General features: G+C 34.8%; 2 protein-coding genes across 2 annotated transcripts; one reads left to right on the forward strand and one right to left on the reverse strand.

Moving 5' to 3' along the window:
- Nucleotides 1-16433: 16433 nt before the first annotated feature.
- Nucleotides 16434-18623, forward strand: LOC131168202 (uncharacterized). Its single transcript, XM_058127486.1, has 2 exons — nucleotides 16434-18426; nucleotides 18520-18623. Exon 1 carries the CDS (start codon nucleotides 16845-16847, stop codon nucleotides 18387-18389), a length of 1545 nt encoding a protein of 514 aa, XP_057983469.1. The 5' UTR covers nucleotides 16434-16844; the 3' UTR covers nucleotides 18390-18426; nucleotides 18520-18623.
- Nucleotides 18624-60507: 41884 nt separating this feature from the next.
- LOC131167621 (uncharacterized) lies at nucleotides 60508-96192 on the reverse strand. Its single transcript, XM_058126416.1, has 3 exons — nucleotides 96105-96192; nucleotides 95770-95947; nucleotides 60508-60958 (listed from the first exon to the last, which is right to left on the reverse strand). Exons 1-3 carry the CDS (start codon nucleotides 96190-96192, stop codon nucleotides 60508-60510), a joined length of 717 nt encoding a protein of 238 aa, XP_057982399.1.
- Between the last annotated feature and the right edge of the window lie 47987 nt (nucleotides 96193-144179).

Here is a 144179-nt window from a genome sequence, read left to right on the forward strand (position 1 = left end):
TCATTTTTTTTTTTTTTTTGGATCCTTCTCGATGAAAAAATAAGCAACCTTGAAGTGACTAAGGTAAAAGAGTGTCTTGCCTTTCCACCTCTTGAAGTGGGCTTCTTAAAACTAGAAAAGCTTGTTGAGATCTGTTGACTTTTTGAGTCTGATCCCTGTTTTGATGCTAACAAAGCACATGTATCTTATGTGAGTGCCTAATGTTTTGAACAGGTTTACAATTCAGAATGCACACATAAAAAAGGAAGATGGAAGCCAGAAAGCTCACATCAATTAGCGTTTTCCCTCAAAGATAGAAGAGCAAAGAAGAAGACATTTGTTTTGTAATTGTATTGTATTTTATTTTTTATCTTTGGTCTGTAATAATGCATGCATCTTCATGATATGTCTTCAATGCTTAGATGACAGTAGACTGACCTTAAGGCACCTAGAATTTAACCAAAAACCCTTTTCATAAAAATTAAAATCAAACAAAGGTTTTGGAACAATTTTAGGTAACTTCAGTCGACCGACGTTGGGTTTTAAGGTTTAATTCAAAAGTCTCGGTCGACTGAACCCTTTAGTACAAATCATCTTGGTCAACTGAACCAACCCTGAGTCAAAGTTTGATTGTCTTGGTCAACCGAACCCTTGGCAATGTAAATGCCACAGTCGACCGAACCGTTTGGAAGTCCACATTTTGACTTCGCTTAGTCAACCATTCCAATTTGAACACACCGCCCTCGGTCGACCGAACCAACGCGTGTTTGACACCTAACTACTTGGTTGACCGAACCTCGTAGTTCATTTTTTCCACGGTCGACCGAACCCAGAGGAATGGTCAACCGAACCTTGCCTTGGCCGACCAAACCTACAAAGGGTTCAAAATCGTCCTGATATGGTCGACCGAACTTGCAATTCAAATTATCCACGGTCGACCGAACAAAGTGATATGGTTGATCAAACGTTTAATATGGTCGACCGAACCTCTCGGGTTGGAAATTTTTTTAAGGGCTAAAATGTGATTAATTTTTAATTAAACTTTTCCAAACTACCAAGTGTGTCCCCAACGGTCATAATTTTTAGAAAATCTATAAATATCCCCTCATTACTCCAAATTGGCAACTTTGATTAGAAATTTTTTTTTCAAATTTTTTACTTAATCAAAGTGTTGAATTAGGTGTAATCCCAAGAGGGAGGTGAATTGGGTATTTTAATAATTCTTTGAATCTTTTTACCACTTACTCCCTACTTGTATATTTAGCAACAAGTTCTTATTTCCCAATTAATAGTGTGCAATGTTATTCAACCTATACATGCAATATGAGCAGTTGAAATGTAGTGCTGAAAGTAAATAGTAAAGGGAAGAGAGAAGACAAACGCAGTTTTTACGAGGTTCAACCAACTCGGCTTACGTCCTCGCCTTGAGTAACCACTCAAGGATTTCAGTAAAATCCCTGCTCCTTAAATTGGGACGAAGCTTTCCTTACAATCCTCTACTTAGAAGAGTTACAACTTCCTCCTCATCCGCTGCTTACAAGAGATACAGCTCCCTCCTTAAACATCGGTTCACACACCGAACCATGATTACAATAGAATCTGTAAAAACACTCAAAATTGCTTCCAAACAAAAGCTTGTGAGTACAATTCAAATTCCTAATACATTTACCATATGATATAATCTGAAGCTCAGAATGTATGAAACGATATAATCGTTTATGAATGATATGCTTTAACACACAATTCTCTTTTTAACAAATCTCCCAAAATGTTTGTATGAATCAATACTTTGCAGAAATTAGGATAGATCTTTGAATATAAAGATAGCTTCGAAGATTGCAAAGATTTGAAGTACACTTTGTCAAAAACAATATTTTTCTCAAGATGTCAATCTCAAAGTGATCTTGGTAATATTTGACTTAAAGTACATATCTAAATATCTATATGATGAGAATACCAAAGATCAACAAACTTAATATTTGATTTTCGAAAACTATCCTAATATATATATATATATATATATATATATATATATGTTTATGCTCTACTAAGGATATATATAATCAAATAGTTTAGATGTATTCAAAATATCAGTCTTAAACTAAGAACACACTTGAGTGATTACTCTTTAAACAATGGTCAAATAAAAACTTTCTCAAGTATTCAATTTGTCAAAAACAATCTTTATGTGAATATGAATAAACTCAATTTTACACTCCAAAAAAAAATATTAAATAACATATATTGATATGAGAATCACTTGGAAAAACTAAATGGATCAACTACACCTCAATACCAAGAGGAAATAGAGTTGTGCTAATGAATCCCTTTGACTTCCGGAGTTGATTTGCCCAAAGACGATGTGTAGAAGTTAGAGTGTAGGCAATCATATATCAATCAACTCAAGTTTCTCAGTTCTCTTTTCAACAAGATGTGTTCTTCGCTTTTCGTTGATCTTTTTGTGTTTGGCTCACTTACTAGGGTTTAGATAATCAGTATTTATAGTGTCTTACCCTTAGAATTGATCTCAACCATTGGATCAAAAGATAGCTCTCTTGTTTACACGATAAAAATGATATTTTTAAATTTTCCCACAGGTTCAGATGATCGAAGCTATAGGCCCAGACGACCAAAGTCATTGAATTCCTTTGGAAAAAATAGCTTGGACACAGGGTGTGACAACCTGCTTAATTTCCACATTTTTTTTTTTTATAAAATCAATATTACAAAACTCAGCAGATCATAATCCAACTGGACCCGTGGGTACCAGGGATACATGAGAAACACAATGCAGAAGCCTAAGCAGCAGGAAACATACAATCATACACATCTCATTATACCATATATCACAATACCAAAGTTACTACAACCACTGTATTTATATACACACAGTACACAACCCAAAGGTATCTTAGGGCCATCCCACAAAATGCATCCGACCCTATCAAAACACTTACCCTTCTGGAAGGGTAGATCAACCGTACTAGATCAGCAGGACTTTACCCACTCTCCTATCAGGGGCTCTTGAAATGTTTATAAAATTCGGGGTGAGACACCTCTCAGTAAGGGAAATAAACTATCAGTAGTGTGTGACAACATGAGCATTTCTATGATATACATATAATCATAAACATAATCAGTAAAACTGTATATACATCATTTCTGGGAAAACATGTGTAATCAAACATAACAGAACATAATGGTTTCCATAGCATAGTTCATCTCATATAAATAATAATACGAAAACAATCCTAGTAGGTTAACTGGCTAATGTCATGTATTACCCCCACATGACTAGGTTGTGTGGCTCGAAGGCGGGACTTGACAATGGTTGGCTGACCACTGCCAAGTCAAAAGTACAGTCTGTAAGTTTGATGGGTCTGCCAAACCTGGTCCGTACACCAAGGGCGCTCACACACTTCTTAAAAATCGCATCGACCATCCAATCTCACACCACTCTGTACAATGGCATTAACACAAATATCATGATCAAGATGAGCATGGACACATAGCAACGGTACCGTGCAAGTGCTAGCCTAAACCAAGCCAACCAGGTTTTGATATCATATAACATATACTGAAGCTGTGATACATGGATATTTCATATCATTAATTATCAAATCAATCATATCATTTTGCATATATACGTATATCATGAAAATCATCGATCCATACGCCGGTATTTCACATTTTACCATAACTCAGCCAGTACGCTGGCAAATCATATCCATAGCTTAGCCTGTACATTGGCAAACCATATCCATAACTTGGCCCGTATGCCGACAAATTATACACATAGCTCAGCCCGTACGCTGGCAAATCATATCCATAGCTCGGCCCATACGCCAGCAAATCATACACATAACTCACCTCGTACGCCGGAAAACATATCAAAATCTTGGTCTGTATGCCGATTTTCCATTATAAAAATCCATATCATTATCACATTCCCAAAAACCAGTTTTTCATTATAATTTCTACTCATGCCACACGAATAGGTTTTTCTTATATTTAACATCATTTTCAGCAGTATTTCCCAAATATAAATCATATATAAATATATTTATTTCCCTGAAATCAGATGCTGTAATAATATACATATATTCATAAAATAACTAGTTTAGTTTATCCCCCTACATGTATCCTAAAAAGCCCCTAAATCAAACACTCCTGCACCCGCAGGGTTCCCTGTTCAACACCTTGAAAAACAACATTCCCTAGAACTTAAGTTTAGTATTTCTATGCCTACAACACTTTCTACAACTGTCAAATAGGCAAATACTGAGTAGAAAGCCTTACCCAGGATTTGGGATGCTTTCCAACTCAGCCCCACCATTGATCCGTTCCGGTAAACTTGTAGAGAAATTTCCCAGGAGCATCGTGGTGGCTTCAGATCATAGAACCAGAGGAAATCCAGGCCCAAAACTTAGAGAGAAGGAGGAGAAACTGAAGGATGAGAGAGAGAGAGAGAGAGAGAGAGAGAGAGAGATTTTGCTCAGAAAATGAACTGAAAAATCATGTTTGACCCTATTTATATTGCGGGATTCGTCGACGAGCCATGTCACCTCGTCGATGAGTCATGTAAAAAGTTCGTCGACGAACCTCAACCCTCATTGATGAATTTCAGGCTTCTAAAAATCCTCTCTCGGTATCTTCTCGTTGACGAGACGGAACTTTGTTAACGAGATCCTGAAGCACCCTCGTCGACGAACACATCATCGACGAAACCCTTGTGTTCGTCGTCGAAGCCTATAAAATTTTTTGGGATTATTCCATCCAAAATGCAACGTCGTCGACGAACGCGAAGTTGACTACCTCCTTCTGTTCCTATTTCCATTTCCCTTTCTTCTTATTATTTAAATGTCATTATTCTTTGGGTCGTTGCATAGGGTCAGATGACCGAGGTCAAGGTTCAGAAGACCAAAGTGTCGAGTTCAAATGACCGAGGTGAAGGTTCAGTCATATGAAGTGCTTCTTCCTGTTTCTGTTTTGCACCTTAAATTCTTCAGACGACTGAGCTTAATCTCTAGACATCTAAGGAAATTCTTCAGTCATATAAACTTCAAGTTTAGTCAACCAAAGTCCCTAATTTTGAAATTTTTCTGTTCTAATTTAAAAATCTGCTTTACTCTCCTTCTTGGGTCTTTTGTAAAACATATTTTTCATGATTTTAAAAGTATTTTCAAGTCCATGAAAATTTCCTAATGATATACATGAAATGCATGAATCCTAAAGTCTTTCTAAGTTATGTTGAGTCTCAAATTAAATCATACGAAAATGTAAGTACATGAGTTCTAAGTACCCATTCCCAAGATGTGCTTGAACTTTGCCGCTTGCATCTTGATTCTCGTATTCTTTGAGTTCCATGGATCTTGCCAAGATATATATGCTTTACTTTAAGGCTTCCATGACTTGTTATCCTTCTGTACATGCTTAATATAAGTCATGTTCACAAACTCAATGCACATATCAAATACCAAGTGATTTGTCATTATCAAAACTGGATTGGACTCATAGTGTCAACACAAAGTTCCCCCCACATACTCTTTTATTTCAAAAATCATTTTGGGGTTAAATTTTTCATACTCTCCAACTCTCTTTGTTACATTCTTTAAAATATTTTTTAAAGAGAGTATTTTGTTTGGCCATTTATTTTTGTATTCATTACACAAAATATCTTTGAACTTAACTCCTAGATTCTCCAAATATTTTTCGTTTGCGAAAATCTTTGTTGGAGAACATAATACTCATTTTTCATATATATTTTATTTGTGCAAAAACTATTTGAAAATTAAACCCTCAATTCTCCTACTTAGTACTAAAAATATTTTTTTTTGGAGAAGTATTTTATTAGGGTTCAAATCTTTGATGCATTTTATCATATATATCTTTCATCAAAGATTGAAATATTTGTTTAACACCCTTTCTCTACTAAGCATATTTCATATCATTAGAGAGTGCATGTTTTGGGCTTTAATGTGTACATTTCTGCTTGTATTTAGAAGCATTGTATTACGTATAAAAAAATGATTTTTATTATATCGGTTGGATTCAACCTGGAATTGAACTATGGAGTCATAGCTCCGTAAATGAGATCGACTCGGTTCAACCCGAAAATTGAATTAGCAAGTCTCAGCCCCGTAAGTGAGATAAGTTGGGCTTAGCCTTGTAATTGAGTTGGAGTTTACCTCGCCCCGTAAGGAGAGGTTGTAACGACTTTTGCTCTACCCATTTAAGTGAGTAGGGATAGTGTAATCCTTGGGGGGGTATGCCCAAGGCAAGGATGTAGGCTAGTTTGGCTGAATCTCGATAACAATATTGTGTGTCATTCTCTCTCTATCTCATTTATTTTACTATACTTAAATTTCTATATGTGTATGCTTTCATTTATTGTTATAATTATTTGCATTCACACCACTATTTTAAATGAGATATGCCGCACGTGTGTGTTTAAATGTATAACTTCATTATTTTTCATACATGCTATAATACTGTTAGCCTCACAAAATTTGGCATTTTAGTCCAATTTTTCTCCGGTTAATTCCCCTGATAAATTATGTGATCTTGGGGACTATTTTAAGTGTAAGTGTTGGGACCTAGGGTCTTTCTAAGGTCTTTGAGTTAGTCCCAAAGCCTAGTGTTGGTCGACCAAAGGGTGCTCCCTAAGGTCATTCTAAGGTCTTGAGCTTATCAGTTCCTACATGCATGGTATGTAGATTATTACAGACCTTGGAATAAATGATGGTCTTCATATTTCTTTGGGTCTTTGAGTGCCATAATATGATATTGTCAATGAAAACCTGCACTACAACTCGACAATCATTAAATATCAGAGTATTTGTCATTATCAAAACTGGGAATGACCCATAGGGTCAACAAATACTGAATGGGATATGAACTATGGTGAATCGTTGTAAATGTTTTAATTTAACCCAAAAGTTTTAAAACCCAATTCACCCCCCCCCCTCTTGGGATCATACCAATTCCAACAAGATCTCCAACATTTTCACTCGATTTCTCAACTGTAGGCTCCATATTATGAATCTCCTTAAAATTGTTATAAAAACTAATAATATAAAATGATTAAACTTAGATACAAATAAATTAAAATAAACATGATTCATAAATAGGCTGAGGCACGGATATCTCGCTTTCTTTAAGGAGATTCAAACCCTCTGTGATTTATTGGCTTAGTCCACAAACCGATGCAGCAAAACTCCTCAAGACTTGTCTTTCGTAGGATACAACAACCCAATTTGAATCGTATGACTCTCTCCAATTCCGCACAAACGGAGGAATCCAAAGCTCTACTAAAAACACCTTTCTTTGCTTTTCAAACTCTCTAAACTCAAAAGAAGGATGATTTGATAAGAATGAAGAGAAGAGATTGGTGTGTTGTGCTAATGACTCAAGAGTCTATTTATAGGTACAAATGACCCTTCATTCTCTATGTACTTAATAAATAAGATATGTATATACTAAGTAGATACAACCCTAGATTCAAGGTACATTCATATAATTAATCTTATACATTTATTAGATACATGAATGAATGACCATAATCCAATCCAAGGTACATCTTCTTTTCAAAAATAACAATAAAGTAATAATATTATTATAATACACAAACAATATAATAATAATAGTAAAATACACTAACACAATACAACCATGGAATTAGTTTAGTTTGTAATTTTTTTTCCATTTTCTTTTTCATGTCAAATATGGACTCCTATTCCTCCCAATGTTTTGGTTTTAGACCAAAATGAAAGCTGTCAGAATTTCCAAGGATACTTGACAATTGGAAATTGTTGCCTTTTTGAGTCCGATCCCTAATTTGATGCTGACAAAGCACAAAAATCTTATGTGTTTAAGTACTTGAATAGGTTTATTATTTTGGCACACACATAAGACAAAGGGAAGATGGAAGCCAGGACGGAACTTAAAGACCACTTCGTCTGGCGTATTCCATGAAGTGAAGAGCAAAGGAAATGAAGACATATATTTTATTTGTAATGCATTTTGTTTTCTATTTGGCATGTAATAATGCATTGCATGTATGCTGTGGATGAAAGCTCGATGATTGTTGTAGACAGACCTTAGGGACCAACGTGTTTCGCGAAAAAACCTTTTCTAAAATTTCTAAGATCAAATAGGGTTTTTCAAAATGAATTTAGGGTAAAAAAAAAGGACCAAATTTAAGGTTTCAACTGACTTCAGCCGACCGGACGTTGTATGTTCAAAATGTCTCGGTTGAATGTCCATACCAAGTGGCCATCTCTATGAAGCCTCGATTGAATGGTCCTTTAAACAAAGAAACATCCTGAGTGACTGATCATAACCTTGGCCTATTTCTTAGAGCTCAGCCAACTAGCCTTTGTGCTTTAAACTTGGCCAGCCGACTGGCCTTGTCCACTCGGAAAACTAGCCTTAAGATCGGGCGACTGAACCTACAAAGGCTTGAAAAACCGCCTTGGCCAGCCGACCAGTCACCTCCCATGGCCAACCGAACACCAAAATTAAATTCAAAATTCTATGTGTAGTTGGTCAATCGGCCCTAGCATCAGTTGACCAATCCTCTCGGGTTACGACAATTTTCAGCACTTAAACATAATTACTTTTTAATTAAACAAATTTTAAAATGTCTAATATGTTCCTAACAGTCAAAATTTTCTCAGAATCTATATATACCCCTCCATTACTCATTTTTAAGCAATGAGATTAGAGAGAAAATCCTCCCAAAATTATTTTTGTGCTTTATTTATTTTGCACTCTCTTTCTCTTAAATATTTTGAAAAATTCTAGTTGAAAGATGTTGATCCTATGGGTCATACCCGGTTTTGATAATGAAAAATACTCTTTGTATTTGATGGCTTTCAAGTTTGTGTGCAGGATCATACTAACTGGATTATATTGATGGCATGCAACAACTTGAAGAAAATTGAAGACCTCGACATATTTATTTATTGTAATTTATATTTATCATTTTGGATCTGTAATAATTTAAGTTCAATGGTTTGTAATAATTAATGTCTTACCTGCATGGAAGGACAGATAAGTTCAAGACCATAGATGGACCTTAGGGATCACCCTTCAGGGATTTTTTTTTGGTAAACCTTAAAAAGACCTAGATTGACCTTAGGTCCCCCATGCAAGCATAAATGAGTGCCCTATCAAATTTAAGTTAATCATCATATGAATAGGGAAAATATTTTAAAAAGAAAACGACCAAAAATGTCAAAATTGTCATATTTGGTTGACCGAACTCAGTTACACTAAGATCCTTGGTCGATCGAACTCCCACAGGGTCAATAGGTTGACCTCTCGGTTGATCGACCAAATATATATAGGCAAACCTAGTCGATCAAACCTCCTTGGGTCAACAAGTTGACCTCCCGATCGACCGACCAGAATTATATGGTGAACGCCCTAGTCAATTGAACACCCTGTTGGCCTAACAAGGTCTTTCAATTAGTTTTAGTGATAACAAACAAAAGACTATTTAACTTGAAAAGATTGAGTTTTGTGTTTCAGGAAATATGAAACAAGTGTGGCTTTAAGCAAAGTTCAAGAATAACTCAAGTATGGTTCAAGAGAAAATCAAGTATAAATCAAGTATGGGACAACTACTCAAATGACTCAAAGAGAATCTAATATATTTGAAGCTCAAGCAAATCTTTCATGGATCTTCAAGAGCAAAGCATGAAAGAGAACTTAAGCATATCGTATGAAAGCTTAGGAAATATATTTGTAAGTATTTCAAAAGTTAAAATATCATTTGAAATATATTTTGAAGCTTTTTCAAGAGATTATAAATATTTAAGGACCTATTTAAAAATATTGAATTAAGTTTTTATAAAGATCATAAGAGAGCAAAACAGTTTTAAAGAAAGATATTTTAAAAACAGGATTTTAAATAGCTCAGATGACTGAACATTTCAGTTTAGATGACTGAAGTAGAGACTTCAGATGACTGAACTTTAAGTTCAGACATTCTGAAGAATTACTTCAGACGTCTGACGATTAAGTGCAGACGTCTGAATAATTTATGGAACAAGACAGAAAGTGGCAATAGTAGTTCAAACGTCTGAACTCGCGACTTCAAACATCTGAACCCTGACTTCAGACATCCGAACCCAGACTTCAGACATCTGACCCTGTATCTAGTTCTATTTTAAAGGGGTTTCAGGAACTTCAGACATCTTACCTCGAATCCTCAGACGTCTGAACAATGTTCAACGGGCAAATTTTAAATCTTATTTTTTAAATTATAGCCGTTTGAAACCTAAATTTTTTAATTATTTGAGAAATTCTTTTTGGAAACTCTTGCAACAAGGAAACATGTTTTTGAAAGCCTATAAATACGTGATTCTTGTAGTTCAAAATAATCCCAAGCATTGAAATTCTCTCAAAGCTCTCTTGCTCTTAATATCTCTTTTGATCAATCTCTTGCAAAGCTAAAAGTATTGTTGTTTTGATATTCTTGCTCATCAAATCTTGAAGAATTACTGATTTCTCATCTGGAGAAAAGGATTTTGGTGAATTCTTTGAAAAGCTTCAAAAGTTTATTTCATTCTTGATATTTTATCTTTTGAAGTACATAGTTTTGATTTGAACTAATCTGCTCTTTGTGTGAGCTTCTCTTGTACACCAGCTTTTGATATTTCTCTTATAGATTTTGGACGATACCAGGCTGTTGGATCATTGACTAAACAAGGGCATATTGTTTGGAGAAGGCGGGCTCTAGCCTTGGCCAAAAGAGTGGCTATAAATAGGTGTTATTGCACCCGATAACGGAACTACTATAGTGGAACCCTTCGGTGTTTTGCCAAGGGCAAGGACGTAGGCTATGTTGAAGCCGAACCTCATAAAAATATTGTGTCTTTCTCTTTGTTTTACTTTATTTTCTGTATTTGTTATTGTTGTATGTTTTAAAAGTGCAGGTTGCAAGTCTTTAAGTGAGAAAAAGACAAAGACTCTTGATATTTAGAAAGTATGTTTTGATTAACCGTTTGCGGAAACCCAAAAGGGAGTACGTTGGTTAATCTGCGGAAATCTTGATTAAGAGAAGTGCATACTAAAAGCTTATAGGGAAATCAACAAAAGCTCTGATATTCTTGGTTGAGTGATTGAATTACTTTGATTTTATTAATTGACTTGTGAATTTAAATTTCAGTATTTTTAGGTGTGTTTATTATTCGTTGATTGTTGTTATCTGGATATTATAAACACAAGCTTAAAAATCATTAAAATAAAAAGAATCCAATTCACCCCCCCCCCTTTCTTGGGAAGCTATTCCTAATTTCACACCCACGTGAGAAATGTCAAACCCCCAGTTGACCGAACCTCGTAGTTCAAATTGACCTGGTCGACCAAACCCAAATTTGGAAAATCGCCTTTGAAACCTCAAGTATGGTGGACCATCTTTATAGTTCAAAAACTCCCGATCGACCGAACCTAGACACTCGGTCAACCGAACCTTAAGTACGGTCGACCAGTGCTCTCGGGTTGGTGAAAATTACCGAGGTTAAAACGCTGTTATTTTTTAATTAACCTCATTTAAACATTTTCAAAAATTACAAATAGGTCTCAAATAGTCAAAAATTCAGGGGAGTCTATATATACCCCCTCATTTGCAAAAATTAGGGGAAGATTAGCAAACATAATTAGCAAATATCTTCTGAATTTCAAAAAGCCTATTTTTCATATTCAAGATTTATACTCCCATTCTTACTTATCCATACTACAAATACCACTTAGTAAGAGTGCTCTTGTGTTCATCTCACCAAACTTAAATTCTCACTTGCTCGTTTTGATTGAGATTAATTTTTCTTTGAGAGTAAACTTTGAGTTTTTCTAGGGGGCTTCGTAAATAAGCCTTCCATAGGAAAACTTCTTAGAGCTTCCGAGTTTTGCATTTTCATTTGAATATCTCTTGTGCTTATTTTTTAGAAATACATTTTGAGATATTTGCTTGAGTGCTGAAAAATCTTTGTTGCTATATCTTTTGATTGATATCATTATCTTGACACAAAGATTAATTGTTTCAAATATCTCTTGTGGTTTATTTTGAGAAAAACATTTGTTGAGATATTTGAAGTATACTTGTGATCTTTGTTGCTGCATTGTGATTGAGAATATTATTTTGACACAAACATCCTATCACTCACACTCTCACGTACTAATTGCAATATTTGCATAAATTTTTGAGAGTAAATACTAAGATTACATTGAACTTATCATATCTTATCATTCGGTAGTGCGCATTGATTTGTGATATTGTGCATAATGGTACATATCTGCTTGTGTAAGAAACATTTCTTTGTACGAAAAATTTTATACACATTTGTTGTATTCTAGGCATGGACCTAAAGAAGGAGACTAGCCCTATTGAATGGTCTTGGATTGACTTAGACCCGGTTAGGAAAGTTAGGTGCACCATCCTAGTAAGGTGTAGGTTGAGGTCAGCCCCATTAATTGACCTGGTTGTAAATGGTGTCGCTCCACTCGTTAAGTGAGCTTATAGTATTATCCTTGTGCGAGTGTGCCAAGGCAGGGACGTAGGCTGTATTGGCCAAACCTCGATAACATATCTAGTGTTGATTTTATTTTCCGCAATTTACATTTTGCACCTATATGTTTACATTTATTATTTGCATATTTGTTTGGGATTGTGAATACATAGAAGGACCTTAGGTTTGTGAAATACGGCTTGCTGGATTAGTTAAATTTAGGAAGAAATTTTAAATTTCCAATTCACCCCCCTCTTGGGATTGCACCAAAGCTAACAAAAAAGAGCATTGATTTGAACTCGCTCTCATCACTTGCGAATCTATTGCATTTTGAAGATTGTTGGAAGATTATTTCCTTCGGCATAAATTTTTAAGGCATTTACTCTCTTTTCACACTTCATTTTACAAATCATTTTTTAGAGAGTAAATTTAGAGTTTCTCCACATATTTTCTTGATAAATATTTCATTGGAGAAAATTTTTATTGATCTTCCTTGAGAGACTTGAGCACATATTTTACATTCATATATTTTGTGCTTGGATAACTCTTCTTGCATTTGAGCTTTTAGATAAGTCTTTATCTTACAAAATATCATTTGAAAGAAAAACCCTAGGTTCTTATACACCTTTTATTGAAAATTATTTTTGGAGAAATATTTATTGGGGTTTGAATTTTTGAGTAGTTATCATATATATATATATATATATATATATATATATATATATATATATATATATATTTTAATCAAAGATCACAAAAATATCTCTTTTGAGCAAAACACACATACTCACATTGAACTTAATTTCATATCATACATGAGTGCATTTGTGCTTCATATTGTACATCTTCTACTTGTAGTAAAAACATTCTATTTGTACACAAATTTTATTATCATTGTTGTATTCCTGACTTGTGGTCAGAAGATGATTGCACTGACTTGTAACGTGCACCGCATTTGCTCAGACCTGGTTAGGAGAGCACCGGATAGACTTAGATCCGGTTAAGAAAGTCTTGAATTGGTTCAGACCCGGTTAAGGGAACTAGGTGCACTGTCTTGTAAGGTGTGGCTAGATTGGGGTCAGCCTTGTAATGTGGCCTAGGGTATTCTTTGCCTAGTAAGGAGAGGAGTTTGTAATCGGTGTAACTCCAAATTATTAGTGACCCCTGAAGAACCGTCACTAAGTATCTAGAGAGAAGCATATGAAATTTCATAACTCTATTTATCCTCATTAGAAATTAAAATAAATTGTTGAATTATATGTTATATTTGCATGAAGTTGGATAATGTTGACTCGGTAAGAAATCAAGTTAATTTTGAAAATTGAATGATCCAACAACTAATTTAATTTTTTTAAGAAAAACTAAGGATAATCATGATCTTTCCCAAAACGTTTTTTTTTTAAACATTTTAAATCAAATTTTTATTCATTGGTTTTAGCTATTTATTATTTCATGTGTTTTAAAAAATAATAATATAGAACTGTTGTGTAATACTACTAATTTTGGTTCAAAATTATGTTAATTTTATCAATATAATGATTTGAGAATCAAATAAATTTCAAAAATTAAAGACATCCATAATCTTTCTCATAGTTTTTTAAAATTTTTAATTTTTAAATTTTAAATAGCTAATTTTTATAATTCTTCATCCAAGTTGTGCAATACAAAATTTGGATGAAAATCAAATCAATTTTGAATTTGAATGATTTTGAAATCAAATTAATTTAAAAAATTAAAGACAAAAACAATCTTTTCCAAACTAAGGATTTTTGAAATTTTAAATTAAAATTCTATTGGCTAAATATTTACATTCTAAAATTATATTAGATATTTTTATTCGTATTTAAAAAAAATATTAATATAATTCCAGCTATAAAAATTAAATGATTTGAGAATTAAGTCAAGTTTTAAAAATTAAATAATTTGAGAATCAAGTAAACTTAAAAGAATTTTGGCATTTTAAAATTTTAAAAATTTAAATTAGGTTTTTATTGATTGAAAAACTTTATTCTTCAATTTTATTGCTATTTATTTTACATGTGTTTTAAAAGATAATAATATATTTCCAACTTAGATTCTAAATTTGTCAAAGAATAAGTCAATTTAAAAATTTACATATTTCAAGAGTGTAAACTTGTCAATCAAAATTATTGTTGGATAATACAAAATTAGAATTTTATATCTTTTAAATTAGTTTTATAATTTAAAATTTTTATTTGTGACATTTAAATTATATCTTATGCATAACAAATAATAAAAAAACCAACAATAATAAAGGATAAAAAAGTTTCAACCAATACGAATTTAATTTAAAAGTTTAAAACTATAAAAAGTCTAAAATTCAATATTAGGAGTTTGGAGCCTCCTCACACCTTAATATTTTATACTGTGTATTCAGCCTAGATATATTGAAATATAATAATATTACTATAATAAAATGAATATTTAATCACTACTCATTTTGTAAAAAAAATTATTTTTAAATACCACCAAATAGTAATTTTTTTAAAAAAATTTAGTAGCTATTATTAGTATAATATCTTTTTAGTTATATGTATATTTTTTAAATAAAGCTTTTATGCAAGGGTTTCAAACTATTCGTAAACTATATAATCAGTATATATTTGTTGACACTATGGAACGGTGCATGAGATTTTTATAATTTATTTAATTTAACACCTATTAAAATTAATATTAACTAACATATAGTTTTAATTTTAAACTTTAAAGCACCCCTTACCATGAACAAGAATTGCATTCAATTCAATTACCCCCAGGGTGTGGTTCATGTGGTAGTGTGGGCTGCGGGAGTGCCTCTCATGAGGTCAGGTGTTCAAATCCTTCTGAGTTCATTTCCGCCCCTGAACTCCTGAATTTACCCTCCCTTTGGAATTATAGGGTCAACTTCAAGGGGCGCAGGATTAGTCACGTGGACCGTAAAACGAATATGTGGATACCCGGTGCGTAATCCAAAAAAAGAATTGCATTCAATTACCCCAGGATGTGGTTTAGGTGGCAGGGCGAATTTTGGGAGTGTCGCTTGATGGTCAGCAGTAATTGCCTCTCGGGTTCGATTCCTGCCCCCGGGCTCCTGAAATTTACCTCCCTGTGGAGTTGTGGGGTCGGTTTCAAGGGGTGCGAGATTAGTCCTGTGAACCATAAAACGTACACGTGGAAACCTAGTGCGTAATCCAAAAAAAAAAAAAAAAATTGTATTCAATTGCCCTCACGGGTATGGTGCGGTGGAAAGACGTTGGCATATAAGAAGGAGCATCATGTGTTCGATTCCTAGTAGATGCACTCATGCAGCCAGCATTTGATGCGAACCGGTGACCAGAAGCTGTGACCGCATTCAGATTTACCCGGGTGGCGCATCAGGGGGGGGGGGGCGAAGGTAGCTATCCATGGGGGTTTAGTGCCGTACTGGAGGCTCAAAGGGCACGTAAGTGGCTAGAGTTTCCACGTTATCAAAAAAAAAAAGAATTGCATTCAATTATTTACCCTCATTCATGGACAAACCCAAAAGTCATTTAATTTAGAAAAATAACACAAATAAATTAGTCAAATCTTGAAAATTCTTAGTATGGAAAAAATATCTTTTCTTAAATGCAAATATAATTTTCAAGAGAATCAAAACGACCAAGGCAAACCAACCCTACGTCCCCATCCTCCACAATTTAATTCAAAAGATGGAAGCAAAATTATCGCATTCAATCAAGCATTCAACAAAAAGCAATTTCCCCCTTTCCATTTTAGGGAATGAATGCCCGTATCTATGAGTGGCAATCTCGATATTTCTGGGCTCCCCAGGGGCAAACATCGAAAGCATGCAATCCCAATCCGCAATATGCTCCCACCAGCCCACCGTTTCCGCAGTTACCGTGTGGGTCCCACCTAAGCCCCCAGCCGCGTCGTCTTCCTTTCCGCCCCACTTCTACGCGCAGTGGTAATGACAACGGGCTTTATCCGTTGAAAAGAAACAATATTAACCACTTTCCGCCTTTCGCTGCTCTTCACGGGTTCCCTAGATTTCTCCGGCCAACGACGAAGTAAATCTGCTGACATGTAAGAGTAAACCTTCCAAAACCACCGCATCACCACCACCTCCGCACCCATTCGCCGCCGCCGCCGTTGTCGTCGAAAGATTCGCCTGTGAATTGTGCTGTTGTTCAGTCATGCGTTCCCGGTTCGCCCCTCCCTGTTATTCTTTTTTTCGATTTTCCTGCCCCAACTCTCTCAGAACCCTAATCGGCGCCAACCACACCTCCGCTCGCTTCTGCTCCCGCTAATCGGTGAAGGTTTTTGGAGTTTTACAGCTTTGTTCTCTTTTTTGGGTTTTCTGATCTGAAATCCATGGAGACTGCCGCGGGGAAGCCGAGCTTCCTGCGAAACATTTTGGTGCGAGGGCTCTTGTTTTCGGTTCTTTTCTTTTGCGTTCGATTCGCTTATGTTGTTACGATTCGCGGCGAGGCCTGTGATCTCGGGGATTTCTGTTTTTTCTCCCTGCCGGATAATTTCAGCTTTGTCGCCGGCGGCCAGCGGCTCGATGCTTCGGCGGTGGTCGGGAACAACATTCGATCTGCTGCGGTAGTTGGAGCGGAGCGTAGCGATCTATGGACTAGTAAAGACTATCGCAAGGCCGTACAGTTCTACTCATCCGTGTTCCAGGATCTGATCTCCGAAGGCTTCCTCTCGCCGGAGTCGAAGTCGCTGTGCGTCGAAACCCCTACCGGACGAGACGTGTTTGCCTTGAAAGAGACCGGCGTGCCGGACGCGATCGGAACCGCTAAGAAGGCATCTAAGCCGTTGGTTGTTAAAGGGCAGCCGAATGCACTGCCCTTCGATGATTATACGTTTGACTTCGTGTTCTCCGGTTATGGTGCGCTCGACAAATCTGCTCGGCCGCTCGATGTCGCGACGGAGATTGCCAGGACTCTTAAACCCGAAGGGTTTGTGGTCGTCCACAGTGCTTCGAACGATACCTATAGTTTCAATTCATTTCTTGATTTGTTTAATTGTTGCAAATATGTTAGATCGCGTGATATAGAAGGCTTCGATTCGTCCATGCCTTACATTCGAGAAATTGTTTTGAAGAAAGTGTTTGATATTCTTAACTACGGAGTTGCGAAACCCCATGGCGATTCTGCGGGTAAGTGCTCCGTTCCGGATTATAAACATGAATTAGTTCGAAACGCCGAGCCATTGATCACAGAGGAGCCATTAAAGCCATGGATTACATTGAAGAAAAACATCAAGAACATAAAGTATCTCCCATCGATGGCGGATATAAGCTTTAAGCAAAGATATGTGTATATTGACGTCGGAGCTCGAAGTTACGGGTCAAGCATAGCGAGTTGGTTCAGGAAGCAGTACCCAAAGCAGAATAAGACTTTCGAAATATACGCCATTGAAGCGGATAAGACCTTCCACGAAGAGTACCGGTTGAAGAAAGGGGTTACGCTCTTGCCTTACGCGGCGTGGGTGAAGAACCAGACGTTGCTCTTCGAAATTAATGGAGACCCTGGTGAGGAAGTCCAGGATAAGGGGAGGGGTATGGGTCGGATTCGACCTTTTCAATCGGCGGCGAGCTCCCGCTCGGACGTCGATAAAATTCAAGGATTCGATTTTGCAAATTGGGTGAAGAACACTTTCTCGGAGAGAGATTATGTTGTGATGAAGATGGATGTCGAAGGAACCGAATTCGATCTGATACCCAGGCTGATCAAAACTGGAGCTATTTGCTTGATCGATGAGATTTTTCTTGAATGCCATTATAATCGGTGGCAGAGGTGCTGTCCCGGCGAGAGGTCTTCCAAATATAAGAAAACCTACGGCCAGTGCTTGGAGCTCTTCTCTTCTCTCCGACGAAGCGGCGTTCTTGTTCATCAGTGGTGGTGATCGACGGCGACAATCACGTGCATCTCTCATAACGTTGGTATGTCTTTGCTTGTGTCGCAGTTAAATTTAATGTTGAAAATTCCATCACATATTTATTAATTTTTTTCATTGGCTTAATTTAATTATCTAGTGGGATGAAAAAACATGTAATTTTGCTGTGGGAGAAATCTGCGATGATTCTCGTCTTGATTCGAAGGGAAAGAATGGAATGGATCATAAACAAATATTATTCTATTGGGAAGGCAGGCGTGAATGAGCTTCCGTCGGAGATGAACGCAATAACAAAAGTAAATGGTTATAAAATTGAAATTTATTATATAAAATATTTTCCAAACAGTGCCTGAGAAGGCTAATGGCAATTTGTCCTAGTTTTGAGCACCTTGAATTTTTTTTTGGCGCTAAGTTTGGTGCTGAGCTGAGTGCAAATTAGGGATAACAGTTGCAAGTTGTGAAGCGCAAGATCTAATGAGAAAAAAATTTCATGTCTCTGTTTTGAAAAGTGATCATTTTAGTAATTTGTTCGAAAATAAATTAAAATTTATATTTTTCATGGCAAGATAATGCCGTAACTTCTCTCAAAATATCTCTTTCAATTACTTTTGACATTTTCTTCTGAAATTAGGATAGCTGAAATTTTAAAATTATTTCAAGTTTAATTCTTTGTTTTATATCAACAATCACAACAACAAGTAAATACAAAAACAATTCAACCACAACCAATCAATAAGATAATCAAAAACTTGATCTTTGTGTCAATAGTCCTGTAATAAATTGTAAAGCACGCCAAATTTATGTAAGTCCTGTATTTATTCCAAACTTACAATTTTTCTTTGTGTTTAGCTTTTAAACAGAATTTTAGATTAATAAGTTTAGGATGATCAACCAACATAGTCCTTTTCGGTTTCTGCAATCAATGCTGATCAAGCCAAAACAAATTATCCTCCGGTCTATTTAACAACCATACACTCACAATTAACAATTTAAAGCATACACGCAGGTTATAAGTATTATTGAAAAATAAAGAGTAAGGAAGAAGAGAGATACAAGATTTTACGAGGTTCGACTTATACCTAACTTACGTCCTTGCCTTTGGCAAACTACCAAAGGATTCACTAGTTCAGTTCCGTTGACGAGTGGAACAATATCGATTACAATCACTCCTTCCGTTAGGTTAGAGTCTGCCTCTCCAAACGAAATTCCCTCGTTTGGTCCGACGATTCTACAACTTTGAATCGTCTATAAACAATAACCAAGATAAAGGAGAGTTTATGTACAAGAAAACACTCTCACAATAGAGTAGGTTAGTACAACATTCAGCACAATAATACTTCAAAGTAAATCAAATATAAAAGGATTGAAACTCAATACTGAATTTAAATCACCAAATATCTTCCAAGTATAGAAAGATTTAGACTTTGAAGGCTTTACTTCGAAGTTTGTATCAGCAGTAACTCAGTAGTTGAAGATGAACGAACACAAGAGAATTTGATAGCTTTTTAGAGAACTTTGATTGCTAGAAATTTCTTGGTGTTTAAAATCTTTGAAATTTGGGGCTATTTATAGAAGTTTAAAAGTAATTTCTTACCCCTAAATTTTTCTTGAAGTAATCCCCAAGTTTTTCAAAATAATAGTGTCCAAAAAATCCATTTAAAAAATCTTTCCGTTGGAAATTTTTAAGCCAACGTTCGAGTGACAGTCCCCAGTCATAGAAGAAGCTCACAACACAGAACACTGGCAGTGGCCTGCCAGAACCCAGGCAGTTGCCTGGCATGACCACCCAGGCGCCTGGCTATGTTCAGGCAGTCACCCGGCACCCTACTGCCTTTTTGAAAAATTCTTCAATTGATTTGGTAGTCGCCTGCCACAAGAAGACAGTCACCTAGCCCTTCTATTTTTAAAAGCTTTTCTTTTTTAAAAAAATCTTTCTTTTCTTCGATTAGAAAAACATACTTTAGGGTTTTCTAAAAATATATTTATAAGTTTCGTTTGATTTTATGAGAGCTTCAATTCAGTTTATACTTGAAATTAACTTGAAGTACTTACATACAAACATTCTTAAAACTTTAGTTATTTGATCTTCAAGTAAGTCCTTGTTCTTTCATCATCTTTGAGTTTCTGATATTTTCTTTGAGTTTTCATCAAGTTATCTTTAATCCTTATGCTCTTCAAGATCTTTTTTTTTTATCCATAAACTTTATCATCCTTTTGAGCTTTGTCACTACCTTTAAGCTTTTTCTTTTTCCTGAAAAACTTTCACTTAAACCACATTAAACACATCATGATTTGTTATCATCAAAATAAGAATTATGAGTCTTGTTAGGCCAACATCTTCCACAAATGATTATTCCACACCCATTTCCATCCTATTTGGCATTTCGAAATCTTGGGTTATCTTCAATAAGCTAAGGTTATGCCTTCACATATCTGAGGAAGGGAGGCATTCGCGGCATTCGTAGGGAGGTAGTTGTGGGCTAGAAGTTCTGGCTTGCTTTGCCCGATGCCATCGGCACCTAGAGGGCTTCCATTGCTTAAAAGCCTCTTTAGAAGAGGTAGTTGTAGCCTTCGCAGAATCGTAGTTGTAGTTTGGCGAGTTCACACTTCGCAATTTTTGCCTTTTCGGCATTACCCACTCCACTCTCCACTCAACAGTTGGCAGTTGGTGTCCACTACCTAGAAAACTTTACTCAGCTAGCAGTTGGCGCCTACTACACAAATCGGCAGAAACCGTCATTCTCCATTTCCCCCAAACCCTATTCGGCGATGGCAATCGGCACCTAGAAAACCCTAAAAGAAAAATTTTTTATATGAAATGTGTTAAACAATTTTAAAATAAATAAATTATATTTTTAAGAGGGTTACCCATTTATTAAAAGTGTGAGTTTGAGTTTATATATTATTCGCCCATTAATAAATTTATCAACTCGAACCTAAACCCGTTTAATACCTACCCGTTTATAACTCACTCGAACCTGACCCGTTAACTCTTTTTGCCAAACCTATGTCCGAACCTTGAAATGTGACAAACCACTGACTCGGTCATGGAACAAGATTAATAGTAGTCAATTCCATAAATAAAGTATATTATGTTTATTAAGAAAAAAAAACAATTTGAACATGATCTATCTGTCTTGTCTTAGTATCTTATAATGGTTACCACTAAATTGCAAATAAATAATACATATACTAATATATATTTATTGCATCCAACATTATTTGCCTTTTAATATTTATTTATCTTAATAAATAAAAATTATAAATTTCAAGAACATTTTAAAAAATGTATTTATTATATATAGCATGTTTTAGCCTAGTAATTACTTTTTACTCTAATTAGATAAAATGTAAAATGCTTACTTTGAGGTATAATTATGGCCAAAAAAATGCTTGATATAAATATACATACACACACACACACACACACAAACACACACCTACTTGTGTGAGATTTATTGTTTGAAGTAAAATACAAAATGTCAAAGCAATATTTAATATATTATATAAGTTGTTGGCCCTAGAGTCAAGTCTAGAGGGGGGGGGGGGTGAATAGGCTCTTTTGCGTATTTTGTTTTTCTCTACAAAATAATAAATTTTGATAAGATGCAAACAATTATATCACAATATATAGAATGTAAATCACGCACAAGATATAAATGAAAGAGTATAGGAAAGAGAAGCTTGACAAACAATATTAACGTGGTTTAGCCTCTTGCCTACGTCCATGCTTTGAGACACACTAAAGGATTCTTAATCCACTATCAACCTCTTTCACCGGCGGAGAAGCCTTTACATATGGGAATAAATTCATTTCACTCACTCGGAGCCTTTCAGTAAGGTTCACCAAGAACCCTTGCAATGTGGTTCACCAAGAACCTTCAAATGGGAACCAATCCCAATTGCTCACAAAGTGCCTCAACAAGAGAACCAATCCCTATTGCTCACAAAGAGCCTAAACAAGGGAATCAATCCCTTTAATACTTGTTTCACAAAGAACACTTATAAGATGAAAATGAATTACAAATAAAGCTCCTTGAATGATCGGATATTTAATACAATACAAAACAATTCCTAATCTCTCAAGAAATGAATCACAATAAAGATTAGAGAGTAAAAGAGATTTTGAGCACAAAAAATGATGAACTATAATAAGGTGTACTTGTGAATACTAATTATTAAATATTAATTACTAAGATTTGTGATTAAATAATTCTTTGAACTTGTATTTATAGGCAAATTGGGCTATTAGCCGTTATATAGTCGTTGGGCTAATAAAATAATTTAATACTTTAGAAACTAGGCATTTTATGGCCATTGGGGTTTAGAACCTAAAGCAAACAGTCAACTATTTTCCCACGGTTTCCTCAGGCAGAAAATCATTTAGCTCTCTGCCTAAAACCATCGATGCACCTAGACCAAATCATCAACGGTTTGCCTTATTTCTTCAAATTTTAAGGTGCATAAATAAGGTTTAAACCCAATTGGGACCAAGTCTTCAAAAAATTATAACAGTATTATGATTTAATGTCACGCCCCAAACCCCGAAATGGGACCCAGAGATGAGAATGTAACATAACCTGTCCATGTATCATACAAATCATCACAGATATAGTACACTGGATGAGGGTCCGACTCCGTGGGATTCCCAGGCACCCTAAACACATCCAATTACAAACATATACGCAGCGGAAAAAGTCATTCTATATCAACATATGCAGTACCATACCAAAGTCTATACATGAGTCAAACACAGCTCTATCAAAATGTACAATCGGGTGCCCAAATATAACCCAAAATGGCAACCCAACAAAACTACAGTCCTAGCACTTACCCAAGTGCTAACGCAGTACAGCGGCCACTATGCACCCTACACTAAGATGCTAGTTCCAGTTACTCGAAGGACCTGTAAAAAAAAATGTACGTACAGTAAGAGTGAGACACCTCTCAGTAAGGAAGAACGCAGGTTATATCGATGTGTGGCATTTGAGTGTTATCATGACAAAAACATACACGCAGTTAAATGCAGTCCAGTACTAGTTTACACAATGCATACACGCACACGCACACATGATCAGTAACCCGGTGTCGTCACACCCATCGGCCCGAAGCCTGTCCAGCATTCTGGCATTGGCCCGTAGCCAACCTGCGAAGTACGGTGCCACCAGCACATGGCTAGTCCTCGAATTCCATGGCATCGTACCGGCACTAACTGGCGGATCCACACCCTTCGGCCTGATCTGCCGGATGTGGCTGGAAATACACACGCCCGCGGATATAGAGCCGACCACTCTTAGTACCTGGAACCATTTTGGAATCGCGATCCAAACAGCAATTCCGGAGCTGCGCTCCTATCAGCAGTTCCGCATATCACACACACATGCATGCTCATATAACCAAACAAATCATACTCATTTGGTAATCAAAAACATGGTTTTCCAAGAAAATACAGTTTAAACAAAGTCAAGGTATGACCATCCCAATATCACAATATAAATCACACATATACTCAGTTTTCAACAAAACCCGGGATTCAGCCCATCGCCCCCTTTTTCCCAAAACTGCAATAATGAAAAACCCATAATTTTCCCCCATTAGATCCCCCCCAAATGAGTAGCCAAAACACACACAGAACCATGAACTATAGTTCCACCGAGTCCGATTTCAAAAATAACCAATATAACACAATTTCCCCCTACCTTAACCCCGTAAGCAAATCCTGAACTCCAAAGCTCCTAACCAGCGAACCGAGTTCCAAAACCTACAAATCACAATACAGAATATACTCATAAGACTGATACCTACGAGACTACCAGATCAGAATTGAAAACCGAGCCTTACCTCGATTTTACGCCGAAACCTAAAAATCTTCGAAACGAGATCCCAATCCATAGAAGTTGTAGAGAATCCTTCCACGATCCTCGCAGTAACCTTAGATTTCCGATTCTATCAACGACCGGCCAAGAATTCTAGAGAGAGAGAGAGAGAGAGAGAGAGAAAGAGAGAAAGAGAGATATTTGAGAAACTTAATGAAGAAGAAAAGAGAATTCCCTTTTATAACCCCTTGACCTAGCCAATTTTCGTCGACAAAATGGTGCCTTCGTCGACGAAAAGTCAAGGATTTCGTTGAGGACGTCGGTGGCCTTGTCGACAAAGTCTGATATTTACAATTTCCGCCTCTCGGCTTTTCTTCATCGACGAAGCTCTGAATTTCGTCGACGAGAAGCCTTTTACCTTTGTCGACGAATTCTGGCTTCGTTGACAAAATCTGTAGATTTCCATTTTTTACCCCTCTCTTTATATTTAAACCCATTGTTCATATTTCGGGTTCTTACATTTAAAACTCGTCCTATATTAAAATACATTTGAGTATAGGATATTTTTATTGAACTCTTTGTTTCGTCTTTGAAAACCAAAAGTTTTAAACTTATTGTTAACTTGGATGACTACATGATCCTATTCGTCATATTTTGATGATAACAACTCATTAATGGTTTTAAGTTAAACTAATATTTGCATACTAAGTTATGACAAATATAAGTGATGAAATCACATAGATACAAGTTTTAGTGCAAAGGTCAAGTGAACATTTTCATAGGTAAAGATCGAGTGATCAATTCAAGAAAGAAAAATCAAAGTGGACACTCACTCAAAAGGACTCAAGCACAACCATCAAAGCAAATGTAAAGTCATATGTATAATGGGGAGTGTTTAAGGTAGTGTTTATTGTAACTTTTGTAGTTCTAATTCGAGCAAGTTTATTTAGCAAGACTTGAGAAAATTGCATTTGCATACTAATCCGTAAGAGTACATAGGATATCACTAAGTCATAAGTTCAGTACTTATGAGTTTTCAAAGTCAAAACAAGAGTTTTATAAAAATATCATTTACTCAAGTGTATTTTTATATGGGACAAGTTTTAAATCATATTAGAGTTATAATATTTTAAAGACTTGGTCTTGGTTGGGTTTAAAACCTCATTTATGCACAAGTCAAATTCCTCTCTTAAATTTCCTAAACAACCTTCAACATTTGGAGCATAACATTTACTAGAAGACTCCAAAAAGGGGTGATCTTGGTATCTATGGAAAGTTAAGAAAAAATCTCACAACTTTCATGTTGAAGACTTTTACAGATGAGAAGGTTTCTATAATGAACAAATAGGGTCAAATAGTTGATAGTTTAGGGCAAATAGTCAACCATTTGGGGTAAACAGTCAACAATTTGCGTCGGGATTTCAGCCCCAACGGCTAGTTTTCAAAGTAAACAATTAATATATTAGCCCAATGGTCATAAAATGACTAGTAACCCAATTTTCCTATAAATACAAGTCCAAAGACTTATTTAAAGATTGATTATTAGTGATTATCATTCCCAAGCACGCTACATTTTAGTTCATCATTTTTGTACTCAATCTCTCCCTTGCTCTCCAACCTTGTGTTGATTCATTAGTTAAGCGATTTGTGTGAGGTTTGTGTTAGATCAAATATCCGCTAATTCAAGGAGCTTTGTTTGTAATTCATCTTCTTGTTGCAAAGGGTTCTTGGTGAGCCGAGTTGCGAAGGATTCTTGGTCAACCATGATTGAAGGTTCTTAGTCAACCGAATTGCAAGGATTCTTTGTGGACTTTGCGGCTTTTGGTGAGCGATAAGGATTTTTTTCCATTTGTAAAGGTTTCTCCACCAGTGAAGGAGGCTTATAGTGGATTGTGGAATCCTTAAGTGTGTCTCAAGGCGCAGACGTAGGCAAGAGGCTGAACCATGTTAAAATTTTTTTGTGGAGCTTTTCTTCCTTACTATTTTATTTTATGTCTTGTGCATGATTTAAATTTTAAATATTGTGATATAATTGTTTGTATCTTTCCAAAATTTATATTTTGTGGAGAAAAGCAAAAATATGCAAAAAAAAAAAAAAAAAAAGCTTATTCTCCCCCCTCTAGACTCAACTCTAGGGCCAACAAGTCGTATCAGAGTAAAACACTTAATTTTCCAGAGTGAAAAGATCAATGGAGTTCAGGGTGGACACTTTTTTTCCCAAGGACAATCTGTAGATAGACCACCAAGGTTCAATAGCAACAACTATCCAGAAGCATGCCAATAACTATCTCTAAGATGAATCACCTAGGTCATCTACTTTTGATTAAAATCTCAAAAGCATGCCAAAGAACCCACCTCTTAGGCAAGAGATATCTTCCTTAGTCATATGAACATATGATGGTAAAACTCTTGAATATGCATAGTCAGCATATTTCTTGCATTAAATTAAGTCTTAGGGAAATTAATCTTAACTTATGGTCTCTTCCCATTAGTGGTTAATGGGGCGAACTTGTCTCCTATCACCAAAAGCTTTTTTAGCTAAAAATAGTTCCTCTCTTTTGATGATGATCAAAGGGGGAGAAATAGGTTGGTGTTGTAGGTTGGGTACTATAGATGGGAGTATTAAGTAGAAATCTATAGTGTTGCATAAAACGATTTTAATGGAAGTTCAACTTTGTTACGTAAATCTGTTTTAATGAAAGTTTAGTTTATTTGTTGATTTGTCTTAATATAAAATGAACTTTATAGTTTATATAAATGTATGCTAAATGTTTTAATTATGCATTAAATGCATATAGTTAGGGGGAGAAAGATTTCATCTTATTCAACAATATGCATTAATTAAAGGGGAGATTACAATTATATCTTATGAGAACACCAATGGTTTGTCATCATAAAAAAGGGGGAGATTGTTAGCTTGGATGACTACATAATCCTAATTCATATTTTGATGATGACAACCCATTAGTGGTTCTAAGTTAAACAAATCTTTGCATACTAAGTTGTGGTAGGTATAAGTGGCAAAATCACACAAATATGAGTTTTAGTGCAAAGATCAAGTGGATATTCTCATATGCAAAGATCAAGTGGTCAATTCAAGAAAGAAAAATCAAAGTGGACACTCACTCAAAAGGACTCAAGCACAACCATCAAAGCAAATGTAAAGTCATATGTACAATGGGGAGTGTTGAGGTAGTGTTTATTGTAACTCTTGCAGTTCTAATTCGAGCAAGTTTATTTAGCAAGATTTGAGAAAATTGGATGTCCATACTAATTCGTAAAAGTACATAGGATATCACCAAGTCATAAGTTCAGTACTTATGAGTTTTCAAAGTCAAAACAAGAGTTTTACAAAACTATTGTTGGAATTGGTGTATGCCCAAGAGGGGGGGGGGGGAGGATGAATTGGAATTTTAAAATTTTATCCTAAGTTGAACTAGATGTTAGCAAAATATTATAACCTAGGGTCTTTCCATGCAGTTCCAAATACGCTGATAAATATAATATACGGAAATTTAAATCAAGCGCATCATTGACATAATAACATACACGTTCGGTAAATATAAAGTGCGGAAAATATAAACAAACACACGATATGTTATTGGCGTTCGGCCAACTGTGCCTACATCCTCGCCTCTAGCTTGCAAGTCCCGATTCCACTAAAGGCTCATTTAAGGGTGGAGCGGCACCGTTTACAATCAGGTCAAATTAACATAGGGCTGACCTCAACCTCAACCCGGCCAATTAGTAGGGCTGATGTCAACCTACACGCCTTAATAGGACAACGCACCTAACTTTCCTAACCGGGTCTAAGCCAATCTGGGACTATTCCAGGGCTAGTCTCCCTCTTCAGGCCCCGTGCCTGGAAATACAACATATGTGTAAAATACAACCAAATGGTACAATGATTATGCTTTCAAGTAAAGCAGATGTGTACCCAGTTACGCACAACAATAAACACCACCAATGTTATAATATGTAAGCTCAATGTGGTCTAGATAGTTCAACTCTCAAAGGTATTTTCTATCAGTGTAATGCGTACGTGAGAGTGTTAAACAGGAAATCTTTATATCACAATATATGTTCAATCTAATAGTTTACACAAAGATACTAGCTAGACAATATATACATGTATATTTCAATGAGCGGGTTTTTTCAATCATATGATGCTCCAGTAATATATATGTTTGGTTTTGCAAAGGATATTCAATCTTTGTATTCAGCAAAGGATATGTGAGTTGATGAATACTGCAACAAAGATTTTATCACACTAACAAATATCTCTTCAAATGTTTTTCAATATAAAGGCACAACAGATATTTGAAAATGTTTTAGAAGTTTTTGCAATCCAAAACAAATACAAACTTCTAGAGATATTGCAATGAGTGTGCAATACTTAGAAGTATTATAAAAGTCTTCTTAGGAGAGACTTATTAACAAAGTCCCCTAAGAGTACTTAGGTTTTGCTCTTAATAAAATTGAATCAACCAAGCAAGATAAGGAAAGGAAACCTATGGAAAGAAACATTCAATCCACTTACAAATAATGTAGGCAGTAATAGAAGGCAAGCATGAGTGAATGACGCTAAAAAATGAGTAGTATAGGCTTTTGGATTTTCAGAGAATTCTCTCCTAATCAAAGTAGCTAATTCCATGTAATTTTAGACATGGGAGGAAATATGACCGTTGGGGACCCATTAGGTATTATTAAGAAAGTTGAATGATGTTTCAAATATTTTAACCCTATTTAAAAAATATTTAACTGCGGTAAAAAACAGGGCAACCCGAGAGGTCCGGTCGACCAGAAAGGTTTCGGTCGACCAGATCTCATATGATTCGGTTGACCAGGAGTAGTTTGAACTAAATGGTCGGTCAATTAAAAGTCCTCTTCCAAAGGCGATTTTCCTATTTTACCGAGATTCGATTGACTGAGCCATTTTGAACTGGCTGGTTCGGTCGACCAGACTATTGGGATTTCTCCCAAGGACCCTCGGTTGACCAGGTAGTTGGAGTACAAAACTAGTTCGGTTGACCAGATGGTCAAAATGTTGACCCAGGGAGGTTTCGGTCGACCGGGGCTTTTTGAACTACCTAGTTCGGTCGACCAGGGCCTTGATCAACTGTTGACCCAGGCCTGTTTCGGTCGACCGGGGCAAAATGAACTGCCAAGGTCGGTCGATCGAAAGTGCACAATGTGTGCATTTCGGTCCTGTCTTGATACACACAAATCCTAATGAAGTGCCTAAGAAACATAGATGCAAATGTGTGTGTTTTAGGGTCATTTATGTCCAAAATTAAGACACCGAAAAAGTTCGGTATCGGTCGATCGAAACCCTTAAGGTAATTCTATGGTCATTTTTCATTTATGGTTTATTTGAACTTACGTATTATCATGCATATGATGTGTGTGAGCATATTGCAAACCAGAGCCTTAGTTACTATTACAGACCAATTAAATGAAATATTACAACACTGAATAGAGATTGGTCTTTAGGCTTTATTTGCTTTGTGCACATCTTGATCTTAACAATCTTAGTTCCTGCACAAAACTTCAAACACCCATTAGATATAATGAGTATTTGTCATAATCAAAACCGGGCGTGACCAATAAGGTCAATAAATATCCTTTACTCAAATGAATTTTTTTATGAGACAAGTTTTAAATTATATTAGTGTTATAATATTTTAAAGACTTGGTCCTGGTTGGGTTTAAAACCTCATTTATGCACCACTCAAATTCCTCTCTCAAATTTCTTGAACACCCTTTAGTATTTGGAGCATAACTTTTGCTATAATACTCCAAAAAGGGAGATTTTGGTATCTAAAGAAAGCTGACAAAAAAATCCCACAACTTTCATGTTGAAGACTTTTACAGATGATAAGGATTCGATAATGAACAAATTGGGTCAAACAATCGACAATTTGGGGTAAATAGCCGACTATTTGGGGTAAACAGTCAATAGTTTGGGGTAAACAACCGACTATTTGGGGTAAATAGTTGACGTTTTGGGGTAAACAATCAACGGTTTGCAATGGGATTCGATCCCCAATAGCTATAAATGACTAGTTTTCAAAGTAAACAATTAATATATTAGCCCAACGACCATTAAACAGCTAGTAACCCAATTTGCCTATAAATACAAGTCTAAAGACTTGTTTAAAGATTGATTCTTAGTGATTATGATTCACAAGAGCACTTGTAATAACCTGAACTTAGAAAAATAAATAAAAGAAAAGGAAAATATATAAAGGAAAGGGAAAATAAGAAAAAGGATGGAGATGGTTTGGTTCAACACCAAACCGTAGACGATTTCAAGCCCTCTCAGAAAACCATTGATGGATTATACTACCGAGAGCATTTTTCTTAAAAAAAAAGGGGACACAGGGCAAACCATTGATGGTTATAGAAAACTGTCAACGGTTTCGCGCGGGGACAACTTACCTATAAATAGATGTTAGGTCATTTTTTTATAAAAAAATCACTCCTCTCTCTCTCTCTCTCTCTCTCTCTCTCTCTCTCTCTCTCTCATCCCTCACGTGACTCTCTCTCACTTCTATGCTCACCCGAAGCTACTCTTGCTTCCCAAGCATCTTTCTTTTCTCTCACGGGTTGCCGGAACAGTTTTGGCGGCGGTTACAAAAAGCTAAGGTTTCCATCCTCCATTTGTCTTTGGCATATTTCCAAGATTAGGTAAAGGAAATAAATTATACCAGCTTTTTATTAAATTTGAATCGGTTAATTTCAAGCATATAAACCTGGGTATATATGTATAATTTTTTGAACGAGTTAGGTATTTGAAAACGATGGTTTTTGATTATAATTCTTAGTTGAGGAAATACTAATGTGAGTGGGGTATATTAATTATTTACAGTATATAATAGTATGATTAACACTCAAACCGTGTGACATGAGAATAATTGTAGAGATTCGGATAATTTTCATAATTTAATAATAGGAGATGGTGAGAAAAAGAATTAAAATTAGGAAATTAAATAGGGTCTCGTTGATGAACACCGGGAATTCGTTGACGAGCACATATGAGGGTCTTGTTGATGAGAAAATACCAAGAGGCTATTGTCCTATCTCTGAATTTCGTCGTCGAGAAACAACATTCGTCGACGAAATTCCTTCGTGACCTCGTCGATGAGGTGACGTGGTTCGTCAACGAAGGTCAGTGTATAAATAGCCCTAAACTCGGATTTTAGTGCAGAAACTTGCAGACCTCACCCCTTCTCTCTAAGTTTCTAGGCCGGATTCTCGCTGGCTCAATGATCTGAAGCCACCACAACACTCCTAGGAGAGTTCTTTTCAAATTCGTTGGAGTGGATCGTTGATGGGGCTAGCTTGAATTCCATCCCAAATTTAGGGTAAGACTTTCTATTCAGTATTTGACTTTTTCACAGTTGTAGAAAATGTAGTAGTCAAAGAAATACTGAGTTTTTGTTCTGGGAGATGTTGTTTTCAGGGTATTGAACGGGAAACCCTGCGGTTGCAGGACTGGTATATTTTAGGGGCTCTTTAGGAATCAGGTAAGGGAATAAACTAAGGTAGTCGTTTTTATGAAAATATATGTATAATCTTACAGCATTTAACTTCAAGAATATATGTTTTGAATATGTGTAATACCCATTTTGTGTGGCATGAGTAGAATTTATTATGAATTAGTGTTTCTGGGAAAATGTTAAATGATACAAAGTTTTTCTATGATATACCGGCATACATGTAATGACTTGAAGAATAATGATACTTAAATAATAAAGAGGGAGGGAAATGGAAACAGCAATAAAACGAGGCAATCGAGTTCATTGACGATGTTGCACTTTGGGATGCAATGACCACGAAAATTTATCAGGTCCTCGTTGATGAACACAGGGGATTCGTCGACAAGGGTACAAGAGGGCCTCGTCAACGAAGGCAAGTTTTGTCAATGAGAAGATACCGAGAGAGGATTTTTGGAAGTTTGAAATTCGTCAACGAGGGCGTAGGTTCATCGATGAACTTTCTACAGGACTCGTCGACAAATCCGGCCCTATAAATAACTGAAACTAAAATTTTTACGTAGAAAATTAACAGAAACTCTCTCTCTCTCTCCTCTCTCTACGGTCTCCCCCTTCTCTCTCTATGGTCTCCCCCTCCCCTCCCTTCGATTTTAGCCCCGTTAGTCACCGGATCGATTATTTGAGGCCACCGCGATGCTCCTGGGGAAGTTCTCTCCAAATCTGCCGAAGTAGATTGTTGGTGGAAGCTAGTCGAAATTCATCTTTGAGTTAAGGTAAGACTTTTTATTCGAAATTTGGTCTTTCCACAGTTAAAGAAAATGATGTACTCAAATAAATACTGAAGTTTTGTTTTGAAAATTATCATTTTCAGGGTACTGCTTAGGGTTTCCTACAGTGTAAGACCAGTATTATAGAGAGGCTTTTCAGTTGCTAGGTAAGGGGATAAATTAAAACAGTTATTTTCCATTGAAATTACTATTATTTAATAGTAGAATAATTTTCAGAAAGCATGTGATTATATATGAGTATAATTGAGAAAATATAAGTTTGGGAAAATACTGCAATTGTATAGGAAATGTGTTTTCAGAACGGAATATATGGTTTCATTCAATTCGTGTGGCATGAATATTATTTTATATATATATATATATATATATATATATATATATTATATCATGTTAAGTTAGATTTACAAGATAAAGCATGTTGACAAATATTTTCAGGAATAACATGATAAACATAGTAAATTATGATTTTAGAATATATGATATGTTCGGCGCAAAGCCGTAATTGATGATCGGCGCAAGGCCGCAATTGTTCATGTTATTTAGCGCAAGACCACATTTATTCATATTTTCGGCATGAAGTCATAATTATTATAATAAAGTAGGATTCAGAAAATGCTATTATTTGATTTACGATAAACAGTATATGATTATGTACTATATGTTATCAGAACCTGGATGTTAGTTTAGTACAGCTTCAGGAGCATGGTACCATAGCTTATAGATCAGATATCTACGATCTAATTGGTGCTAACCACCCCACGAGGGGGTGGGAGATGGATAGCCGATGTGGCTTCCAGTGTAGAGTTGTAGATGTCCACCTGGCAGTCCGGACCAGGGTGTGGTGAGCCCATTGTACTTACAGACATTTTTTAATTGGCAGTGGTCAGCCAGCCATTGTTGGGTCCCGCCTTTGGGCTACACAACCCGTCATGGGGGCTAATACATGATATCAGCTTGCTATTTTTCCTAGGTAGTTTTCAATAATATAGATTATATCAGATAATACATGATTAGTATTGCAATGCCCCGATCCCGAAGGGTTTGGGATATTTACTTTTTACTATTGAGTTACAGCGAAAGTAAATAAACTCAATTATTATTAAACTAGAGCGCTAATTATCCATATTACAATCATTTATTTCAAAAGAAGAAAAATTACACAAGCATAAATATCTAGTATCATACTAATATTTCAAATAAATCTTTATTTTTCTGTCCCCACCCGCATGCTTGCTAAGCCTAATTTTCGGTATGCGCTTTAGAGTTATCTAAAATAAAAATATGATTGGAGTGAGACGACGCTCAGTAAGTAAATAAGATTATTATTAGTGTGTGGCCAAAATGAGTTTTTTTTTTAAAAAAAATTTTGCAAAACAATATTTAATACCATAACTTCAAAAATGCTTCTAAAATAAATGTAAATTTAAAAATTTCTCTATAAAACTTTTACCGTCAACTATAACAGTAAAATTTAATAACCATATGACTGTTAAATTTAACTTTTAACTTTAAAACTGTAAAAATATTTAATTATATACATATACTTTTCCTTATACGTTTCCTTTGGATCGTCATTTAGACACAAGAATGACACTTTTCACATAAACACATACTTTTCCTTCAAATCATCAATAACTTTGTGCACATAATTAAATATGTATAAACATATATTGTAAAAACCACCCTTAGGCCTATTTGCCATAAGTCATGTTTATCCCCATGACTAGGTTGTGCGGTCCGAAGACTGAACTTAGCTAGCTGGCCCACCAAACTAAATCAACGCACGTAAACATTAAGTGAGATTTTCCTTATTAAGTCTTGGTCCAGAACCAAGTGTGCACTCAAGAGAAATCCACTAATATAAATAACCACTCTGTAAACAGTGTAGGTGCACTCTGATCCGTTTAAACTTTAAGTTGCGGTACCGAATATCTGTAACTTTGAACTTTCGTTGCCATAAGAGGTTTTAAAATCATCTTATTATAATTTATGCAATTTAAAATAATATCATGGAAATCTCATATTTTCATAAAAAATGCAACGTAGAAATAAACTCATGCCACACAATTTTTGTGTTAAAAATATATATAATTTTTATTTTTTTTGAATAGAAAGAAATGCTGAAAATTTACTCGACTGGATTAGAACATTTCTTAACCCAAAAATAAGTGCAAGTATATTAAAGATAGAACTGGTATAATTAAATATACGTAAAAATAAACTCATGAAAATTTTATGGAACTAACTAACATAATTGAAATTTACTTACAAAATAAATTGGGGTATGAATTTTAAATAAAAAAAACTAACATAATCAAATTTACTTACCTCTTCTTTTATCTTGTGCTACGAACACAATAACTATCTCTAAGAAATGAGATTGGAAAGAGTGGGTGAGTGAGAACTTACTCAAAAATTCTCTCTCCATCACAAATTCTTTCATTCACTAATCCTTCTCTTTCTTTGAATTTTTTTGTGAAAAATGAAGGTTGAGAGTTTCATATTTATAGGAAAATTTTGAGGAAGAAGTGGAATTTGTAAAAGTATGGGGAGATGGGTGAAATTATAATTTTTTTAAAATTAAAGAATGGGCAAGGGATGGGCAAGGTATGGGTTGAGTATAAAATGGGGATGGAGGCCATGTGAGAGTGCTTGCCACCATTCCCATTAAATAAATTTTTAATTAATTACTTAATTAATTAATTAATTAATTAGTTAATTAATTATTTTATATTTTTTAAATCATTATTATTATCGTTATTATTACTTTTAAGCTATGTTTTAGTATTTATTTATTTATTTTTATTTTTTTAAAAATAATTAAACTTGAATTTCAAAAACTCATGTGGGCCCCACATGATTTTGTGGGTCTCACACAACTTCGAGACCCAAGTGGGTTCTACGTAACTCCAATAGTCCTTATACGATTTTATGAGCCCTACATAACTCCGGGACTCATGTGAATCCCACATGATTTCGAGATTCATGTGGGCCACACATAGTCTTGTGGACCCCACATATGATACCTATACTATTATTTTCTTACTATGTATTTCTACAAATTATATCCATCAAAACACTATTTTATGTATATGTACTTATTTACGTGTACAAACAATGTCTATCTTGTTTATCCTATGAAATTCTATTTTGATCAGGCCGACCTCTAGGGAGCGACTAAGCTGTAATGGTCGCTGAGCACTCGCTAGGACAAGGTCTTTCTTAGGCATCAAACATGAAATCAATGATCCTGTAGAAAAACACTTCTGTATTGATATTAACTTAATGCCCATTTTTATTATTTTATTATTATTGTGGTTTAATTGTATATATATTGTTGGGTCATCACATTCTCCCCTCTTTATAAAAATTTCGTCCTCGAAATTTGCTAATTTAAAATGAGTATTGTATAATTGGTTACGCTATTTGAAAGAGTAAATTGATTAACGATTTGACTAAGTCTTAGAATAGATTGAGGGTCAATTTGGTGAAATATTTTATTTTGGAAATTGAAGTGTGAATCGTCAGTCTAATAGGGGTTGAAATGGAAAAGAAATTCAGAAGATGTGGAAAAGGATAATTATATATATATATATATATATTATACATGTCCTATAAATTAAAAATATATGTATAAAAATGAAACGAAATCTGGCCTTTAGAGCCTTAGATCAACGTCAACATCTATTGAAGTGCTAGCGGTGTCACTGCTAACCGCTTGGGTTCTTTCTTGGTAGAGTTGACCTCTTATAATGTCGCCGTCTTGGGTCGAAAAAAGGGAGAGAACGCCCGTTTGTTCAGCGAGGGAGGAAGAGCTGCCCTCTTCTCTTTGTGGAATTTGGTGGGGATGATCATAACGAGTCATTGGTGGCCCATCTATGAGTCTCAATGCGCATTGGATCTCCTTGCAATGGTGGAGTAGGCCAGCATTATCCGAAACCCTTAGTGTGGTGACTATGATATTGCCATTGTAAGGGGTATGGCTCATTGGTGTGATATTAGTTGCAAGTTTCATAGACTAAATATTGTCGATAGGGATGAGGGTACAAGTGGTTAGAAGAATGGTAGGAGCACTGCTTGGGGCAGTAGTGGCGGAGGAGGTAAGATGGAGAATTGATGGGGAAGTAGTTGAGATAATGGCTTCTCCAACTGATCCCCACCTACGCCTACGGTTCTCAAACCAAAAGCGTATATTTCTCGGCTCCATTGGACCATACCATCGGACTTGTATTGCAAACAAGATAGTCTGCTCCATAGAAGGGAGTTCCCCTTGAATGCTTTGGAAGACCTCCTCTAAAATCTCCAACTGTGCCTTACTGGGTTTCCAGCTTTGGATCGATGATCTAGTGCTGCTCTTAGTAACTTGGGGAGTTGGGTGATTTGGCAACGTTTTCGAGTAATGAGACAACTAAGAGACAAGTTGGGAAGAGCTAATCACTGCAAACAGAAATGTGATTGTTCAAGATGATAGAAAGTTATGATACTTAGAGTTTGAGAAGGGCAGACCCTTTTTATAAGGGAATGGCTGAGTGTTGTGGAAATCGAGAGAGAGCGACATGTGCTGTGAGAATCGAGGGAGAGTGACGTGTGTCACGGATATCGAGCAACGTGTTTTGCACAAATCGAGGGAGAACGACATGTGTCATGAGAATCAAGAGAGAGGGACGCGTGTCACGAATATCGAGCACGCATTTTGCACAAATCGAGGGAGAGCGACATGTGCCGCGAGAATCGAGAGAGAGCGAAACGTGTCATGGATATCGAGCACGCATTTTGCACAAATCGAGGGAGAACGATGTGTGTCGCGAAAATTGAGAGAGAGCGACATGTATTGCAAAATTTGCGGACTCAAGGTTCTTTTTATGTTTTTACATCTTTATTAATGCTTTAACTATAATTAACTTCATTCTTAGGTCACCAGTTGGGTGGGTGGTCTAGTGGTAAGGAACCGGCTGTGCATCCATATGATCGTGGGTTCGAGTTCCTACTATGCCCAAGTGGTCTCATGCCCCGGCCTTACTTCGGGGGTAAGTGAGCTATAGCCGATGATTTCCACCCATGAGGTTTTTTTTTTTTTTAGCTGCAAGAGTACCCCTTATATATATTCCATTATTATTATTATTATTATTATTATTAGATCAAATATATGTTGGGCATGTTTGGCCGATTGATGATTTGACATTGGTTAGTTATTTGAAGGAAATTAGTTAATTTTTATATTACTTTCATTAATGGAATTTTTACTATATAGAGTTTTTTTTTTTTTTTTTTTTTTAATATAGAAAAATTTAAGTTGTATTAACTTATATAAATTTATACAAAATTCAAGATTTCGTCAAATTTTGTACTCTTAAATCAAACTTGGATACTTGATGGAAATTGAATATGCATGGGAAAAAAAAAAAAAATAGATATACATATTTAACTTGCACATGCTAAGTGATTATATATATATATATATATATATATATATTTTGAATTTAAATATAATAACTAATATTTAAATTATATTTAATTCCTTATAAACTAATACAAAATTAAAATTAAAGATTTTGCCAAAATATATATTCCTAAATTAAATTTGAATGTTTTGTTGATAACTAAATATGTAATGTAAAAATACATGTTCATATCCAACTTCTACATACAAAAATTTTTGGATAAATTCAAATTTCATAATAGACCGTTTGTTTATATCTATTTGTATGTGTAGCACTTCTAAACTTAGTAGGGTCTAATGCGTTATTTCTTATATATTTAGTAAAAATAATAACAGTGAAAATAAATAAATCTCAGATATTATCATATTAAAAAATTTTAAATGATTAATGCATCTGACAATTAATTATGAATCATCAATATGTGTACGTGTTTCTACAAACATAAAAAATATATTTAAATTAATTAACGTGTCTTCAATAATACTACCATTTTTATTAGAGAATTTATGATTATTACCTGTCCTTGGGAGCCTTCACGTTAATCTCATTTCCTCCAATGCTACTATCTTTAGGATCCATTCTTAAACAATGATCAAATGTTATTTTAAAATCATAAATCTATTATTTACGTATAATAATATAACAAACTAAAATAAATATTCTAAACTATCCAATCTTACCCAAATCATGTTTTATGTCTAAGTTCTGGTAAAATCTATATATTAGAGTATGCAGAACCTATATCCTATGCTCTGGTAAAATTATTTCTTAAAGTCTAGAGAACCTATAACCTATTACTCTAATACCAAATGTAATACCCCAACCCCGAAGGGTCTGAAATATGTAATTTTTACTATTGATTTTCAGCGGAAGTAAACAAACTTAATTATTATTAAATCAGAGCGCTAATTATCCATATTACAATCATTTATTTCAAAAGAAGAAAAATTACACAAGTACAAATATCTGGCATCATACTAATATTTCAAATAAATCTTTATTTTTCTATCCTCACCCGCATGCTTGCTAAGCCTAATTTCCGATATGCCCTTTAGAGTTATCTAAATAAAAAATATGATTGGAGTGGACAATGCTCAGTAAGTAAATAAGATTATTATTAGTGTGTGGCCAAAATGAGTTTTTTTAAAATTTCGTAAAATAATATTTAATACCATAACTTCAAAAATGCTTCTAAAATAAATGTAAATTTAAAAATTTCTGCATAAAATTTTTATCGTCAATTATAACAGTAAAATTTAATAACCATATACTGTGACTGTTAAATTTAACTTTTAACTTTAAAACTGTAAAAATATTTAATTATATACATACATATATATACTTTTCCTTATACGTTTCTTTAGATCGTCATTTAGGCACAAGAATGACACTTTTCATATAAACACATACTTTTCCTTCAAATCATCAATAACTTTGTACACGTAATTAAATATGTATAAACATATATTGTAAAAACCACCCTTAGGCCTGTTTGCCATAAGTCATGTTTACCTCCATGACTGGGTTGTGCGGTCCAAAGACTGGACTTAGTTGGCTGGCCGACCAAACTAAATCAACGTACTTAAACATTAAGTGAGATTTTCCTTATTAAGTCCTGGTTCGGAACCAGGTGTGCACGCAGGAGAAATCGACTAACATAGATAACCACTCTGTAAACAATGTAGGTGCACTATGATCCGTTTAAACTTTAAGCAACGGTACCGAGCATCTGTAACTTTGAACTTTCGTTACCATAAGGGGTTTTAAAATCATCTTATTATAATTTATGCAATTTAAAATAATATCGTGAAAATCTCATCTTTACTCATATTTTCATAAAAAATGCAACATAGAAATAAACTCATGCCACACAATTTTTGTGTTAAAAATATATATAATTTTTATTTTGTTTGAATAGAAAGAAATGCTAAAAATTTACCTGAGGGCATTAGAACATTTCTTAACCCAAAAATAAGTGTTAGTATATTAAGGATAGGACTAGTATAATTAAATATACGTAAAAATAAACTCATGAAAATTTTATGAAACTAACTAACATAATTGAAATTTACTTACAAAATAAACTCGGGTATGAATTTTAAATAAAAAAAACTAACGTAATCAAATTTACTTACCTCTTCTTTCATCTTGTGCTACGAATACAGTAACTATCTCTAAGAAATGAGATAGGAAAGACTAGGTGAGTGAGAACTTACTCAAAAATTCTCTCTTCACCACAGATTCTTTCACTCACTAATCTTTCTTGTTAGTTTTGGTGCAATCCCAAAAGGGGGGTGGGGGTGAATTGGAATTTACAACTTTTTCACCTAAGTTAATTTATCCAACAACAGTATATATACAACCTAGGGTTAGTCTATACAATTTCCAAATGCGTAGATAAGTATAATGTGGAAATTAAGTCATACACATCATTCACCCATAACATACATGTGCTATAAGTATAAACTGCAAAAATAGAAACAAACACACGATATGTTATCGGAGTTCAGCCAACTGTGCCTACGTTCCCACCTCTAGCTCGCAAGCCAGAGGATTCCACTAATAGCTCACTTAAGGGTGGAGCGTCACCGTTTACAACTAGGTCAAATTAACATAGGGCTGACCTCAACCTTAACTAGGTCAATTAGCGGGGTTGACCTCAACCTACACGCCTTAACAGGACGACGTACCTAGCTTTCCTAACCGGGTCTAAGCCAATCCGAGACTATTCTAGGGCTAGTCTCCCTCTTCAGGCCCGGGCTTGGAAATACAACAGATGTGTATAAAATTTGTACACTTAAATATGCTTCTAAAAAAGCAGATGTGTGCACCAATACAGCTCAATCAATAAAGCAAGCATGAATGATATATAGATATGCTCAGTGCTCTAATGTGTGCTAAACACTCAATCAAGTATGATAATCAATCAAGATCTAGAGTGTGTATCTAAGCAAGATTTGAAACACAATATTCGAATGTCACAAAATCAGATCAGGGTTTCAAATATGCTAAGCAAGATAGATCAAACAAACTCAATACAATATTTCAATGTCTAAAGCACAATGGAATTGTTTGAAAGACTAGCTTTTCGCAAAAGGATTTTTACACACACAATCTAGGTTTAGGTATCTTGCAACAACAATGCAAGAACCACAACCCTCAAAGTCTTCCCACACAAGATTTATCAGATGAAATCCGTGGAAGAACTTTAGGCTATACTCTCAAATAAAATCAATCAAAGTTTATACCAAAAGAGAGTATGAGCTAGAGAGATTACGCACTTTAGCCTTATTGAAATACTCACAATGCTTAGAGAAATCAAGATTGAAGAGTATGTGAGTGTGTATAAGAAGTATTTGGCTAATATAGGATTTTGAGAGTTGAGAGAGTTTTGCCCTAATCAAGTTTCGCTAATCCTTGCTAATAATGATAAATGAATGGGTATATATAGGCAAGGAGGTATTTTTGACCATTGGGGACCTATTGGGAATAATTAGGAAAGTTTAATGACCTTTTAAATATTTTAACCCTGTTTAAAAAATGTTTAACTGCGGTAAAAATCAGGGTAACCCGAGAGGTCCGGTCGATCAGAAAGGTTTCAATCGACTAGGACACATATGGTTCGGTCGACTAGGGGGTTTTTGAACTGAAGGCTCGGTCGACCAGGAGAGGGCGATTTCCCAAATTTCTGAGGTTCGGTCGACCAGACCGTTGGGAATTCTCCCGAGGACCCTCTGGTCGACTAGGTAGTTGGAGAACAAAAGTGCTCGGTCGACCATATGGTCAAAATGTTGACCAGGGAGGGTTTCGGTCAACCAGGAGTTTTGAACTACATTGGCTCGGTTGACCAAGTGGTCAAACTTTGAGCAAAAAGGGTTTCGGTCGACCAGGAAATGGTTCAGTCGACTAGGACTTTGGTCAACAGTTGAGCTAGGACTGTTTCAGTCGACCAGGGCAAAATGAACTGACTTGGTCGATCGACCGAAAGTGCACCAAGTGTGCATATCGGTCCCGTTTCGAAACATATAAACCCTATTCAAGTGCCTAACAAACAAATGTGTAAATGTGTGTGTCCTAGGGTCACTTGGGGTCCAATTTGAAGACACCGAAAAAGTTCGGTGTAGGTACCTAATGTCCAACTAAGGTCGATTTGAGCATACCTACCTATCATGCATGATGCAAATTATTACAAGCCATATCGGTATACAGTCCATAATAAAATTACATTCCAGAATGAAGAAACTGAATAATAAATACAAATGTAGCATAAGATTCTTCATTCATCGACACGAACACCGCACGCCATCATGATAAGTCTTTTAGTCCTGAAGCGCGCACAAGGTGAGCCTGCATATGATTCTCACTACAACTATTAGAACCAAGAGTATTTGTCATAATCAAAACTGGGTGTGACCAATCAAGTCAACATTCTCTTTCTTTGAAATTTTTTGTGAAAAATGAAGGTTGAGAGCTTCCTATTTATAGGAAAATTTTGGGGAAGAAGTGGAATTTGTAAAAGTGTGGGGAGATGGGTGAAATTATGATTTTTTAAAAATTAAAAATTAAAAATTATGGTTTTGTTCTAGACTGTGTGTTTCTACTAATGCTAAGATCAAGAAGACTATTTTGGATGAGGCTCATAGATCTTTGTATACAGTTCATCTCGGCAATACGAAAATGTACAGGGATCTACGAGAGTTTTATTGGTGGAGTGGTATGAAGAGAGAGATTACCGAGTATGTAGCCCAATGATTGACGTGCTAGCAGGTAAAAGCTAAGCACTAGAGGCCAGTGGGTCAGCTGCAGCCGTTATTTATCCCAAAGTGGAAGTGGGATCATATATCCATGGACTTCGTTTCAGGTCTGCCATCGACATCGCATGGCTAGAACGCGATTTAAGTGATAGTAGACCGATTGACTAAGACTGCCCATTTTCTCCCTATCAAGATCAGCTATTCCCTCAATCGTTTAGGGAGATTTACGTCCAGGAGATAGTTCGTTCTCATGGAGTGCTTGTATCTATTGTGTCAAATCGAGACCCGCGTTTTACGTCACGATTTAAGAGAAGCTTGCAGGAAGCCCTAGGGTTTCAAGTATCATTTAGGATGACATTCCATCCTCAGTCAGATGGGCAGACTAAGAGGATGATACAAATACTAGAAGATATGCTCTTAGCATGCGTATTAGATTTTGGGGGTAGCTGGACTCAGTTCATGCCACTAGTAGAGTTCGCATATAATAACAGTTACCAGTCCAGTATTGGCATGACACCGTTTAAAGCTTTATATGGTAGGAGATGTCGATCTCCTTTGTATTGGGATGAGATAGGTGAGTGGCGAGTTGTGGGACCAGAGCTTGTACAGCAGGCGTATAATAAGGTTTGACTCATTAGGGATAGAATTAGTGCAGCTCAGAGCCGACAGAAAAGTTATGCTAATAATTGTCGCAGGAATTTGGAGTTCGATGTGGATGATCATGTATTTTTGAAGATAGCTCCATTGAAAAGGTTTATGGGGTTTGGTAGGAAGGGAAAACTTAGCCCTAGGTTCATCAATCCGTTTGAGATTTTAGAAAAGGTGGGGCCGGTGGCCTATAAGCTAGCTTTGCCACCTACACTATCCAGGATGCACGATGTATTCCACATATCTATGTTAAGGAAATATGTCCGAGATCCTTCTCATATTATCAGCTATGGTGAGTTAGAGCTCAGTGATTCGCTAGTCTATGAGAAGGTACCAGTGCAGATTCTAGACCAAAAGGAATAGGAATTATGTAATAAGAAAATTCCTCTAGTAGGTTCTATGGAGGAATCATGCAATAGAAGAGACTACTTGGGAGCTCGAGGAACAAATCAGATAGAAATACCCGCAATTATTCTAAGAAGTCTAGATGTGATTAAGAAATGTGGGTAAATATGTAATGTTTCTTTTGCAGGTACATGTAATGCTTTAGGAAGTAAATGGTATTTTAGTTTTGGGGGTATTTTCTTTCGATTTATGTGATCTCCCAGGACTTGGAATGTAACCACGGTATTCCTTCCCCATAACTGAGGGTAAGTAATAAAATAAGTAGACCATTTTGCCTTTAAACGATGATGAGTTGTACGAATAGTAAATTTCGAGGAAGAGATTTTATAAGGAGGGGAGAATGTAATACTTCGAAGAATAATGATACTTAAATAATAAAGAGGGAGGGAAATGGAAACAGCAACAGAAGGAGGCAGTCGGAAGCGTTCGTCGACAACGTTGCACTTTGGGATGCAATGACTAGGAAAATTTATCATGTCCTCGCCGATAAGGGTACAAGAGGGCCTCATCGACAGAGACAAGTTTTTTCAACAAAAAGATACCCAGAGAGGATTTTTGGAAGTCTGAAATTCGTCAACGAGGGTGCAGGTTCATCAACGAACTTTCTACAGGATTCGTCTATGAGGTGAAGTGTCTCGTCGACGAATCCGACCCTATAAATAGCTGAAACTCAAATTTTTACTTTGAATATTCATAAAAACTCTCTCTCTCTTCTCTCTTTACGGTCTCCCCCTCCTCTCCTTTCGATTTCGGCCCCATTAGTCACTAGCTCGATGATTTGAGGCCACCACGATGCTCCTAGGGAAGTTCTCTCCAAATATGCCGGAGTAGATCGTTGGTGGAAGCTAGTCGAAATTCATCCCTGAGTTAAGATAAGACTTTTTATTCGAAATTTGGTCTTTCCACAGTCGAAGGAAATGATGTACTTGAATAAATACTAAAGTTTAGTTCTGGGAATTATCATTTTCAGGGTATTGCTTAGGGTTTCCTATAGTGTAAGACCAGTATTATAGAAGGGCATTTCAGTTGCCATGTAAGGGGATAAATTAAAACAGTTATTTTCAATTGAAATTGTTATTATTTAATAGTAGAATAATTTTCAAAAAGCATGTGCTTATATATGAGTATAATTGAGAAAATATAACTTTAGGAAAAATACTGCAATTGTACAAGAAATGTGTTTTTAGAACGGAATATATGGTTTCATTCAATTCGTGTGGCATGAATATTATTATATATATATATATATATATATATATATTATACCATGTTAAGTTAGATTTACAAGATAAAGCATGTTGACAAATATTTTCAAGAATGACATGATAAACATAGTAAATTATGATTTTAGAATATATCATATGTTCGGCGCAATGCCATAATTTATGATTGGCGCAAGGCTGCAATTACTTATGTTATTCGGCGCAAGGATACATTTATTCCTATTTTCGGCGCGAGGCCGTAATTATTAAGTTAAAGTAGGATTCAGAAAATATTATTATTTGATTTACGATAAACAGTATATGATTATGTACTATGTGTTATCAAAACCTGGATGTTAGTTAGTACAGTTTTAGGAGCACGGTACCGTAGCTTATAGATAAGATATCTATGATCAAATTGGTGCTAACCACCCCACGAGAGGGTGGGAGATGGATAGTCGATGTGGCTTTCAGTGTAGAGTGGTAGATGTCCACCTGGCAGTCCAAATCAGGGTGTGGTGGGCCCATCGTACTTACAAACATTTTTGACTTGGCAGTGGTCAGCCAGCCATTGTCAGGTCCCGTCTTCGGGCTGCACAACCCATCATGGGGGGTAATACATGACATCAGCTTGCTATTAATCCTGGGTAGTTTTCAGTAATATAGATTATATCAGATAATAGATTATTAGTATGGTTACTTGGAAATATGAAATCATATGTTTATTTAACCATATTATGATTTATGTTTTATGCTATGTGAAATGTCTGGTATATGTATTACAACATTAATATTCATGTTGCTGCACAACTGATTTTAATTTATCTACCCTTACTGAGAGGTGTCTCACCCCAAGTTTAAATTATTTCAGGAAACTCGGAGAGACTAGTGGGTCAGGGCTGCCGCTGAGTGAGTTGAGCTTCCCTACTAGAAGGGTAAGTTCTGATATAGGATCAGGAGATTTTTGTTATAAGATCCTACGTTTATTTTGATATTTGGGAGATTGTATATATAAATACAACATCTTTGGGAATATAGTAGACTCCAGTATTATGTAATTATTGGTTGATGAATGGGATTTATATTTATTGCTACTTAGGTTCCGCTGTCTATGATAGGTGTCCTTGCTACCCATGGGGTTGGGTTGACTATTTTATTTATTATATGTTAAGATAAGCAGGTTGTTACAATACAGGCCAAGAGTTTTTATATGTTATATCGGCATATAGGCCGAGAGTTTTATTTGATATACCGGCATACGGGCTGAGGATGTTCTCAAATGATATGCCAGCGTACGGGCTGAGCCTTTTATATGATATACCGGTGTATGGGCCAAGGCTTTTATTTGATATGTGATACGGCGTATGAGCCGTGATTAATAAAATACAAAATGTCAGCGTAAAGGCCGAAGATTTTTGTATTATGCTTTGAAATGTGATATGATGATATTGATTTGACTAATATTATTATAGAATAGCAAGTATCTTAATTTGAAATATGTTATATGTTATTAGAACCTGATTGGCTTGGTTTAGGCTTACACAAGCATGGTACCATAACTATGTGATCATGATCATTATGATATAGTGTTATTGCTATTGTACTGGGCAACATGAGGATGGATAGTCGATGTGGTTTATTGAAGTGTTGGTGCCCCTGGTGTACGGACTAGGTCTGGTAGACCCATTATAGTTAGAGACTTTTGCTTTTGACTTGGGAGTGGTCAGCTAGCCATTGTTAGGTCCCACCTTCGGGCCACATAACACTAGCCAACTAACCTTCCAGGGTTGTTTTTGTATTATTATTATATAAGATGAATTATGTTTATGGAAATCCAGTATGTTCTATCATGATATGATTATATATGTTTTCCCAAATATGATGCAGACAGTTTCACTAAAAATATTTATATACTGTTATATGCATAACACGGAAATACTCATGTTGCCACACACTGGTATTAGTTTATTTCCCTTATTGAGAGGTGTCTTACCCCAAATTATATGAACATTTTAGGAGCCCCAGATAGGAGAGCGGATAAAACTCCGCAACGTTAGAGTTTGTTAGTCCTACCCTATTTGAAGGGTAAGTACTTGCTAGGGTCAGACGAATTTTGGGTGGCAACCCTAGGACTATTTTGGACACTTTTGAGATGTGTGTATCTTTATGATGATTATAGTAAACTCTGGTATTGTGTTGAATGGTAATATGAGATGTATATGATTTTATGTTTCCTGCTGCTTAGGCTTCCGTGTTGTATTTCTGATGTATCCCTGGTACCCACGAGTTCAGGTTGATTATGATCTGCTAATTTTATTATATCAATCTTTATTATCATGAAAAAAAAAAAAGGAACAGTAAAATAAGCAGGTCATTACAATTTGGTATCAGAGCCTAGGTTGCTAGGTTATGTAGACTTTAGAATGCAACGAAAACGATACCATAGTACAAGAAAATGATTTAAGGTTTTGTTCTACAGTCTAGAGGCAGGACTTCCGTGGTGGTTTTTGTGTTTTTCCTAGGGTGACGATTTTAGGAAAACCATAGTAAACTATTGTGAGGTTGTGTTCCTAGAATGTAAGACTGGAGTTAGGACTGAGTTGAGGAAGTTAAGATAAGGAACTATGTTAGGCGTGTAAATTATAAGTATAGGGTTCCTAAGTTACATTTATTATTTTTCAGGAAGGATCTAGGAGGAGGTAGTGCCCATGCGAGCGGTAGTGATGGAGAAGGGCCCTCGAGTGCAGGCGGGACTGATTCTGAAGCAGTACTATGCAGTGTGACTCAACAGGTTATAACTGAGATTGCTAGGAGCTTTCGAGAGCAGGGAGGTCCATCTGTAGGTCATGGGTGCATGATAGAGAAGTTTACTAAGATGAATCTTGTAGCATTTTTAGGGGGAGTAGATCTTGTAGCCGTTGAGAATTGGATGCAGGAGATCCAGAAAGTCTTGGTCGTATTGCAGTGTATGGAAGAACAGAGGGTCCTCTTTGCCACCTATAAACTGATAGGGGAGGCCGAGAGGTGGTGGACTACTGTGAAACTTTTGGAGCAACAGAGGATGACACCGATAGTTATGACGTGGGACCGATTTAAAGAGTTATTCTTTGACAGGTATGTCCCAACCACTATTAGGGAGGCTAAAGTGGAAGAGTTCCTGAGTCTGAAGTAGGGATAGTTGTTGGTCCAGCAGTATGCGGCGCAGTTTATAGAACTTTCTCACTTCGCTCTATATATTGTTCCTGATGAGGTGAAAGAGGCGAGATAGTTTGAAAGAGGTTTGAGGTGAAACATATACAAGCAGGTCGTAGTGCTAAAGATTCAGGATTTTGTTGAGTTAGTCGATAGAGCAGCCTTGGTAGAGGTTGGTGAGTGTATGGATGTAGAGCAATAGGGGCAAAAGAAGAGATCTGCATCTTCAGGCTATCAGCAGGGTCCTAGGTAGGGTCAGTGGAGAAAAGGAAACTATGATAGAGGGCGGAGATAGGAGACTAGGGATCCTGAGGTTCAGGCAGTGTAAAATCCTCCCGCCTATCAAACTTGTGGGAGGAGACACTGGGGAGAGTGTCGAGTGGGGAGAGCTATCTGCTATCACTATGGTAGATAAGACATCTGGTGTGAGAGTGCCTTACACCACTAGATGCTGCTCTTACTCCTAGACTGTACTGGGGAGGCTATCAGGCGCCACGTGGAGGCCAGCAGAGAAATATGACTCCAACTAGAGTTTTTACTTTGATGTCGGGAGAGGCTAAGCCAGCCAGCGATGTGGTGGCAGGTATGGTTAGCATGCTTTCCTTTAAAATTATTGTATTATTTGATTTAGGGGCCACACACTCATTTGTGTCTCTAGAGTGCACTAGACTATGTAGGGCAGAAACACAGTTGTTAGACGCTGAACTGTTGGAATCTACACCGATCGGGTCTACAGTGAGGTGTAGTAGGGTGCTCTGGGGTTGTTCAGTTGATATTCAGGGGAAACTTTTGTCTGCTAATTTAATAATGCTGGACATGCATGGTTTTGATGTAATATTTGAAATGGATTGGCTAGCAGTTAATTTTGCCAGTATAGATTGTCATTCGCGAGAAGTTCTATTCAGACCTCCTGGAAGAGCAAAATTTAAGTTTGTAGGGTCGCGAGTGCAATCCCTGCCTCAGTTAGTTTCAGCTGTTCAGGCGATGAGGCTACTACTGAGTGGTTGTTAGAGATTCGTGGCCTTTGTGAAGGAAGTGTCAGGGAATGAATTGAAACTCGCTAGGACACGAGTACTAAAAGAGTTTACAAATGTTTTTCCAGATGAGTTACTAGGCTTGCCACCTGATCGCGAGGTAGATTTTCCTATTGATTTATTTCTAGGTATAGCGCCGATTTCTAAAGTTCCTTACCAAATGACACCAGTAGAGTTAGCAAAATTAAATAGTCAATTGCAAGATTTGCTTGATAAGGGTTTTATACGACCCAGTGTATCTCCGTGGGAAGCTCCAGTATTATTAGTGAAGAAGAAAGACGGGTTTATAAGGATGTGTATAAATTATAGAGAAATTAGCAAAGTGACAATCAAGAACAAGTATCCTCTACCCCGTATAAATGATTTATTTGACCAGCTCCAGGGTACACAGGTGTATTCTAAGATTGACCTCAGATTAGGCTACCATCAGGTGAGAGTGAAAGCAGAAGATGTCTCAAAGACAACCTTCAGGATTAGATATGGGCATTATGAATTTCTCGTTATGCCGTTTGGTCTAACGAATGCTCCTATAGTATTTATGGACTTGATGAATAAAGTTTTTCACCAATATTTAGACTAGTTTGTTCTTTTTTTTTTTTATTGATGATGTAGTGGTCTATTCGACGAGCTACGAGGAGCATGAGATGCAATTGAGGCAGGTTCTATAGATGCTTAGGGAAAAGAAGTGGTACGCTAAGTTCAGCAAATATGAATTCTGGCTTAAGAAGGTTGTGTTTTTGGGATATGTCATCTCAAGGGATGGAATTTCTATGGATCCTAGTAAGATTGATGCAGTAGTGAATTGGGCTAGACCGAGAAACGTCCAGGAAATCAAGAGTTTCTTGTGGCTAGCTGGGTATTACCATCGTTTCGTTGAAGGATTCTTAGCGTTATCCGGGCCTCTGACATGACTGACTAGGAAGAATACCAGATTTGAATAGGACGACAACTGTAAGCAAGGTTTTCAGAAATTGAAGCAGAGGCTTGTCACGACACCAGTATTGATCATCCCGTCAGGGGGTGAGGGTTATGTTATCTACATTGATGCATCCTTGAAGGGACTTGGCTGTGTACTAATGTAGCATGGTAGAGTGGTAGCGTATGATTCGAGGAAATTGAAAGAGTATGAAAGAACTACCCTACCCATGATTTTGAATTGGCTGCAGTAGTATACGCATTGAAAATTTGGAGGCATTACTTGTACGATGAGCGATGTGAAATTTTCTCCGACAACAAGAGTTTAAAGTACTTTTTCACTCAGAAGGAACTGAATGTGAGGCAAAGAAGGTGGTCGGAGCTTATTAAAGATTTTGATTGCACTATTAGTAACCACCCAGGGAAGGCGAACATGGTAGCTGATGTTTTGAGTAGGAAGTCTATGGAACCAGCATTGGCAGCTATGGAGATCCAATATCTGATCATGATGGATCTGGAGAGACTCAACATAGAGTTGGTTGAGAGTGGTCCCCAAGTATGTATTTCCAGTCTGGTGGTATAGCCTACTCTATAGGAAAGGATTAAAGCTGCTCAGAAAGACAATTCATAATTAGCAGAGGTATTAGTTAGAGTGTAGAATAGTTAGGGGAAGGAATTATGTATTGCAGATGATAGAGTGTTGCGATTTTGTTCCAGATTATGTGTTCCTGCCGATGCTGACATCAGGAAGACCATCTTAAAGAAGGCTCATAGATCTTTGTACACAATTCATCCCGACAGTACAAAGATGTATAGAGATCTGTGAGAGTCTTATAGGTGGAGTGGTATGAAGAAAGAAATTGTTGAGTATATAGCCCAGTGTCTGACATGTTAGCAGATAAAAGTTGAGCACTAGAGACCGATATGCCAGTTGCAGCCACTTTTTATTCTAGAGTGGAAATGAGATCATATATCTATGGACTTTATTTCAGGGCTACCGTCGGCATTGCATGACCAAAATGCGATTTGGGTGATTGTAGACCGTTTGACTAAGACCGCCCATTTCCTTCCTATCAAGATCAGCTATTCCCTTAACCATCTGGTAGAGATTTATATTCACGAGATAGTTCGTTCCCATGGGGGCCAGTGTCTATAGAATCAGATAGAGATCCACGTTTCACGTCATGATTTTGGAGAAGCTTGCAGGAGGATTTAGGGTCTTAGTAATCTTTTAGTACGACATTTCGTCCTCAGTCAGACGGGCTGACTAAGAAGATGATTCAGATATTAGAAGATATGCTTCTAGCGTGCGTGCTAGATTTTTGGGGTAGTTGGACTCAGTTTATGCTTCGGAAGGAATTCGCATATAATAACAGTTATCAAGCCAGCATTGGTATGTCACCGTTTGAGGCGCTTTATGGTAGGAGATGTTGTTCTCCTTTATATTGGGTCGAGATAGGTGTGCGGCGAGTTGTGGGACCAGAATTAGTACAACAAGTGTATGATAAGGTACGACTCGTTAGAGATAGAATTTGTGCAGCTCAAAGCTGATAGAAAAGTTACACCAATAACCACCGTAGGAATTTGGAGTTTAATGTCAGTAATCATGTATTTTTGAAAATAGCTCCATTAAAAGGGGTTATGCGATTTGGGAAGAAAGGTAAACTTAGTCCTACGATCATTGGCCCGTTCGAAATTCTAGAGAAAGAGAGGCCAGTTGCCTACAGGTTAGATTTACCACCTGTATTGTCCAGGATACACGACGTATTCCACATTGCCATGTTGAGGAAATACGTCTCAGACCCTTCACATGCAATCAGTTATGGTGAATTAGAGCTCAGTGATTCACTAGATTATGAGGAGGTACCAGTACATATTCTGGATAGGAAAGAACAAGAATTACGTAATAAGAAGATTCCTCTGGTGAAAGTCTTGTGGAGAAATCGTGCAATAGAAGAAGTTTCTTGGGAGCTCGAGGAACAGATAAAGTAGAGATATCCACAATTATTCAGGAAAGTGTAATAGTACGTAATGTTTTTTTGCAGGTTAGTCAGTGTATGTATTAGTTTAGTTAGTAAGTAGTATTTTAGTTTTGGGAGAATTTTATTTTATATATGTAATCTCCCATAACTTTGATTGTAACCACGGTATTCCTCTACCATAAGTGAGGGTAAGTAGTAAAATAAGTAGACCATTTTTCTTCAGAGAATAATGTATGGTACAAATAGTAAATATCGAGGATGAAATTTTATAAGGAGGGGAAAATGTAGAGACCTGGATAATTTTCATGATTTAATAATAGGAGAAGGAGAGAAAAAGAATTAAAATTGGGAAATTAAATAGGGTCTTGTCGATGAACACTGGGAATTCGCTGACGAACACATATGAGGGTCTTGTCAACAAGGACGTGTCTCGCCGATGAGAAAATACTGAGAAACTATTTTCCTATCTCTGAATTTCGTCAACGAGAAACAAACGTTCATCGAAAAACTTCCTTGCTGACCTTGTCGACGAGGTGACGTGGCTTGTCAACGAAGGCCAGTGTATAAATAACCCTAAACTCGGATTTCAGTGCAGAAACTTGCAAACCTCGCTTTCTCTCACTAAATTTTCATCCTCCACCCCTTCTCTCTAAGTTTCTGGGCTGAATTATCACAGGTTTGACGAATTGAGGCCACCACTACACTCCTAGGAGAGTTCTCTTCAAATCTATTGGAGTGGATCGTTGGTGGGGCTATCTTGAATTCCATCCTAGATTTAGGGCAAGACTTTCTATTCATAATTTGACTTTTTCGCATGTAGAAAATGTAGTAGTCGAGGAAATACTGAATTTCTGTTATAGGAGATGTTGTTTTCAGGGTGTTGAATGAGGAACCCTGCGGGTGCAGGACTAGTATATTTTAGGGGCTCTTCAGGAATCAGGTAAGGGAATAAACTAAGCTAGTCATTTTTGTGAAAATATATGTATAATATTACAGTATTTAATTTTAGGAAAATAAATATATATTAGCATTATGTTTGGGGAAAATACTGCTATAAATGACAATATGTTTTAAGTATGTGTAATACCTGTTTTGTGTGGCATGAGTAGAATTTATTATGAATTACTGTTTCTTAGAAAATGTTAAATGATACAAAGTTTTACTATGATATACCGGTGTACGGGCCGAGAGTTTTTATATGGTATATCGGCATACGAGCTGAGAGTTTTATATGATATATCGGCGTACGGACTGAGGATGTTCTCACATAATATGATGGCATACGGGCCTAACCTTTTATATGATATGCTGGCGTATGGGTTGAGCCTTTTATTTGATATGTGATACAGCGTACGAGCTATGATTAATAAAATATGAAATGCCGGCGTAAGGGCCGAAGATTTTCATATTATTAAATGAAATGTGATATGATGATATTGATTTGACTAATATTATTATGGAATAGCAATGTATCACAATTTGAAATACGTTATATGCAACGACCTGCTTAATTTCCACATTTTTTTCCTTTTTCCTTAAAAATAATACAAAATCTGTATAATAAATTTAGCAGATCATAATCAACCTAGACCCGTGGGTACCAGGGATACATCAAAAACACGTAACAGAAGCCTAAGCAGCAGGAAACATACAATCGTAATATCACAAATACAAAACCATCCATCACAATACCGGAGTTACTACATCCACTGTATTTAAGTATATACATCCCAAAAGAAAGATCTAGGGACATTTTCCATAAAATCCAACCATCCCTACCAAAACTTACCCTTCAGAGAGGGCAGATCAACAGTATTAAATTAGCGGAGCTTTACCCGATCTCCTATCAGGGGCTCCTGTAATGTTTATGTAATTTTGGGGTGAGACACCTCTCAGTAATGGAAATAAACTAATACTAGTGTGTGGCAACATGAGTATTTCTGTGTTATACATATAATCATATACATAAACATAATCAGTAAAATTGTATGTATCATATCTGGGAAAACATATATACTCATTCAAAAGAAGAATATAAAGGATTTCTGATGGCATAGATCATCTCATATAATAATAATACAAAACCACCCTAGTAGGTTAGCTGACCGTTGTCATGTATTACCCCCACATAACTAGGTTGTGTGGCCGGAAGGCGGGACCTGACAATGGTTGGCTAACCACTGACAAGTCAAAAGTATAGTCTATAAGTCCGATGGGTCTGTCAAACCTGGTCCGTACACTAGGGGCACTTACACTTTTTAAAACCACATTGACCATCCAACCTCACGCCACTCCGTACAGCAGTGTTAACACAAATATCATGATGAATCATAAACATATAGCATCGGTACTGTGCAAGTACTAGCCTAGACCAAGCCAACCAGGTTCTGATAACATATAGCATATAACAAAACTGTGATATATGGATATTTTATACTATTAATTGCCAATTCGATATCATCATGTCGTTTTGCATATATACGTATATCATGAAAATCATCGGTTTGTACGCCGATATTTCACATTTTACCATATCTTGGCCCATACGCCGGCAAATCATATAAAAATCTTAGCCCGTATGCCGGTATTTCATTATAAAAATCCATATCTTTATCATATTCCCAGAAAACAGTATTTCATTATAAATTCTACTCATGCCACACGAAATAGGTTTTTTGTATATTTAACATACCATCATTTTCAGCAGTATTTCCCAAATATAAAACATATATAAATATATTTATTTTCTTAAAATCAGATGCTGTAATAATATACATACATTTTCGTAAAATAACTAGTTTAGTTTATCCCATTACTTGATTCCTGAAAAAGCCCCCTCAGAAAACAGTCCTGCACCCACAGGGTTCCCCGATCAACACCCTGAAAACGACATTCCCCATAACTAAACTTCAGTATTTCTATGCGTACTACGCTTTCTACAACTGTAAAAAAGTCAAATAATGAGTAGAAAGCCTTATCCTGAATCTGGGATGAATTCCAAACTCGTCTCATCAACAATCTGCTCTGGCAGACTTGCAGAGAACTTTCCCAAGAGCATCGTGGTGGCTTCAGATCATCGAACTGACAGAAAATTGGCCCAAGATCTTAGAGAGAAGGTAGAAGAACTGAAAAAGGAGAGAGAAAATGAGACTTGTGCATGAGTTTTCAGCCAAAAATGAAGATTTGACCTATTTATACACTAGCCTTCGTCAACGAGTCACGTCACCTCATCGACGAGCCAAGTCACCTCATCGACAAGGTCATGAAGAAGACTTGTCGATGAACTCTCTCATCGTCGAAGAAATTAAGAATCACCCAAAGCCTCTCTCGGTATTTTCTCGTTGACGAATTACACCCTCGTCGACGAGTCTAATATAGCGCGTTGACGACGAAGACCTGCTATGTGTCTTTTTTTAATTTCCTTTTCTCCCTTCCTTTTATTATTTAAGTATTATAAATTCTCTAGTTCACTACATTATATGTTATTGGAACTTGGTTGGCTTGGTTTAAGCTTACACGAGCATGGTACCATAGCTATGTGATCATGATCATTATGATGTAGTGTTATCGCTCTCGTACGGGGCAGCGTGAGGATGGATAGTCAATGTGGTTTATTGAAGTGTTGGCACCCCTGGTGTACGGACCAGGTTTGGCAGACCCATTGTACTTATAGACTTTTGCTTTTGACTTGGCAGTGGTCGGCTAGTCATTGTCAGGTCCCGCCTTCGGGCCACATAACCCAGTCATGTAGGGGTAAGACATGACACTAGCCAACTAACCATCTAGTTTTGTTTTTGTATTATTATTATTATATCAGATGAATTATGTTTATAGAAATCCAGTATGTTCTACGATGATATGATTATATATGTTTTCCAAGATATGATGCAGACAGTTTCACTAAAAATGTTTATATACTATTATATGTATAACACAAAAATACTCATGTTGTCACACACTGGTATTAGTTTATTTTCCTTACTGAGAGGTATCTCACCCTAAATTATATGAATATTTCAGGAGCCTCAGATAGGAGAGCAGATAAAGCTTCGCAGCGCTAGAGTTCGTTTGTCCTACCCTATCTGAAGGGTAAGTACTTGCTAGGGTCAGATGGATTTTGGGTGGTGACCCTAGGACTATTTTGGACACTTTTGAGATGTGTGTATCTTTATGATGATTATAGTAAACTCTGGTATTGTGTTGAATGGTAATATGAGATGTCTATAATTTTATGTTTCCTACTGCTTAGGCTTCCGTGTTGTATTTCTAATGTATCCCTGGTACCCACGGGTTCAGGTTGATTATGATCTGCTAGATTTATTATATCGGTCTTTATTATCATGGAAAAAAAATGGTAAAATAAGCAGGTCGTTACAATAACTCTTCATAATAATCTGATTGTGATTATCGTGGGAATGATATGTTTGGATGAATTGTTTGTGTGGTTATTCGTATGTATCACAATATAACGTTGGCAGGTCTGAGGAGTTTGTTATATTGCTTGGGTATAAATCATGATATAACGTTAGCAGGCCTAAGGAGTTTGTTATATCGACATTTATATAAACGGGGTAAAACATTGGTAGGTCTAAGGAGTTTGTTTTACTGATATACTATGAATAGGCCATCAGGATATGAAGCAATGAAGGGCGGTTGTGATGAATTTATGCAGTATCCTGTGTGGATATGAAACTTGTGTAGTATCCTGTGTGGATGTGACTGAAATGTGTGATTGATGTTGAATGTGTGTGGGTGTATGTATGTGAATTTAAATGTATAAATAGTTAGGGCAAAGTAAAACTTTCTGCCCGAGGGCTTACTGAGTAAGGTGAGTGCCCTAATAAGTATCAGTTGTAGTCTCATCCAAATTAAAATGGGCAAAGTTACAAACGGTATCACAACAAAGGGGCGTTACATGTATGGGCGTGTAATCTCTTCAATTCTCAGGAACTTTGGCTATAATGATTGGTTATGTATGTGTAAGTATAGTATATAAGTGTATTAGCAGTTGTTGTTGTTGATTAATAAACAAATATATATTTTGTGTACACTAAAACTCATTTTCCACATACTGTTATAACTCATTCCACCCTAACTGAGAAGTGTCTCACCCCAGCAAATTATTAACTTTTTAGGTCCTTCAGGTGATTGATCTTAGCAAGCTTCAGGGTGGGGTTTAGTTTTTGATATTGTGAGTAGTTGTAAGATATGAAATATATAAAGGTTATGTTTAAATTCCTGGTTATGTAATATAAAGTGAATGGATATACTTTTTGGGTTGTATAGAATAGAACTCTAGTATTTTAATGGAGAATGTTTAATTATTTCCGTTACATGTATGGTATTTTTGGTATCAGAGATAGGTGATTGGAACACATAACACCTCGGGCCCCGCTTGGCGGGTTCGGGGTGTTACAACACTACTTTTTAGTTCATCATTTTTGTGCTCAATCTCTCTCTTACTCTCTAATCTTGTGTTGATTCATTACTTAAAAGATTTGTGTGAGGTTTGTGTTGTATCAAATATCCAATCATTCAAGGAGCTTTGTTTGTAATTCATCTTCTTGCTGCAAAGGGTTCTTGGTGAACTAAGTTGCGAAGGGTTCTTGGTGAACCATGATTAAAGGTTCTTGGTGAACTGAATTGTAAGGATTCTTGGTGAACTTTGTAGCTCTTGGTGAGTGAATCACACAGATATGAGTTTCAGTGCAAAGATCAAGTCAATATTCTCATAGGCAAAGATCAAGTGGTCAATTCAAGAAAGAAATATCAAAGTTGACAATCACTCAAAAGGACTCTAGCACAACCATCAAAACAAATGTAAAGTCATATGTATAATGGGGAGTATTTGAGGTAGTGTTTATTGTAACTCTTGTTGTTCTAATTCAAGCAAGTTTATTTAGCAAGAGTTGAGAAAATTGCATGTTCATAGTAATTCGTAAGAGTACATAGTGAGATTAGGATTGCTGTCCCGAGAGAGGGGGGGGGGGATGAATTGGTTTATTTTAATATTTTGACCTCTTCTGAAAACTTACTTGTTTTAATACAACAATGAGAAAAATAAATCAATCAACTAATAACCACAACCAAAAACCCACACCACAAGATACTGAAATTTAAACACACAAACCAATTAACCTAAGTATTCAAACAATCATGCAAGTTTGTTAAGCCTTTTATTAGCTGTCGTGTAGATGTTTGCAACCTACTTTGGATGAAATCTTTGTTTGTGCTTCTCTTGATTAAGATTTCCACAAATTAACCAACGTAGTCCCTTTTGGGTTTCCGCAAACGGTTAATCAAAACGTACTTTCTAAATATCAAGAGTCTTCCTTTGATTTTAATTTCAAGCCCTGCAACCTGCACTTTAGAATACACAAAAATATATTGTGCAGAAAAATAATGAATAAGGAAGAGAGAGACACAAAAAGTTTTTACGAGGTTCGGCTTCAACACAGCCTATGTCCTTGCCTTTGGAAAATTACTAAAGGGTTCCACTATTGCAGTTCCTTTACTGGGCGAAACAACGCCAATTATAGCATTCCTTTGTTAAGGCTAGAGCCCGCCTTCTCCAAACGATGGACTCTCACTTGGTCAATGATCCAATAACCTAGAATCGTCCAAAGTCTACAAGAGAAACAATAAGAGGATTGTGTACAAAGAATGCTTACACAAAGAGCAAGTTTATACAATTCAAATCTATGTACTTCAAAAGTAAATATCAAGAATGAAATACACTTTTGAAGCTTAAGAATAGATTTCACTAAACTCCCTTTTCTCCAGATGAGAAATCAGCAAGTATAACTCAGGAATTGATGATCAATGATCTCAGAACACCAGCACTTTCAGTTTGCAAAAGATGAGCAAGTTGAGACTTTGAGAGCAAGAGAGCTTATGGTAGATTTTTCAATACTTGGTTGTATTTTGATTTGGAGAACCATGTATTTATAGGCATTCAAACGAGTTTCCTTGTTGCTTAAGTTTACTTAGAATATTTCCCAAGTTTTTAGATTGGAGCCCAAGCAACTAATATCTAAAAAATATAATTTTGAAAATTTTTGCCCGTTAATAGTGTTCCGATGGCTGAATACTCAAGTTTAGTCATCTGAAGTTCCTGAGCTTGTTGAAAAAATGAACTAAATACAGGGTTAGACGATCAAGGATAGGGTTTAGATGACCAAAGAGTCAAGTTTAGATGATCGAGGTCAAGGTTCAGTCATTTGAAGTGCTTCTGCCAGTTTCTATTTCTCACCAAAAAATCTTCAGACGTCTGAGCTTATTCTTTAGACATCTGAAGTAATTCTTCAGTCAACCGAACTTGGAGTTCAGTCATCTAAAGTTGTCACTTCAGGCTTCTAAACAGAACTTCAGTCTTTTGAACAGATTGCTCTATGAATGTTAACTTTCAATAATAAAAAATGGTTTACTCTCTTTCATTTATTCTTTAAAAAACTTATTTCGGGGTTATTAAATATGTCTCTAAGTACATACAATTCCCTTAAAAATGTTCAAAAGATATTTCAATAGATATTTAGAATTTGAAGTATTTACATTGGTTTTCCTAAAACCTTATATGCTAAGATTGAGATCATCCACTTTCTTTTTGCTTTGAAATCCCTTGGATGTTTGCTTGAACTAGTTTTAGCTTCCCATGTTTTGATTAGTACTATGCTGTTTTAAGCTTCTTTTTGGATCACTTGTTAGTTTATCTAACTTGATGGTCCTCAATGATCCTTGTTTTCCTGAAACACCAAAACACAAAAATTCCAAGTTAAAATGTCCTTTGTTTGTTATCACCAAAACTGATTGAAAAGCCTAGTTAGGCCAACAATCTCCCCCTTTTTGATGATGACAAACAAAGAGCAAAGATAAAGGTTTCTTTGAAAAATACTCCACCTTACTATAAATATCCGAAAAAAATATACAAGATAACCAAGGAAACATAGCATATTATCTAAGCATGTCCATATAAGTCTTTGCAAGTTCATATGTCCATATGAGTCTTTGCAAATTCACATGTCCATGTATTCTTTGTTAAGCATATTATCCAAGCATGTCAATATAAGTCTTTGCAAGTTCATATGTCCATATAAGTCTTTGGAAATTCACATGTCCATGCATTCTTTGTTAATTTCAGTCTTTGCAAATTCACATGTCTATGGATTCTTTGTTAATTTCATTACTTTTGACATGTCCATATTGCATTTTATCTTTGCTAATAACCTCTCTCCCCCTTTGTCATTATTGAAAAAAAACAAGTAATACGTAATAGGAAAGTTAATTTTATAACCATCAAGGAAGTGCTTACATAACGAGGTGTGACAACCAAAAATTTTCATCAAGAGATGTTTACAAAAAGAAGAGTCAAAGTACCAATACTGCAAACATCTGAGTTACATTCAAAAAGTTATATAGTAACTAGTAATCTATGCTAGGTGTTTCCTAATGATTCTATCCTTCTTCTTCAGAGCCGTCTTTTTGTCCTTCTTCTTCTTCTTCTTCTTCTTGGCTTCCTTCTTCTTCGGTTTCTGCTTCTTTCTCCTGGTTGCCTTCTTCTGTAGAACCTTCTTCATTGTCCTCAGTTTCTTCATCAGAACCATCATCTTCAATTTGAGGGGCGGAGCTAATATCCAAAGGATCACTTCCCCTAGAAGATCTAGCCTGATACTCCTCAATGTGAGTGATGCGCTGATCAAGGGATGTAACTTTTTCTTTAATATTTTGAAGCCCAGTGTGCACTTCAGATGAGAAACTAGAGAAGTCCTTTTGAAATGATAAAAACCATGATGGTGCATCGTGAGAGGGTCCTAGATCCTGTGTGGGAGAAGAATGAGCTGCTACTGAGGTTGAGGTTAAGGTGGAGGCTGAGGCTGAGGCTGAGGCTGCAGGTGTTCGCTGAATTCTACTTGATTTCAAATACTAACCCAAGCTACCTTCATCATACCCCATTTGTTTTAGAGAGGTCTCATTAAAAATATCACAGCGAGTTCTTTTTATGAAGAATTCAAAACTGTTGAAGACATGAAGGTGGGCAAAAAGAAGAGTAAAGACACCTCCATAGGGAAGGACAACTCGGGAGGACTCTAGTTTGGCCCACATCCATTTGATAATTAAATTGGCCAAATCTAGTTTTTTTTTACTTTGAGAAGACACCAAAGGACAAAGCACTCAATATAGGAAAGGTGGTCAAACGAAACATATTTAGGTAGAATTTTTTTTGCAACAATTTTGAGTAAAATTTGGGCTTTTAAACTTAGTTGTTTATACAAAGGAGGATGCCCAAAATATATAGGTTCGTTTTTCATGATCAATGGGAGGAAGGTTTCAGGGGTAAACCCTTGTTATAGAATTCAGGATTGAGCAAACATAGGATAATTAAATTCTCTTGGAGTAATTTTGAAAATAGGAGACAAGATTTCGGAATTCAACAATATTTTTTTCCCTTTTACTTCAGAAGAGAACTTGGGTTAATTCATAGTAGAGAAGTGTGTTAGAAAAGAAATTTCAAATTTTTTCTAATCTTCGGTCGTCTGAACTAAAAACATCAGATGACTTAACACTATAGCAAACAGGTTCAGATGACTGAACCTAGAACTTTAGACGACTAGGAGGCTACTGACTCTTCAAATTCCAGATCTAAAAAACTTCAGACGACTGAAGATAATTCTTAGTCAACTGAAGTCACAGGATTTAAATATAACAATCATCTTAAAACCCTAATTTCAGCCTTCTTAAGTTCGTTGTTCTACTCATCTGAACCTAGTTCTCTCTATTTGTCCTCATCCTCTCCCAGAAATCACTAAATCCAAAGCTTGCTTCTCTCTTTTAAGGTTCATTCCACGAAACCTAGGGTTTCTACAATCAGGTTTCTTCATCGAATATGCCTCGTATTAAGCACATAACCAATTGTGGCTCTTCGTCTGGGAGAGATGCACAAAATCTTGACAAATGGCTTGTTGTTCCCCAAGATAAGCTTCATTACCATGTGTCCCTTGGCACCATAGACCCCATTCTAGGTAAAGTATTGTATGTCTCGTTCTTAAATGTTGAATTCCCAGATATCCTTCCATTATTCAAAGCAATAGGATGGTTTGATTTTGTTACCCAGCAACCAAAAGGAATTTTGCCTCATCTTATCAAAATATTTTATGCCAATATGACTAAGAAAATGGGATTGGCTGTATACTTAATGCGAGGCACATTCGATGAAGAAACCTGATTGCAGAAACCCTAGGTTTCATGGAATGAACCTTAAAAGAGAGAAGCAAGCTTTGGATTTAGTGATTTCTGGGAGAGGATGAGGAGAAATAGAGAGAACTAGGTTCGGACGAGTAGAACAACGAACTTGAGAAGGCTGAAATTAGGGTTTTAAGATGATTGTTATATTTAAATCCCGTGACTTCAGTTGATTAAGGATTATCTTCAGTCGTCTGAAGTTTTTTAGATCTGGAATTTGAAGAGTCAATAGCCTCCCAGTCATCTAAAGTTCTAGGTTCAGTCATCTGAACCTGTTTGCTACAGTGTTAAGTCATCTAATGTTTTTAGTTCAGACGATCGAAGATTAGAAAAAATTTGAAATTTCTTTTCTAACACACTTCTCTACTATGAATTAACCCAAGTTCTCTTCTAATGTGTATAAATCTTTCTTCACTTAGTGGTTTTGTAAAAATGTCTGCCCATTGGTCACTTGTATTAATGAATTCAAGAATTATATCCTCTTTTTGGACATGATCTCTCAAGAAATGATGCCTTATATCTATATGTTTGGTTCTTGAGTGTGAAATTGGATTTTTGGATATATTTATAGCACTTGTGTTATCACACTTTATTGGAATTGTTTTATAATCTAGATTGAAGCCTTTTAATTGTTGGTTCATGTATAAAATTTGTGCGCAACAACTTCCGACTGCTACATACTCAGCTTCAGTGGTTGATAAGGCTATGGAGTTTTGTTTCTTTGAGAACCAAGATACTAAGGATTGTCCTAGGAAGTGACATGTGCCACTAGTACTCTTTCTATCAATCTTACATTTGGCATAATCAGCATCGAAATATCTTATCATGTCAAAATCAATATCCTTTGGATACCATAAACCTAGATCAAGTGTTCCTAGAAAGTACCTAAGTATCTTCTTAATGACTGTTAGATGTGATTCCTTAGGTGCTGATTGAAACCTAACACACATACATACACTAAACATAATATCGGGTCTACTAGCAGTTAGATATAGTAAACTACCAATTATTCGTCTATAGTGTTTTATGTCTACTTGTTTTCCTTTTTCATCCTCATCAAGGCTTGTTGATGTACTCATAGGGGTTCCTATGGGTTTACTTTGTTCCATATCAAATTTTTTAAGCATATCTTTAATGTATTTAGTTTGATTTATAAATATCCCATGTTTTGCTTGTTTAATTTGTTATCCTAGAAAATAATTTAACTCTCCCATCATACTCATTTCAAATTATTTTTGCATACATGTGGTGAAGTCTTTACATAGTTCTTCATTTGTAGCTCCGAATATAATATCATCCACATATATTTGAACAATTAGCATTTCTTTGTTTTTGGTTTTGATAAATAAAGTGCTATCTACCATTCCTATTGAAAATTCATTTTTGAGCAAGAATTTACTTAGCCTCTCATACCAATCTCTAGGAGCTTGTTTCAAACCATACAAAGTTTTTGTTAACTTAAATACATGATTTGGATTTTTTGAATTTTCAAAACCTGGAGGTTGTTTAACATACACTTCTTTATTTATATATCTATTTAAGAATGCACTCTTTACATTCATTTGGTATAATTTAAAATCCTTATGGGCTGTATAAGCTAAGAGCATCCTAATTGCTTCCATTCTAGTTACGGGAGCAAAGGTTTCATCATAATCAATACCTTCTTCTTGATTATAACCTTGTGCTACTAGCCTAACTTTATTTCTTATAACTACTCCATTTTCATCCTTTTTATTTCTAAACACCCATTTAGTACCTATGATTGATTTATCTTTGGATTTAGGTATAAGTTCCCACACTTGACTCATTTCAAATTGATTTAGTTCCTCCTGTATAGCTATAATCTAAGAATCATCTTTTAAGGCTTCTTCAATGTTCTTGGGTTCATCTTGAGACAAAAAAGCATAATGATTGCAAATGTTTTTCAATGAGGCTCTAGTGGTTATTCCTTTTGATGTTTCACCAAGAATTTGTTCTTTTTGGTGACTTTTATCATATCTCCATTCTTTAGGTAGTTCTAGATTTTCTATGATGTTTTCAATTGAAGCTTCATTATTGTTTTCTTCTTTTATTTTAAGATCATCTTCTTTTTGTGAAATATCTTCTTTTTCATCAATCTTAACTTTATTGTCATAATTATTTGATTCATCAAACGTTATGTGTATTGATTCAATAATAGTAAGAGTTCTTCTATTATAAACCCTATAAGCTTTGCTATTTATAGAGTAGCCTAAGAAGATACCTTCATCAGATTTTGCATCAAACTTTCCTAAATCATCTTTAGTGTTAAGGATAAAACATGTGCATTTGAATACATGAAAGTAGGAGATATTAGGGTTTCTACCTTTCCATAGTTCATATGGTGTTTTTTCTATACTTGATCTTATAGATACCCTATTTACAATATAACAAGTTGTATTCACAACTTCTGCCTAAAAGTATTTTGGTAGGTTATTTTTGTTTATCATTGTTCGTGCCATTTCTTGTAGGGTTCTATTTTTTCTTTCTACAACTCCATTTTTTTGTGGAGTCCTAGGTGTTGAAAAATTATGATTTATTCCATGTTCATTATAGAATTTATCAACCTCTCTATTTTTAAACTCCCTACCTTGATCACTTCTAAAGCTTGTTACATTATAACCATTTTCATTTTGTAATTTCTTGCATAAGGTGATTAGCATGTCATAGGCTTCATCTTTGTTTGTTAAGAATAATACCCAAGTAAATCTTGAATAGTCACCTACTATTACAAAAGCATACTATTTACCTTCTAGGCTTAAGGTTCTAGTTGGACTAAATAAGTCTAGGTGTAATAGTTTTAGGGGTCTTTTAGTAGATATGTATTTTTTCTTTTTGAAGCTTATTTTGACTTATTTTCCCTTTTGGCATGCATCACACATCTTGTCTTTTATGAATTTGGTATTTGGTAATCCTTTTACAAGATTTTTCTTTGATAATTTGGATAATAGGTCCATGCTAGCATGTCCTAGTTTCCTATGCCATAGCCAACTTATTTCATTCATTGCTGCCAAACAAGTTACATTCTGATTTACTAAGTTCTCAAGATTTATACAATAAACATTATTTATCCTATGAGCTATAAACAAGGTTTAATTTTTTTTAGGATTTTGGATAACACATTTTTCTTTCTTAAAGGTTATTTCAAACCCTTTGTCACTTAATTGGCTAATGCTTAAAAGGTTGTGTTTTAATCCTTCTACTAATAGCACATTATCAATAGTGAGAGAAGGTTCTTTACCTATTTTTCCAATGCCAATAATTTTACCTTTGGAATTGTCGCCGAAGGTGACGTATCCCCCATCCTTTTGTCTTAGTGTGGTAAACTTGGTCTTATCACTGGTCATGTGCCTTGAATACCTGCTGTCCAAGTACCACTTATCCGTTGACGGTGTTGCCCTAAAGCATACTTACAATGAAGGATTCATTGTGTTAGTCTTTGGAATCCAAATTCTCTTAATTTTCTATGAATTGTTTTTAGTTCCATTATTGACTCTCCATTCTCCTTGAATTTTAACATATTTTCTTTTTAATGGGCAGTTGAACATTACATGACCTTTAGTCTTGCACATATAGCAAGTGGTATATTCATGTTTGTTGTTTGAGGAGGTGCTAGCATAGTGCTTGGCTTCCTTGACGAAGTATCCCATGTATAATTTTTTTTTTCTTTTTATTTGTTTTACCATTATAACCTATCCCTTCTTTATTTCCATGTAGCCTTTGCTGTCCAATCATCTTTTCAAAATTTTGGTAAAGTTATATATAATTTTCTCCTTATCCTCTACTAATTTCTTAAGTTCATTTACTTCTAAATCCCTTTTATTCAAATCATCTTCATGAGTTTTGCCTAACTCTTGAGTTACTTTATTTACTTTCTCTTCTAACTTCTTAATACAAGAGTCTTTTTCTTTTTCAGTGGTTTTGAATGATTCAAGTAGCTTCAATAGTTCTTTATTTTGATCTTTCAAGGTTATATTTCTCTTGGAAATCTTTATGAATCTTTTATGTAGAAAAAACAACTCAGCTTGTAATTCCTTGTAAGAAGGCATACTATCACATGACTCATCACAAGCCTCATTGTACGATTCTGTTGAAGAGTAGTAGGAATTTACCTCTTCGTCATTCGCCATGAAGCATATATTTGCCATTTCATGTCCACTTGATTCGTTTTCCGTCTCACTGGAGCTTGAGTCATCCAAAGTAGCCTTTATAGCTTCCTTCTTTTTCTTTTTTTCTTTCTTGAGCAAAGGGCAGTCCGGTTTGATATGCCCTGGTTTCTTGCAGTGATAGCATATTGGAGGTTCATTCTTACTTTTATTTTCTTTTCTACTTGTCTCTTCTTTTTCAGCTTTCTTTTTATTGAACTTTCTAGGAAATCTTTTATTCCTTCTATAGAACTTACTTAGTCTCTTGGTGATGAATGCTAATTAATCCTGATCTAAGTCACCTGTTTCACTTTCCTCTTCACTTGAGTTGTAGCTAGACACTTTTAGTGCAATGGATCTTTTATGCTTTGGTTCAAGATTCCTTTCTTTTAAAGCCATTTCATAGGTAAGAAGTGAACCTATGAGTTCATCTAAAGAGGTGGTCTTAAGGTTTCTACCTTCTGTGATAGCTGTAGCCTTTGGTTCCTATACGGAGGGAAGACCTCTTAGAATTTTTCTAATCATTTCGTAGGTAGTATAAGTTTTTCCTAAGACACTTAAGGATTTTATTATGTGGGTAAATCTGGTGTACATACTTGATATTGTTGCATCTGAATTCATCTTAAATGCTTCATATTCGTTTGTTAACATGTCTATCCTATTGTCTCTAACATCAACTGTTCATTCATATGTTACTTCTAGTTTGTCCCGAATCTCCTTAGCCGTTTTGCAGGTCATGACCTTGTTAAATTCGTTAGCATCTAAAGCACAATATAAAAAATTTATAGCGCTTGAATTAATTTGAAGCATTTTATAATCGAAATTGGTCATATCCTTTTTCTCTTTTGGAATCTATTTTCCATCAACTATCTTAGTGGGTATGAGGTTTCCATCCATAACTACTTCCCATGCTTTCCAATCCATGTGTTGGAGATATATTTGCATTCTCTTTTCCCAAAAGGTATAGTCGTGTCCACAAAAGATTGGTGGACGGGTTGAGGATTGTCCTTCACTGAAGGGTGCTACTCCTATATTTGCCATTTGATCTTTTTATAGTTTCTTGTTAGGAATTACTATAACAGGGCTCTGATACCAATTGAAATTGGGATAGCTATCCCGAGAGGGGGGGGGGGGTGGGGGTGAATTGGATTATTTTAATATTTTGACTTCTTCTGAAAACTTACTTGTTTTAATACAACAACAAGAAAAATAAATAAATCAACTAATAACCACAACCAAAAACCCACACCACAAGATACTAAAATTTAAACACACAAACCAATTAACCAAAGTATTCAAACAATCATGCAAGTTTGTTAAGCCTTTTATTAGCTGTCGTGTTGATGTTTGCAACCTACTTTGGATGAAATATTTGTTTGTGCTTCTCTTAATTAAGATTCCCGCAAATTAACCAACATACTCCCTTTTGGGTTTTCAAAAAAGGTTAATAAAAATGTACTTTCTAAATATCTAGAGTCTTCCTTTGATTTTAACTTCAAGCCCTGTAACCTGCACTTTAGAATACACAAAAATATATTGTGCAGAAAAACAATGAATAAGGAAGAGAGAGAGACACAAAGATTTTACGAGGTTCGGCATCAACACAGTCTACGTCCTCGCCCTTGGAAAATTACCGAAGGGTTCCACTATTGCAGTTCTTTTACAGGGCGGAACAACACTGATTACAACACTCCTTTATTAAGGCTAAAGCCCACTTTCTCCAAATGATGTACTCTCTCTTGGTCAACGATCCAATAACCTGGAATCATCCAAAGTCTATAAAAGAAACAATAAGAGGATTGCGTACAAAGAATGCTCACACAAAGAGCAAGTTAGTACAATTCAAATCTGTGTACTTTAAAAAGTAAATATCAAGAATGAAATACACTTTTGAAGCTTAAGAATAGATTTCACCAAACTCCCTTTTCTCCAGATGAGAAATCAGCAAGTATAACTCTGGAATTGATGATCAATGATCTCAGAACACTAGCACTTTCAGGTTGCAAAAGACGAGCAAGTTAAGACTTTGAGAGCAAGAGAGCTTATGGTAGATTTTTCAATACTTGGTTGTATTTTGATTTAGAGGACCATGTATTTATAGGCATTCAAACGAGTTTCCTTTTTGCTTAAGTTTACTTGGAATATTTCCCAAGTTTTTAGAAAGATTAGAGCCCAAGCAACTAATATTTAAAAAATAAATTTTTGAAATTTTTTACCCGTTAACAGTGTTAAGATGGCTGAACACTCAAGTTCAGTCATCTGAAGTTCCTGAGTCTATTGAAAAAATGACCTAAATATAAGGTCAGATGATTGAGGATAGGGTTCAGATGATTGAAGAGTTGAGTTCAGACGACCGAGGTCAAGGTTCAGTCATCTGAAGTGCTTCTGCTAGCTTTTGTTTCTCACCAAAAAATCTTCAAACATCTGAAGTAATTCTTCAGTCAACCGAACTTGGAGTTCGGTCATCTGAAGTTGTCACTTCAAGCTTCTGAACAAAACTTCAGTCATCTGAACAAATTGCTTTCTGAATGTTAACTTTCAATAATAAAAAATGGTTTACTCTCTTTTATTTATTCTTTATAAAACTTATTTCGGGGTTATTAAATAGGTCTCTAAGTCCATATAATTCCCCTAAAAAGCTTTAAAATATATTTCAATAGATATTTAAACTTTGAAGTACTAACATTGGTTTTCCTAAAACCTTATATGCTAAGCTTGATGTGGAATCAGGTGTAATCCCAAGAGGGAGGGTGAATTGGGTATTTAAAAAATTCTAAGGCACTTAGTTATCTCTTAAACCCTTCTTATAAATTTACAAACAACTTCTTGTTACTCAATTATGTATGTGCATGACTATTCAAACTATACATACAATATACCCAAATTTAAATGTAATGCTGAAAATAAATAGTAAAGGGAAGAGAGAAGACAAAAACAGTTTTACGAGGTTCATTCGACTTGGCTTACGTCCTCGCCTTGAGCAACCACTCAAGGATTCACTAAAACCCTGCTCCTTAAAGTGGGAAGAATCTTCCCTTACAATCCGCTGCTTACAAGAGGCATAACTTCATCCTACTCCGCTGCTTACAAGAGATACAACTCTCTTCTCTTACACCAGTTCACACACCGAACCGTGTATACAATAGAATTTGAAAAATAATACTCAAAACAATGCTTCTAACAAAAGCTGGTGAGTACAATTCAAAATCCTAACACATTAACATATGATATAACTTGAAGCTCATGAATGTATGAAAAATGATACAATCGTTTTATGTATGATATGCTTCAACACACAAATCCCTATTTAACCTCAACTCCCAAGTAAAGAGATATTTGAAATGCCTTGGAGTCAACTAGGGTTCTTGATTCACTTAGTAAAGATGCACAAGTATGTTTGATGTGAGCTAGTTAACAAAAACTTTATCTTGAATACAAACTCAATCAAAATCATAAAGTTTTAGTTGATGTATTCAATCACAATTTAAGTATATTAATTTTTAGAAAATATCCCTCAATTAATTGTATGGTTCTAAGTACCAAGGATATTTAATCAAGCTTTAATATATCTAAAATATAAATCTTTTAGAAAACACACACTTAAATCAAACCTTTCAAACAATCATACACCATAAATCAAATAATGATCTTGTTTAAAACAGTTATGTATATGTATAGATACTTTCAAGATCACCCTTTTAATCAAACTATTTTTTTTTATCAATAATAAGCTTTTTGAAAAATATATGTATATTTATATGCTCTTGAATCAAAATTCAATCAACCAAGTTAAATAAACTTTCTCAAGTAATGATCTCTTCAAAAATTAATTTTTATACGAATAAGAACACTCAAGATTAAAACTTTTCCAATGCTAGTCAAGAACAAGCATTGAAATGAGATGAAAAGTTCGTAAGACTAATAACTTGAAAAATCAAACCTCAATACTAGATTGAAGTACAGTAGAGTAAACAAGTTCCCTTTGAGAATCTGAGTTAATTTGCCCAAGCTTGAAGAATAGAGATTGAAGTATATACAATCGTATAGCATTAGGAGTAGATTTTCAACATTCTTGCAGCAAGGTGTGTTCTTCTCTTTCTTGTGTGTCTAACCTCTGTTGTAGGGTTTAGATATTCAGAATATATAGTATATTACCCTTAGGATTGATCTCAGCCGTTGGATCAATAAAATAGCTCACGAGTCTTTTTAATAAAAATATGAATTTTAAGTTTCCCGCAGGTTTAGGCAACCGAAGTAGGGGTTAGGCTCCTGAAGTGGCAACTTTAGGCGCCTGAGGTTCTATGGTCAAGCGACCGAAGTACCTCTGTCAGGTTTTGTCTTTTCCATTTAATTCTTCAGGCTACCGAACTTAATCTTCAGGCTACCGAGGACATTCTTCAGGTGCCCGAGGTTGAGTTCAGGCTACCGAAGTCCCCTTTTTCTCACTTATTCATTTCCAATTTAAAATTTTGTTTTGATTCTTTGCTTGAGTCTTTTATAAAACAAGTTTTCCATGATTTAAAAAAAAAAAAAATTTCTAAGCCCATGTAAGTTCTCTAATGATGTACATGAAATGTATGAATCCTAAAATCATTCTACGTTATGTTGAGCCTTAAATTAAATCATACGAAAATGTAAGTACATGAGTTCTAAATACCCATTCCCAAGATATTCTTGAACTTTGTCGCTTGCATCTTGATTCTCGTACTCTTTGAGTTTCATGGTGCTTTCTCAAATGTATCAGCTTTACTTTATGGCTTCCATGACTCGTTATCTTTCTGTACATGTTTAGTGTAAGTCTTGTTCACAAACTCAATGCACAGATCATATATCAAGTGATTTGTGATTATCAAAAATAGGATTGGACTCGTAGAGTCAACAATCTCCCTCTTTTTGATGATGACAAATGCACGAGCAAAAATATATAATGGGTTACACCTAACAAGGCTCCCATTTAATTTATGCATCAAATAATCAGTAAATGATAATATGCTCATATTCATATACACAATGTTTAGCCCGAATCCAAATGAGATATGAAATATGCTCATAGTAAGTATGCTCATAATGTTTCAATCATGACATCAACCAACTGTTTTTCCCCTTTGGTTCCATTGTATTATTTTTGCTTCCAAATTTTCTCCCTCTTTTGACATCAACAAAAAGGTGTAAACAAAAAAATCATGAGTAAACACACCCTCATGCTCTTCTCCCCTTTGAAATCTTAAGGTTTTAAATGTGTCCAATTTTTTGATTAAGCAATACCGAGTGATTATATCGTAAGTGAAGTTGCTTTCCTTTAAACATGTCATCTAACATTATTCTAAGCAACCTCTTGACTATGCATGAAACCTAATTCATGCCTAATTTGGATAAACCTATCCTCTACAAGTGGTTTCGTGAATATATCTGTCCATTGTTCATCTGTGCATGCAAACTCTAGTGTGACATCCCCTTTTTGTACGTGGTCACGAAGAAAGTGATGTCTTATTTCTTTGTGCTTAGTTCGTGAATATAATATGAGATTCTTTGAGATATTTATCGCACTTGTATTATCGCACCTTATGGGGATTGTTTTATAACTTAATCCAGAATCCTTCATTTGTTGCTTCATATAAAGCGTTTGAGCATAACAACTACCTGCCGCTATATATTTAGCCTCAGTTGTGGAAAGAGCAATTGAATTTTGTTTCTTGGAAAACCAAGAGACCAAGGAGTGTCCTAAAAAATGACAAGTACCACTAGTTCTTTTCCTATCCACTTTGCTACCCGCAAAATCAGCATTTGAATAACTAATAATTTCAAATGATGTGTACTTAGGATACCATAACCCAATGTCTACGGTTCCTATCAGATATCTAAGTATCCGTTTAACAGCTAGCAAATGAGACTCTTTTGGAGCAGACTGAAATATTGCACACAAACATATGCTAAACATTATATCTGGTCTACTGGCAGTGAGGTATAACAAGCTACCTATCATTCCACGATATAACTTGACGCCTATAGGTATACCTAGTTCATCTTTGTCTAATTTCAATGAAGCGCTCACAGGTGTACCTAGTATCTTTCTGTCTTCCATATTAAACTTTTTGAGTAAGTCTCTAATATACTTTGATTGATTTATAAATATTCCATGATTTGCTTGTTTAATTTGAAGTCCTAGGAAGAAATTTAGTTCACCCATCATGCTCATCTCAAATACATTTTGCATAGTATTGGCAAATTCATTACACAATTCTTTATCTCTAGCGCCAAATATGATGTCATCTATATATACTTGCACTAGGAGAATATCATCTTTCTTAGACTTTATGAACATGGTTGTATCTATCTTTCCTCTTATAAATCCATTTTCTAATAGAAAATCGCTTAGCCTTTCATACCAAGCTCTAGGAGCTTGCTTTAAATCGTACAAGGCTTTCGTCAGTTTATAAACATGATCTGGATTCTTATGGTTTTCAAAGCCAGGGAGTTGTTCTACATACACTTCTTCATTTATGTAGTCATTTAAAAATGTGCTTTTGACGTCAATTTGATATAGCTTGAAATCCTTAAAAGTTGCATATGCTAATAGCATTCGTATGGCTTCCATCCTAGCTACAGGGGCAAATGTTTCTTCAAAATATTCTTGATTATATCCCTGAGCTACTAATCTAGCCTTATTTATCACAACTACTCTATGTTCATCTTTCTTATTCTTATATATCCATTTGGTCCCTATGATTGACTTATCCTCTGGTCTAGGAACTAAAGTCCATACTTTGTTTCTTTCAAATTGATTTAATTCTTCTTGCATGGACAACACCCAAGATTCATCCTCTATAGCTTCACTCACATTCTTAGGTTCTTCTTGAGATATAAATGCAAAATGACTAACCATGTTCCTAAGAGAGGAGCGAGTGGCTACTCCACGTAATGGTTCACCTATTATTTGATCTATGGGATGATTCTTTATGTATTTTCATTTTCTAGGTGGTTCATTAACCTCATTTGTAGTTTGATCAATTTCAATGGATTGTTCTTTAAGTTCATTTTTATTTTCTGAATCATTCTCAATTGATAGTTCTTCTAGTTCCTTATTTAATTCAATTTCATCTTCATCAGTTCTTTTAAAGAAGGGATTTGACTCATTGAACACTACATGAATAGATTCTATGACCATCAATGTTCGTTTGTTATACACTCTATAGGCTTTACTATCTAAAGCATACCCTAGGAAGATACCTTCATCTGATTTCACATCAAACTTTCCTAGATGCTCATTGTCTCTAAGCACAAAACACTTACAGCCAAAGACATGAAAATATGATATGTTTGGTCTATGGCCATTCCATGATTCATAAGGAGTCTTATTAAGTGATGGTCTAATCAGAACTCTATTTAGCACATAGCAAGCAGTATTCACTACCTCGGCCTAGAAGTATTTAGGTAATTTATGTTCATTAAGCATAGTTCTAGCCATTTCTTAAATAGACCTATTCTTCCTTTCAACTACACCATTCTGTTGCGGTGTTCTAGGAGCTGAAAAATTATAGGCAATTCCTGATGAATTACAAGTCTTCCATGCCTTGATTTTTAAATTCTCTACTCCTATCACTTTGAATTTTAGTAATTGTATATCCCTTTTCATTTTGGACTTTCTTGCACAGGTTTATCAATTTTTCACATGCTTCATCTTTGTGACATAAGAATAGTACCCATGTGTATCTTGAAAAGTCATCAACTATGACAAAAATGTATGATTTTCCTCCTAAACTCTGAATTGGGTTTGGTCCAAATAAGTCTAAGTGTAGCATTTGAAGTGGCCTAGTAGTGGAGATCTCTTTCCTTTTCTTAAAGCTTGTCCTAGCTTGTTTTCCTAGTTGGCATGCATCACAGATTTTATCTTTCACAAATTTAGTCTTAGGCAGTCCCTTAACTAATTCTTTCTTAACTAGTTTTGAGATTAAATCCATGTTTGCGTGTCCTAGTCTCCTATGCCAAATCCAGCTTATTTCATTCATAGCAGATAAGCATGTTACACTTTGAGGAGTAAGTTATCAAAGCTTGTGGTATATACGTTTTCATGATGCTTAGCAATGAACATTATCTTATTATCAGTTTTGTGTTCAACTATGCAGTTGTCATGTTCAAATGATACTTTGTAGCCTTTATCACATAGTTGACTTATGCTCAATAAATTGTGCTTTAAACATTCAACGAATAAAACATCATCAATAATGAGTGAGGAATCATTACCGACTTTACCGACACCTGTGATCCTTCCCTTAGCATTATCTCCAAAAGTAACAAACCTTTCATCCTTGAGTATGATGGATGTGAATTTTGCTTTATCTCCGGTTGTGAGCATTCACTATCCATATACCATCTATCTTTTTAGGATGCAGATCTTAAGCAAATCTACGAGACACAATTAAACAACTAGCTTTGGTACCCAGATTATCTTGGGTTTAGGAGGGTTAGTGCTAGATTGACCTTTGACCTTCCATACTTTCTTTATTTTTACATCTTTATTTTTGAAAGGACAGTCGAATTGTATGTGACCCAACCTTCTACATTTAAAACATGTAGTATTTCTATAATGATTCTTAGTTGGAACATATGCCTTTGATTCTTTTGTACAATACCCCATGTAAAGATGTCTTTTCTTTATATTTTCTTTACCATTAAGACCGAGCCTTTCTTTTTCTAGTGAATTTCTTTGAGATCCTAAGAGTTTTTCAAAATTGTTTTGTCCTTCAGTAAATTTACAGATAATTTCAGATTTATCTTTCAAGTCCTTTTCTAGCTCCTTAATTTTCAAATCTTTATCTTTTATGAAAGAAGCATGAGATTCATTTTGGTGTTCAACTAGATTTGAAAGTTCTTTAACTTTGCTTCTGAACTCAGAAATTTTCTTTGTTTTCTTCTCAAGCATTTTAATAGTGTATAGGTATTCTTGTTTCAGTTCATCATATGTCATCATATCATTTTCATTTTTAGATTCACTAGAATAGTATGCAGATGATGAAAAAGATGATTGTACCTCAAGGTCATTATGTGCCGTTAGACACAAATTGGCAACTTCGTTGTCACTGGATTCAGATTCTGAACTGCTAGTGTTGTGTGTATCCTAGCCGACCTTCAGCGCCTTCTTCTTTTTCTTTGAAGCTTTTATGAGCTTGGGGCACGCAGGCTTGATGTGTCCAACTTCTCGGCAGTTGTAGCATATTGGTGGATCATCTTTCTTCTTCTTCATGCTTTGCTCTCCTCTTTCTGATTTAGAGTTTCGGAATTTTTTGTTCAACTTTTTGTTCTTCTTCAAGAATTTCGTGAACTTCTTTGTTAGCAAGGCCATGTCATCATCTGTTTCGGAATCGCTTGCTTCACTTGAATAGCTTGATGATGCCTTAAGTGCAGTGACCTTCTTAGCTCTGCTTTGCTCATTTTTCCTCTCGTTTATTGCCAGCTCATAGGTGATGAGTGATCCAATGAGTTTGTCTACTGACATTTCCTTGAGATTTCTCCCTTCTGCTATTGCTGTAGCTTTCGCTTCCCACACTGGAGGTAATCCCCTAAGTATTTTCCTGATCAACTCATAAGTAGGGTAAGTTTTTCCAAGAGCATTTAATGAGTTAATGATGTGTGTGAATCTAGTGTACATGGATTGTATGGATTCATCAACCATCATTTTTAAATGCTTCATATTCACTAGTGAGTATGTCCATCCTACTATCCTTGACTTCCTTAGTGCCTTCATATGTAACTTCTAATTTTTCCCAAATTTCTTTAGCTAAGTTACATGCCATTACCTTATTAAATTCATTGACATCTAATGCACAGAAAAGTAAGTTCATAGCAGTGACATTGATTTGTACTGACTTCCAATCCTCTTCAATATATTCATCTTCAGTTTTAGGTACATTAATTTTATCAATTACTTTCATGGGAATGTGATTTCCCTTAGTCACTATTTTCCAAACCTTCCAATCTACGTTCAGTAGATATATGCTCATCCTATGTTTCCAATAGGTGTAATTTACACCGCATAAAATGGGTGGTCTAGTGGATGAGTGTCCCTCACTTAATGGAGTTACACCAATGTGTGCCATGTGATCGTTTTACAAATTAACTATTAATTTTATGTAAACCCATTCTGATACCAAATGTTGAATCAGGTGTAATCCCAAGAGGGGGGGGTGAATTGGGTATTTAAAAAATTCTAAGGCACTTAGTTACCTCTTAAACCCTTCTTATAAATTTGCCAACAACTTCTTGTTACTCAATTATGTATGTGTATGATTATTCAACCTATACATGCAATATACTAAAATTTAAATGCAATGCTGAAAATAAATAGTAAAGGGAAGAGAGAAGACAAAAACAGTTTTACGAGGTTCAGCCAACTTGGCTTATCAAGTGATTCGTCATTATCAAAACAGGATTGGACTCATAGAGTCAACACTTGAGAACATCCACTTTCTTTTTGCTTTGAAATCCCTTGGATGTTTGCTTGAGCTAGTTTTAGCTTCCCATGCTTTGATTAGTACTGTGCTGTTTTAAGCTTCCCTTTGGATCACTTGTTAGTTTATCTAACTTGATGGTCCTCAATGATCCTTGTTTTCCTAAAACACCAAAACTCAAACATTCCAAGTTAAAATGTCCTTTGTTTGTTATCACCAAAACTGATTAAAAAGCCTAGTTAGGCCAACACATAGGATATCACCAAGCCATAAGTTCAGTACTTATGAGTTTTCAATATCAAAACAAGAGTTTTATAAAAATTTCCTTTACTCAAATGCATTTTTATATGGAACAAATTTTAAATCGTACTAGTGTTATAGTCTTTTAAAGACTTGGTCCTGGTTTGGTTTAAAACCTCATTTATGCACCACTCAAACTCCTCTCTTAAATTTCCTAAACACCCTTCAGTATTTGGAGCATAACATTTGCTAGAAGACTCCAAAAAGGGATATTTTGGTATCTACAGAAAGATGATAAAAAATCCCACAACTTTGATGTTGAAGAATTTTACAAATGAGAAGGTTTCAATAATGAACAAATAGGATCAAACAATCGACGATTTGGGGTAAACAGCCGACTATTTGGGGTAAACAATCAACGGTTTGGAGTAAACAATTGACTATTTGAGGTAAATAGTTGATGTTTTGGGGTAAACAATCAATGGTTTTCATCAGGATTCAATCCTCAACGGCTATAAATGGCTAGTTTTCAAAGTAAACAATTAATATATTAGCCCAACGAACATTAAACGGCTAGTAACCCAATTTGTCTCTAAATACAAGTCCAAAGACTTGTTTAAATATTGATTCTTAGTGATTATCATTCCCAAGCATCCTACTTTTTAGTTCATCATTTTTGTGCCCAATTTCTCTCTTGTTCTGTAATCTTATGTTGATTCATTACTTTAGAGATTTGTGTAAGGTTTGTGTTGTATTAAATATCTACTCATTCAAGGAGCTTTGCTTGTGATTCATCCTCTTTTTATGAAGGGTTCTTGGTGAACCGAGTAGCGAAGGGTTCTTGGTGAACTGTGATTGAAAGTTTTTTGTGGATCGAATTGCAAGGACTCTTGGTAAACCTTGCGGCTCTTGGTGAGCAAAAGGGATTGGTTCCCGTGTGAAGGATCTTAGTGAACCTTTTGGATCTTGGTGAGCGATAAGGATTTGTTCCCGTTTGTAAAGGCTTCTTTGCTGGTAAAGGAGGCTTATAATGGATTTTGGAATCCTTGAGTGTGTCTCAAGACGTCGACGTAGGCAAGAGGCTGAACCACATTAAAATTGTTTATTAAACTTTTCTTCCCTACTCTTTTATTTTTTGTCTTGTGCATGATTTACATTTTACATATTGTGATATAATTGCTTGTATCTTGCCAAGATTTATACTTTTCTTTAGAGAAAAATGAAAATATGCAAAAGATCCTATTCACCCCCCCTCTAGACTCAACTCTAGGGACAACACTTATGACTTAGTAAAATACCATATACTCTTATGTCCTAGTATGCACATGCAATTTGCTCAACTCTTGCTAAAAAAACATGTGTGAAATACAACTATAAGAGTTACACCAAAAACTACCTCAAACACTCCCAATTACATAAGTTTCTACAATAGCTTCCAATGGTATATGCTTGAGCTCTTTCGATTGAGTGTCCTCTTGATCTTTGCCTATTTAAGTGTCCACTTGATCTTTGCCTATGAGAATGTTCGCTTGATCTTTGTACAAAATCCGTATCTATGTGATTTTGCTACTTATACCTGCCACAACTTAGTATGCAAAGATTAATTTAACTAAGAACCACTAATGGGTTGTTATCATCAAAATATGACAATTAGGATCATGTAAATTGTTGGCCTTACAAGGCTTAACATCTTGTTTTGATTCAAACAAACGAGTAGAACGTAACATGTTTTGTTTAAGTGATGTATTTTTAGGACTCAATGATGAATCCAAGGTTAAAGAATTCATGAAAGCTTATATTTTAAAGAAGGATGATCAATATGAAGCTTAAAGCATGGACTCAAAAATGGATTCAAAGATAAAGCTTTAAGATCATGAGAGCATGAGGATTAAATAGAATTTGATGAAAGCTCAAAGAAAGATGAAGCAAGCATAAAGACCTCAAGGAATTCAAGAATTGAAATTTGAAAGAGTCTATAGGAAATTTCATGTAAGTACTTCAAATAATTTCAATATGGATACATGAAGCTTTTAGGTTAATTTACTAGACCTAGATACCTTTTAACATACTTGGAAAATATTTTTATAAGGTAAAAAATTATTTCAAAAAGATCAGAATCATTTTTAAATTGAAAAGCACCAAAAAGAGGATTTTCCAAATGCTGTTAATTTTTCTACATCCGCATTGAGGTGCATGTTTCTCTATCAAAATCTCTATATTTTAAACCGTGTTCAACATGAAAGTTGTAGGATTTTCTCTTACTTTCATTTGAAACAAAGATAATCAAATTTGGAGTTACACAGGAAAAAGTTATGACTAAAACACTGAAGGGTACTCGAAGTTGACAGCAGCCTGGGTGGTCAAGCCAGGTGACTTGTTGTGTCCTCGCAGGCGACTACCACCCTACTGCCCCTGTTGCCCCTTTAAAAATAACATGGTAGGTGACTGCCACGAACAAAATTTTTAAAAAACCTCAACGGAAACATTTTTAAAATGGTTTTCTTGGGGCTCAAACTTTATGAAAACTTGGGGGATACTTTAAGTCACTTGGAGATCAAGTTACATACCTTTTGAAGTCTATAAATAGGTCTCAAAGATCATTGAATCAATACACCAATAATTCAAATTTAGAAAAAATTCAAAATCTCTCTCAGTTGCTCTCAACACTCAAAGGCTCTTTCACTCTCATCTTGTCTACGAAATTTGCTGAGATCTTGCTGATTCAATCACCAATCTTGTGCTACAAATTCTCAATATTTCAATCATTGAAAGAATTAATCGGTGATATACTTCATTGAACTTCAAGTTAAATTCCATATTGTTATTTACTTTGAAGTATATTAGTTTCTAAATTGTTGTACTAATCAGTTCTTTGTGTGAGCAAGTTCTTGTACACATCTATTTGATTTATTTATTGTTGATTGACGATTCCAAGGATTGTTTGGATCATTGTATAAGCATGGGGATATTGCTTAGAGAGGTGGGCTCTAGCCTAATTAAGGAGTGACCAAATGAGGGGACATCGTTTAAAGAAGGCGGGCTCTAGCCTTAACCAAGGAGTGTTGTAAAGGTTTGTTCCGCCCATCAAAGGAACAAGTTTAGTGAATCCTTTGGTGGTTTGCCAAAGGCGAGGACGTAGGTTGTGTATAAGCCGAACCTCGTAAAAATCCCCGTCTCACTCTCTCTTTCCCTTACTTTTTATTTTCAGTATATTTAAATTGCTTGGATGATTTAATTGATAATCATATATACTATATAATATATAAATCAAGTAAACTTGAAGTCTAATTTTGATTTGGGTTGCGGAAATCAAAAGGGAGTACGTTGGTTATACCATACCTTGCGAAAACCATATGAGAGTACCTTACTTGGTTAACAGCCCAAGGATAAATTAACTGAGAGTTTATTTGAGTTCTGAATATTGAGAAGAGTGTGGATATTGTGTTGATTAGATGTTTTATTGCACATTATATTGAAGAAGCAAATCCATCAATACAGGGCATTATATCAGTAAGTACAAATTTCATCAATCTAATAGTGCTGTAATTAACCTATACTTGGAAAATTAATTAGTTGTTTGCTTTTCAAATTGTGGTTGATTGATTACTTGAATGATTGAATAGTTGTGTGGTTGTGGATTAAATAAAGGAACTAAGTTCTTGTGTGATTGGTGAATTAAACAAACAAGTTTAAAATTAATTAATGAAGAAGAAGTTCTTATAGAAATAAAAAGAAAGTTTTGAAAATCCAATTTACCCCCCCTCTTGGGACTACACCTTACTTTTCAATTGATATCAGAGCGGGGTTATAAAAAATCTTAATTAGTAGCTATAAAAATATCTAAATGACTCAATTAGGCGTAGCTCCCTTTGGAGAGGGACAATCTTCAACTAGGCCACCAATCTTTTGTGGTTTGAATTTTACCTTCTGGAAAAAAAGAATGCAAATATATCTTCAAACTATGAATTGGAAAGCATGGGAGGTTGTCATGGAAGGTGACCAAATTCCTACTAAGATAGTTGATGGAAAACAAGTCCCTAAGGAGAAAATTGATGCTGCAAGTAAATTCTAGTGCCATAAATGCTCTATATTGTGCTTTAGATGCCAATGAATTTAATAGAATAATGGCTTACAAATCAGCTAAGGAGATATGAGACAAATTAGAAGTAACATATGAAGGCACTATAGATGTTAGAGATAATAGGATCGATATGCTTATAAGTGAATATAAAGCGCTTAAAATGAACCCGGATGAATCCTTAACTAATATGTTTATTAGGTTCACTCACATAATCAACTCCCTAAATGCACTAGGAAAAACCTACACTACTTATGAAATGATAAGGAAAATTCTTAGAGGGCTGCCACCTAAATGGCAACCAAAAGCCACTGCCATAATGGAAGGATGAAATTTGAAAACCACTTCCTTAGATGAGCTTATAGGCTCTTTACTCATACAAAATGGCAATGAATGAAAAGAGTGGTAAAACGAAAGCCCAAGACACAATAGTCTTAAAAGCCTCAAAAGAGAACTCAAGTAGTGAAGAAGAAATGGATGAAGATGAAGTAGCCTTTATATCTAAAAATCTTGCAAAAATTCTAAGAAGGAAAAATAAATTCAAAAGAAAATCCAAATCTAAATCAGATGACGAAGAAGAAGAAGAAGTTAGCAAGAAATCAAAGAATAAAACTCCTACGTGTTACAATTGCAACAAAGCTAGACATATTAAACTAGAATGTCCACTACTAAAGAAAGAATCTAAGAAGAAAAAGAGAATGGCCATGAAAGCCATTACTTGGGACATGATGAGTACAAGTAGTTTAGAGAATGAATCAAGTGACCAAGAGGTTGCTTATACGTGCTTTATGGCCTGGGACAATGAGGAAAGCTCCTCATCTAAATCTTTAAATAATTCTTGTAGTGATGAATCCGATGATGAGAGCATGCCATCTTATGAAGAACTTCAAAATGATTTATTCAAAGTTTATAATATGCTAATTAAAGTAACTAAAAAAAATACGTCATTGAAAAATATGAATGAAGGAATAATGAAAGAGTTAGAATTCCTTAAGGCTGCAGAAAGAGAAAAGGATTCTAGAATCAAGAAAATAGAAAGTACGAATGAAGCCATGACAAAGGAGTTAGAAGCTAAAAATCTTGCTGAAAATGAACAAGATTTAAAAATTAAAGAATTAGAAAGCAAGAATGAAAGGATGATAGAATACCTTCGATCCCTATCCTCTATAGAATTTAAGAAAAATATATATATATATATATATATTTCAAAATTAGAGGATAAGATAAGAAAACTATCTTTAGAATTAGAAAAATCACTAAAGAAGGTTGACAACAAGAAAGAGATAGAGTTAAATGATCTAAAAAATCAGATTAAAGATAAAGAAAATATCATTTATAACTTTACAAAAGGAAAAACAAACTTTGACAAAATGGTAGGCTCCCAAAGAATGTCTCTAAACAAAGAAGGCATTAGATTTAATGGAATTGAAAATAAAAAGAAAAGGAATCTTTACGTGGGTTATTTCTCAAAAGCCTCCAAAGATAATGCAAGCACATCCTCTAATGCCTACGCTAACACTATATGCTATCAATGTAAGAAAAAGGGGCATATAAAGTTTGAATGTCTATTTAAGAGAAAATGTGTGAAAACTAAACAAATATGGAGAGTTAAAGAAACATCCTTTATGAAACTAACCGGACCCAAGAAAGTATAGGTACCGAGATGATAGACTAGTTCATAAATGAAAAACTCCATAGATTAAGTCATTTCATTTAAAAATTGAGAAAGTAACTTAATTCATGATCAATAAACGAACTAGTTCAAATAGAAAAACTTAAAGAAGAGTTTGAGAATGAATTACTATATAAGATGCTATATGCTAACATGCCTATATGATATGCTACATGATATGCTTGACTTATATTGAAAATTTATGGCTCACTATGTTGAAAATTTGAGCATAAGATTATTGAGTATAAGCATGAATTTTGTTATGAGATTAATACTTGATCATGCATGCTATTGATGAATTACATGGATAGACTTTGAAACGCCCCAAAACCTTAAACTTGGGTCCGGCACGTTATACCTGATAAAATCTTGATAATTCATATTCTATAACATACGCAGCGGAAAACATAATCATAATCTCCATATAACATAATACCAGAGTTTACTAATTCTAACTACCAACCATAATAAATTATCCATCACCTGCATTTTCATAAATTTACATAACTCCCAAAACAATTCAGTATTTTCACAATCATTCCTTACTCAATAGTCTTAAAACATAAAGACATTAAACTTAAATATTCACTTTCTACAAAAATATCATTAAAATGTTTATACCCTTTTTCTTATATCTCCCAATAATGCTATAAAAACCTCGAGCTCTCAAAGCTTGATCTTGAGGAAATCCTAAAAAAAAAGATAAATTCATATTCGTGTGAGACACATCTCAGTAAGGGAAGAAACCATATATTAAAACAGTGTGTGACCAACATGAGTTTATAGATAACATAATATTTAAAATTTGAAAATCCTTAACATAATTTCTGAAATCATTCTCTGATCCTAATCAAACATATGTAAATGTTTAACCCACGAGATTACCCGAGGATAAGGGTGATTACCCGCCTATACAAGTAGCACCCCTCTGCTCTGATACTTTTGCAACCCAAAGGTCGCAGCTAAAGCATACCAGGGCACTCACCTTACTCAGTAAGCCCTCAAGTGATAAATTAATCTCGTACTCACACTATTCAATAATAGCCTACCGGCAAAGGCCCTAAAGATAGGGAAATCTACCCGCCCATACAAGTAGGTTCCCTCTGCCCTAGTACGTTATGCGGCTACTGCCACATCTGTAGCTACTAGTGCACTCGCCTTACTCAACAAGCCCTCAGGCGAAAGGTATGCCTCGCCCAATCGTAACATGTTCTACGTACATACATACTTCTAATATCATAATACATCATTCTTTTCTGTCATTATACATTTATGCACATTCATTCATGTTCATAACTTAACTTTTCATTTTGTTTCACTTTAAGTCACTCTTTCCCATTTACATCATTTACCTCTGTGATTTCATTTCATTGTCATTTCATTACATAACATTTCATTTCATTACTTCGTACTATAGCTAGTCTTTAGCTATCATCAGTTAGTCTATGTAGAAATGTGCTAGATCTGCTAACATAGCTCCTTTTAGCTGTCATCAGTTAGTCTACACAGAAGTGTGCTAGATCTGCTAACATGACTGTCTTTCAGCTGTCTTACATTTACATGGTTGCATTTAACATACACAGGCAACATTGTCCATATCATATTTTATTTTCATTACTTTACTTATTTAGCCTGCATCTCCTACATTTAACATATATTTGCACAGAATCTCATGCCACACAATTTAGCAATAAAATTCATACACTGCCTGTAAAATAAGCCAACCAACATTTAACGTTTATATACTAAAAATACTTTTCATTTCTTACATAATTATCCTAAAAATATTTTCCACTTTTATCAGTTCATTTTTGCATATACATATCTAATAAACAACCGTAAACTCAAAAAAATATAATTTAAATGGCTGGCATTTTACCCATATCGAAACATATACACGTACATATAACACAATTTTTTTCCATTAAATTCATAAAAATTCTGATTTAATATATATTTTTTCCCTTTCCTAGTTTCTTGAATTACGCCAATAAGGACTCTGAAAAATACTTGCGGCGCTCACCGGGACCCTGAAATTAGATTCCTAGTTCCAATAAATTATTCTTGAATAAAATATTATTTAAATATTTCCTATGATCATAATTCCTAAACAAATAACAATATCCTTAAATTTAGCCAAATTCTCAAATCCCACTCTCACTTTGGAGTAGGGCCTAGAAAATCCTTATTGAAAAATTACCTATGTCAAAATGATGATGACGATGACTAGGACCCCGTGGTAGTGTGCGTTCGTCGATTTAACCACATATAAACGGTGAAATCGAGAAAATGAGAAAAAATTACCTTTCCCCAGGAGTAGTGCCTCAACCGTTCCCATGAAAAATCTGCTCCAGTAGAAATGTCGGCAATGGAACCAGGATTCCAACGGCACCTTCCATTTCTCGATCCGTCGGAAACTCACCGAGTAATTGAGAGAAGGAGAGAGACGGATACGAACACACAGGAAGTTTCAGAGGGGGGGGGGGGCGTGAATCAGGTTCTGACATCCTTCTTTATTTCTTTCTTCTTCTTCTTTCTTCTTCTTTCTTTCTTCTCTTCTTATCTCTTTTAACTTTTAACTTTACTTTATATATATATATATATATCTTATCATATATATATATATATATATATATATATATTATAATAACTTATATATATCATTCTAATTAGTTTTTTTTTTATCAAATGTAAAAATATTTAATTTAATAACTAATTATTTAATTATTTAATTTATCTTAATTTAATTTAATTTCTTTAATTATTATTATTATTATTATTATTATTATTATTATTATTATTATTATTTTTCTCTTCCCATTCCTTTCATTTATTTATCTGTTATTTTATTTATTTATTTATTTTTAATTATTTTATTCATTTTAATTTTCGGGTCTTTACAGACTTACTGCTTTTTATATTGATATCCATGAGCTATGAGAGATATAATGGTTATATTGGTATCCATGAGCTGTGTATAATGTGATAATGACTTTGGTATCCATGAATATTTTTGGTATCACATTTTAAAAATTTTAATTGGTATCAAAATTTAAAAGCTCACTTGGTATCACAATTTTTTTTTTTTTTTTTTTTAAAAAAGGCTCATTCAGTATCACAATCTAAAAGATCAATTGGTTTTTTAAGCATAACAAGAATAATTATATCTATGAGCATGTTATCACATTGATGATATGAGCATAATAATAATATTTGATACATAATGTGAATCAATGTTTTCAAATACAGGATGATGAAAGCAAAATTGATAACAAAACTATATGTATTGAATTCATGGGGAGTGTTATGTCATATTGCTTATATTATGATTGTTTCCCTATTAATCAATTTAGAGAATTTTCAATTGGTATCAATTCTCAATTGGTATCATGAATTTTAAATAGATACTAAGAATTCAATTTTAAATCGGTATCATAAAATCAACTATTAATATCTTGAGTAATGTCAAAGAAGGAAAAAGCTGTTAGTAAAGATATGATTGTAAAAACACACTACACATGCTATGTTGAAAAATTATAAGTTGAGTGTGTACATATGTTTGATATGCATGTTTGATGTGCATGTTTGATGATATGCTCAAAATTTGATTTTATTTGAACTTAATCATTTATTTTATCTTTTTGATCGATGTCAAAAAGGGGAGAAGTGTTAAGCAATTGAGCATGAACATAATATATATTAAAAGGAGGATAAGTACTTGATATTGTTTAATATACTTAAACTTGAATGAATTGAAATTAATATTGATCTTACAAATATTGTTAAGATGATGCTTATTGAAAGAGGGAGTTTTTTAAGGCTCACTCCAATTTTTACTTCTTGTTTGTCATCATAAAAAATGGGGAGATTGTTGGCCTTACAAGACTTAACATCTTGTTTTGAAGTTAACAAACAAGTAGAAATTAACATGCTTTGTTTAAGTAATGTATTTTTAGGACTCAATGATGAGTGCAAGGTTAAAGAATTCATGAAAGCTTATATTTCAAAGAAGGATGATCAATATAAAGCTTAAAGCATTGATTCAAAAATGGATTCAAAGATAAAGCTTGAAGATCATGAGAGCATGAGGATTAAATAGAACTTGATGAAAGCTCAAAGAAAGATGAAACAAGCATAAAGACCTCAAAAAATTCAAGAATTGAAAATTTAGAAGAGTCAATAGGAAATTTCATGTAAGTACTTCAAATAATTTCAATATGGATACATGAAACTCTTAGGTTAATTTATTAGACCTAGATACCTTTTAACATACTTTGAAAATATTTTTATAAGGTCAAAAATTATTTCAAAAAGGTTAGAATCATTTTTGGAATGAAAAGTGCCAAAAAGAGGATTTTTCAAATGCTGTTAATTTTTCTACATCCGCGTTGAGGTGCATGTTTCTCTATCAAAATATTTTTATTTTAAAACGTGTTCAACATAAAAGTTATAGTATTTCCTCTTAGATTTCATTTGACACCAAGATAATTAAATTTAGAGTTCACAGAAAACGTTATGACTGAAGCACTAAAGGGTACTCGAAGCTGACAGCAACCTAACAGCAACCTGGGTGGTCAAGCCAGACGACTGGCTGTGTCTTGGCAGGCAACTGCCACTGTTGCCGCTTTAAAAATAACATGGCAGGTGACTTCCACAAATAGAATTTTTAAAAAACCTTAACCGAAACATTTTTTAAATGGTTTGCTTGGGGCTCAAACTTTGTGAAAACTTGGGGGATACTCCAAGTCGCTTGAAGATCAAGTTACATACCTTTTAAAGTGTATAAATAAGCCTAAAAGATCATTGAATCAATACACCAAGAATTCAAATTCAGCAGAAATTCAAAATCTCTCTCAATTGCTCTCAACACTCAAAGGCTCTTTCACCCTCATCTTGTCTATGAAATTCACTGAGGTCTTGCTGATTCAATCACCAACCTTGTGCTACAAATTCTTAATCTTTCAATCATTGAAAGAATTAATCGGCGATATGCTTCATTGAGCTTCAAGTTAAATTCCATATTGTTATTTACTTTGAAGTATATTAGTTTCTAAATTGTTGTACTAATAAGATCTTTGTGTGAGCAAGTTCTTGTACACATCTATTTGATTTATTTCTTGTAGATTGAAGATTCCAAGGATTGTTTGGATCGTTGGTTAAGCAAGGGGATATTTCTTAGAGAGGCGGGCTCTAGCCTAATTAAGGAGTGATCGAACGAGGGGACATCGTTTGGAGAAGGCGGGCTCTAGCCTTAACCAAGGAGTGTTATAAAGGTTTGTTCCACCCGTTAAAGGAACAGGTTTAGTGAATCTTTTGGTGGTTTGCCAAAGGTGAGTACATAGGTTGGGTATAAGCCGAACCTCTCAAAAATCCTTGTCTCACTCTCTCTTTCCCTTACTTTTTATTTTCAACATATTAAAATTGCGTGGATGGTTTAATTGATAATCACATATACTACGTAACATAGAAATCAAGTAAACTTGAAGTCTAATTTTGATTTGGGTTGCGAAAACTGAAAGGGAGTACGTTGGTTATACCATTCCTTAGGGAAACCATATGGGAGTACGTTACTTGGTTAATAGCCCAAGGATAAATTAACTGAGAGTTTAGTTGAGTTCTGAATATTGAGAAGAGTGTGAATATTGTGTTGATTGGATGTTATATTGCACATTATATTGGAAAAGCAAATCCATTAATACAGGGCTTTATATTAGTAAGTATGAATTTCATCAATCTAATAGTGCTGTAGTTAACCTATACTTGGCAAAATAATTAGTTGTTTGCTTTTCAAATTGTGGTTGATTGATTATTTGAATGATTGAATAGTTGTGTGGTTGTGGATTAAATAAAGGAACTAAGTTCTTGTGTGATTGGTGAACTAAACAAACAAGTCTAAAATTAATTAATCAAGAAGAAGTTCTCATAGGAATTAAAAGAAAGTTTTTAAAATTCAATTCGCCCCCATCTTGGGACTACACCTTACTTTTAATAGCCACTTAGGCTAACAATCTCCTTCTTTTCGAGGATGGCAAACCGTTGGTGTTCTCATAAGATATAATTGTAAGCTCCCCCTTACTTTATGCATATTGTTAAATAAGATGAAAATTTTATCCGCCTTACTATATGCATATAAGGCATGTTAGCCTAACAAGGCTTTCACCTCTTGTTTTGATGGTAACAAGTAAAAGGTTTTAATATCATTATGCGTTCAAGTAATGATGGTTTCAGGCAACTTAGAAAACCAAATTCAACAAAGCTTCGAAAGATCACCAACAAGCTTAAAAGTACATGATGTGTCATGAAGTGATCAAAAAGGGAAGCTCAAAGATATCTGAAGATGGAATGAACTCAAAGCTTCAAGATGACCATGAAGTTTTCAAAGAACAAGAAGTGGTTAATTTGTTAGAAAATCTTCATGTAAGTACTTCAAAGTTAAAAATATCATTATGAATGAAATGAAGCTCATTAGGGGACATAAATGGACTTAGAAACTTTATATTAAAACCTCGGAAAATATATTTCAAAAGTAAGAAAGCAAGCAAGCCAAATATCTTTGAAAAAGAAAAAAGGAAATTGATTTTATTTTGTCTAGGCGACAGAGGTGTAATCCTCAAGCAATCAGGATTTTTGCTGAAGAAACTTAAAACAGGTAGTGTGTCTTTAGGAGCCTGAACCTATAACTTCAGGCTCCTGAACTCATTTTAGGCGACCAAGGTTTTATTTCAGGCAACAAAAGTACGACAACGGGCAGATTTTTTAAACTTCTAAATTTCAAATCTAATTGACTTGCACCCCAATCTTTTTGGAAACTTGAAGGGCACTCCAAGTAAACTTGGGCAGCACGAAAGTGAATGTTTTTCAAGTCTATAAATACATGTTTTATGGTCCTCACAAAAATACTAAGCATTGAACATTCTTTCAAAATCTCTCTCTCTCAAAGCTCTTGCTATCTGCTCTAAGTGCTGAATTGCTATGAATTTCTTTGGAAATTTCTGATCTTTTACATCTTCTCTGAAGTATCTGATTTAAGTTCTCTATCTTCATCGAAGACAAGTAAACCAGTGATATTTACATTGAGCTTCTTACTTCATTCTTTTGGTATCTTGAATTTGAAGTATATTAGTTTCTAAAGTGTACTAATCAGCTCTTTGTGTGAGCATTATTTGTACACATCTATTTGATTTATTTCTTGTAAATTGACGATTCCAAGGATTGTTTGGATCATTGGCTAAGCAAGGGGATATTGCTTAGAGAGGTGGGCTTTAGCCTAGTTAAGGAGTAACCAGCCGAGGGGATATTGTTTGGAGAATGCGGGCTCTAGCCTTAACCAAGGAGTGTTGTAAAGGTATTGTTCCGCCCGTCAAAGGAACAAGTTTAGTGAATCCTTTGGTGGTTTGCCAAAGGTGAAGACGTAGGTTAGGTATAAGTTGAATCTCGTAAAAATCTCCATCTCACTCTTTCTTTCCCTACTCTTTACTTTTAGTACATATACAATTGTATGGATGATTTTATTGATATACATACAAACTACGTAATTTGGAAGTTAAATCAACTTAAGGTTCAATTTTGATTTGGGATTGAGGAAACCGAAAGGGAGTATATTGGTTAAACCTTACTTTGCGGAAACCATATGAGAGTACGTTACATGGTTAAACACCCATAGATAAATTTACCAAGAGTTTATTTGAATTCTAAATATTTGGAAAGAGTGATTGGACTTTATATTGAACATCATATTGAAGAGGTAAATTTATTAATACAAGGTTTGATTTAAATTCACTATAGGGCTACAAACCAATAAAAAACTGAAAGTTAAATTGTTTAAAGTTTGATATTGATTGGAGTGTGTTTATATTCTAAGAGTACTGAATCTTTAATGCTTTCATCAATCTAAATAGTGTTGCAGTTATCTTAATCTTGACTTGGTTGTTTTGCTTTTCAATTGTGTTTGATTGGTTTGGATAGTGTGGTTGAAGATTGGATGTTTAAATAATTGTGTTGCTGATTGTATAAAAGAAACCAAGTTATTGTGTGTTTGACAAATTAAACAAACAAGTCAAATAATTGGTTAAACAATAAAAGAAGTTAAGTATTCTTAAAAGGAATTAAAAGAGAGTTTTTAAAATCCCAATTCACCCTCCTCTTGGGAAGTCATCCTAATTTCAAGGCATAATTAAAACATTTTACTAGATATTTTATATCCATTGGAGCTACAGAATACAATTATACAAACTAGAAAGTTCATTTTATATTAAGAAAAATCAATCAAATAAAAAGAACTTCATTAAAAAAAATATGAACTTTCATTAAAATCATTTTAAGCAACACTATAGATTTGTACTTAATACACCTGTTGGCCTAAATAAGGCTTACAATTCTTATTTTGATGATAACAAATCATGATGTGTTTAATGAGGTTCAAGTGAAAGATTTTCAGGAATAAGGCAAAGCTTAAAGGAAGTGACAAAGCTCAAGAGTATGAGAAAGCTTATGGATTACAAAGAGATCTTAAAGAGCATAAGGATTAAAGATATACTGGTGAAAGCTCAAAGAGAAGATTGAAAAACCCAAAGATGATGGAAGAACATGATTGAAGATCAAAGGATCATTTTTTGGATGTTCTAAATGTAAGTACTTCAAGTTAATTTCAAATATAAATTGATTTGAAGCTCTCAAAATATTCAGAAATATATTTCTATACTCTAAAGAATAATTTTTATAATCAATACAAAGAAAGGGTTTTTGTAAAAGAAAAACTTTTGAATTAAAGAAGGGCTAGGCAACAGTCATGATATGGCAGGCGATTGCCAAATTAAATAAAGTTTTTTTAAATGAGACAGTAGCAAGACAGGCGACTGCCTGAACATGTTAGGTGCCTGAGTGAACATGCCAGGTGACTGCCATGGTTCTGGCAGGTGACTACCAGTGTTCTATTTTGTGAGTTTGTTCTATAACAGGCGACTGCCTCTCGAACGTTGGCTTAAAAAATCTCAACAGCAAGATTTTTTAAACAAAGTTTTTGGACACTATTATTTTAAAAAACTTGGAAACTATTTTAAGGAAACTTTGGGGGTAAGGAATTGCTTCTAAACATCTATAAATAGCCCCAATCTTCAAAGGTTAGAGACACCCAAGCAATTTTCAAGCAATCAAAGTTCTCAAAGGCTCTTAAACTTTCTTATGTTCAACTACTGAATTGCTACTAATTCAAACTCTGAAGCAAAGCTTTCAAATTCAGAATCTTTCATATTTTGGAAGATATTTGGTGATTCATATTAAGTATTGAGCTTCAAATTCTTTTATATCTGAATTACTTTGAAGTATTATTGTGCTGAATGTTGTACTAACTTTCTCTACTGTGAGAGTGTTTTCTTGTACACAAAATCTCTTTATCTTGATTCTTATTCATAGACGATTCAAGGTTGTAGAATCATTGGACCAAATGAGGGAATATCGTTTGGAGAGGCGGGCACTAGCCTAACGAAAGGAGTGTTTGTAATCGGTATTATTCCACCCATCAACAGAACTAAACTAGTGAAACCTTTGGTGGTTTGCCAAAGGCGAGGATGTAGGCTAGGTATAAGCCAAATCTCGTAAAATCTTGTGTTTTTCTTCATCCTTACTATTTACTTTTTCAACAAAGACTTATAACCTGCATGTATGTCTTAAATTGTTAATTTTGAGTGTTTAGTTGTTAAATAGATAGGAAGATAATTTGTTTTTGGTTTGATCAGCATTAATTGCGGAAATCGAAAGGGACTACGTTAGTTGATCAACCTAAACTTATTAATTTGAAAGTTTGTTTAAAAGCTAAACATAAAGAAGACTTGTCAGTTTGGAATAAACACTAGGCATACATATATTCAGCTTGATTTACAAGTCATTACAGGGCTATTGAGACAAAGATAGAATTCTTGATTATCTTGATTAGTTATGATTAAATTGTTTTATATTTACTTATTGTGGTTGTTGATATTAAACAAATAAGTAAAATTGAATTAATCTTAAAAATTCCAATTCACCCCCCCTCTTGGGAAGCTATCCTAATTTCAACACCCACCTACAACATCCAACCTATAACACCAACCTACTTTCTCTCCCTTTAATCATCATCAAAAAGAGGGAAACTATTCTTTTAGCTTAAGAAGCTTTTGGTGATAGGAGACATGTTCTTCTAATTAGCGACTAATGGGAAGATACCATAAGCTAAGATTAATTTCCCTAAGACACAATTTTGTGCAAGAAATATGCTGACTATGCATATTCAAGAGTTTACCATCTTGTGTTCATATGATTAAGGAAATAATATTTTGTCTAAGAGGTAGGTTTCTTGGGCATGCTTATGAGATTTTAATTAGAAGTTAAAGACCTATGTTATTCATCTCATAAATACAAGACTATTTTATTATCACCTATAAATTTAATCCTAAAGAACAAGCTTGAATAAAGAGCTTGTGAGAGTGTGCATGCTACTTATTCATTTCATAAACTATAACCAATACTTTTAAAAGAAATAAAGCAATTAACAAGGAGCCTAATGACGCATTGAGTTTTCTAGATTATTTAGCGAAAAATACTTAGCAGTGGAACACTAGGATTGACAGAAAACCAATTGTAGCTCAACCATTGAGAGCAATACATGGTGGAGAGTGGTATGATGTAATGATCTGCTTATCTTGTCATATAATAAAGCATAATTAGCAAAATAGTCAACCCAACCTGTGGGTAACGGGGACACCTGCCAAACACAGCAGAACCTAGGCAGCAGTAAATGTAAAATTACAATTTCATAACCACAAGGTACATAATACCAGAGTCAAATATAATACAAAACACTGTGTTTATATACAATCTCCAAAAAATACAAAAATAGATACAAATCTAGGAACCCATAACGTAAGTCTCCTATTCCTAGATTAAAACTTACCTTTCTAGCGGGGTAGTAACACACTATCTCAACGGCGACCTTGATCTGCCGGTTTTTTTGGGTTTCCTCAAAATTATTTAAGTTCGGGGGTGAGACACTTCTCAGTAAGAGAAAATAAACTAAATACAGCTGTGTGGAAAAATGAAAATTTAGTACTATAATACATATACAGTACATTTCATATGCTGGAAAACATTCATGATAACATATCTGAATAATCATAACTTTCATAATTTCTATTAATTTATACTAATCATGAAATGTCTGATATAACTGATAATACTGAAACTTACCCAGGATGTATAGCTAGCTGATGTCATGAATTACCCCCCATGATGGGTTGTGCAACCTGAAGGCGGGACCCGATAATGGCTGGCTGACCACTACCTAGTCAAAAATATCAGTAAGTACGATGGACCCGCCATACCCAGGTCCGGACTACTAGGTGGACGTCTACAACTCTACACTGAAAGCCACATTGACTATCCATCCCCACCCCCTCTACTAGTAGGGGCGGTTAGTACATGTCTGAACATAATAATCTAATCTGTGTAGCTACGGTAGCGTGCTCCTAAAACTAAATTGTACTATCATCCGCGTTCTGATAACATATAATATATGATAATATACTTTTCTAACATAAATATATTGATAGAATTTTCTGTAATAATATATATATATATATATACATACATACGATTTTGTGCCGATTTCTTTCATATCCGCGGCCTTGCGCCGAACATTTCATAAATATGACCTTGCGCTGAAATCATACATATAACACGACCTTGCTCTGGCTATCAATCATGGCCTTGCGCTGAATATTACATACTTATCATTCTGAATAAATAATTCATTTATCATGTATTTCAAAAACCATAATGTACTGAATTATTTCTTACTCTCTGAAAAACATACTTTATTCATAAAATTGCCATATCATAGTACTTTCCACGTAAAATAATATTCATGCCACACATTGCTGTATAAAACCATACATTCTATTCTAAAATCATAATTTCAGGCATTTCATACTTATATATATTTCAACATAATAGCAGTGTTTTTCTAAATATGCATTTTATCAATAATATACAAATATAATACATGCTTTCCAGAAAATTAATTTGTTGATAAATAATAATAATTTGTATGAAAAATAACTGCTTTAGTTTATTCCCTTACGTAATTCCTGAGAAGAAATCCCCTAAAATACACAAGTCCTACACCCCTAGGGTTCTCTGTTCAACACCATGAAAATGACAACTCCTAGAACTAAACTTCGGTATTTTTCTGTGAATAACACCATTTCCTATTACTATGGGAAGACCGAATTTTGCATAAAAAGCCTTACCTTAAGCTAGGGATGAATTCCAACTCTGCCTCACCAACGATCTGCTTCAGCAGACTTGGAGAGAACTTCCCCAAGAGCATCGTGGTGGCCTCAAATCGTTGATCCAATGAGAAACAAGGCCAGAATTGAAGAGAGAAGAGAGAGAAACCGTAGAAGAGAGAGAGAGAGAGAGAGAGAGAGAGAGAGAGAGAGAGAGAGAGAGAGTTTTTGCTAATTTTTTGTGTAAAAATTTGAGTTTTAGGCTATTTATACTATAGGTTTCATCGATGAGCCACGTCACCTCGTCAACGAGGCCAAGAAGGCTACTCGTCGACAAACTCTCCCCATCATCGACAAAATTTAGAGTCGCCCAAATATCCTCTCGACATCTTCTCATTGATGAGACGCACCCTCGTTAACGAGCCCAAAGTGCCACGTCGTCGACGAAGTCTGCTGCGCCCTCTTTTCCTATTCCCATTTTCTCCTTTCTCTATTATTTAAATATCATTATTCTTCAGGTCATTACATATGAACTGAAAGATGATGTTGATGTTGAGGCAGGTATAGCTGAGACCACCAAAAGATTGGATGCTGTGGAGATGGAAAAGGAGAATAGTACAGAGCAACTTTGGAATCAACCTCCCCAGTCCTATGCACCACCTTATCAGTCGTTATATCATCAGATTGCCTTTCAGCATCAGTATCAGCCACATTATATTTCTCAAATCTATTCTTTAGCAGCTTCTGATCCACCAACAAAGTCTCTTGAGGATAGCACGATAAAGATGACCAATACACTTCAGCAGTTTTTACAGATTAACACTCACACCATAAATGAATTACAGGGCACCATTAATAAGATGAGCACACAATTCAGTGCCCTAGAAAAAAGAAAATTTCTAGCACAACCTCAGCCTAATCCTCAAGTATACCAGCAAAAATAGCAACAAGTACATAATGTCTCAGGGGATTCTCTTGAGACAGAGAAGACAATTATTACTTTGAGAAGTGGAAAAGAAGTTTCCCGACCTGAGATACCCATCGATAGACAAAGTGTTGTCCCGATACTTGAAGTTACAATTGAGATAGATGAAGTCAAAGAAAAATTAGAGGAAGTGAGCCTAGAATTGAAGAATTCAGCTAATGTGATCTGTGGTTCTTTATTCTCAGAGATTAAAAACCATGGAAATTTCATTCCCTACTGGAGAAAATGTCAAGGATTGCAATGCCAAAACAAATCTCCATGGTAAGGTGATTGGTACACCTGATAAAAAAGCCGATGGTCAAAATGGTGAGAGTTTAACTTTCAAGGAACCAGGTAACAATTCCAATGTTGATGTTTTTGAAGAACCAAAGGTAACTGCTCTAACACCTTTACATCAAAGATCAGTTCTTATAGAAGCAAATTTCCTAGAAAACATACTGAATAAAGATCCTTTCTTTTCAAAACAAAAGAGTCAATCTACACATGTAGTGTATAATACTTTGGAGAGTATAGAATTAATTGATGCTAACTTTTGTGTAGGTAACAAAGCTGATTCATTGTGGCAGCTCAAATTTGGAGACTCGCCAGTTCAATTTATTAACTTGCACCCACCAGATGAAATTCCTCTTGAGCCTCCTCTAAACATATTTGATTGTTTTTATTTCCTTTGTTTTCATTTTGTTTTATCTTATTTCATTTTTAGTTTATTTTCAGGTACATTTTAATTTAGTTTCAGTTTTTCTTTTCCCTTACCTCTTTACTTATTTTGATTAAGGTGTAATCCCAAGAGGGGGGGGGGTGAATTGGATATAAAAAAAATTAATCCACTTAGTTTCCTTTTACACACTTCTTATCAATTTTCCAACTACTTCTTGTTGCTCAATTATGTATGTGTGTGGCAATCCTATCTATGCATGCAATATACTCAATTTAAATATAACGTGGAAAATAAAGAGTAAAAGGAATAGAGAAGACAAACGCGATTTTACGAGGTTCAGCCGACTTGGCCTACATCCTCGCCTTGGGCAACCACTTAAGGATTCACTAAAAACCCTACTCTTTAAAGTGGGATGGAGCTTCCCTTACAAACCGCTGCTTACAAGAGGTACAACTCCCTCCTTATCCACTGCTCACAAGAGGTACAGCTTCCTTCTCACACCCGGTTCACAATCCGAACCGTGTTTACAATGAAATCTGAAAATAACACTCAAAACAATGTTTCTAACAAAAATCTTGTGAGTACAAATCAATTTCCTAGCACATTAACATATGATATAACTTGAATCTCGTGAATGTATGAAAACGATAAACTCGTTTTATGTTTGATATGCCTCAACACACAAATCTTTTTTTTATAAAAAACTCCCAAGTGAAAATATATTTGGAATGCTTTGGAGCCAACTAGGGTTCTTGATTCACTTTGTAAAGATGCACAAGTATATTTGAAGTAAGCTATTTAACAAAACTTTGAATTGAATACAATTCAACAAAAAACACAAAGTTTTCCTTCAAGTTCCAATATTTTAATCAACGTAGGTTTTTCAATAAGAAGCCCTATGAGCAATAAATATATATATGTGTGTGTGTGTGTGTGTGTGTGTGTTTATATACTTCTTGAATCACAAATCAATCAACCAAGCTAACAAGTTTTTCTCAAGACATGATCTTTTCAAAAATCAGTTTTTATATGTGAATACACACTCAAGATCAAAACCTCTTTCTAATGATAAACACGTAAAGAGATGAGAGGTTCTTGAAAAGTAATAACTTGAAAGATCAAACCTTAATACTGGATTAAAGTTTAGTTGGATGAATGAATGCCCTTTTGATTTTAGTAGAGATTTGCCCAAAGAAGATGGAAGAAGATTGAAGTGCAGAAAATCAGCTCAAGGGTTCAAGTCTTGCAATGAGATGTATATTTTTTTTGTTGTGTGTCTTAGCTCTCATTCTAGGGTTTAGATATTCATAATATATAGTATATTACCCTTAGAATTAATCTCAGCCGTTGGATTAATAAGATACTTCGCGTGTCTTTTTAATAAAGAACTGATTTTTAAGCTTTCCTGCGAGTTCAGGCGACCGAAGAGCCTCGGCCAGGTTCTATCTTCCCTATTTAATTCTTTAGGCGACTGAACTTAATCTTCAGGCAACCGAAGAAAATCTTCAGGGTACTGAGGTTTGAGTTTAGGCGATTGAAGTCCCCATTTTCTCAAATTTTCATATCTAACTAAAAATCTGCTTGACTCCTTTTCTTAGGTCTTTCATAAAACATATTTTTCATGATTTTGAAAACATTTCAAGATCCATGAGAGTTTCCTAATGAAGTACATGAAATGCATGAATCCTAAAACCATTCTAAGTTATAATGAGCCTCAAATTAAATCATATGAAAATGTAAGTACATGAGGTCTAAATACCCTTTCCTAAGATATCCTTGAACTTTGCCACTTGCATCTTGATTCTCGTACTCTTTGAGTTCCATGGATCTTGCCAAGATTTGTTGACTTTCCCTGCATACTTAGTGTAAGTCTTGTTCAAAAACTCAATGCACAGATCAATATCAAGTGATTTGTCATTATCAAAACAAGATTGGACTCGTAGAGTCAACAACTTAGGTACACCTCTACTTCCCTCATTATCATCTTTTCTATCTCCCTTATGCTTTCACATTGAAGTCATTATTTCATTTTAGTTAGGGGGGGGGGGGCAGGGGGATAACTTGCATGTGCAATTGTGTGATGTCATCTCATGAGTTTTAATGTGATATTTGCATAAGAGGTGAGAATTTGCATGTGCAATTATGTGCTACTATCTGTCACTCTGTCTCTGTCTCTGTTCCTCTCTCTCTCTCTCTCTCTCTCTTTGAATTTTAAATACTTGTTTGGATTTATGTTTATTATTAAAAAAAAGTCAGCTTGTTTTTCTTTTTATTTAAGGCCATTAAATCGTGTTAGTTTAATCTTTCTCTCTCTTTTATTCTCTTATTCTCTCTTTCCTTTGTGATTATTTAGTTGTTTTCCTCTAGTTAATGTCATGTTAAATATCTTGATGGAGTTTTTTTTTTTATTAGTTTAAATTTAGTCATTTTTATTTAAAAGTTGTTTGAGTTTATCCATTGTTAGGTTTAGTTTAAAAATTTAGTTGAGCTCTAATTATTGTTTAGGTTTGAGTCATTGTTAGGTTTGGTTTATGTTAGATATTGTAGGATCTATCTATTTTTTCCAAGTTATTATTGCATAGAGTCGGTTCATTATTCTTAAGTCATTGTTGAAGTCCGATTTTAGTTTATCTTTGTTTTATTATTTGAATGTTAGAAAAATTTGTTTTCTTATCTTCTTTTTGTTTTACACAAGTTTGGAATTAATCCGCATTCCTTGAGGAGACGATCTGGCCTTTTGGGCTAATTATTACATGACATAACTCTTATACTTAAGATAGCCTTTGCGCTGCTTATTTTTAGAGTGAATCAGCTTGTATGGCTTAAAGCAAGCTCTGAGACAATGGTATAAGAAGTTTGAGTCTGTTATAGGGGAGCATGGCTATAAGAAGACTACTTTTGATCATTGTGTTTTTGTTCAAAAATTCTCTAATAGTGATTTTATTATTTTATTGTTCTATGTTGATGATATGCTTATTGTTGGTTGTAATGCTTCTAAAGTTGACATATTGAAGCGAGAACTGAGTTAGTCCTTTGCAATAAAGGACTTAGGACCTGCGAAGCAAATCCTTGGTATAAGGATAACACGTGATAGAAAGATCATGAAGTTATGGCTATCACATGAGAAGTACATGGAAAAAGTACTTCAAATGTTTAATATGGACAAAGCTAAATGATGTAGGATGGTTCTAAGTAGCCCTAGTGAGTCCTACAGTTAACCCTCTTTGTAGCACACACACAATATCACAATCTAAGGGGAGAATTGAATAAACCAAGCATGAACATCACAAACATATTCTAGTGATCACTAGTTGTTGAGGTTTTGAAAACATATATGATTTGGTTTAAAAGCCCTTAATTGATCATTTCATTCAAGTAATCAAGTTCACTTTAAAAATTATTATATTAAAAGTCTTAGACCACAAGTCGTAGCATACAAATCAAATATCCCTAATCACGATACTAGCAAGCATGTTCATGTTGAAAATCTAGGAAGATTCAAAGAGAATGAACAAGGTTTTCAATCAAGGTTTTGAGTGGCTTACAAAGGGACTTTTAGGGACTATTTTAGATTGTCATAAACAAGGAATTGAAACGAGCTTACCAAAAGGTTCACAATGACAAACACCTAGGCACATGAGTACTCGATTGCACCATGAAAAACCTTGTTAATCCTTAAGAATCTTGAAACAAGAATAAAGCTTGAGGAGGTTGTGGGCGGGAGATATGAAAGAGGAGTGAGGTGTGGAGTGTTGATGATGACGTTGATGTTGTCATGGTCTCTCATCGCCCAATATCCAAGGAGACGGAATGTAGCCTCACACTACTCAATCATAAGGAGAGGAACAAGTTTCACAAGATCAAGCAAAGACCATTTTTAATTGATAATGCCAATACCCCTTTTACAATATAAGTTATGGCATATTTATTGCCTTACATGAGTATGCACATAACTTCTTAAGAGGTTAAAGAAAATACAAAAAAATAGAATAAAACATTTAAAACATAGATAATGAAATTCCTAGGAAATAGATAAAACATTTAGGAACTTAAAATGAAATAAATGCTTCATGAAAGACCAAGACTCTTTGACTTGCAAGTTGTCATCCTCTTTCCAAGCTAGCTTATAAGAGAAGCTTGAGTCTCCCCATGTAGTGGTGGAATTCAAAGCCCACCGGGGGGGGGGGGGGTGATTTTGGTCCAATATTTCATGAATCTTCAAGTGATCTTCAATTCCATGCTCCAAAGATTAAGTCCTTTATTTCATTCTGATTACACGCTTAAATTGCGTAATTAGGTATTTTAATTTATGCATTGAGACCTATATTTTTTAATTAAATTCTTAATTATTTTTAATAATTTAACATTGTGTCCTATTTATAATATTTGAGTTTCATTAACTAATTTATGAATTTTTGGTATTTTTTATCGCAGGGCAATTTTTGGAAGCTAAAATCAATGCTACTTGGTAATCTGTGCGTAATTTTCTCGCCCAAGCTCCGATCGAGTCGATTCAAAATTCTATGAAAATCCAAGAAAATTATCTACAACTTTCATGTTTAAAGTTTCAAGAGATACATGATTTAGGATGATTAAAAGTGGGCTTGTTCTCTATGAGACAGAAAACATAAAATGGAAGAAACAAATAAAGAAAAGAAAAAAAAAGAATGATTTGACCCAGCCATGCAACCGGGTCCTTTTTGGCTCGGTGCACTGATAGGGCTTCCAGGGGAGGTCCCTATATATATATATATTTTCTCTTCTTTGGCAGCGGGCTCCCATTCCTTCCCTTCTCTCCAACTCTCTCTTCTCTTCCTCTGTTTATCTCCTCTATTCTCTCTCCCTATTCTTTTCTCTTCTCTTCTCTTCCTTTTCTCCTTGTTGTGTCCTTCTCGCGTATGCTGCTGTCTGCTCGAGAAGCCCAACCAAGTTCCCAGCTGCCCCTCTCCTTCCTCCTTTATTTTCCTCTAGAACTCCCTTCTCTTCCCAGAAAACCTCTCTTCATTTTCTCTCTTCCCTGTCCTCGCTTCTCTCTCCCTCTTTTCCTTCTCCTTTTATTCCTCTATGAGTTGCTGCCATCACGACTGTTGCTGCCTCTGTGTATCTCTACTGCCGCTGTACTGTTGTAGCTGCTGCTAAGGACCAGAAAGACTTCTCCTGCTGAAGTGCTGCCCTCTGTTACAATTGCTGCTAGAGGACTAAACCCGAGACCCTATAGTTGCTACTGTGAACCTCCATCTGAAGCTTCTCCTGCTGCAACTACTGCACCTAAGAAAGTCCCCTCCTATTGTGTTGCTAAAGAGGCAGAGAGCCACCCCCTACTGTTGTTGAATCTGAGCCACCATCTGCTCCTGCTTCAACTCCAATATGGTCCAGCCAGACTGTTCTTTCTTTATTTTTGTCTCTGTCTCTGTCTGTCTCTCTCTGTCTCTGTCTCTATCTCTGTCTCTGTCTCTGTCTCTGTCTCTGTCTGTCTCTCTCTCTCTCTCTCTCTCTCTCTCTCTCTCTCTCTCTCTCTCTCTCTCTCTCCCCCTCTATCTTTCTTTATTTTTGCATTTAATTACTTGGTTATACGTATTAGTTTTTAGTTGAAATTCTATTAAAGTTTTGAACTTTTGGATATTTGTTGGATTGTTATTATGAAAAATTTTATTTATCTTCTTCCCCTTCTTGTTTAACATTATCATTGGAGTTAAATTTTGCTTGGGTTATTTCTTGTCATTAAAGTTTGGTCGATCTCGAATAAATACATAAATAAATAAAAAGATATCTTCTTTAGGACTTAAATTAGTTGTCTTCTTTAAAATTAAATTTCGTTGAGTTCGATTAAGTTTAAGTTTAGTTTTATTAAAGTTCGATTTTTTTTTTACCATGATTAGTATTTTCTAGTTATTAAAGTTCTAATTTTCGTTTGAGTTCTTAAATGCGTTAGAAATTTTGGTTATTGTTGAATTTGTGTTTGAATGAGTTTATTTTTAATTGTGTGCTTAAATTAAATAGGAAAGTTATCATCTTTAGTTTTTATTCCGAAGTTCAAATACGTGTTTCAATTCTTGCTTAGCTATTAAATATAGGATTTTCGTTTGTCGTTGTTGAATTTAGTGAGTGTAGGATTCACAGTTTAAATTGCATGTTCGTTTAATTTATCAAAAGAAATTATCAACATCTCAGAAACCCAAATTTGAAATGCGTTTAGTGTTTTTTTTTTTTTCTTATTTTTTGTTGGAATTACATAAAATTTGGAATTAAATTGCATTCCCTGAGGAGACGATCTAGCCCTTTGGCTAAGTATTATATAACTAAACTCCTATACTTGGGATAGCTTCTGAGTTGCTCATTTTTTGAGTGAGTCACATTCTTCAAGCCCATCCAATGTAAAAGTCCATTAAGTGATCATTTGGGCTTGAACTTCAAAGAACCTCGCAAAGTTCACATCCAATGGTAGACTTTGGGTAAGGAAGGTGCATTCCCAAGGGGGTGAATTGGGTTTTCAAAATTTCTTTATGCCTTCTTTAATTGATTCTTTCTCAACTTGTTTTAAATTCAGCAACCACATATACAAAATTGATTTTCAATCACAAGTTCAGCGGAAATTTATCTAGTTATAAACCTTTATGAATGAATATACCAATTTGAATATCCCTTTAAGAAATTTAATTCAATCCAACCAAGATAACCAAAACACAATTCACAATATAGAGTGAATTCAGAAATGCTTCAAAGATTCAGCTTTTGATGAACTCAAAGTAGAGTTTAAGTATGTAGCTGATAAAATCCTTGTATTAGTGAACTTGATTTCTCAATATGAAACACAATGTAAATTTCCAACATTCTTCCCAAAACTCAGAATTTAAATAAACTTTCAACTAATAAGTCTTGGGTGTTAATCAATCAACATACTCCCTTATGGTTTTCGTAATTTGTATTGATCAACCAACGTACTCCCTTTTTGGTTTTCGTAATCCCAAAGTCGAATTAATCTTTGGTTTATTTAATATCCAATCCACATAGTTATTATGAATAGAAAATTAAAATCCAACCACGCAGTTTATATGAACAAAAAATTAAATGAGAGTAGGGAAGAGAGTGAGACACAAGTTTTACGAGGTTTGGCTATACTCGCCTGCATCCTCACCTTAGGCAACACACCTAAGGATTCCACTATACCGCTCTTTCATGCGTAGGAGCAACCTTACACACTCCTTTGCGAGTAGGAGCAGCCTTTTACAATCCCTCCTTCAATTAGGGTGGAGCCCCCTCTCCAATCGTTACCCCACACTCGGTACAATGATTCAACAATCCTGAACCGTCAAGAAAAACAAGAAACAAATTTGGTGTACAAAGACACTCTTTTCAAGAGCAGATTAGTACAAGTCATAGCATAATATACTTAAGCAATAATCAATATACATAGATGAAGCTTAAAAATATATCACCGAGGTTCTTTAGATTTGAAAAATCTCAGTTTAAGCATAGGAACCTCAAGCTTTAATTCAACAAATTCATGGCAATAGCTTTCAGCAAAGTATGCTCAGCAAGAACTCTTTGAATATGGAAGAATTTGAACAATAGATGATTTCTTAATTGTTGGTGTATAAAATCCTTTGGTTTAGTATGTATTTATAGAGTTAAAAAGCATATTTTCGTGTTGCCCAAGTTGCTTGAAGTATTCGCCAAGTTTTCACAAAGTTCGGTGGCCAAGAAATCACTTTTGGAAAGTTTTCGTTGTTTTTAAAATTTGAATTTTCAAAGAGTTAGTCGTTTGGGTATGAAAAGTCACTCACCTGGGTCCCCTCGGGTTTTCCAAAAATCATTTTTTTTTCATGTCAATCGCCTAGGTGAACATTGTTAGGCACCTGACAACTTCGACCACCCTTTAGTATTGTGGTCATAAATTTTTCTATACATTCCAAATTAGACGTTCTTGGAATCAAAAGAAAGATAAAAGAAAATACCACAACTTTCATGTTGAACTCTTTTTATGATAAGGAGTTTTTGATAGAGAAAAGTGCTCATCAATGTAGGTGTAGAAAAAGGAATAGAATTTAGAAAATTATGTTTTGGTGTTTTTCATTCAAAACATAATTTAAACCTTTTTGAAATAACTTTTGACCTTACAAAAATATTTTCCAAGTATTTTAATAGGTATCTAGGTCTAAAAAATTAACATAAGAGTTTCATGTATCCATATTAAAATCGATTGAAGTACTTACATGAAACTTCTTACGACTTATACATTCTAAGCACTTAAGTCTTCATGCTTTTCCATCTATTGAGTCTATCTTAACTTCCAACTTCAATTCACTTTAAACTTAATCAAATAATCTTTGAATCTGTGCTTTAATAGTATAAGCTTTATGAGATCTTCTTTCTTTGGAGTATAAACTTTCAATAATCCTTGTGTGCACTTGACCTTGTATTCACATACTTGAGCATGAAATATCATTACTTAACCAAATATGTTAACTTCCTCTTATTTGTTATCATCAAAATAAGATTTTAAGCCTTAAGGCCAACAATGATCCCCTTTTGATGATGACAAATAAGGAGCAAAAATGAGTAAGCCTTAATAAGGCCCCCTTACAATAAGCATTAACTAAACAATATTTGCAATATCAAGATCTATTTCAATAAGCATATCAGAATTCACGATCAATTTCAATATCATTCTTATACATCAAGATTAGCTTAATATCACATCATGTCATAATTCAACATCAATTATCATGCTCAATTTTTACCCAAACTTCATCCCTTTTTACATTAATAAAAAAGAGTAAGATATCAAGAAACAAATATAAATACTAGGGCAAAGAACAACCATAAGTGAAAGTATATATCCAGTGATGGCACAAAGTAGAAACTTTGCATTTATCATGCATAAAAAATAGACAATAAGTCCCAAAATAACATGAGAAAATATAAAATATTGTGTTAATTTAGGTGTAATCCCAAGAGGGGGGTGAATTGGGTATTTTTAAAAACCTTTAATATTATTTACCACTTAATCCCTATTTTTATATTTAACAAATTAATTGTAGGTGTTTGAAATTGATTCAAATTATTATCTCAATAAATTCTATTTTACCCAATTAATTATCAAGTGCGTATGGGGCTATTTAACATACACACATGCAAGATAAGCAATGAAATGCATTGCAAAAATTAAAAGGAGTAAAGGAAGAGAGAAGGCAAACACAGTTTTTACAAAGTTCAGCCAACTCGACCTATGCCCTCGCCTTAAGCAACCCACTCAAGAATTCCACTAAATCCCCTGCTCCTTTAACTCGGACAGAGCTTCCCTTACATCCGATGCTTACAAGAGGCACAACTTCCTCCTCACCCGGTTCACAACCCGAACCGTGATTACAATATAGAATTTCAAATTTACAAAACAACTCAAGATTTGCTTCTTACAAAGCTAGTGAGTCTAATTGAAATCCTAACACATATCCATAAGATGAAACTTGAAACTCAATATGTATGTAATGATATAATCGTTATATGAATGATATGCTTCAACACAATTTCCCTTTTATCAAATCTCCCAAATAATGATATAAGTAAATGCTTTGGAGAAATTAGGATTCTAGTTCAACTTATTAGATGCACAAATACTAAATGTGATCTTAAAAAATTTGCCTCTAATATTATAAAGATCTAAATCAATAAATTTTCTTCCAAGTATCCAAACAGAATATGATCTTTGTAATATGCAAATATATGTATATGTATGAGATGAGTTCCAAATATCAAATACCTAATATATTATTTTTCAAAAAATATCCCTTAATAATATATATTGTTATGAACTATATGGATATTTAATCAAGTGGTTTTGTATTATCGAAAATATCAAGTCTTTAACTAAAGACACACTTGAATCAAAACCGTTTAACCAATGGTGAAAACTTTTCTCAAGTAGTGATCTTGTCAAAAAAAATTAATATAAGCACACTCAAGATCAATCTCTCACTAATATTCAATAATGGACTTTGAGATGAAAGACTCTTTGAGAATAAATAATAACAAGAAAATCGATTTAGATGAAAAGCTCTTTGAGAATAAATAATAACAAGCAAATCTATTTACCAAACCTCAATACCAAAATGAAAGCACAACGATTGCTAGATTGCCTATTGAAGATCAAGATAGCCTTAGCTCAGATTTGACGTATAAACTTTGAAATCCCAAGAAAAAACTTCAGCAGTGTGTTCAAAATTCTCCCAAGTTGTGCTAAACGTACAATATGCTCAATTGTATGCCAAAGGTCATTTCTCTTGTTTTCTCTCGAGGGCACTAGGGTTTAGATGTTGATTATATAGATAACCTTGCCCTTAGAATGAATCCTAATCATTGGATAAAAAAATAACTCGCGTGTTCTCTCATAAAGAAAAGTTTCTTTTTTTAAACTTTCCCATAGCTTTAGACGACTGAGGGTTAATGCTCAGATGACTGAAGTTCCTTAGGGCTTCGAAAAATTAACCTGCACACAGGGTCAGACGTTTGAAGTTGCTGGTTAAGACAACTGAAGTCACGGTTTAGTCTTCTGGTGTACTTTTTTTTGTTTCTGTGTTTCTCCAACAATTCTTCAAATGACTGAACTTAATCTTCGGTCTTCTGAAGAAATTCTTTAGACGGCTGAGCTTAACTTCGGTTTTCTAAAATTGAATCTTCAGATGACTCAGCGGGGAGTTCGGTCTTCTGAACATACCAATTTTTGGATTTTCCTTTTTAGTTTCAAAAATCTGCTTTTGCACTCTTTGTTTGCTCTTTTATAAAATAATTTTTCGAGTTTTAAAAAGATCTCTAAGTCCATAAATATCCCCTAAAGATGTTCATAAGATGCATGAATCCTAAGGTGAGTCTACGGTATACTTTGAGCCTCAAATTAAATCATATGAACTATGTAAATACATTAAGTTGTAAATACCCATTCCCATGACGATCTTGAACTTGCCGCTTGCATCTTCATTCTTCAACTCCTTTAGTTCCATGAATTTTTCCAAGATGTATATGCTTTAGTCTTCATGGCTTCCATGACTTTCTAGCCTTCTGTGCATGCTAAATATTGTTCCTATTCACAATCTCAATACACAAATCAAATACCAAGTGATTTGTCATTATCAAAACAGGATTGGACTCATAGAGTCAACATATTGTATATAAGAATTTTCAATAATTTCCAGTAGTCATGATATCATTACTTAATAAGTATATCTCCCCCTAAATGAAATGTATTTCTTATTCAATAAATTCAGAATTTCATTATTGAAGTATAAACTATGTATTCATTAAGGTGTCAAGATTACCAATCATGCTTTTAAATTTATCATGTCATGCTCAAATATCAATTAATTTCATTTAAGTGCTCATGGATACCAATATCAAGAATAATACCAATATCATTAATATCATAACATGCTCATGTTTAGCAAGTTATTTCAATTTTACAACTCAATCTCTCTCTTTTGATTTATCATTTTATCAAGCTTCAAATGCTTTTCTAAATTGTATTTTTGAAGCAAATGACTTCCTTGATTTCAAAGATAAGCCTTGTACAATCCAAACTTTCTTGATTTTTGGCCAACAATACCATTTTTGTATTTATTTGTTTCAATGTTATAGTCGTCAATAAGCTCATAAACTCTTCTTTAAGATTTTCCATTTCAACTAGTTCAATATCTTTGTATTAAATTGAAGGCATCCCTTTTAATTTTAGTATAGATTTAGCTTTCTTAATTTCTAAAAAGGGAATGACTAATCCAAATATCTTTGGAGTCCTTAGTTTGTGAACTAGGCTTTTTATCTAGGTACCCATACTTTCTTGGGTCCGAATGGTTTAACAAGAGTTGATTCTTTTATTCTCCAAACTTGTCTGATATTTGCACCCTTTCTTTTTAATGGACATTCAAACTTAATGTATCCTTTCTCCTTACAAAGAAAACATGTGGTATGTGTGTAAGCATTTGAGGAGGTGCTAGCATAGTCTTTGGAGGCTTTTGCAAAGTATCCCGTGTAGAAGTTCTTTTTTCTTGTATTCTTAACTCCATTGAATCTTGTGCCTTCTTTATTCTAGGATATTTTTTTCAAGATCATAGATTTTCGGGTCTTGTGTATTTTTATCCTTTTCTTGATTTTGAGACATTTTTCTGATTTTGTTTTCTAGTTTAGAAATATATATAAATCTTTCTCATTATTAATGGAATTTTGGGATCTTAAATCTTCTAATTCTTTCATCATCTTTTCATTCTTGCTTTCTAATCCCTTGATTTTTAAATCCCTTTCTCTTTTAGCATGATTTTTAGATTCTAATTCTTTAATAATAACTTCATTCTTATTTTTCAATGAAGTGTGGCATTTAGTTACTTTAACTAGAATTTTATGAACCCTGAATAGTTCACTCTATAATTCTTCATAAGATGGCATACTCTTATCATTGGATTTATCAGATGAGCAAGATTCATTGTATGAGTCATTTAATGATTTGGATGTGGAACTTTGTTCTTCATCATCGTCCCGTGTCATAAAGCAAGTATAAGCAACTTCTTCGTCGCTTGATTCACTTTCTGAACTACTTGTTGTTAGCCTTGGTGTATTCCCAAGAGGGGGGTGAATTGGAATTTTAAAACTTATTCCTTGGTTAAATCCGATGTTAGAAGAATATCACAACCTAGGGTCTTTCTATACAATCCCAAATGCACAGATAAATATAAAATGCAGAAATTTAAATCATGCACATTATTCACACTATAACATACACGTGCGGTAAATATAAAGTGTAGAAAAATAAAAAAGACACACGATATCTTATCGGGGTTTGGCCAACTGTGCCTATATCCCCACCTCTAGCTCGCAAGCCCGAAGATTCTACTAATGCTCACTTAACGAGTGGAGCGGTACCCAATACAACTAGGTCAATTAGCACGGGGCTGACCTCAACCTTTACAAATTCTCCTTGTAGGGTGGAGAAGGCCCTAGGTCAAATTGACAGGGCTGATCCCAACCTAATCCTTCTGGGCTAGATCAAAATCCCTCAGGCCACATTTGGAAATACAACAATATTTTTCATAATAGGATTGGTACAGTGATTATGCTTTCATGTAAAGCAGATATGTACCCATTACGCTCAATCACATACACATCAACAATGTAGGTAATGTAAGCTTAGTGATGTATTTTTGTGCAAGCCACACTCAACAAAATATGATCACAAATATGCTCAAGAGTCTTCTAAACAAGCTGTATCTTTAAAACAAGCTAAATAAAATCTCAATAGCAGATCAGGGTTTCAAAGATGTTACTTAGATATTCAAACTATCTCAAAATATTTTCCTTCAATGTAATGAGCACAAGAGCAATTTGAAAAATATTATAGCTTGTAAAAATATTTGCACAACAAAAATAAAGCTATAGGAATCTTGCAATGACAATGCAAAGATCCTTAAGCTACTGAGTTTATCCCAACACAAGATTTATTATATTCAAATCAATGGGATAAACTTTGCTAACTCCCCAAAACTAAATCAATCAATCAAACAAGAACACTGGGAATATTAGCAATATACTCTCACAATACTAAAATGTATCAAGGGAATAGAAATTTGAGAGTATTTAGACAATATGGGCTTTTGAAATAGAGAGGATTTTGCATTAATGATTTTTGCTAATTATTTCTAATCCACACAAATGAACTCATATTTATAGGTAAGGGGTAAAATTATAACTGTTTAGGACCTATTGGGTATTATTAAAAAGTTCCAAAATCCTTAAGCACTGTTAACCCAAATTAACTCAATTTTACCTCGATTAAAATAATTTCAACCCGACAAGATTTGGGTGGCTGAATAGAGGTTCGGTCGCCTGAACAGATACATTCTTAAAAGTCTTTAAAATGGTTCAGCAGCTTGAGTGTAGGTTTGGTGGCCTGAACAAAAGTTAGAAACATTTATTCGTCAGGTTTGGGTGCCCAGTCCTAGGTTCGGTAGCCCAAACACATGAGTTCGGTCACCCGAGGCCGATTTGAACTAAAATGCTCGACAACCTGAGTTGGTGAAATGTCTTTTTCAAAGGGTTTAGGCGCCTAAGGGCGATGCATTCATTCTGGTTCGATAGCTTGAACCAAGGTCAAACTACTAACTTTCCAACAGTTTGGGCGCCCGAGGAGTTTTGAACTCCAGGGGTTCGGTCGCCCGACCTCTTACATATTTGCTTATTAAGTCCAATTTTTAATTCAATTAGTTTCCTTGATAATATATGTGATATGGGGATTATTTGTGCATTTGTGAAGGGACCTAAGGTCTTTCTATCCTACCAAAAAAAATCTGACGTCGGTTGACTGAAGGTCGACCAAAGGGTGCCCTAAGGCCATTCGGTCCCTATGGTTATTCTATGGTCATTTTGAGCTTACAAAACCTACATGGATGACATGCAGAGATTATTACTGACCAATATCCTAATTACTATTACAGACCAAATAGCATTATAACAAATAATAAATGTAATGGGGTCTTCACTTCTCTTCAGATTGTCACATGCCATTATATAAACTTGTCAATGAGAACTTGCACACAAATTTGGCAACCTTTAAATGCCATGGTATTTGTCATTATCAAAACTGGGTTTGATCTTAAAAGTCAATAGGGTATTTAAAAATTAAACCCCTAGGTTCAACTAATATAGCAAGCAGTATTTCACAAACCTAGGGTCTTTCTATGCAATTATAAACCCAATCATTCACAATAGTGAAATATAAACATTCATGTATTGGAATTTAAAATGCAGAAATTAAAAGCACGCACAAGAAATGTTATCGGGGTTCGACCAACTATGCCTACACCTCTGCCTTGGCTACACTAGCATTAGGATTCCACTAATGCTCACTTAATGGGTGGAGCGGCACCGGATACAATCAGGTCAATTCAAGGGGTTGACCTAAACCAACACGCCTTACCAGGATGACGCACCTAACTTTCTTAATTGGGTCTAAGCCAGTCCGGGACTATTTACCAGGGTTAGTCTCCCACTTCAGGCTCGTGCCAGGAATACAACAGATTTACAATATAAATTTCGTGTACAATTTCAATGCTTCTCCAATAAGTAGATTTGTACCACTACGCACAGTCACTAAACAATGCACATCAACACAATAAGAACTATAAGCTCAGTGATGTGAACGTGTGAAATCTACACTCATTACAATGTGTGTTCTCAAATAAGCACAAGAGTGTATACTAGAACTATCTTTGAAACTTTATATCAATATATCTCAATCATAAGCCTAAGGTTTCCAAGATTTCTACTAAGAGTATTCTAAATATCTCAAAACAATATTTTCTCAATATTTAAGCATAAGGAGATATTCAAAAATATGTTTGTAAAATATTTTTGCACACAAAAATATAAGCCCAAATGAGTCTTGTAATAACAATGCAAAGTCTCATTTAACTATAGAATTTTTCCCAAACTAGATTTATCAAATTAAATCATTAGAAAAATCCTTACTTAACCTTCAATATGAAAATCAAATATCTCAAACAAGATGTTCAAAAGCTCAAGCATGAGAGATATTTTTGAAAAACAAGTTTTGTCAAAAATATTTTTCTTCACAACACAAGACAAGCCTTTAAGTCTTGCAATGAGAATGTAAAGACTCACAAGCTTAAGAAATTTTCCCACAAATGAATTTATGAATTAAATCGCTGGAAACACCTCTAGGTTTACTCTCACTAAAATCAGTGCTTTTATATTATAGTATAAGCACATAGGAACTATATGGAACAACTCAAAATACTCTCCTCAAAACGGTTTTGCAATAGAATGATTAATGGAAGAGTATATGGCTTTGAGTGTGAAGAATATGGAAGTAGGGAAGATTTTGGCCAATAAAAAATTCAGAGCATTTTTTGCCAATCTAAAACCCTAATCACTCTTAATTTTTCAAATGAAAGACTATATATAGAAATGGGAAGAATTATAGTCATTGGGAGCATATAGGGTATTATTAGGATTATTTTAAACCATTTTAACACAATTAACCCCAATTAAAAATTTAACCGCGGTAAAAATAATATGGCAACCCAAGAGCACCGGTCGATCGAAGGTGAGGTTCCATTAACCAAATGACCAAGTTTGGTCGATTGGGTAAAATTTGAACTGGAAGTTCCGTCGACCAGATTAGGGTTCCCAAAAGTGATTTTTCATTTTCGCGCGGTTCGGTTAACCGTGTGGATTTGAACTAAGTGATTTGGTCGATCGGGTGGTTGGCCAAACATACGTGGGAACTTGATCGGCTAGGTGGTTGGCTTAAGCTTTTAGGTGTGGTCGACCATATGGTCAAATGTTTGACCTGGAGGGAGTTCGATCAATCGGGTGACTTAAACTGGGCAGGGTTCAGTCGACCGTGTCATGGTCAAACTGTTGATCTGGTGACCGGTTTAGTCAACCGAGTGATTTATACTGTGAAAGTTCGGTCGACCAAACATGCATTTTTAATGCATTTCGGTCCTATTCCCTATGTATATTAATCCTATTCATATAATGATTAATGTTTAAGACTATAGGGCATATTTTTATAAATTATAGGGAGTCCTAAGGTCAGTCTAGGTCTTCTTTAGGACACTGAAAATATCCGGTGTCGGTCAACTGAAGTCTTGTCTAAGGTCATTTGATTTTCAAGTGATATCTAGGGACCTAGGGTCGTTCTAAGGTATTTAAGCTTTGTAGTTCGTACATGCATGTATGCATTAAATATTACAGACCTTTTTCCTATTTACTATTACATACTTGAATTGAATGATAATATAAATTACAACATCAACTAATCTTTAGGGTCTTCAGGTTTCAAGCTTTCACGTGCCATCAAATATAATCTTGCCAATAAGAACTTGCACATGAACTAGATAGCCATTAAATACTTGAGTATTTGTCATTATTAAAACTGAGATATGACCCATAGGGTCAACACTTGTACTTATTTTGTCTTATGTAGTGGCCTTCATTGCCTTTTTCTTTTTCTTTTTGGAATCCTTCTTAAGTTGTGGACAATCCGATTTCATTTGTCCAACTTTCTTATAATTATAACACGTTGGAAGTTCAGCCTTTGTTTTCTTCTTATTAATTTCTTCTTCTTCGTCTTCATCTGATTTTGAGTTCTGAATTTTTCTTGTAAATTTATTCTTCTTTCTAAGGATTTTTGCAAGTCTTTTAGTTATGAGGGCTGCATCATTTACATCCATCACTTCTTTATCTTCATCACTAGAGCTTTCACTTGAGGCTTTAAATGCAATGGATTCCTTGTTTTTAGATTTTCCACTTCTTTTGTTTATTGCTATCTCGTAAGTGAGTAGAGAACCTATTAATTCATCTAGGGAGGTATTTTTCAAATTTCTTCCTTAAGTTATTGCAGTAGCCTTAGGTTCCCAAATCGGTGGAAGTCCTTTAAGAATTTTTTGAATCATTTCATATGTTAAGTAATTTTTCTCTAAAGCATTTAAGGAGTTTATTATGTGAGTAAACCTAGTATACATGCTAGTGATAGTTTTATCCGGGTTCATCGTAAAGGCCTTATACTCGCTTGTGAGCATGTCGATTCTACTATCTCTAACATTGAACGTTTCTTCATAGGTTACCTCTAAGTTATCCCAAATTTCTTTAGCTGACTTACATGCCTCAAGTGCATTTACATCCAAGACAGAATATAGTGTATTCATGGCACTTGAATTAGCTTATAGCATCTTAAAATCATTATTGGTAATGTATTTTTCCTCTTTGGGCACTTCTTTGCCATCAACTAATTTAGTGGGGATGTGGTCACCATTTGTGACAACTTTCCATGCCTTCCAATCCACGGTTTGAAGGTATATCCTCATTCATTGTTTCCAAAAAGTATAATTAATGCAGCAAAAAAGGGGTGGTCTATAAGAGGATTGATGCTCGACAGAGGGAGATACACCTTGGTGTGCCATAGGGATCTTTATGTAGCTTCTAGTTAGGATTTACTACAACCCCGCTCTAATACCAATTGAAAACGAAGGTGTATTCCCAAGAGGGGGGGGTGAATTAGGTTTCTAAAATTTCTTTACACCTTCTTTAATTGATTCTTTCTCAACTTGTTTTAAGTTTGGCAACCACAAATAAAAAATTGATTTTCAATCACAAGTTCAGTAGAAATTTACTTAGGTATAAACCTTTATGAATAAATATACCAATTTGAATATCCCTTTCAACAATTTAATTCAATCCTACCAAGATAACCAAAACACAATTGACAATATAGAATGAATTTAGCAATGCTTCAAAGATTCCACTTGAATAACTCAAAGTAGAGTTTAAGTATGTAGCTGATAAAATCCCTGTATTAGTGAACTTGATTTCTCAATATGAAATACAATGTAAATTTTCAACACTCTTCAAAAAACTCTAAATTTAAATAAGCTTTCAATTAATAAGTCTTGGGTGTTAATCAATCAACATATTCCCTTATGGTTTCCGCAATTTGTATTGATTAACCAACATACTCCCTTTTTGGTTTCTACAACTCCAAAGTCAAATTAATCTTCAGTTTATTTAATATCCAATCCATGTAGTTATTATGAACAAAAAATTAAAATACAACCATGCAGTTTATATGAATAGAAAATTAAATGAGAGTAGGGAAGAGAGTGAGAAGTGAGTTTTACAAGGTTCGGCTATACCCGTCTATGTCCTCGCCTTAGGCAACACACCTAAGGATTCCACTATACCACTCTTTTATGGGTAGAAGCAACCTCATTCACTCCTTTGCAGGCAGAAGCAACCTTTTACAATACCTCCTTCAACTAGAGTGGAGCCCCCTCTCCAAGCGATACCCCATGCTCGGTACAACAATTCAACAATCCTCAACCGTTACGAAAAATGAGAAACAAGTTTGGTATACAAAAACACTCTTTTCAAGAGTATATTAGTACAAGTTATAGAACAATGTACTTCAGAAATTAATCAATATAAATAGATGAAGCTCGAGAATATATCACTGAGGTTCTTTAGATTTGAAAAATCTCAATTTAAGCACAAGAACCTCAAGCTTCATTTCAGCAAATTCGTACAAATAGCTTTCAACAAAGTATGCTCAGGAGAACTCTCTGAATAAGGAAGAATTTGAACAATAGTTGAATTCTTAATTGTTGGTGTCTAAAATTCTTAGGTTTAGTATGTATTAAAAAGCATATTTTTGTGTTGCCCAAGTTGCTTGAAGTATTCGCCAAGTTTTCACAAAGTTTGGCGGCCAAGAAATCACTTTTGAAAAGTTTTCGTTATTTTTAAAATTTGAATTTCTGAAGATTTAGTCGCCTAGGTATGAAGCATCAGTTGCTTGGATCCTCTCGGGTTTTCTAAAAATCATTTTGCCTACATGTCAGTTGCCTGGGTCAACATTGTCAGGCACTTGACAACTTCGACCACCATTCAATATTTTGGTCATAAGTATTTTATAGAACTCGAAATTAGACGTTCTTAATATCAACAAAAATCTAAGAGAAAATACCACAACTTTAATGTTGAACAAGTTTTAAGATAAGGAGTTTTTGATGGAGAAAAGTGCTCACTAATGCAGATGCAGAAGAAAGAACAGAATCTGGAAAATCCTTTTTTGGTGCTTTTCATTCCAAAAATAATTTTAGCCTTTTTGAAATAACTTTTGACCTTATAAAAATATATTCCAAGTATTTTGAAAGGTATCTAAGTCCAAGAAATTAACCTAAGAGTTTCATGTATCCATATTAAAATCACTTGAAGTACTTACATGCAACTTCTTAAGACTTATACCTTCTAAGCACTTAAGTCTTCATGCTTTTCCATCTCTTGCGTTTATCTTGACTTCCAACTTCAATTCACTTTAAGCTTCATTGAATTATTTTTGAATCCATGCTTTAATAGTATAAGTTTTATGAGATCTTCTTTCTTTGGAGTATAAGCTTTCAATAATCCTTGTGTACACTTGACCTTGTATTCACTTACTTGAACCTGAAATATCATTACTTATCCAAATATGTTAAGTTCCTCTAATTTGTTATAATCAAAGCAAAATTTTAAGCCTTGTAAGGCCAACAGGGTGGTCATCCATGTGTCACAATATCCGTGAAAAATACTCGAGGTGCATATTGATCACCATCACTAAAATAGTGAGCACTCCTCTTGATACACACTTTAGATTGAGTGTCAAGCAAAGTTCTTAGACAGAAAAAGAGAAGGAAGACATGAAGAAAGTTTATTATGCTTCAGTCGTGGGTATTTTTGTAACGACCTAAAATTTCATACCATTTTAAAAAATATATATACACTGTAAATTACCTTACTTTGATACCCCTGTAACGACTGCTGGAAAATACCTATGCAGCGAAAAACACAAAACTGTACAACCATATACACAATACCAGAATTCAGTATAACCACAAAATATTCATACATAATTACATATCATCCCAGCATCATCTACCCAAAAACTCTTGAATGCTACTAAAAAATATAACCCCATGACAACACTTACCCTACAGGCATGATAGTGTAGACAACCTCTCTACCTACGAGCCTGATTTGCTCATCTAGCTAGTTCACCTAAAAAATATTAAATCACTGGGATGAGACAACTCTTAGTAAATAGAAATATTCTATTACTAGTGTGTGACAGCTAAGTTTGCATAAATAATTTTCTAATAAATAATTGAACTGAGATACCATGTAAAATATAATACTGGATAACTCACACATATGTGGCTTAACATACATTTGTAATATTTGAGTTTTCTATTTAATCATACAGTTAGTATTATAATATATCTGTTGTGATCCTGTAAATCTGTATATATATATATATATATTTGTGAAAACTATCCTAGAAATTTGTATGTTATCATTTAACCAGTCATGACAGGGTTGTGCGGCCTGTAGGCGGGACTTAACTCTGGTTGGTCCACCAGGATAAGTCAACTGATACTCTATCAATCCTCAGTCCGGCCTTACTGCAATCCCTCTAAAGGCTCGGTATTGGCATCTCTCTCGTCAAACCATTCACCTCTACCCAGAATACCGGGGAGCCTGTAATCCCTCCAAGGCATGATTGACGGAAATCCACACACTATCCAAGATATGTGGTTGTGCTTTGATTTGAATCAGCTACGCTACCCTGCTCTGCCAACTGAATCTAACTAAAATAATTAATTTGACTGAAATATTTCATCAGTGTCTGATATTATATAATACTAATATATAATTATCTTACTGTTTCATCATGAATCCAGAATAACCATAACACCGTAAATTTGATCTGCAAATAATGTAATATCTGACTGAAAGAATTAATCTGATTGAAATATCTGTATATATCTTATCTGTATTATCTGACCGAATAAACTGTAATATCTGAGTGATACGATTTTGTAATTCTAGAAATCAAGGTATTCTATTAATACTGTAAAATATTTGTCTATATAATAGCTGTCTGTATATGCACTATAATTTATAATTCTGTAAAATTTGGTAAAATATATTTTTGTGCCAAAAATACTGTAAATCATGGTATTATGAAAACTGTATAAACTTAGTACTGAACAAATATCTACTCAAGCCACACATTTAATAAAACTCATGTTTTGAAATCTGTAAAACTATATAATTTATACCCTATATCTTAATAAACAAATACTACAATTTTATTAATAAAAATTCTGAATTTACTAGCACAGCATATTTGCCTTACCTGGCTACTAAGCTCCATTACTAATTTCTAACTCATGCCCACGGTGTCCATCATACCAAAATCCTAAAATTACACACATACATATTTCCCTGTTAATCAACCAAATTTTTAGAATAATTTCCATACTCACATTTCCTGAATTATAAACTATTCATCCTCTTACCTGAATTCCTAGAAACATCCACTAGGTTCCCTAATCTGCCTGCAGTGAAAGCCCCAAAACCCTGAATTCACAACACCCACATAAATCATCCCAAACACCAGTATAACAACATCAACTACTAAATCTAGGCTCAGAAAACCTATAAACCAAATAACCCTTAAATAATCTACCTACCCTGATTTTTGGGATGGTTCTCAAACTTCTCAAATCGAAATTCTGCTCCGGTTAAGTTGTAGTGAATCTCCCCAAGAACCCTATGGTGGTTCTTGATCGTCGAAATGAGGCTTAATGAAGCTGGAATCGAAGGTGGAAGCTTGGAGGGTCATAGGGTTTGGGAGAGAAGAGAGAGAGAGTTTTAATTTTATGTTTTTAAATAACTCTCGGCTTCCCTTTATACTCCCAACACTACAACCAAAAACAGTCAACTCTTTGCTTGGACTCTTAGAAAACCGTCACCGGTTTTCTCTTTAACCGGCTAGATTTTACCATCCTGCGGTTAAAACCCAAATCCGTCGTCGGTTTCCTACCTCCTTCAGATATTGCCGCCGATTTTCTCCTGCTCCAACCAAAAATCTATTTTTCTCATTTTCTTTTATTGTTTTATTTTTGGGTCACTACATTCTCCCCTCCTTATAAAATTTCGTCCTCGAAATTTACTATCTATGTTATACCCCATCCTCTAAGGAAAAATTAACTACTTATTTTATTAATTGCTTTCACTTATGGCGGAGGAATACCGTGGTTACATATAAGGTTTTGGGAGATTACAGATATATACATAAAAGAAAATTCTCCCAAAACCCAAAGCACTACTTATCCTATAGCCTAATATACAACTTGTACATACATCATTCTGCTCTACATAAAATAAAACCAAACTACATAAACTGAATTTACCTTACCTGAATTGCTATTGTTCTTTCTGTCTAATACTAGTCCCTACTGAACAGATGTGGGTTTCTTTGTCATATCTCCTCCTTTAACTCCCACAAGGCCTCCTCCACCACATGGTTTCTCCATAGGAATTTTACTAGTGGAATTCTCTTAATACGCAATTCCTGTGCTTTTTTGTTGACTCTATGACTCCAATCCAGTTTTGATAATGACAAGTCACTTGGTATTGATCTGTGCATTGAGATTGTGAATAGGAACAATATGTAGCTTGCACAGAAGGCTAGCAAGTCATGAAAGCCATGAAGATTAAAGAATATACATCATGACACAATTCATGGAACTAAAAGAGTTGAAGAATGAAGATACAAGCGGCAAGTTCAAGATCATCATGGGAATGGGTATTTAGAAATAATGTATTCACATATTTCATATGATTTAATTTGAGGCTCAAAATATACCCTAAACTGACCTTAGGACTCATGAACATCTTTACGAGATATTTATGGACTTAGAGACTATTTTTGAAACACTGGAAAATATTTTATAAAAGAGCAAAGAAAGAAAGCAAAACATATTTTGGAAACTAAAAAAAAAGAAAAAACCAAAAAATGCACTGTTTAGAAGACCGAACTCCCTGTTCAGTCATCTGAAGTGTCAACTTCAGAAGATCGAAGTTTAAGCTCAGACGTATGAAGTGTCAACGTCAAGGGACCGAAGTTAAGCTCAGTCTTCTGAAGAATTTCTTTAGAAGACCGAAGATTAAGTTCAGTCATCTGAAGAATTTTTGGAGAAACACAGAAACAGGCAGAAGCACATCAGAAGACTGAACCCTGACTTCAGTCGTTTGAACTCGCAACTTCAGAAGACTGAACCCTAACTTTAGTCATCTGACCCTGTGTCTAGGTTCTATTTTTCGAAACTCTAAGAACTTCAGTCGTCTGAGCTCTAACCCTCAGTCTTCTGAACTTACGAAAAGATTAAAATTTTGATTTTTTAATGAGAGTACACACAAGTTATTTTTTGATCCAATGGTTTAGATTCATTCTAAGGGGAAGGTTACTTATATAATCAACATCTAAACCCTTGTGCCCCCAAGAACTAAAAATAGAATGAACCTTTGGCATACGATTGAGCATATTGCACGTTTAGCACAACTTGGAGAACTTTGAACACACTGTTGAAGTTTTTCCCTGGGATTTTAAAATTTATACGTCAAATATGAGTTAAGGCTATCTTGATCTTCAAAAGGAAATCTAGCAATCGTTGTGCTTTCATTTTGGCATTGAGGTTTGGTAAATCAATCTACTTGTTAATTTTTATTCTCATAGAGCTTTTCATATAAACCGATTTGCTTGTTGATATTTATTTTTCAAAGAACTTTTCATCTCAAAATCCATTGTTGAATATTTCTTGAGAGGTTGATCTTGAGTGTGCTGATATTAAATTGTTTGTGACAAGATCACGATTTGAGAAAAGTTTTCTCCATTGGTTAAACGGTTTTGATTCAAGTGGGTATTCATTTAAAGACTTGATATTTTCAATATTACAAAACCACTTGATTAAATATCTTTAGTGTTCACAACTATATATATTCTTGAGGGATATTTTCTGAAGAATATTATATTAGTTTTTTTATCTTTGGAACTCATATCGTATTATATATATATATATATATATATTTTTTGCATAGTACAAAGATCGTATAGTGTTTGGATACTTGGAAGAAAACTTATTGATTTAGATCTTCATAATATTCAAGAGATATTTTTTGATAAGATCATATTTGATATTCGTGCATTAAATAAGTTAAACTAGAATCCTAATTTCTCCAAAGCTTTTACTTACATCAGTATTTTAGGAGATTTGATAAAAGAGAAATAAGTTGAAGCATATTATTCATATAACGATTGTATCGTTACATACATATTAAGCTTCATGTTTCATCATATGGATATGTGTTAGGTTTTCAATTGTACGCACTAATTTTGTTAGAAGCAAATCTTGAGTTGTTTTGCAGATTTAAATTCTATATTGTAATCATGGTTCAGGTTGTGAATCGGGTGAGGAGGAAGCTGAGCCTCTTGTAAGCAGCGGATGTAAGGGAAGCTCCATCCCAATTAAAGGAGCATAGATTTTGTAGAATCCTTGAGCGGGTTGCTTAAGGCGAGGACGTAGGCTAGGTTGGCTGAACCTTGTAAAATTGTGTTTGCGTTCTCTCTTCCTTTACTCCTTTTATTTTCCACAACGCATTTCAATATCTATCTTGCATGTGTATGTTGAATAATCCCACACATACTTGAAAATTATTTGTGTGAAAGGAATTCATTGGTATAATAATTTAAATTAGTCTTAAACCTCTACAATCAATTTATTACATTTTGAAATAGGGATTAAATGGTAAATAACCTTAAAAATTTTGAAAATACCCAATTCACCCCCTCTTGGGATTAAACCTAAATTAGCATTTGGTATTAGAGTGGGTTTACGTAGACTTAATTGTTCATTTGTAAAAAGATCACATGGCACACATCGGTGTAATTCCATTCGGTGAGGGACACTCGTCCACTAAACCACCTATTTTCTGCAGTGTAAATTACACCTACTGAAAAATAAGGATGCATATATATATATATATATGTATATATCTATTAAATGTAGATTGAAAAGTGTGGAAAATTGTTTCCAAATGAAACCATGTCCCTATGAAAATAGTTGATAAGGTTAATGTACCCAAAACTGAAGATGAGTATACTGAAGAGGACTAGAAATCAGTGCAAATAAATGCTATTGCAATGAATCTGTTATTCTGTGCACTAGATGTAAATGAGTATAATAGGGTAATGACATGTAACTCTACTAAAGAGATTTGAGAAAAATTAGAAGTTACATATGAAGGTACTAAGGAAGTAAAAGATAGTAGGATAGACATACTCACTAGCGAGTATGAAGCATTTAAAATAACTGTTGATGAATATATTCAATCCATGTACACTAGATTCACACACATCACAAATTCTTTAAATGCTCATGGTAAATCTTACCCTACTTATGAGTTGATCAGGAAAATACTTTGGGGACTACCTCTAGTGTGGGAAGCAAAAGCTACTGCAATAGCAGGATTTTAGTTGACAAACTAATTGGATCGCTCATCACCTATGAGCTTGCAATTAATGAGAGGAAGAATGAGCAAATTAAAGTAAAGAAAACTACAACACTTAAGGCATTATCTCATTGCTCCAGTGAGGGAAGTGATTCAGAATCGGATGATAACATGACACTCATCACCAAGAGATTTGGAGAGTTCATGAGAAAGAACAAGAAATACACTAGAAAATTCATGGGTTCAAAAGCAGAAAGGGAGAGTCAAGCAGAAGGAAGCAAAAAGATGATCCTCCCATGTGTTATAACTGTAGAGAATTTGGACACATCAAATCGGACTATCCTTAGCTGAAGAAAGGGTCTAAGAAGAAGAAGAAGAAGACTCTAAAGGTGGCCTGGGACACTCATAGTACCAGTAGTTCAGAATCTGAATCCAGTGATGACGAGATTGCGAATCTATGCCTGATGGCTCACGATGACCACGAGGTATAGTCTTGTTGTTCTGCTTCATCTTACTATTCAAGTGATTCCGAAAATGAAAATATCATGCTTTCTTATGATGAATTGCATTGGGAATATTTGTACGCCCCTAAAATGCTTGAGAAAATGAATAATAAATATTCTGGTTTGAAATTAAAATTGAAAGAATTTTCAAAGTTAGATGAATGTCAAAATGAATCTCATGCATCTTTTATGAAAGACAAGGATTTGAAAATTGAGGAGTTAGAAAAGAATTTGAAAGAAAAATCTAAGATTATTTGTAAATTTACTGAAGGTCAAAATAATTTTGAAAAGCTCCTAGGAGCTCAACGAAATTCCCTAGAGAAGGAAGGTCTTGGTTTTAATGGGAAGGAGAATCTAAAATAGAAACATCTCTACGTGGGATACTTTGTAAGAGAGTCAAAATCATTTGTTCCAACTAAAGAATACCATAAAAATATTACATGTTTTAAATGTAAGAGGTTGGGTCACATAAAATTTGATTGTTCTTTCAAAAATAAAGATGTCAAACTTAAGAAAGTCTGGAAAGTCAAAGGAGAATCTAGTACTAACCCCCATGGACCCAAGAAAATCTAGGTACCAAAAGTAGTTATCTGATTATGTCATGCATATGTGCTTTAGATTGTCCTCCTCGAAGGACAAGTGGTATATGGATAGCGGATGCTCGCGACACATGACAGGAGATGAAGCAAAATTCACATCTATCATTGGAGTTGGTAAGGTTGGTAAGGAACCTTCACTCGTCATTGATAATGTGTTGTTAGTTGATGGATTAAAATATAATTTATTGAGTATAAGTCAACTATGTGATAAAAGGTTATAAAGTCTCATTCAAACATGAAAAATGCATTGTAGAGAACAAATCTAAAAATAAAATATTTTTTACTGCTGATCATTATGAAAATGTATACATCATTAGCCTTAATAATCTTGCTTCTCAACATGTTACGTGTTTTTCTGCTATAAATGAAATTAGTTGGATCTGGCATAGGAGACTAGGACACGCAAACATGGACTTAATATCTAAACTTGTTAAATAAGAATTAATTAAAGGATTTCCTAAGACTAAATTTGTCAAAGATAAAATCTATGATGTATGCCAACTAGGAAAACAAGCAAGAACGAGCTTTAAGAAGAAGAAAGAAATCTCTACTACTAGGCCACTTCAAATGCTACATTGTTGACCTGATAGGTCATACCTGGTTTCGATAATGACAAATACTCTTGGTATTTAATGTTTTTCTAGTTTGTGTGCAGGTTTATATTAGCAAACCAATTGATGGCACATGAAGACTTGAAGGCTAAAGACCCCGAAGGCTTATTGTAATTTATATTTTGTGTAATTTGGGTTTGTAATAGTAACTAGGTATATCGGTTTGCAATAATCTCTGCATGTCATGCATGTAGGTTTTGTAAGCTCAAAATGACCATAGAATGACCATAGGGCTGAATGACCTTAGGGAAGGTCGACTGACGCCAGGTTTTTGGGGTGTACTTGAAAATACCTTTGGTCCCAACACATATGCACTAATAAGTCCCCATATCACTTACATAATAAGGGGAATTAATTAAATGAAAATTTGGACTAAATTGAAAATATATGAGAGGTCAGGCGACCGAAGCCCAGGTGCTTAAAATACCTCGAGCGCTCGAACCGCTGAGAAGTCACCGGGTTGACCAGGTTTTGGGCGACAGAACCAGAAATGAGCGCATCTCCCTCGGGCGACCAAATCCATCTCAAAGTGCTTTTCACCAACCCAGGCACCCAAACCTTTTAGTTCAAAATAAGCACCGGGCAACTGAACACAAGAATTTGAGTGACCAAACTTATGACTAGGCACCCAAATTTACGAACAAATGTTTCTGACTCTGTTTTGGGTTGCCGAAGCATAACACGGGTGACCGAACCAATTTAAACACCTTTTATTCATGTGTCTGTTTGGGCGACCGAACCATGGTTCAACCACCCAAACCTCGGCAGGTTAAAATTAATTTAACTGCAGTAAATTAGGGTTAAGTTAGGTTAATGGTGTTTTAACTATTTGAAACTTTTTTAATAATTCCCAACAAGTCCCTAACGGTTATAATTTTACCCCTGCCTATAAATATGGGTTAATTTGTGAGAATTAGTGAGAGATTAGCCAAAAATCCTCTCTCTTAAAAATACTCTTTTTGTCCAAATACTCTCAAATTTCTATTCCCTTGATACATTTTAGTATTGTGAGAGTATATTGGTTGTGCTAGTGTATATTAGATTGCTAATACCCCCACTTGCTTGTGTGATTGAGATATTATTTTTGGGGAGTTTAGCTTAGGTTTATCCCATAGATTTTCATACTATAAATCTTGTGTTGGGATAACCAAGTAAGCTTAGGATATTTGCATTGTTATTGCAAGTGTCAAATAACTTTGTTTTTGGTTGTGCAGAGACATTTTCAAACAAGCAAAATATTTTGAAACTAGTAGTGTGCCTATTTCATTGAAGAAAATCTTCTTGAACTAGTTTGAATATCTTATTGATATCTTTGGAATATTGATTTGCTATTGATTTGTGCTTTGCTTAAATTCCAAGGTATTGCTTGTTTAGAACACTCTTGAACATATTAGCGATCATATCTTGTTGAGTGTGGCTTGCATAAAAATACACATCATTGAGCTTACATTTACCTACATTGTTGATGTGTATGTGATTGCGCGTATAAGGGTATATATCTGCTTTACTTGAAAGCATAATCACTGTACCATTTTAGTGAAAATACTGTTGTATTTCCACGCATGGCCTGAGGGGGTTCGATCTAGCTCGGAAGGATCAGGTTGGGGTCAGCCCTATGAATTTGACCTAGGGCCTTCTCCGCTCCGCAAGGAGGGTTTCTAAAGGCTGAGGTTAGCTTTGTGGTAATTGACCTGGTTGTAATTGGTGCCGCTCCACTCGTTAAGTGAGCCATTATGGGAATCCTTGGGCTTGCGAGCTAGAGGTGGGAACGTAGGCACAGTTGGCTGAACCCCGATAACATATCGTGTGTCTATTTATATTTTTACACTTTATATTTACCGCACATGTATGTTATAGTTTGAATGATGCGCATAATTTGAATTTTCGCATATTACATTTATCTGTGCATTTGGGATTGCAATTGACCTTAGGCTGAGTAATACTATTGCTAGATTAGTTGAACCTAGGGATTAATTTTTAGAATTCCAATCCATCCCCCCCTTTTGGGAATACACCAAAAGCTAACAATTGATATCAGAGTCTCATGGCATTGACTTAAATGTTTTTGCTAAAAGATTGAGATGGCTCAAATTGGTGTATCCCCATTCGATGAGGGACAGTCACCTTCTAGTCCTCCTATATTTTGTAGTATTGATTACACGGCCTGAAAAATTAGAATGAGCATATTTATAAAATCAAAGCATTGGAAGGCCTGGCAAGTGATTGTCAAAGGAATTTGTATGTCAGTAGAAAATGATATTAATTTTATGCATGCAAATTCATATTCCATGGATCTACTATACTGTGCTTTAGATACTAATATTCTTCATAAGATTATGGCTTGTGGTATTGCACAGGAGATCTGGGTTGAGCTGGAAAACAAATATGGAGAGACCCAGGAAAAGCAGGTAAATTATGAGCTAGTAATCAGCAATGAGCTATATGATTCTCATTCTAGCTCAATTGATGATTCTTATGTCAGATGTTGTGTTGTATCTAATGTTGAATCATCTATTGAATATTGTGATAGTTCTATTGTTGATGCACTTGATGATTCTCATGTTGAATATTGGAATATATCATGCAATGAATCATCCGATCGCCCTAGTGATAATTGTGCTATTAGCTCATGCAATAATCTATGTGATGCATGTTGTGATGACTCTTGTGCCAAATCCTGTGATATATTGTATAATGAGTCATCTATTGGTTCTAATGATAATAATTTATGCATTGATTAATATGAATGTTATAGTGATAAATTTTGTGATGAATCATGTATTGAATCTTACAATGAAAGCATGCCTTCACATATAACACTAGAAAATGAATCATTTAAAATGCTACGATTCTAGTCGGGATGTCTAAGAAGAAAACCTTTTTGAAAAATGAGAGTAATAGGTTGACAAAGCAATTAGAAAAATTAAAAGAGTATCATGCCATCATTGAAAAGAAAAAGGTTAAGAAGATCTTGAAAATCATCTTCTTAGAGAAAGAGATAAATGATTATTCTAGCATAACACTTGATATTAAAAATGAAAAGAATAATCACAATGAATCCTTAAGAATTAAAATAAATAAATTTTTCAGAAAGGTTTCATGGTTAGCTCATCGAACCCATAATTATGCTACATCAAGTAAAAGTGGAAGAGACTTTGATAAGAAAATGATTTGGGTAATCATGAAGGAAAACCCTGTAGGACTTAAGGAAAAATGGATTCAAATTAAAATTATCTTCTAGTTAATCTTTCCTTAGTTTTTAGGTTTAAGGGTAGTGATGAAAAAAAGGCTAGGAAGTGGTACATGCTTAAAATTCCAAATCTTAGTACATGTATTCACTATACACTACTGCTATACTAAGATCATTTGAGAATCAAGCCAATCTGCAAGTCCAAGTATACAACCAATCCGAACTTAATGCATATATATCATAATGATTGGTGAAAATGTGAAAACATTGGTAGTTTGCTAAAATGAAATCTACTTCTGAATGGACAAGGCAACTAGGCCTAGCATATAATTCTGATTGCTTAACTCACATGCAAATATGAAAATATTTAGTTAAGCACACATTGTCCATTGCACAAGCTTGTGGTTTAGGGAATCCACCTCACACTATATATCATTTAATCCTAAACCCATCCTTGAAATTTATAGCCTTGAATAAGTAGCGGTCAGCACTCTAGGTGTAAGCACTGATTATTAGAAATTCCTAATCCAATAAGTGCTTATTATAAGATATCCTCTCAAAACCAAAATTAGAGGCATCCACTATGGAATTCATATTTTATTGTTAAATCAAATTATTCCCTTTGAGTTTAATATTTAAATCCTGTAATCTTGATTCACCTATCCCCTTCATAGGAAATCCATACCAAACCACGATCATATTCGGTAAGGTTTCACCCATTCCTTGGTTTTTATCCTTGCTCCTCTATGTGATCATATCTGAAGGATACTTCCAATCACCGAAGAGCTATGTTCCTTGTAGCTCTTTGTCAAATAGTTTGGATATATGCACTATCATAAAACTATTTTAATAATGTTCACATGTGCTCAATTCTAAATACTCTTTTGAACTAAATGATAATTTGATTGTTAAGAGTATTAACTTATTTTAGCTTTATAAGCTCTCAAGTTGAAATCAAATCTATTAGAGCTTCATCTTCATGAATTAAGTTAAACAGTTAACATGATTGGTTTAGGTTTCAACATATATGAAAATGCAAAGTTTCAAGAAACCTATGCACGATTCTTAAAGTTTAATGCCATTTGAACTCATGCCTCTCACACGTATTGAATTCATATCAATAAAGGCAATATTGGCTTAACTCACTTAAAAAAATATTTATTGTAACTTTTTGGTCCTCTAAGCCTAAGCATGTTTAGCCAAGATTAAATCATGGAAAATCTAAACACTTGGATAAGTAATTAGAAAATGAAAAGGCATAAATTGAATAAGCGTATAACTCAGGGGGAGCATTTCTCTTTATGAATATATGTACATACATTAAATGCTCTCATGATTTTTATCTTTTATGCCCATATGCCTTCATATGAAAAGCACTGAATTCCTACTATTCATTATGCATTAAATGAGTATATCTTCTAATGGATAGTTTATCTTTTGTAGCATTTGTTGATTGCTACCTGATTACATGTTTAGTTTAGAATGCTTCCTGCATGGTGGATGCAGTTGATGAGAATTGCATGTTAGTAGTGGATATAGGTTCTCGTGTGCCTTGAACTTAATTAAAAATTTCTTAATTGAACCTATCAGGTACAGGTTTTATAGGAAAATGTCCGATTTATAGACGGCATGCTACCAAAATTTTGACAAGAATTTTCCCAAAATAAAACCTTGTTCTAAAGATGATTATGATAAAATTAATGTTAAAACATTTTTTAAAGGATGAGTGAAACCAAATAGATATTTAAACTTCATCCTAACATAATCATCAACCTTTTAGAAAGGCTTAAATACATCCCTATAGGAAGAAAATAAATGATCCATATGCATCACTTTTATCCACTGAAATATTGAGGCTTTTCTAAAATCCTTGAACATTATATGTTGCTCTTAAAGCTTTGTGTTTTGATATGGAATGTTCGTGGGTAATGAACTCTATTGCATGCCTTAATATATATCTTATGATGCATCCATGGTCCATAAGGACAACTATACTAATCAAGTGATAATATGTAATTGACAAATACATAGTATAGTTGATTTTAAAGATTTGGATTGATGGCTTATACTACCAAGCATGATGAAATTAATCTTTGGTTAGTATAAGTAGTTAAAGAATTTAAGCATGTACTCAAATTGATAGTAGGAGCATCTAGGCATAAATTCCAATCTTGTTTTGCTCACAAATATTTTTAGCTTAGATTTATTGTGAACTCACGGTGGCATGTGCTTAACTGAAATGATCTTTGTGAAAATCTTAAGTTGATATATATTTCCTTGCCATATGTTGTTTGTGTTTACCATGTGATCCTTGCTTTAAATTGTTTGGCATCTTTCAGATCATTGTATTTGTGATTTTATGGTTACATTTTAGTATATGCTTAGTGGATAAACCAAAAAATTTGTACTCGGTTGCTTTAAATTAAAATCTTATTTTTCCAGCAAGTAAACCCCCAATACTCTTTGCAAATATCAAGGGGGATATATATTTATGTACATACATATATATACTCATTGTAATACTTTAAGTACTCTTTGCAAATATCAAGGGGGATATATATTTATGTACATACATATATATACTCATTGTAATACTTTATGGAAAGAACTTATTTCAAAACCAATTTTTTTTTTTGTCTTGCCTTAATATTATTGTTATTATTATATATATATATATATGGTTTTCAAGTCGTATAACTGGTTTAGTAGCTATACATAAAAATGCATGCGAACTAGTTAGACCGTTTTTGTACTCATACCTTCCATTTGGTATCATATGTCATGTGTTTTTAACTCAAATCTTTTACAGGTTTTATGATATGTTTCAATTGCCATGGTTTGTGCATATTTATGGTTTAATTTCATTTTCATGTCATTTAAATCTTCAAATGACCAGATATAGAGTTTGTGTGCTTAACTATTAAACCTGTCCTTGATTTTTACTATATGAATTTGTTTGTGATATGAAATGCATAACTATCATATCTCTTGAGAATATTGAACTGTTTGAGTTCATTGTTGTGGATATATTGTAAATTTAAAACTCAATCAGGTCATTTATATACGTGTATTTTTGGTAAAATGCTATATTTTCAAATGGCATTATGCCGAAATTTCTAAAAATTTCCCCAATCTTCTCGTGTATTTAAATGATTCATGCTCAAATGCCTTGCTTACATGCTTTATATTTATAGCCCTTTTTGCCGTTGCCAAAAGGAGGAGAAAAGGCAAAACTGGGTACTTTGCTAAAATCTAAATTTAATTACCCATTGATAAATCATTTAATTTGAGATTAAATTGTCTTTATGCATAAAGTCAGGGGGAGCCTTTCTTGGTTGTACCCACTTTTGCATAAAGTATTTGTCATCATCAAAAAATGGGAGATTGTTGACCTGATAGGCCATACCCGGTTTTGATAATGACAAATACTCTTGGTATTTAATGTTTTTCTAGTTTGTGTGCAGATTTATGTTAGCAAACCAATTAATGGCACATGAAGACTTGAAGACTAAAGACCCACTTATTGTAATTTATATTTTGTGTAATTTGGGTTTGTAATAGTAACTAGGTATATCGGTCTATAATAATCTCTGCATGTTATGCATGTAGGTTTTGTAAGCTCAAAATGACCGTACAATGACCATAGGGGCTGAATAACCTTAATGAAGGTCGACCGACGCTAGGTTTTTGGGCATACTTGAAAAGACCTTAGGTCCCAACACATATGCACTAATAAGTCACCATATCACTTACATAATCAGGGGAATTAATTAAAGAAAAATTTGGACTTAATTGAAAATATATGATAGGTCGGGCGGCTGAACCCCAAGTGTTCAAAATACCTTGGGTGCCCAAAATTGCTGAGAAGTCAGCAGGTTGACCAAGTTTCGAGCGACCGAACTAGAAATTAGCGCATCGCCCTCAAGTGACCAAACCCATCTTCGAGTGCTTTTCACCAACCCAGGCACCCAAACCTTTTAGTTCAAAATGATCCTCGGGTGACCGAACATAAGAGTTCGAGTGACCAAACCTATAACTGGGCACCTGAATTTACGACCAAAGGCTACTGACTCTATTTTGGGTTGTCGAAGCATGACACGGGCGACCGAACCTATTTAAACACCTTTTATTCCTATGTTTGTTCAGGCGACCGAACCATGGTTTAGCAACCCGAACCTCGGCAGGTTAAAATTAATTTAACCACGGTAAGTTAGGGTTAAGTTAGGTTAGTGGTGTTTCAACTATTTGAAACTTTTTTAATAATTCCCAACAAGTCCCTAACGGTTATAATTTTACCCTTGCCTATAAATTTGGGTTCATTTGTGAGGATTAATGAGAGATTAGCCAAAAATCCTCTCTCTTGAAAATACTCGTTTTGTGCAAGTACTCTCAAATTTCTATTCCCTTGATACATTTTAGTATTGTGAGAGTATATTGGTTGTGCTAGTGTATATTAGATTGGTAATACTCCCACTTGCTTGTGTGATTGAGATATTATTTTTGGGGAGTTTAGCTTAGGTTTATCATACTGATTTTCATACTATAAATCTTGCGCTGGGATAACCTATTAAGCTTAGGATATTTTCATTGTTATTGCAAGTGTCCAATAGCTTTGTTTATGGTTGTGCAAAGATATTTTCAAACAAGTAATATATTTTGAAACTAGTAGTGTGCCTATTTCATTGAAGAAAATCTTCTTGAACTAGTTTGAATAACTGATTGATATCTTTGGAATACTGATTTGTCATTAATTTGTGCTTTGCTTAAATTCCAAGATATTGCTTGTTTAGAACACTTTTGAACATATTAGCGATCATATCTTGTTAAGTGTGGCTTGCACAAAAATACACATCATTGAGCTTACATTTACCTACACTGTTGATGTGTATGTGATTGCCTGTATTGAGGTACATATCTGATTTACATGAAATCATAGTCACTATACCATTTGAGTGAAAATATTGTTGTATTTCCACTCGTGGCCTGAGGGGGTTTGATCTAGCCGGGAAGGATCAGGTTGGGGTCAGCCCTATGAATTTGACTTAGGGGCTTCTCCACCCCGTATAGAGAGTTTGTAAAGGTTGGGGTCAGACCTGTTCTAATTGATCTGGTTGTAATCGGTTGCGTTCCACCCGTTAAGTGAGCCATTAGTGGAATCCTCGAGCTTGCGAGCTAGAGGTAGGGATGTAGGCACGAACCCCGAAAACATATCGTGTGTCTGTTTATATTTCTGCACTTTATATTTATTTGGTCCAAACCCAATCATACGCATTTATTATAGTTGATGATTATTCAAGATATACATGGTTCCTATTTTTAGGTCACAAAGATGAAGTGTGTGAACAATTCATAAATCTGTGTAAGAAAATTCAAAATGAAAAGGGTTATACCATCACTAAAATCCGAAGTGATAGGGATAGAGAATTTAAAAATGAAAGCATGGAAGACTACTATAATTCATTAGGAATTGCTCATAAATTTTCAGCTTCTAGAACACCACAGCAGAATGGTGTAGTTGAATAGAAGAATAAGTCTATACAAGAATTGGCTAGAACTATGCTTAACGAACATAAACTATCTAAGTACTTCTGGGCTGAGCCAGTAAATACTGCCTGCTATGTTCTAAATATAGTTTTGATTAGACCTTCTCTTAATAAGACTCCGTACGAATTATGAAATAGCCATAGACCAAACATATCATATTTTCATGTCTTTGGCTGTAAATGTTTTTTACTTAGAGACAATAAACATTTAGGAAAGTTTGATGTGAAATCAAATGAAGGTGTCTTCCTAGGGTATGCCTTAGATAGTAAAGCCTACAAAGTTTACAATAAATGAACATTAATCATTATCAAATCCATTCATGTAGTGTTCGATGAGTTAAATCCCTTCTCTAAAAGGACTGATGAAGATGAAATTGAGATAAATAAGGAATTTGAAAAACTATCCATTAAAGATTATTCAGGAAATAAAAATGAAATTAAGGAACCATCTGCTGAAACTAATCAATTTGAAAATGAGGTTAATGAACCACCTAAAGAATGGAAGTACATAAAGAATCATCCCATTGATCAAATAATAGGTGAACCATTACGTGGAGTAGCCATATGATCCTCACGTAGGAATATGATTAGTCATTTTGCCTTTTCTATCTCAAGAAGAACCTAGAAATATAAGTGAAGCAATTGAGGATGAATCGTGGGTGTTGTCCATGTAAGACGAGTTAAACCAGTTTGAGAGAAATAAAGTATGGACATTAGTTCCTAGACCTAAGGATAAGATAATTATTGGAACAAAATGGATATATAAGAACAAAAAAGATGAACATGGGATAGTTGTTAGAAATCAGGTAAGACTAGTAGCTCAGGGATATAACTAGAAAGAAGGAATAGATTTTGAAGAAACCTTTGCACCTGTAGCTAGAATAGAAGCCATTCGAATGCTTTTAGCCTATGCTACTTTTAAGGATTTCAAGTTATATCCAATGGATGTCAAAAGTGCGTTTTTAAATGACTATATAAGTGAAGAGGTATATGTAGAACAACCCCCATGCTTTGAAAACCATAAGAATCCAGATCATGTTTATAGACTAATAAAAGCCTTGTACGGTTTAAAGCAAGCTTCTAGAGCTTGGTATAAGAGATTAAGTGGCTTTCTACTACACAATGGATTTATCAGAGGAAGGATAGACACAACACTTTTTATAAAGTCTAAGAAAGATGACATGCTCCTAATTCAAGTATACGTAGATGATATTATATTTGGGACTACAAATAAAGACTTGTGCAATGAGTTTACAAGCACTATGCAAAATGAATTTGAGATGAGCATGATGGGTGATTTAGATCAAACAAGTGAAAAATGGAATTTTTATAAATCAATCGAAGTACATTAGATTAGAGATCTGCTAAAAAAGTTATGAAAGATGGAAAAATACCAGGGACACCTATGAGATCTTCTTTGAAACTAGACAAAGATGAACAAGGTATTCCAGTAGATGTCAAGCTCTATCGTGGAATGATCAGTAGCTTACTTTATCTGACTGCCAGAAGACCTAAAATAATGTTTAGTGTATATTTGTGCACAAGATTTTAGGCTGCACCAAAAGAGTCACATTTATTAGCTGTCAAACGAATACTTAGATACCTGATAGGAACCGTTGAACTTGGGTTATGGTATCCTAAGTATACATCTTTTGAGATCATCAGCTATTTAGATGCTGATTTTGCTAGAAGCAATGTGAATAGGAAGAGCACAAGTGGTACATGTCATTTCTTAGGACATTCGTTAGTCTCTTGGTTTTCCAAGAAGCAGAATTCGGTAACTCTTTCCACAGCTGAGGTAGAATACATAGCGGTAGGAAGTTGCTGTGCTCAAACACTATATATGAAGCAATAACTGATGAATTTTGGATTAAGCTATGACACATTTCCTATAAGATGTGACAATATGAGTGCAATAAACATCTCAAAGAATCCTATACTACATTCACGAACTAAACGTATAGAAATAAGACATCATTTTCTTCGTGATCATGTGCAAAAGGAGATGTGGCACTTGAGTTTGTATGCACAAATGAACAATGGGTAGACATATTCACGAAACCACTTGCGGAGGATAGGTTTATCCAAATTAGGCGTGAATTAGACCTAATGCATAGTCGAGAGGTTGTCTAGAATCATATTAGATGACATAATTTAGGGGGAGCAACGTCACTTAATATTCACAATTGGTTAAAAAATTCAATTTTGGCTCATTTGTTCCATGTTGGTATCACATTAGTTACCGTTTGGCATTAAACTCATATCATGATAAGCGCATATTAACCTACACATGGTAATCCTCATATAATCATTGAACTTTAGTGACTGTGTTTACTTATCCATGTCTATGAAATTTGCCACACTGCGTATGTTCACATTACAATTTACATTCAACAACACAACTTTCTGCATTAGCGAGGGGGAGAAGTAACTTGAATTAACACAGGGAGACACATTTCAAAGTACAATTTTTAAAATCAGATGGTTGAATGAGTTTAAAATTTAAGATTTAAAAGGGGAGTAGAATATACGGTTATGTTCACTTATGTATTATTATACAACTATTTTTTTTTTGATGTTATGTTGACTTTTTGAGTCCGATCCCTGTTTTGATAATGACAAACCATAGTATCCCACTTGTGTAACTGAGTGTGAACAAGTTTATATTTCTGTAAGTACAAGTGATGAATGCAAAATGGAAGCCGTAAAGAGCACTGAGAAGAACACCAATCAGCGTATTCAATGGAGCATTGAGGAGCAGAATACACGAAGACTTTATCTATTTTCTGGATTGTAATAGTAATTAGGGTTGAATGTGCATGCATCTTACATGATTTAAAATTGAAACTCTACCTGACCTTAGATTGACTATAGGACGTTCAAATAACATGACAAACTCTTTTCATAAAATTTCTAACTTATACAAAGGTTTTTAAATGATTTTAAAGTTAAAAGAAGGTAAAAACTAAATTTTTCAAAGGGGTCAGTTAACCGGTTAGTCGACCGAATGTTAGAAATGAGTAATTTTCTTACTCAATTAGATCTCATATCAAACGATGTTCAACATGAAAATTGTGGCATTTTACCATAGATTGTGTTTGATACCAAGAACATCCAAATTGGAGTTACACATAAAAAGTTACGGTCGAAACACTAAAATGTGTCCGTAAGAGAAAAACTCCCTTCATGTTTCTTCCGTCTCATTGATGGGCCTTTTTATCAAACCAAAACGCATTTTCTTAAAATGTGTTCAACATGAACGTTGTGAAAATTTTCATTATCTTTCTATTGATATCAATAAAATCCGATTTGGAGTAGTATAGAAAACGTTATGGCCAAAACACTGAACAATGTCCGCGCAGAAAATCGAAGCCGGTCGACCAAACCTTCACTACGGTCGACCAAAACTCGTGGATTTCAAGCCTTGGTCGACTGTACCTTGAGCCTGGTCGACCAACCTTCTTGGGAAAGTGTCCTAACGGGCAAAAAATGGTTATTTTTCAAAATAAAATTATATTTTACGGTCCCAATGGCTATATAATGGTCACAAGGGGTTTTTGCCTATAAATACAACCTCAAAACACTTGAAAATGGTTGGAGAATCCCTTTGTTAATTTAGTTTATCATTCTTTGATTCTCCCACACTTCTACAGCCCATTTGTTCTTTAAATTCTCATCTTTCTCCTACTTTTCTTTTATTTGAAAATCATTTTGAGAGAAAATATTCTTGGGGGTTTTATGTGAAGAGGCTTGAGCATATATCATATACATATATATTGTTTGATGGCCTTCTTCTTTCATTTGTGATATATTTTCAAAGATTAAAATGTCTCCTATTCTCCTCTTTTGAAAACCATTTTTGGGGAAAATATTTTTGGAGTTATATTTGAAGAGGCTTGAGCATATAACATTATATATGTATATTGCTTAAAGGCCTTTCTATTTTTCATGTTTTCAAAGATTAAATTTCTCCCATATTCTTTTATTTGGAAAAATATTTTTTGGAGAAATTTCTTGTGAATAATGTCTTGAAGGCTTGGGCTAATATTCTTGCTCATATATTTTGCTTGAATGCCTTCTTGGGATTAATTTTACTAAGGTCAATCATTTTAATGAAAACCCAAATATTCTCCTACTCTTATCTTGAAATACATTTGTTGGAGAATTTCTTTGGGTTATACAAGAGGGAGTCTTGAGCATATATCAATTTAATATATACTTGCTTGAGAGGCTTCTCCTTTTATTTTGTAAAGGTCAATCATTTTGATAGCAAAATCCTAGTTTCTCCTACTTATCTTGAAGTATATTTTTTGAGAAACTCTTTGGGTTATTTAAGAGATTTGAGCATATATTCATTAATATATATTGGCTTGAAAATCTTCTTAAAAAAAGAAGAAGGCTAAAGCATATATTCATTTTTGCTTAGTAACCTTTATGATTTGAATTTGAATTTGAAAAGGTTAATCATTTTAGGAAAGAAAATCATTTTCCAAACTCTCAAATTTTACTTGAAAAATATTTTGAGAGAAAACCCATACACTACATGAGCTTCATTTCAAAATCATATGAGAGTGCATATTAGATTTTAATGTTATACATCCCTGCTTAGTTTAGAAGCATTTGTTTGTACGAAAATTCTATTAAATATATTTGTATTCCAGGCATGGCCTGAAGAAGGAGACTCGCCCAGTGAAGTGTCTCGGATAGACTTAGACCCGATTAAGAAAGTCCCGGAGTGGCTTAGACCCGGTTAGGAAAGTTAGGTGCGCCATCCTGGTAAGGCGTGATGGTTAGGTTCAGTCCGTTAATTGAACTGGGGAGTCTCAGCCCCGTAAATGAGACCGGTTCAGTTCAACCTAGAATTGAATTGGAGAGTCTCAATCCCGCAAGTGAGACTAGATTGAGCTGGGGTTTTCCTCACCCCGTAAGGAGAGGATGTAAAAGGCTTTTGTTCTACCTAGTTAAGTGAGCATGTTATAGTGGAATCCTTGGTTATAAGCCCAAGGCGGGGATGTAGGCTAGTTTGGCCGAACCTCGATAACAAATCTGGTGTCGTTCTCTCTCTATTTTATTTAAATTCCTACACTTTAATTTTAGCATGTGTATGAATGTTTATATAATATCGAAATTATTCTCATGTACGCATTTAATTTAAATAAGATACTACACACGTGTATGTTTTCTTTTATTATTAAACTCGATTTACATACACGTATATATATGTTGAATGGGATATGAACTATGGTGAATAGGTGAAACATTTAAATTAGCTGAAAATTTTTTAAAACCCAATTCACCCCCCCCACCTCTTGGGATAACACCAATTCCAACATGTTAAAAGGGGGAGAAGAATCAGGCTAGCAAAAATGGGCAAAAATGGTTGGCAAAACTAACTGTGTATGAGCATGAGCATATTTCATTTGGCATAAGCAAATTTCATTTGCTATATTTGTGCATTATTTGAGGGGGAGCCTTGTTAGGCGTAACCCATTTTATATTTTTTCTCCTGTATTTGTCATCATAGAAAAATGAGAGATTGTTGAATCTATGAGTCCAATCTGGTTTTGTGAATGACAAATCACTTGGCACAGGAACAATATTTAGCATGCACGGAAGGTTAGCAAGTCATGGATGCCATGAAGATTAAATAATATACATCTTGGCACAATTCATGGAACTAAAAGAGTTGAATAATGAAGATACAAGCGGCAAGTTCAAGATCATCATGGGAATGGGTATTTAGAACTAATGTATTCACATATTTCATATGATTTAATTTGAGGCTCAAAATATACCCTAGACTGACCTTAGAACTCATGCATCTCATGAACATCTTTAAAGGATATTTATGGACTTCGAGATTGTTTTTGAAACCCCAGAAAATATTTTATAAATGAGTAAAGAAAGAGAGAAAAATAGATTTTTGAAACTAAAAAGAAAAATCTAGAAAATGCGTTGTTTAGAAGATCGAACTCCCTGTTCAATCATCTGAAGTTTCAACTTCAAAAGACCAAAGTTTAAGCTTAGTTGTCTGAGGTGTCAACTTCAGAAGACCAAAGTTAAGCTCAGTAATTTGAAGAATTTCTTTAGAAGATCAAAGATTAAGTTCAGTCATCTAAAGAATTATTGGAGAAACAGAGAAACAAGCAGAAGCACATAAGAAGATTGAACACTAACTTCAGTCATTTGAACCCGCAACTTCAGAAGACTGAACCCCAACTTCAATCATCTGACCTTGTGTCTAGGTGCTATTTTTCAAAGCTCTTAGGAACTTTAGTCATCTGAGCTCTAACCCTCAGTCGTTTGAACTTACGGGAACATAAAAAATTTGATTTTTTAATGAGAGTACATGAGCTTTCATATTGGCATTGAGGTTTGGTAAATCGATCTGTTTGTTAATTTTTATTCTAATAGAGTTTTTCATCTAAACTGATTTGCTTGTTGATATTTATTTTTTCAAAGAACTTTTCATGTCAAAATCCATTGTTGAATATTTGTTGAGAGGTTGATCTTGAGTGTGTTGATATTAAATTTTTTGGGATAAGATCACAATTTGAGAAAAGTTTTCGCCATTGGTTAAACGGTTTTGATTCAAGTGAGTATTCATTTAAAAACTTGATATTTTTGATATTACAAAACCACTTGATTAAATATCCTTAGTGTTTATAACTATATATATTCTTAAGGGATATTTTCTGAAAAATATTATATTAGTTTTTCTATCTTTGGAAGTCATATCATATATATATATATATATATATATTTGCATAGTAGTAAGATCGTATAGTGTTTGGATACTTGGAAGAAAACTTATTGATTTAGATCTTTATAATATTCAAGACATATTTTTTTATAAGATCACATTTGATATTCGTGCATCAAGTAAGTTAAACTAGAATCCTAAGTTCTCTGAAGCTATTACTTACGTCATTATTTTGGCAGATTTGATAAAGGGGAAATTGGTTGAAGCATATCATTCATATAACAATTGTATTGTTACATACATATTGAGCTTCATGTTTCATTATATGGATATGTGTTAGGTTTTCAATTGTACTCACTAGCTTTGTTAGAAGAAAATCTTAAGTTGTTTTGTAAATTTAAATTCTATATTGTAATCACGGCTCAAGTAGTGAACTGGGTGGGGAGGAAGCTGTGCCTCTTATAAGCAATGGATGTAAGGGAAGCTCCATCTCGGTTAAAGGAGCGGGGATTTAGTGGAATCCTTGAGTGGGTTGCTCAAGGCGAGGACGTAGGCCGGGTTGGATGAACATCATAAAATTGTATTTGCCTTCTCTCTTCCTTTACTCATTTTATTTTCCATAACACATTTCAATATCTATCTTGCATGTGTATGTAGAATAACCCCACACGTGCTTGAAAATTAATTGGGTGAAAAGAATTCATCGGTATAATAATTTAAATCAATGGTAAACCTCTACAATCAATTTATTACATTTTGAAATAGGGATTAAATGGTAAATAATCTGAAAGATTTTGAAAATATCCAATTCACCCCCCCCCCTTTTGGGATTACACCTAAATTAACATTTTCTATCTAAGATCTGTATCGGTGTCTCTTCATAAGCTAGTGTATCCTTGAGCTCTATCTCCTCGTAACTAATCATATGGGAGGGGTCTGGGACGTACTTCCTCAGCATGGAAACATGAAATACGTCATGTATTCTAGATAGAGTAGGTGGCAAAGCTAGCCTATAGGCAACTGGACCTACTCTTTCTAGTATCTCGAATGGGCCAATAAACCTAGGGCTCAACTTACCCTTCCTCCAAATCTCATAACTCCTCTAAGTGGTGCAACTTTTAAAAACACCTGATCTCCCATATCAAACTCTAACTTCTGGTGGTAAGTATCTGCGTAACTTTTTTGTTGACTCTAAGCTGCATTGATCCTGTATTTAATAAGTCGAACTTTATCGTATGCCTGCTGCACTAATTTTGGTCCCAAAACTTACCTCTCACCCATTTCATCTCAGTATAATGGAGAACGACACCTCCTGCCATACAATGCCTCGTAAGGTACCATCCCGATGCTAGCCTGATAACTGTTATTATACGCAAACTCAACTAGCGACATATACTGGGTCCAACTACCCCCGAAATCCAGCACACATGCTCGAAGCATATCCTCAAGTACTTGAATCATCCTCTCTGTCTTCCCATTAGTCTGAGGATGAAAAACTATGTTGAATGATAATTGAGACCCCAAAGCCTTTTGTAAGCTCCTTCAAAACTATGATGTGAAACACGGGTCTCGGTCTGAAACTATAGATACTGGCACTCCATGGGTTGAACTATTTCCTAAATATATATCTCTACTAGTATGTTCATGGGGTAGCCGAATTTAATAAGTAGGAAGTGGGCAGTCTTCGTCAACCGATCTACAATCACCCAGATAGCGTTCTGACCATGCAGCGTTGGTGGCAAACCTGTGACGAAATCCTTAGATATATGGTCCCACTTTGACTCGGGGATGTGGAGTGGTTGTAATTGTCCTGTTAGCCTCTGGTGCTTAGCCTTTACCTATTGGCACGTCAAACACTACTCCACAAATTCCACTATCTCTCTCTTAATGTTGCTCCACCAGAAGGATTCTCGGAGATCCCAATACATTTTAGTACCACCAGGATGAACCGTGTATAGGGATCTGTGTGCCTCCTCTAAGATAGCTCTCCTAGTCTCAGCATTTATAGGAATGCACAGTCTGGAACGAAACCATAGGGTTCCATCATCTGATATACTGAACTCCTCCCCCTGACCATCCTGTACTTTCTCTATCAACTCAACCAACCCTGTGTTATTTCTCTGAGCAGCTTTAATTCTCTCCTACAAGGTAGGCTATAACACCAGGTTAGCAGTGAATGCCTGGTGACCTCCCTCTACTAACTCTACACCGAGCCAGGTCCATCCGGATGCTGAATCTCCACTATTGACAATGCCGCTCCCACCGACTTTCGGCTTGGTGCATCAGCCACCATATTTGCTTTCCCTAGATGGTAACTAATCGTACAATCATAATTTTTAATGAGTTCTAACCATCTTCTTTGCCTCATATTCAATTTTTTCTAGGTGAAGAAATACTTCAAACTTTTATGATCAGTGAAGATCTCGCATTTCGCACCATAAAGATAGTGTCTCCAGATCTTTAGAGCATACACCTCTATCACTAACTCTAGATCGTGCATAGGGTAGTTCTTTTCATACTCCTTAATATGTCAAGATGTATAGGCAATAACTCTTCCATGTTGCATTAACACACATCTGAGTCCCTTTAAAGAGGCATCACTATATATTACAAATCCATCATCCCCTAATGGAATAGACAGTACCGACGTAGTAACCAACCGCCGCTTTAACTCCTAAAAGCTCTACTCATAATCATCAGTCCATTCAATCCTCACATTCTTCCTCATGAGTCATGTCAGTGGACCTGATAATCTGGAGAAGCCATCCACAAAACGCAGATAATACCCTGCCAGACCCAAAAAGCTCTTCGCCTCCTAAACATTCACTGGTCTCACCCAACTCACTACAACTTCTATTTTACTCGAATCAACTGCTATGCCATCCCCGGATATCACATGCACGAGGAAAGTGACCTATGTCAGCCAAAATTCACATTTCTTGAATTTTGCGTATAAATTCTTCTCCCTTAACACCTGTAACACCAGTCTCAGATGATCCTCATGTTCCTCAAAACTCTTCAAGTAGACCAGTATATCATCAATAAATACAACAACAAACTGGGTCAAATTCTGATGGAACACCCGATTCATTAAATCCATAAACACTGTTGGTGCATTAGTCAACCCGAACGACATCACCAAAAACTCGTAAATCCCATATCTGGTTCGAAAAGCTGTCTTCAAAATGTCCTTTGCTCTAACTTTTACCTGGTGGTAACCCAACCGAAGGTCAATCTTGGAGTAGACATGGGTCCCCTGGAGGTAATCAAATAGATTGTCAATTATGGGAAGAGGATATTTGTTCTTGAATTTCAGTTTGTTTATTTCTCTATAATCTATGCACATCCTCATAGTCTCATCTTTCTTCTTCAAAAATAGGACTGGTGCTTCCCAAGCTGACACACTAGGCCTGATAAATCCTTTATCTATCAACTCCTGCAACTGGTCTTTCAATTCTTTCAGTTCAGCTGGAGCCATACGGCATGGTGCTTTAGATACTGGTGTCAACCCTGGTAGTAAATCCACGGTAAATTCAATCTCTCAGTCTGGTGGTAAGCTAGGTAATTCTTTTGGAAATACATTTGGAAATTCTTTGACTGTTGGAATGTCAATCAGTTTCAACTCTTATTCTGGCACCTCCTTTATATATGCAATATAACCCTGGCAACCACCTTAAAGCAGCTTCCATGCCTAAATTTCTGATACTAACTATGGCAAGGTGTGCACCCGTGAACCCATAAATTTGTATTCCTACTCACCTAGGGTTCTAAAAATCACTTATGTTCAATGACAATCTATGTTGGCATGATTAGCTACCGGCCAATCTATACCCAATATCATATCAAACCCCTACATATCTAGTACCACAAGATCGGCTAGTAGTACTTTCTCCTAAATATCCACTGAAAAATTTTTAAGTACCCTCCTACATCTCATTACTATTCCAGTCGGCGTGGCTACTAACAATTCAACATCTAACTGCTGTGCCTGATCCTAGATAACTTCGCATACCCCGATGACATGAAATAATGAGTGGAACCTGTATGAAAAAAAACAACAACTTTATAAGGTAAAACAGTAAGAATACCTGTCACGACATCTCCAGCAGCCTCAACATCTCCCGGTGTCAATGCATAGACTCTCGCCAGTGCTGTCTTCCTCTCTTGGCTTCTACGGGGCACCTGGTAACCACCCTGAAAGGGTTTATGAACTAGTGCCTGTGCTAGCTATCCCTGACATTACCAAGACCTACGACTGGATCTCCCACAATGATAGTACACATTCTCTCCTATCCTACACTCTCCTAGATGCTTCCAGACACATCTGGGACAAATGGGGTAAGCCTA

This window comes from Malania oleifera, chromosome 11, assembly GCF_029873635.1.
Source record: "Malania oleifera isolate guangnan ecotype guangnan chromosome 11, ASM2987363v1, whole genome shotgun sequence".
Classification (NCBI taxonomy): Eukaryota; Viridiplantae; Streptophyta; class Magnoliopsida; order Santalales; family Ximeniaceae; genus Malania; species Malania oleifera.

What these genes read in the sequence shown, in the direction of transcription:
- LOC131167621 (XM_058126416.1), bottom strand. Translation starts at nt 96,192, where the DNA reads ATGGGTATCTCAGGTCGGGAAACTTCTTTTCCACTTCTCAAAGTAATA. An exon ending in AGAATCCCCTGAGACATTAT is followed by an intron (nt 95,948 to 96,104) that starts GTACTTGTTGCT and finishes AAACTGCTGAAG; the next exon opens with TGTATTGGTCATCTTTATCG. An exon ending in GTTGATTCCAAAGTTGCTCT is followed by an intron (nt 60,959 to 95,769) that starts GTACTATTCTCC and finishes GAAATCAAGTAG; the next exon opens with AATTCAGCGAACACCTGCAG.
- LOC131168202 (XM_058127486.1), top strand. Translation starts at nt 16,845, where the DNA reads ATGGAGACTGCCGCGGGGAAGCCGAGCTTCCTGCGAAACATTTTGGTG.